The sequence below is a fragment of the Cucumis sativus genome, chromosome 1 (assembly GCF_000004075.3).
Source record: "Cucumis sativus cultivar 9930 chromosome 1, Cucumber_9930_V3, whole genome shotgun sequence".
NCBI classification, from domain to species: domain Eukaryota; kingdom Viridiplantae; phylum Streptophyta; class Magnoliopsida; order Cucurbitales; family Cucurbitaceae; genus Cucumis; species Cucumis sativus.
In genome coordinates, this window is record NC_026655.2 from 17,723,863 (window position 1) to 17,829,140 (window position 105,278).

The 105,278-nt window shown below is 34.9% G+C and overlaps 3 protein-coding genes and 3 long non-coding RNA genes across 9 annotated transcripts; 3 read left to right on the plus strand and 3 right to left on the minus strand.

Annotated features, from left to right (window-relative positions):
* Positions 1-2,544: 2,544 nt before the first annotated feature.
* On the minus strand, positions 2,545-6,150 carry LOC116403387. Its single transcript, XR_004216167.1, has 3 exons — positions 5,867-6,150; positions 5,264-5,364; positions 2,545-2,745 (listed from the first exon to the last, which is right to left on the minus strand). It is a non-coding gene; the product is annotated as an uncharacterized LOC116403387 (long non-coding RNA).
* Positions 6,151-10,088: 3,938 nt separating this feature from the next.
* LOC105435746 lies at positions 10,089-44,860 on the minus strand. The gene is made up of 3 exons (XR_969691.2): positions 44,551-44,860; positions 43,164-43,215; positions 10,089-10,356 (listed from the first exon to the last, which is right to left on the minus strand). It is a non-coding gene; the product is annotated as an uncharacterized LOC105435746 (long non-coding RNA).
* A 1,089-nt stretch (positions 44,861-45,949) lies between these two features.
* On the plus strand, positions 45,950-48,932 carry LOC101218800. 2 transcript variants are annotated; one of them, XM_031880260.1, is made up of 3 exons: positions 45,950-46,559; positions 46,873-46,915; positions 48,706-48,932. In XM_031880260.1, exon 1 carries the CDS (start codon positions 46,095-46,097, stop codon positions 46,554-46,556), a length of 462 nt encoding a protein of 153 aa, XP_031736120.1. In that variant the 5' UTR covers positions 45,950-46,094; the 3' UTR covers positions 46,557-46,559; positions 46,873-46,915; positions 48,706-48,932. The 2 variants fall into 2 exon arrangements, with proteins under 2 accessions (XP_031736120.1, XP_004148715.1); XM_004148667.3 differs by lacking the exon at positions 46,873-46,915 and having other exon boundaries at positions 45,971-46,559.
* Positions 48,933-54,177: 5,245 nt separating this feature from the next.
* On the plus strand, positions 54,178-58,256 carry LOC101218565 (VIN3-like protein 1). Of its 3 annotated transcripts, XM_004148666.3 has the most exons (5): positions 54,179-54,348; positions 55,463-56,085; positions 56,242-56,552; positions 56,655-57,830; positions 57,952-58,256. In XM_004148666.3, the coding sequence occupies exons 2-5, from the start codon at positions 55,628-55,630 to the stop codon at positions 57,963-57,965; spliced, it is 1,959 nt and encodes a 652-aa protein (XP_004148714.1). In that variant the 5' UTR covers positions 54,179-54,348; positions 55,463-55,627; the 3' UTR covers positions 57,966-58,256. The 3 variants fall into 3 exon arrangements, with proteins under 3 accessions (XP_031742739.1, XP_011656456.1, XP_004148714.1); XM_031886879.1 differs by having other exon boundaries at positions 54,178-54,348; positions 55,434-56,085; positions 56,655-58,256; XM_011658154.2 differs by having other exon boundaries at positions 54,178-54,348; positions 56,655-58,256.
* A 9,357-nt stretch (positions 58,257-67,613) lies between these two features.
* Positions 67,614-90,796, minus strand: LOC101220229 (anaphase-promoting complex subunit 4). The gene is made up of 20 exons (XM_011658168.2): positions 90,575-90,796; positions 90,416-90,493; positions 90,183-90,294; positions 89,608-89,699; positions 89,325-89,408; positions 88,902-89,141; positions 87,985-88,059; positions 87,247-87,398; positions 86,580-86,740; positions 86,403-86,503; positions 86,254-86,328; positions 85,955-86,134; positions 81,114-81,196; positions 80,927-81,025; positions 72,175-72,279; positions 69,456-69,594; positions 68,986-69,213; positions 68,712-68,864; positions 68,301-68,382; positions 67,614-68,022 (listed from the first exon to the last, which is right to left on the minus strand). Exons 2-20 carry the CDS (start codon positions 90,482-90,484, stop codon positions 67,928-67,930), a joined length of 2,325 nt encoding a protein of 774 aa, XP_011656470.1. The 5' UTR covers positions 90,485-90,493; positions 90,575-90,796; the 3' UTR covers positions 67,614-67,927.
* LOC116401687 lies at positions 70,226-70,895 on the plus strand. The gene is made up of 2 exons (XR_004214009.1): positions 70,226-70,423; positions 70,554-70,895. It is a non-coding gene; the product is annotated as an uncharacterized LOC116401687 (long non-coding RNA).
* Positions 90,797-105,278: the final 14,482 nt, after the last annotated feature.

Consider the following 105,278-nt stretch of genomic DNA (forward strand, 5'->3'; position numbering starts at 1 on the left):
AAAAATGGTTAAAATCTTATTTTAGTACTTAATCTTGGCATGTTATTCTATTTTGGTCCACAACTTTTAAACGTGTTTATTTTGGTTCTCAAATTTTTTTGACAAAAATTTGTTTTGATCTTTGCCATTAGAATTTCATTAACTCTTTAACCGAATGGTGATATTGTTTCCTAGATTTTGATGATTATACTCTAGATTTATTGGAGCATTTTAAAAATTGAAAAATAAATTAAAATATTTATAGACTATAGCAAAGATTTAAATTTTATCAATGATAGAAACGAATAGACTTCTATCAGTATCTATCAATGTTATTGATAGAAGCACATCAATATCTATAAATATTTGTTATTGACAGAATCTGAAAATTTTATTATATGTTATAAATATTTTGTTAAATTTGCTATTTTTGACCATTTTACATATAAAAATATAATTATCACACACTTGAATTAACTAAACTCAAATTAAAAACTAATTTTGTCATTTTTCTCAAAAAAAAAAAAAAAAAACTTAAATCTCTCTCCCATCATTGGATTTATTTTTCAAATTAAAAACTAATTTTGTTTTAGTTTATTTATTTATTTATTTTTCAAATCGAACTAATTTTAAAGCAAATTAGAAGAACAACATTGAGTAGAATAAAAACAAAAAGAAGTATCATATTGGTGTTTCACATTTACAGTAAACTAGAAAAACAAAATAAGTGAAATAGTTGTTTAAAATAAACTCTATCAAATTGTAAACAAATATTCATACGATGAATCATAAAGCCCCAAACAAAGATGGAAGGAAGAAAAAAAAAAGCATCTCAATTAAGCACCTCAATTTATATATGGATAAAGTGCATCAAGCAAATTAAAAGAACAACACTAAAGTATAATGACAATATTCCAAAATGGTGGCAATCAAAATCTAGAAGACCTACTTGGCTACTTGTTGAGGTTTCCCATAAAACATCAATTTACCATCTAACATTTAACTAAAAAATAAAACTCTAAAATATTAAAAGTGATTATCTTATTTAGCATTCTAGTCATCCAATATAGAAGCTATTTCACCATTTTGTTTCGAAACTAAAACAAAGACTTTTAAACATTCAGAGACTAAAATAGAAGAAGATATATAGGGTAGATAGTTTAGGACGGGAACAAAAATTTGTTTGAGTCAGAATTAAAATACAAACATTTTGAAAAAGTAATAAATAGAAACATACAAAATTAAAATAAAGTTTGATAATGAATTCAACCAATCTATTCACAACCTTTTTTAATCTTTGAATTCAACCTTTGTGTCAACTGAGTTTGAACTTTTGTTGACTATCTTACCATAAATGATTCTCATCACTCTCCGTGATCTAAATTTTATGTATTCCAAGTAGATCAATGATTGGGTAAGGCTGGCATTAATAATAATAAAAAAAATTAGAAACATTTCCTTCTCTTCAATTATTAGATGGTGATCAATTAATGAATTATTACACATTATCGATCAATTTGATAAATGTAAGAAGTTTATTATAAAGAATATTTTTTTCTAGAAAAAAACTAAAATATATATTGTCACACAAAATAAATGTAAGAAGTTTATTATTAAGAATATTTTAAGTTATCTGTAACCTTTTGTTTTAAAACTTCAAGTCTATCAACCCTACTTGGTAATTATTTTAAAATATTCTAATAGAACTCAAATTGTGAAAGAAGGGTAAACATTCTTTTGTGTATAAAGATCTTCGAAATACTTAACATCTCCATGGTTTTACAATGAAAGATGTCTTCTAGTTGTTTGTCCCCTATGTGTGCCCTCTATGTAATCAACATGACCAATAACTACATCTCCTTTTCACTAGCCCTATCGTCTAGTACTAGTTAATTTTTTTTTCCATTTTCACCTTTAATTTCTTGAGTTTGTTGGAATTTATGTCCTAAAACTTATTGTTTGTAGTTTAAATTTTATTTTATTCAATAAAGTGGTTATTGAGAATTTATTAGTGAAAATTATATGCAATAATCTTGAATCCAATAAACTAAGGTTTCGAGGTTATCTAGTGTAGACTTTAACTTTATGTAAGGACATAAACGTGGATCAAGTTCAATTATAGAGCCCCAACAGTATATAGTGTATGAACACGGTTGGGCTCCTTATTCTAAACATATTATCGATGCGGCTCACTTTGTAGTTAGTACAAACAATTTGATCTTGAATCCTTCATGTAGAGACATAGAAGTGGGGGCATTCTATGTAAAGAGTGTACATAAAAAAGGAACCATGAAATAGTTACTTTTAAGTTATAATTAACACCGTTGACTATATAAAACTGACTATTTCAATTATTAATGACCTAGGTAACTTAATTTATTCATGAGTTAACTATGAACTTCTATTCAAATGAAACTATTGTAACGACCCAACTCTTTATACTGAGCTGAAGTAATTACCAGTAAAACAAATGGAAACTTTTTATTTAAAATAAAATAAAGTGCTAAATTTAAAGAAAACGTTTCAAATATTCATTTAAAATCAATGATAAATAAAATGTGTTAATAAAATAATAATAAAATATTAGGTAAAATACTAGTTTGGACCTTGTTTAAAGTGAAAATAAATATCTTAAAAGTAAACTTGAGTTCTAAAATAATTATCTGAAAATTGAATACTCAAAACAATAAATGCGGAATAAAACATCTATTATTCCCTATGGTGAACCACAATCTCTTCTTGTCATTCGCTAGCTTTCCTTTACCCCTGCATATAAAATTAAACATAGAAAAGAGTGAGTATAAATTTACACTCAGTAAGGGACCCACATTAGTCCCACTAGATGTCTGCTAAATTTCTGTTAGAGTCTTGTAAGGAGGTACTGCTTAACTATTGTGCTCCCAAAGGCACGCTATCCAGTGATCCCTTACGGACACATCTGGGCTCTTAGTGATCTCGAAGGAAACACCCTAAAGGAGAGTCGGGCTGTAAGTGATCCTGTCGAAACACACATAAAACTGACCACACAGGCATAAATAGGTGGTGATCTCGAGTAAGGAGATGAGTGTCCATTAGAGGAGCACTTATATTTAAGGACTAGAGGTAACCTAGGGGTAAAACGGTAATTTGACTCAGCTGGTGTTACGAACACTTGTGAAAAACTAACTAACTATTATTGGTTTATATTCGTGGACATAAAAATATATCTACAGTGAGAATAGTTCAATTACAAGTCTTTAGTAGAGTGTATACATAGTTAACGAATATTGATTAATGTGGTTAATGAGTTTAACCAATTAAGCTCATGTCATTGTAGCTTCTGATTTATAGGTCAATTAGGTCATCTTCCTACCTCGTGAAGGATAAAAAGATTTATTTATATTGGTCGTAATTTGAAATGTCTAAATTTACTTTGAGAATTAGTATAATGTATGGTGATACATTATAATATAAATTAAGTACTTTATGTTTTAATCAAACTTTATTATATAAATTTATTTTTGAATATGTTTCAAAATTAATTTATGAGAGATAAAATATTTGAATGAGTTTAAATATTAATTTAATGTGAATTGGATTCATATTAAAATTATTGATTACGAGAGAAATTTATATTTGAATGATAATCCAATTTGATTTAAATTAAATATAAGATATTTAATTTAGCTACTAGTTAATTGTTTAGTTTAATTTTATTTTAATTAAATTAATTTTAAATTATAAGATAAACGAGAGATATTCATTAAATAAGATTTAAATGAAATATTAACTAAATATAATATAATTTATTATTAATTAATTGATTAATTGTTAATTTAAAATTTTTATTAATTTAATATTTTTTAAAATTAATATAATCTCATGATTCTCGCCTACTCCCTTTCCTACTCCAAAAAAGAAAGAAATTTATAAATACACATGAGAAAATAATTTTTCTCCAACTAATGATTTTGCTTTTATGCAAAATAGTTTTTCTCTAAAATTTTTCCCATCTCATTTGGTTCTCACAAACCAATCTCATCCCAGAAGATATGAAGGTCTTCGACGTGTGGTGTCTCCTCCAAATTTGAAGATTTAGAGACGTCAAACTACACAAGTTTTTCTTTCTCTAATCTATACTTTATTAAAGCATGCTTAATAAGAAAATTAGTTTCTTAATTGTTTTTGTAAATGTACTTGTATTTTGGGATTCTCAAATTAAATTGAGTCATTGGAAAATGGTTATGTAAAATCTTCTACTGCAAAGGGCTTTTATCCCTTTAGAAAGAACCTCTAAAGGAGTGTCACTATAAGAGAACTTATATTTAGAGGTTATTTAGCTAGGTGTTAGGCGTTTGGGACGTTGGGCGTTCAAGCTTGCTAGGCAAGCAAAGAAGCCTAGGCGCGAAAGGAAAAGAGGCTAGCAAGCTTGCGGCTATAGGACTATGTGTTGAGAGTTTGTCACGCGAGGAAGACATTGGCTAGGTGTTTAAAGATTAACATAAGGCTTGTTGGGCAAGGAAGCAAGGCTAGGTGAGGAAGGTAGTTGGGCGGCCAAGCTATGCGAGGAAACCATGTAGGTTAGCCATGCGATTGGGACATACATGTAGCATGCTCTAAGCAATCAGTTAAAAGTAAATTCAGGTGTCTTAACCATGTTATTATGCATTTTTCAACCATGGAGGACGTGGAGGAGTTGCTGAGGTGTAAACACAAGCTTAAGAGGTGATTCCAATCAAGATTATACTCTCATGCAAGAAACTCTATAAATAGGCCAGCTTAAACAATTAATTTCTCACAACTCACTCATACAAAATTACTTAATTAATTAGTCTTAAAAGTTCAGAAATTGAGTCTAATTTGTGAAAGATGGTTGCTATGCATTTTAAATTCAAAATGGTTGTCGTTGTGGTTGAGCAAAGGTGAGAAGGTCATTTTCTAGGATAATCTGAGCAAGGTGTACTTCCAGATAGCTACAAGACTCAATCCCATTTTCTAGGAGAATCTGAGCAAAGGTGCACTTCCTTTACCTCCTTCCTCGATCTCTTTCCCCTTCTGACCACCAAAATTTAGCATCCTCTAGCTATCCAATAATAGAAAAAAAAGTCTTCTTTCGTCCAATAAGAACTTAAGTTTATTATGGAAGTCGAGAGTTGCAAAGTTAATGGTTCTTAAATTTGCACTTGGTTTGAAGGTTTTAGCTAGCTATTTTATGGACAATGTTGAAAATAAAATATCCTTGCTACTAGTCAAATCTCGTAAGGACGTACGATGCAGGGATGATCAAAATCTCTAAATTTGTTACCTCTTATTGTCACAACCCATTTTGGAGCATCACCTCACTCGACCCAAGATGTGGCATGAAGCTAACCGACAATGTTTTTCTTCTAATAATGTCTTTCAACCCTGCTTAACATGTAATTATCATCATCTCTAATCAGATAAATGGACACAAGATGTAGAAAGAAAAGTCTAATTTGAAAACAATCACTTAAATTTTTGCAAAACTTTCTCATGTTTTTCCCACTAATTGACAACCTGCTCAACAGTCTTATATAGACAAAATGAAGTTGAGAATTCCAACAAGGATAACACCATTACAAAACTGAAATCAAACTATAATATTAGTCTATTACAGACAATGACAGCTAAGTCCTCTCTTAGCTTAATTAATTACATTTTATCATGCATGCATGGAATAGGCCATACAAAATCTACTTAAGCTTCTAGTAGAGTAGGTAAATGCTTTAACTGAAGGGATAAAAGTCCTATGGCAGCGGAAGATTTAAAAAATCATTACTAATTTAATTTGAGAATCTTAGAATACCAATACATTGGAAAAATTTAGAATCAAAATTCTAAATAAAAACTAAGCATGTTTCTTATTTAAAAGATACGAAGAACTTACTTTAGTTGATGTCGCTGAATCTGTAAACCACCGAATTGGGACACTACTCGTCAGAAGACCTTCATATCCTCTCGGATGAGATTGGTTTGTAGAAACCAATTGGGATGAAAAAAAGTTTTGAGATAGTTGAGAGAAACTCTTTTCTTTTGTAGAGCAAAAGCCTTGGTTTTTTTCTTAATGAATTTGTTAAATAAAACTGTTTTCTTCCACATATTTATAAGTCTCTTTCCTTCTTGGGATAGGAAAAGGAGTAGAAGAGAATCATCGGATTTTATTATCAAATCTACTAATTAATTAACAATTAATCAATTAGTTAATAATTAAATAAAATCATATTTAATCAATATTTCATTCAAATCTTATTTGAATTAATATCTCCCCAATATCTTATAGATTTCTATTAATATAATTAACTAAATTAATTTAATTAATATTTTATTCAAATCTTATTTGAATGAACATCTCTGTAATATCTTATGGATTTGGGTTATTAAGACAAAACTAATAATTTAATCAATAACAATTATTACAATAATAACATGTTATTAATAATGGTCAATGGATTATATTTACAATCTACGAGTTTTAGGACATAAATCCCAACATTAACAGGCGTTGGAACCATGATCTCTACCTGTAAGGGTAATGATAATAGAATACAGGACATATGCAACAAAAATAAATATCAATTTTTTCTCTAAAAGAATCTAAACTATTTAGAAATCAACTTGTCAAAACTACCATAATTTAAATGAAAATTAGGGTTAATAGAAAACTTACCTTCGTAGCTTCCCGTTCCTCTCAAACTCCTCACGAATTGGAACTCAAACCACCACTAGAGTTTATATGTTATTCTTCAAACTTAGAACCGGATTTGGGACCCATAAGGAGCACTACTACAAATATCTACTTTACTTAACACTTCTAACTTTTACATACCTGACGTTTTTTGTTAAAAAAAATGTCAAGTATGGACCATTTTAAAGAAAAAACATCAAGTAACATGTTAAAAAACTGGAGTAATTACATTATTTTTTAAACTATTTTATGTTAGTTATTACTTGACGTTTTTTCACGTCAAGTATTGTTAATGTTTACTTGACACGAAAAAAATGTCAAGAGTAATGTTGATTTTTATTTGATATTTTTTAAACGTCAAATATATTTTTTTCAACACCAAAGGAAACTTTTTTAAAAAACTTCGTTCGCATACATGTACCTTAACTTCTGCATATTAGCCCTTTCGTTCTCGTCAAAGCCCTTTTCTCCCCTAATTCGACGTCATCATTGTTCGAGTGAAAACCCTTGTCTCCCTTGTTCGACTCGATCCTTGGTCCCTTATCTCCTTTATGCACCATTGCAGGCCTCTTGTCTCCCTTACGTTCCGTCACTGGCCCCTAGCTAGCAAACATTTGTCTCCTCTGCTCACCATCGTCTGCATCTCCTTTGTTGCCCATTGATTTGATGTCGGTGAAGATTTCCCATGTCGGATTTGCAAGGGTTTCTTTTTTGCTAATTTCTCTGGATTTTTTTGACCCATTTCTAATTTGAGTAAGAAAGTAAAATTCGGGTAAGTATTAAGAAGTTGACATTTGAATAAATCTATGGAAATGATTAAGCAATAAAATCTTTTATGGTTAAGTATACATTTTTGCGATTAAGTGGGTAGTTCGCGAAAGAAGTTGTATGATAAGAAGAGAAAAAGTCTTCGTGTAAGTTAGAAGTGAAAGTTTTAAGTGTTAGACTAGAAGTTTTGGGTGGTCTTCGCAAGAAGAACCAAGTGTTTCGTGGAGAAGAAGTCTACGAGGAAGCCTTGGAGTTTAAGTTCGGGATAAAAGTTTGATTCGAGTAAAAGTTGGTGAATTCACCGATAAGATTTTTTATAGTAAAAACATAACCACACGATAAGGTTATTCGTGAGAAATATTAAGTGGTTGAAGTTATTCGCGGTTTGGAGTATGACAATTTGATATCAGAAGGATACGTTCTTTGGGAAAGCATATATAAATTTAGGTTGAGTGAGTTAAAAGTGGAAGATTTGGAACAACGATGAATTCATAAGCTTATTCTGTAAACCCTAGCATTTTAGTGCCATAGGCTGAGGGAAATTTTGGAATAGAAAGGTTGAAATTGTTAGGAGCCAATAAGTTTGGTGGAACAACTAAACCGAAAGAAGCTAAAATGGCTACGAACATTCAAGAAGTGTTTTCGCATTATGTAGTGCTTGAAGGAAAGAAAGGTGGACCTAGCTACATTTTTATTACAAGAAGAGGCTAAAGATTGGTGGATCTTGGATGAAAGTAGACGAGGAAGGGTTAATTGGAAAGAATTTAAAGGAATATTTAATGGCAAATACTTTCCAGTGGCGTATATAGAAGAAAAGAGAGATGAGTTCCTCTATTTCAAACAAAAAAGACTCTCGGTTGCTGAATATGAGAGAGAACTCATAGGATTGGTGAAATATGCCTTAATATTAATAGTAGATGAGGAAGAAAGATACATGCATTTTGTAAACAGCTTGCGGGAGGAGATCAGGATACCTATTGTCCCGATTTTGATAGAATTGACTACACACAGTTGTGGATGCAGCCCTGCGAGTGGAAAAGAGTTTGGGCTTAAAAAGATCAAGCTCTCACATAGGCGAGAAAGGAGAAGAAGGAAGTCGAAAGAATAATAAAACTATAATTTTAATGTTATAAGGCTGTAATTCTGAAAGTTAAAAGTAATATTTTTTTTTGTGCGTTATTGTCTTATTGTTTAAGTTTCGAGGATAAAGTTTCTTAAGAGGAAAAGAATTGTGAGACTCATTTCTAATTTGAGTAAGGAAGTAAAATTCGGCTAAGTATTAAGAAGTTGACATTTGAATAAATCCATGTAAAGGATTAAGCGATAAAATTTTTATGGTTAAGTATACATTTTTGTAATTAAGTGAGTAGTTCGCGAAAGAAGTTGTGTGATAAGAAGAGAAAAAGTTTTCGTGTAAGTTAAAAAGTGAAAGTTTTGAGTGTTAGACTAGGAGTTTGGGGTGGTCTTCGCAAGAAGAACAAGTGTTTCGTGGAGAAAAAGTTTGCGAGGAAGCCTTGGAGTTTAAGTTCGTGATAAGAGTTTTATGCAAGTAAAAGTTGGTTAGTTCACGTGGAAGGTTTCTTATAGTAAAAATATAACCACACAATAAGGTTATTCACGAGAAATGCTAAGTGGTTGAAGTTATTCAAGGTTTGGGGTGGGATAGGATTTCCTTTGTATCGTGTGATTCTGAGTATCATCAGTACAAAAAAACTTATGGTTGGGCGGATTTTGTTAATCTCGTAGTTTCTTAACGGTAGATGTGAGTCTTCTGCTTTGAAACTGAAAAATCTTCGCTATTCAATTTGGTAAGCGTACGCTTGCGTCTATTTGTGATTATATTCGTTTTTGTAAAATTAGAAATCCATGTTGTTTCAATCGAAACTATTATATTTATAAATACTTCGATTGATTTAAGTGTTGGTGTGTTGATATGAATTTTACAATGAATCAATTTATTAATTCTTAAGGTTTCCTCCTATTTATTGGATAGCACCGTCTTGTGGACATTGGATGGAACGTGGATGGGTTAAGGTGCACAACGTATTTTGGCAGTAAGGAAATTATCTGCCGTAGAATTGACTCATCTACTTTCTTGTGCAAATTGGAAGCAAGTGATGAGTAATTGCCCTGGTCTGGGAGATGGAGAATGGTGATATTGAAAATATATGGACATTGAAGCGGTTCCTTCTATGTGGCTCATGTTAGACTAAATGTTAGAAAACAGTTCAACGTAGAAAGGCCAGGAGTAGATCAAGATATATTGGAAGATTAAACCAGGGCTATTATGAATTATATATGAAGAATAGCTTCAAAATTTCAGACAATGAGTATTTGTATTATAACTAATAGCTTTTACTCTCGTTTTGAGGCAAACCTAATTTAACGAATCGAAAATTAAACTTTTATGCCTTACCTAGTTGTCTTGCACCCTCCACTTTTGATTGCTAATCTCAAATTTGTGGTTATATACTTTCTAGAATTAAATCTGAAGTATAGATAAAGAATTCTTCTTAGGCCATCCTAAGATTGCTAGTGATAGTTACTTACTTAGGTTCTTTTACAGGTTAATTAGTTTATAACAGCATAGGAGGCTTTACACTATCCTCTCTGAAATTAAATGAAAAGAGGTAGAATTGGCCATCACATCATTTGGTAATATCAATGAAAAAGGTGTAGTTTTCATGATAACGTATAAAACTTGCTTGTATGCACTGCTTGCAGATTTGATTGGTCAAATTACTTACTTATTGATCGATTGTGATTTGGATATCTTTGTTTTTACATGTTCATTGTTTATATCATCACGGAATATGAATGGAAATTTTAAATTTTTTTATGATATAAATTCAAACTTCCTTGAATGTTGTGCCATGTCATGACTAGCAAAGAATTTAGTCTGACCAAGGTGCACCAACCGCTTACTGCACGCAAAATAAGATCGAAAGTTCATAGGTTAGTTTTTTACATGGCTTTTTTACATGAGTCTAGACAACTTATTTGCATTCATTAGAAACTTTATAGGTCTTCACATTGGATAAACAATAGACATTTTCACCAATGGTTGAGTTGAACTTTATCAAGCTAGCCTCCTATCAATTCCACAAAGTTTATGTGAACAAAATGTCTATTTTAGATTTCAAAGCTTTGTTAAATGCTATATTGATGTTTTCTCACCTTCCAAATTGAGCAAGCTACCTGAAGATTAATCGTCCGAACTAAAAGAAAAGAATCTTTGTGTTTGATCTTCAAACTTGTAATTGCATTCTTCATTCTTCTGTCTATAAAATTTTTGTTATTCTATTATAGTGTATGTATTGTTTATATTGTATAGTGGTCAAAGGCCTATATTTTTATACATAACTGCATGTTTACCCCTGTTCAATCCAACATTTCTTAACATTTCATCTATTTGTGTGTTACTAAAGGAGAAGGGTTGTGATCAGCTCTTAATAAGGGGTTTAACTTATAATTCTTATCGCATTAGTTGAGTTATTTTCATCACTTGGCCAGTGTCAATCGCCAACTACCCGAGAGGGCAAGTAGCAAGGATAAAGCTAATGCAGGCTAAAAGGAGTTTGGTTACAAACTCTTCCTTAGCAAGGTAGCTTCAACCTTTTGTATCCTGAAAGGTGAACAAATACGGACAATAGGTGCGGAAAGGTAACCGTCCTTGAATGAGAAATCCTATATGTATTATGAGCCAAGTTTCCTAGTTATAATTTTCTTAAGTAAGCATAGTCATTTGTATCCCAAAAGGTGAACAAGTGTGACATTGAACACTTCGAGAGAAGATCACCTTAATCATGTGTCACTTATGCAAATATAGCGCATTAAGGTAATCACAACTCCTGATCAATTAATAGCACAAAGAATTTCCTTCAATATTCATCTGCATGCAAGTTAGTTTGATTTATTCTCCCCTAGATTAGTTCACCCTTTGTACGTGAGTCTATGGTTGTAAATAGTCAGCGTTATTAGTGTCACATTCTTACAGCTTAATTGTCATTAGGCCTTAATGCTAAAGTAAAATCTCAAACTAACGTCTAAAATAATTTCATGTGTTTGACCCTGGATCACCCAAGTACACCTATTGTTTGCTTGCACTTAGGCGAGTAGTAGAAAATTAAAACGTGTATTCAACAAAGATGTAGAAACTATGCGGTGAAGAAGTACATAAGAGAAATTCAAATGCAATGATCATTACTCATGACTTATCGCATAAGGGCAACACAAGCAATATCGAAAGTCATGACGAGTGCATTATGCCCAGTGATCTGACTTAGTGAAGTATAGCTATAATGGTCTCTCAACACGAAGCTATTAAGTCCTTTCATACAATAACAACCAGTATACCCCAAAGATTTTCCAAAATTATCACTCACTAAGTATTTGGCATACGTGTTAAGTTTTCCTTCCTCAGACTGTCGGGTATTAAGGCCAAGTAAGAAAGTTAAAGCAGGCAAGCTAGGCGTTTAAGCTAGAGAAGTCGTGCTAGGCGCTGAAGACATGAAGTCTTTGTTTTAATAATTATTGTAAAAAAATTTAATGTACTTTTAGAAAGCATGATATGAAGTAATAAGAGAGGAGTCGATTAACATCTTGGCTTCTACATTCTTATCACTTAGTAACTAAGGACATAAGTTTAGCATTCTGGCATTTTGCCTTAGAAACATTAGGGCTGGTCAAGTCGCGTCGCGAGGTTCAAGATGCGTTGTGAGGCGAGCTTGACATGTTTTCTTTTTATTTCTCTGTTTCCTTTTTGCTTATAGAACAAAAACCACTAATTATTTCTCTTTCATTTCTCTCTATTTTCCCATATTCATCTTCTTTTCTTTCCTTAACTTCAAAACAAAAGAAACATAAACCTTGCTTTCCCATTTTTCCTTATAACAAAACAATAACAACAACCCTTAATCCTAAGGTTTTGAAAGAACAAAAAGAATAAGAAAGTCTCAAGTTTACATCACAAGTATTTAGTCACTCGAGCTAGTTAACTAGCAATAACTAAACCAATCTCTCAATTGACTTAAGCTTTAAGTTTGTTACTGATTAAAGAGGATAAACTTCTGTAAATTGATATCTTCTTAACTTTTAAGAAATTTAGCCTTTCATTGTGAAAGTACAAAGCATGAATGACTAAAATGATGAGTATTCATATTTATATTAAGAAGGTAACATTTTTCAATCCTTTAATTAATAATACAAATACAAATAAGAATGAAAATCAAAATGGTAGCAAGAGATTGTATTGAGTGGCAGGTCACAATTTCTTATTCCTTTTGGTTTTAATATGTCTGCTTCACATTGACTACAAAATGGAATGGAGTATGACTTCTTTTTGCTTTCCAAGGAAAACTAAGCTCTCACTTAGACTTCAATGAGAAAACAGAGGTTAAAGATGACAGGTTGTAGGAGGAATTTAACAGAGCTTCAACTAATCTTTTATTCTAAAGTCTATATCTAATGTCAAGCTCCCGAAGATTGTTATAGAATAAAAAAGGAATATTCCAAGTATCTTTCTTCTGCTAGTCTGACATCTAGCATTAAATTTCATGTTATGTTGTGTTGCCTTATCGGGTTACAAATTTATTTGCTCTAGTACAGTTTAGTCGAAGTTGGCTACCGACTTACTAATTCGAAGGCTACCAACCACATTTGTCGTTTTGTGTTTCCATTGTATGGTGTTCTTGAACTTGTAGAAATACAAGTTATTATAGTCTTTTATGTAAAATAATGAAATCTAATTGCATGAGAATAGAAGAAAACAAGGAAAAAAGTAGGCTATTTGATTAATCTATGAATAACATGATACAAAAGACCTCATCCCTATTTTATTTTGTTTTAGTACTCTAATCGCAGGATTGCAGGCAAAAGAAGTGAAGCTCAGCGATATAATGTTTACTTGAGGAGACGCATCCAAACTACGCGGCGACAAAAAAGCAAGCTAGGTGATATGAGGCACTTGCAGACAAATTTGGTTGGCACAAAAGCCTGGAAAAGGGAAAAAGGACATCTGTGCGGCGCCATGCAGCTTTTTTAGAGGCACTAATGACGTGTGACATCCTATCAACATCAATTCTCGCCTATAAATAGAAAATCTCACGTTGTACACAAATTGGCTAGAGAACAAGTTCTTTATATCGTCTTACTTCTCTCTTCCCCTAATTTTTAGGTGAGAGTCTAGAACAAAGAGAGAGAGAGTTCATCCCATTCATCTTACCCCTCACTAAATAGGCAAAAATTATAGGCGAACAATATGAGAAATCGAACTTTAAGGCATAACACCTTCTTCTGTAATTCATTTGATATTTTTAATGTATGGTTTTGTAATTTGTACCTCATAGCCGAAAGGCCTAAAGTTATTTTATTCAAAGCAATGCATTTCTTCTTTCATTCCCCCATTTTTCTGTTACTTTCTCCTTTTCAATTTGTTTGATTAACTTGTTAGTAATGGAATGTGTTTTTAATACCTAGAGAATCAGTGTTTGTGTTATAAGTTTTGTTGAGTTAAACATGATGTCAAAGCATTGTTTATTCAAGAGAAGAACAATGAAATTGATTGTTATCACTTGACAAGTGAGAACACACATCTAGCTAAGCAAGTGGCGCGAAGGTTGTAGCGATACAATCTTTTTGTCCAGTTTTTTCTTTGCATACATTGCAAAGATGCTAATGTGTGTGGTGAAAGCACCGAGAGGTTGCCCTCCTTAATCAAGGAGAAATTACTTATAATGCATATAAAATGATTAGATATAAATCATAGATTAACTTTGTGTATTTGGATCCTGAGATCATATATTAACTTTGTGTATTTGGATCCTGAGAAGCAAGCAAGTATGGCAAAGGCGCCGAGAGGTTCGCTCACCCAAAGTTAATTAATAAATATCGCCTTGAATTATTTAAGCACAATTCTTTGTGTTACGATTCCTTGTGTTACGATAATTAAACTATTCTTACATCTCCATGTCTAGAAATGAGTTCAATGTCCATTTTTACCGTCTATTCATACTTACCTTGCACCACCAAGCATCTTAGTGTAAATATTTAGAATAAGAATATGTTGTGCATAATTTTACTATATAGTTATATCACATGAATTAGTTGCATGATAAGATAATTAGTTGCTTAAATTTCTTGTGTTCGATGATAACGTGCATAAATGACCATTATTATAGCCCTTTTTATTAGAATAATGGTGTTAAAACGAATAAGGGTGCTTAGAACGCATAACTTATGCTGGAAAGGCATAAATATACTTAGAAATATGGCTTACATAAATGTAGTTCCAAATCCTCCTCTCAATGATCACAACCAACTAGCTCTTGCCTATCACTTAACAACTCCAGGCGATGAACCTAAACATCACATGAGAAAAGCTCACAAGAAGACAAGAATCGTAGTTGGAGTGATGTGACTTCACAGGGGTAGATAATAGCACTAACACACTCAGATGAATAGAATTTTTTCGCCGAAAAGCAGTCTATACAAGCACTTCATTCCCACTGAGAGAGAGGGGGCCCAAATAGGCCCGAGGCTCAAATAGGCCGAGAGAGAGAGAGACTCAAAATGGACGAAGAAAAATCATAGAGAAAAAGAGAACTGAAACAAGCTATCTGGAGAATATGCAGTCGTGATAAAAAAAAGGTCATTTGTTGTTGAACTCTTAACTTGTAGTAATGTCTTCCATTCTTTATTTCATTATAATGTATGTATTGTTCATATTGTATAGTGGTTGAATACCTATATTCTTTATACATTGATTACTTGTTTATACATTTTCAATCCATTATTTCTTAACTTCTCATAAATCTTTGTGTTATTAAATGAGGAGAGTTGTGATAAGTTCTTGATAAAGAGTTCAACTTATAAACCTTATTGCATTAGTTGAGTTATGTTCATCACTTGACCAGTGTAAATCACCAACTGTCCAAAAGGGTAAGTAGCAAGGATAAAACTAATACGCGCGAGGAGTTTGGTGACAAAATTCACCTTAGTGAAGTAGCTTCCAAAATTTGTATCACGAAAGGAGAACAAGTGCGAACAATAGGCACCAAGAGCCTGTCGTCCTTAAATGAGAAGTTCTATAAGTATTACGAGTCACAATCTCTAGGTATAATCTACTCAAGCAAGCATAGTCATTTGTATCCCAAAAGGCAAACAAGTGTGGTGTTTAAACACTTTGAGAGAAGATCGCCTTAATCATGTGCTGATTATGCAATTATAACGCATTAAGACTATCACAACAGTTACGCATCTAATAGTACATAGAATTTCCTTCACCTAAATGAGTTTGACCCATTTTCCGCCTAACTTTAATTTACTCTTTGGGCATGATCAAGCTGTAAATAAGTAGTCGTAGTTAGCATTACATTATTTCTATTTAATTTCCATAAAGCCTAAACGATAAATAAAACCTAGAACTAACATCTATAATTCCCTAGTTCGACCCTGGATGACCCAAGTAAACCTATTGTTCACTTGCACTTGGATGAGCAATAGGAAAATTTGTACCCAACCAAGACTTAAGAACGGTTCAATTAAGAAATACATGGGAGCACCTCAAATGCAATGATCATGATTTATGACTCATCACCCAAAATTAAGAGCAAATGATACCAAAAGTTGTGATGAGTGCATTAAGTGCAATGACCTGACTTAGTGACGTATTGCAATTGCATTATACACACACAAAATTATTAAGTCCAAACTAACTCCATTCGACCCTAGACTTACCAGAAAATCTCTCTTTGCTTACATTTGGACGAAAACCTGCATGACATGCATATTGTTCGCACGAGATTTCCGGAGAAATTTAATTCGTGGACTTGAACTTGGGTTGATGTTGTATTTTTGTTGATTTGATGCGATGCGGTTCAATCTCTAGAATTTGATCCTCTGATTCTCTCTCAACTGTATGTCTACGCTTGATTTGGAGGAAGCGGAGCACGTGATGTTCTTGAAGTTTGTTGAACGTCTACGCTTGATTTGGAGAAGCGGAGCACGTGATGTTCTTGAAGTTTGTTGAACGTCTACGCTTGATTTGGAGAAGCGGACCACGTGATGTTCTTCAAGTTGGTTGAATGCTTACGCTTGATTTGAGGAAGCGGAGCACGTGATGTTCTTGAAGTTGGAGTCTTGGAAGAAAGTTTGTATCTTCAAAACAGCTTCAATCTTTGAGGGTGGTCAACTTCAGAAGTTAGGGAGTCTTCTAGCTTTTGGAAGAATTCTCTCTGGATCTTCTAGAGTCAAAATTTTCCAACCTCTACAAATGAGGAGAATTTCTCTATTTATAGAATTCACTGGTGAGCTTTATGGGTTTGAACCTGGTTAGTCCATGGACCAGACCCATGGGCTCAACCATATGGACTTAGGTTATATTTAGTCTTTGGGCTCAATTAAGCTTATTTTTTGGCTTAATTGAACTTAGTCCAAGTAAATAATATTTAATTGAACTAAAATGATTAACTTAATCCAACGATTAATATGAAAACATGTGGCATTCTTAGAATGACCAATTTATTTATTTAACTCTTTAATTTGGAGCATGTGTCAATTTTAATTAGTCCCCAAATTTAATTATTTGTTACTTTTCATCATTAACTTAATAAATGATGTGGCAACTTGTGATTGGTCTCAAAATTTCTTATTCAACAAATGCCCGTTTTCGAGATTTATGCACGTATATGGGTGAATGAATCTCGGAAAAGATAAATTTGAAGTCAAAGTACGAGCTTCTTTTTTTTTTTACTCAATTCAACATATCAAATTAATCAAACTATGAATTTAGTACGTGAGTTTGATTTAAATTTAAAATAAGGGTTGAAATATGGCCAAACCTTAAAAAAATTCAAAGTTTTATTCCCAACTTAATTTTATTGGAGGATAAAAAAAATTTAATATGATGATTTTTTTTTTAAGTAAAATTTGGAATATAACCAAAATTTTAATTTTGAAATAAGGATAAAGTTTCTACCGTACCTTAATTTATCTTGGGGATGCATAAGAATTTGGAATGACCAATTTTAATTTGAGATAAAAAATCAGGTCCTCAATCTTAGGTAAAGCTTGATTTATGGCTCCGATTTAAATTCATGATAAAAAGGAGGTCATATATGCAAGTTAATTTAACTTGAATTTTGAAATTGAGAATATTTATCTATATATATATATATATATATTTATATATATATATATATATAGATATTTAAATGTTGAAATTTTTAAATATTTTAAATATCTCAATAAAAGTTAAACTTGAGATTTATCCAACAAGAAAAAAAAATTAAAATAAAATAAGATAATTGGATTATCTTTTCTTTATATATATATATATATATTTAAAATCAATCCTATTCCTTTTAGGAATTGGATTTGTTTTTTTTAAAAAAAAAAAATAATTAAATATCATTCCTAATCCTTTTAGGAATTGGATTTGTTGGACTTATAAATAGACTCACACCCTACTCACTTATACCTCATCCAACGCTTATTCCTCGTCCAATCAGCAGAAAGGTATAGAAAACTTTTCTTCTCCCTTTCTCTTTTTTTTGTGTGTGTTTTTTTTATTTGTTTTTTTTATTCTGTTTTGTTTTGCTTTTTTGTTTTTTTGTTTTTTTTGTGTTTTGTTTTGTTTTGTTTTTTTGTTTTTTTTGTTTTTGTTTTGTTTTTTTTTTTTTTTTACAGGAATGACTTTGTCGAGCTTCTTCTAGGGACGATCGGGCTTTTGCCGTCAGATCTATCACCCTAGTAGGAGAGATCGACTCCGTCATCGTCGGGCTTCAATCTTCGTTTGCAGAAATGACTTTGTTGAGCTTCTTCTAGGGACGATCGGGCTTTTGCCGTCAGATCTATCGCCCTAGTAGGAGAGATCGACTCTGTCATCGTCGGGCTTCAATCTTCGTTTGCAGAAATAACTTTGTTGAGCTTCTTCTAGAGACGATTGGGCTTTTGCCGTCAGATCTATCGCCCTAGTAGGAGAGATCGACTCTGTCATCGTCGGGCTTCAATCTTCGTTTGCAGAAATGACTTTGTTGAGCTTCTTCTAGGGACGATCGAGCTTTTGCCGTCAGATCTATCGCCCTAGTAGGAGAGATCGACTCTGTCATCGTCGGGCTTCAATCTTCGTTTGCAGAAATGACTTTGTTGAGCTTCTTCTAGGGACGATCGGGCTTTTGCCGTCAGATCTATCGCCCTAGTAGGAGAGATCAACTCTGTCATCGTCGGGCTTCAATCTTCGTTTGCTTTTTCTTCTTCTTGTTCTTCTTTCTTTTTGTTTTTTCTTCCTTTGCTTCTTTCTTTTTTTTGTTTTCTTCTTCTTCTTTCTTTTTGTTTTTTTGTTTTTCTTTCTTTTTTGGTTGTGGTACCAGGGAGAAGATGAAGATGAATCATCTAGCTTGCGACACCTTAGAGCTGATGAAAATGAATTCCATCGGCCGGGTTGCGACACCTGTTAGATGATAAAGATGAATACTCTCAGCTACGACATATAGGAGAAGATGAAGATGAATCCTCTCGGCTATGACATGTGGGAGGAGATGAAGATGAATTCTCTTCAGTTGCAGCACTTGGAAGAAGATGAAGATGAATCCTCTCAGCTATGACATATGAGAGAAGATGAAGATGAATTCTCTCGGCTATGACATATGGAAGGAGATGAATCCTCTCGACTATGACATATGAGAGGAGATGAAGATGAATCCTATTCAATTGCAGCACCTGGGAGAAGATGAAGATAAATCCTCTCGGCTATGACATATGGGAGAAGATGAAGATGAATCCTCTCGGCTATGACATATGAGAGAAGATGAATCATTTTCGATTGCAGCACCTGGGAGAAGATGAAGATGAATCTTCTCAACTATGACATATAAGAGAAGATGAAGATGAATCCTCTTTGATTGTAGCACCTAGAAGAAGATGAAGGTGAATCCTTCCGGCTACGACATATGAAAGAAGATGAAGATGAATCCTCTTTGGTTGCAACTCCTAAAAGAAGATGAAGATGAATCTTCTTTGGTTGCGACACCTGAAAGAAGATGAAGGTGAATCTTCTCGGTTGCGACTCTTAGGAGAAGATGAAGATGAATCTTCTCAGTTGCAATTCTTAGGAGAAGATGAAGATGAATCCTCTCGGTTGTAGCACCTAGAAGAAGATGAAGGTGAATCCTTCCGGCTACGTCATATGAAAGAAGATGAAGATGAATCCTCTTTGGTTGCAGCACCTGGAAGAAGATAAAGATGAATCTTCTTTGGTTGCGACACCTGAAAGAAGATGAAGGTGAATCTTCTCGGTTGCGACTCTTAGGAGAAGATGATGATGAATCTTCTCAGTTGCAATTCTTAGGAGAAGATGAAGATGAATCCTCTCGGTTGCAACACATAGGAGAAGACAAAGATGAATCCTCTCACTTGCGACACCTTAGAGCAGATGAAGATGAATCATCTTCGGTTGTTACACCTGAGAGAAGATGAAAATGAATCTTCTCGATTGCGACTCCTAGGTGAAGATGAAGATGAATCATCTCGGTTGTAACACATGGAGGAAGACAAAGATGAATCCTCTCACTTGCGACACCTTAGAGCAGATGAAGATGAATCATCTTCGATTGCAACACTTAGAAGAAGATGAAGATGAATCCTCTTCGGTTGCAACACCTAAGAGAATATGAAGATGAATCCTCTTCGGTTGCAACACCTAAGAGAAGATGAAGATGAATCTTCTCGGTTGCGATTCCTAGGAGAAGATGAAGATGAATCCTCTCGATTGCAACACATGGGAGAAGAAAAAGATGAATCCTCTCACTTGCCACACCTTAGAGCAAATGAAGATGAATCCTCTTCGGTTGTAGCACTTGGGAGAAGATGAAGATGAATCCTCTTCAGTTGCTACACCTGAGAGAAGATAAAAATGAATCTTCTCGGTTGCGGTTCCTAGGAGAAGATGAAGCAGAGGTTAAAGCTTTAGCATTGTATGCATCTTCTTCAAGAGGCAGAAACGATGTTACACTGTCGTTTTCATCTTGGAGAGGCGAAGGCAGAGCTGCCCGATCGTCGTCCTATCGAAGTTGTACCATCGTTATCCTCTCAAAGAGCTGGAGCTGCAGCATCGATGAAGCCTTCAAACTTGAATATAAGGAATCATCAATGAAACCTTTATGCTTGAATATGAGGGATCATTAATGACGCCTTTGAGCTTGATTTTGAGATTTTTTTTTTTCTTTTTACATGCACTCAACTTGTACATAGTCTTTGCACGAAGTTTGTACATCTTCAATTTATTTCATCTCATTGTTACTAGAGATCATCTTGAATTTAGGGATTTGCCCCCAATTTGTTATGATTCCTTAGTAGAGATGAACACCCTTTGAAGAAAAGAATTAACTCACGACGTAGTTCAAGGTTTTTTTTTTTATAATGGTGGACTGAACTTAAAGTTTTCTTTAAGTTGCCTACGTACCCTTTATAATGTAGGGATCAAGTCATAACGTAGTTCAACTTTTTTTTTGCTGGACTGGGCTTAAGGTTTTCCTTAAGCTGCCTACGTACCCTTTATAATATAGGGATCAAGTCATAACGTAGTTCAACTTTTTTTTTGCTGGACTGGGCTTAAGGTTTTCCTTAAGCTGCCTACGTACCCTTTATAATATAGGGATCAAGTCATAACGTAGTTCAATTTTTTTTGCTTTTTTTTTTTTTTTAACAAAATTAAGCATAAAATTTTTAAAGAAATTTACCATTGATTGGGCCAATTTGTAGTCCGTCTTGATCAACGATCTTGTATGCGCCATTTGTATAAACTTCTTTAAGAATGTAGGGTCCATCCCATTTAGGTGTGAACTTATTTCCTGTATGCCTTGTTGTGATGATCGGTCTCCTTACGGCAAGTACTAGATCACCGACTTGAAAGGAGCGAGGTTTAACGTGTTTATCAAAAGCTTTGGACATTCTCGCTTGATAACATTCCAATGCTTGCTGAGCCTCTAATCGCTTTTCGTCAAGTGCTTCTAATTCTTGAAGACGTAACTTCACATTATCTTCGGTAGTCAATCCCTCTTGTACTGCCATTCTTAGTGACGGAATTTCCCTTTCGAGAGGAAGGACAGCCTCCACACCGTAAACAAGCGAATATGGTGTAACCCCTGTAGGGGTGCGATGAGTCGTCCGATAAGCCCATAATGCCTCGCCGATCTTTTCTTGCCAATCCCTCTTTGACTTGGAGACAATTTTCTTTAAAAGATTACACAATGTTTTGTTGAATGCTTCTGCTAGTCCATTCGCAGCTGCGTTGTACATGGATGACTTATATTGCTTGAATTTGAATTTTTCACATAACTTGTCCATCATACTATTGGAGAATTGCTTTCCATTATCCGTCACGATTCGATGTGGAATACCGTATCGATAGATGATGTGTGTTCGAATAAAGTCTGCCACGTTCTCCTTCTTGGCTTCTCTCAATGAAATGGCCTCAGCCCACCTTGAAAAATAGTCTGTTGCTGCTAGGATATAAGAATGTCCTGCTGATGATTTTGGTGTAATGGGGCCAACCAGATCGAGTCCCCAAGCCTCAAAAGGCCAAGAAGCCACAGTTGGATGAAGAGGTTCTGGAGGTTGGTGTATGAAGTTTGCATGGTATTGACAAGGCTCACACTTCTTCACATAGTCTATTGAATCTTGGATCATCTTAGGCCAGTAGTAGCCCATTCTTCTTAGCTGGAATTGAAGCTTTGGTCCCGATTGATGTGCTCCACAAACACCTGCATGTACTTCCTTTAGAGCTTTTACCGAATCTTCCTTTCCGAGACATCGAAGGAAGAGCCCTTCAAGAGAACGGCGATATAAAGTTCCCTTGTAATAAATGAAGTGTGCTGCCCTTCTTCGTATCTCAATTTTATGACGAGAATCCTTTGGAAGCTTTCCATGTTCAAGATACTCTATGATGGGTTGACGCCAATCTTCTTCATCAATCAAATAGGATGTTGCCATGTTCACTTCCTGACATTCAGGCCTAACTGGGGGTATAATCCATCGTTGACAAAGTGGTATGTTCAGAGTTACATCATCTGGCATGGTCAAGGCCGTGGCTAAATTTGCCAATGCATCCGCTCTCTTATTTTCTACTCTAGGGACATGTTCTAACATCACATTATCAAACTTTTCCATCAATTGTCGAGCATAAGCAAAATATGGCTTCAAGTCTTCATGTTTCACGTCATATTGAAGCGAGAGTTGATTGATTATCAATTTTGAATCACCATAGACCTCTATGAATGACACTCCGATTTCTAATGCTATTTGAAGGCCAATTATCAAAGCCTGATATTCAGCCACATTGTTTGAACACAATTCGGAAAGTGCAAAGCTATAAGGCAACATATGCTTCTCAGGAGAAATGAGGACAATGCCTGCCCCCGCACCACTTCTTCGAGCTGCACCATCGAAGTACATAGTCCAAGGTTCCATAACTTCTGTGAAGAAAACCTCATCGTCTGGTAGGTCATCACATAACTTCCAATCCGAAGGAATTGGGTGGTCTGCTAAAAAGTCTGCTAGCGCTTGTCCTTTTATCGCCTTTTGGGGAATATAGACAATGTCATATTGTTGGAGTAGAACCGCCCATTTGGCTAAGCGTCCAGCGATGATTGGCCTGGATAGAACATACTTTATAGGGTCTGCTTTTGCCACTAGATGAACCGTGAAGGCCTGCATATAATGCCTCAACTTATCAATGGCAAAGAAAAGTGCAAGACACATCTTTTCGATAGGAGAATAGTTAACTTCAGCCCCAATTAATGTTCTGCTTAGATAGTAGAGAGAACGCTCCTTTCCCTTTACCTCTTCTTGTGCCAGTAATGCTCCTAAGGACCTTTCTTGTGCAGCAATGTACAATATTAGTGGTTTGTCAGGTACTGGAGCTCCCAGCACTGGGGGAGTAAGCAAGTATTTCTTTATGCTATCAAAAGCGTTCTGACAAGCTTCATCCCACACAAAATTTTCTCCTTTTCTCATCAACTTTTGAAAAGGTTGACACCGACCGGCCAAGTTAGAGATGAACCTTCGGATGTAAGCCAATCGTCCTTGGAGACTTCTTAGGTCATGCAAACTTTTAGGTCTTGACATCTTCTGAATGGCATCAATCTTGGACTGGTCTATTTCGATCCCTCGATGCCTTACAATGAAGCCAAGAAATTTTCCTGAAGTTACACCAAACGCACACTTGAGAGGGTTCATCCTTAGCTGATATTTTCGCAAGCGATCAAACACGACTTTTAGATCCTTCAAATGGTCTTGTCGTCTCTTTGTTTTGACTACAAGATCATCAACATAACATTCAACATACCTGTGCAACATATCATCAAACACTTTCTGCATGGCACGTTGATAAGTAGCGCCGGCATTTTTCAATCCAAAGGGCATCACCTTGTAACAGTATATTCCCTTTGGAGTTCTGAAAGCTGTCATTTCTTCATCTGAGAGGGCCATCCGTATTTGATTATATCCAGACGACCCATCCATAAACGACAACGCCTCGTGTCCAGTAGTTGCATCAACCATGATTTCGGTGATGGGCAAGGGAAAATCATCTTTAGGGCATGCATTATTCAGATCGCGAAAGTCTACACAAACGCGAAGTTGTCCATTTTTTTTTCTAACAGGGACAATGTTTGCTATCCACGTTGGATATTTGACCTCGCGAATGAATCCTGCTTCGATCAACTTGTTGACTTCCACCTCGATTTGAGGGATAAGCTCCGGTCGAAAACGTCGTTGTGCTTGTTTAATCGGTCGATATCCAGGTTTAATTGCAAGATGATGGACTGCTACTTTTGGGTCAAGTCCTGGCATCTCCTTGTACGACCACGCAAAGATGTCCCTGTATTCGGTGAGCAAACTCATATATTTATCCACCTCTTCGTTAGAGAGGGACGCACTAATGAAAGTCGGACGTGGTTCCTCTATTGTACCAAGGTTCACCTCTTTTAGCTCGTCTACAGTAGATTGGCCACCATCCTCTAAACTTTGTGGGGCATTTTCTGCGTCTTCTTCATGAGTTCCAGTCTCTGATTCCTCAATAATGGTGATGTGATGACATGAAGTTTCACATTCCCCTTGTTCCGACCCTTCTTTTTCAGGATTCGTTAGTATAACATCATGTCTTTTTACCTTTAACGAACCTTGACTTGTATTGAGAGTAACAAAAGTTTTTCTTTTCATGCGAGAAGGAACGTTGCTATGAATTTCTCCATTTTCCTTTGTCTCGCAAGGAAACTTCTTACTACGATAATTATCGACATCTGTATGCTTAATTCGACGCCAAACTTTCACACGAGACATTGGTTCCTTCTTCTTTGTATCTATGTTGGAATCAATGTTGTCGTGTGATCCTTTATCCCCGAGATGATTAAAAATCGGAGCACGGGGTGCTTGTACATTTTTCTTTTTAGACACACCTAGCCTTTCAAAGGCTGATGGTCTTGTAGTTGTCAAGGCATGGCATGTGCTTTCTTCCTTTATGGGAGTCGTAGTTAGCCTTCGAAAGACCGAATGTCTCTCAAGGTTTGGTACTGACTGGAGCCTTTCTCTTTCTGCCTCTGTCATGCTTAGCCTTTCAAATACTACGGGACGTGCAACAGATGGTCTAATTCGATCAAATACTGAGATTCTCTGATTATCACCTTCTTTTACGTCAGTATTGTCATCCTCCTCTATAGTTATATGATTGATGTCAACCACTTTTTCCTTCCCCTTTTTAGTTATACGGATCGGTTCTGGCGACTTGTATCCGAGTCCTTTTCTCGACACGGGTATAGAATGTCCTTCCCGTAGAAGCTTCTTTTGAGTTGAGGAGAGCTCAGGTCGGTCATGAATTTCCAAGCTTTTAAACTCGGTGTGAGCTGTGAAGTCATAACCTGCTTTCGCCATCAATTTGTAAGCCTTGGGGTCGAATCCGTCTTTCGTTCGCCTTTGGGGCAAGTTTGCTTCCACCAGATCTACCTTTACCTCCTGCTTCGCTATCTTAGTTAGTGGTGTAGTGAAGCTTTCTTTTATGATTTCGATGTCCCCAACTTTCAAACCTTTTGGAGACTCCATGAATGGTGATTCGCCTTTCTTGCGCCTTGACAGAGGGACATAACGCAAAACTGGTGTGTTTGCAGCATTTTCATTCTTCAAGATCATACCCTTTGTGCTGCGAGTGTATGCTTCACCCTTTCCAGAGTTAAAGGTTCTCGCACTTTCATGTGGTTCTGTGGTTGCGAGTGATTTCAGTTGTGAATTATCTTCTCCTTTTGTAAGAGGGGTTTCTGCAGGCAAAACTTCTAAAATATTATTATTCTTTGAATAAAACTTTGCATCTGCGAAGTGAGACTCAGCTTCTGAGAATGGATTAGAGTCGGCTTCAACCTTCTTTACACCGTCCTGATAAAATTTGAAGCACTGATGCAGTGTTGAAGTTACTACTCCGTTTCCATGAATCCAAGGACGCCCTAGTAACAACTTGTAAGTAGTCCTTGAGTCTATGACATGAAACAATGCACTGGCCTTTAGGTCGCCAATTATGAGTTCTAACCGTATCATGCCTATTGCTCTTTGGCTACCTTGGTTAAAACCTTGAATTACTAGCTTGCTATTTGAGAGCTCGTCCATCAAGATGCCTAATTGCCACATAGTCGACTTTGGCATTATGTTGACAGCTGAGCCATTATCAATGAGGATTCGATCGACTCTCTGTTCTCGAACGTATCCAGAAACATACAAAGGTCTATTATGAAGTTTAGATCCCAACAACAAATCCTCATCTGAGAAGTCTATAGACATACAATAAGAACCACTCTCATATGTCATAGTCGGAGTACTCGAACTTGATGCTCTTGAATTTAGCAATGCATCAATAAGGATGGTTTTGGTCTCTTGAGGAAGTGATAATAGATCCTCTACATTAAACCTTGAAAGGTCTTTTGATACTCCCTCTCCTTCTAGTGATCTTGGAGGGATTATTTCTTCCTCCGTTGTGTTGATAGCATGACACGCAACGACTTCTGGGTCTTCATCCTGATGATCACAAAGGAAGCTTTTTGGAAGGAAGTCTGCCAAGGTCACTAAGCGTTGAGGTCGAGAGAAATTCATGTCTTCATTATGTACGAGCTTAAGCTTATGAGTCTTCTTCTTTTTCTTATTCTTTTGAGTCTTATTTCCTCTTCTATAGTTTTGGTAAGAGCGAGACTCTCTTTGGGTCGGGATCGACTGTCTTTTCTTTCGGTGGGTCACCACTATCCACCCTTCATCGTCTTCTTCGATTGGTCTTTTCTCTCCTTGAGGATCCTCGTATGAGATTTCCTGAAAGAATTGGACAACTATAGGCTCAAAGGTCCCGAACTGGACCAAGCTTTTCCTTTGCTCAAAAATCAATCTCGACGAAGAAGCCTCAGACATTATCGTCACTTCAGCGTGGTTTGTTTGAGCTACTTCCTCCAAATCTAGCTCAATCCTTTTCTCACGAGCCAACCTTAGAATTAGCTCCTTCAGCACGAAGCATTTCTCTACTGGATGACTGATGACCCGATGATACTTGCAGTAATTGGGATCATCTACCTTTCCTGCTTGCTCAGGTCGTTTACATTCTGGCAGCTGGATCAGCTGCTTCTCTAGTAGTTGCTCTAGCATGTCAGCGATATCTGAATCAGGAAATGGGTAAACTTTTTCCTGCCTTTCTTTTAAAGTCAGACGTCGCCTTTCGCTTCCATCATCCTTCTTTTCAACCCTCGCTTCCTTTCCTTTGGAGAATTTCAGCGGGGTTGTGTTTACGACCATAGATTCTTTCGCGGTGCTTTTCACTATCTTTTCAGCACCTTTCATCTCTTTCTTATCTTTCTTTACTTCAGGAACAAGAAAATCTTTAGTTCCTCTACTGGCGATGCTCAACTCCATATCATGAGCTCGAGTTGCCAGTTCTTCAAATGTGCGGGGCTTTATTCCCTGCAAAATGTAGAGGAGTCCCCAGTGCATGCCTTGGGTGCACATTTCTACAGCCGACAGTTCGGTGAGCCGATCTTTACAGTCAAGACTTAGAGCTCTCCATCTATTGATGTAGTCGATGACTGGTTCTCCCTTTCTTTGTTTCGTATTTGTAAGCTCCATCATGCTTACAGTACGCCTGGTGCTGTAGAAGCGATTGAGAAACTCCTTTTCTAGTTGTTCCCAACTCTCAATGCTTTCTGGCTCCAGATCAGTATACCATTCAAAAGCATTTCCTTTCAAGCTTCGAACAAATTGTCTGACTAGTTGATCTCCTCTTGATCCTGCATTCTCACATGTTTCGACGAAGTGAGCAACGTGCTGTTTTGGATTGCCCTTTCCGTCAAACTGCTGGAATTTTGGAGGCTGATATCCAAGCGGCATTCTCAAGTTGTCGATTCTTTTGGTGTATGGTTTAGAGTACATGAAAGAAGTCTGAGATGGGCCTCCATATTGTGCTCTGATGGAGCTTGTGATCATATCTTGTAATTGTTGAACCGAGAGAGAAGCCACAGAAGTTGATTGTTGTTGTGGCTGATTTTCTTGTACCACGTTCTTCCCTTTGTCATCAACTTTAACGACAGGAGTTTGACTCGATTCAGCAGTTTCACGAGTCTGCATCTGCTCCTTTAAAGCTGCAATTTCGTGGTCTCGTTCATCAACAACCTTCATCAGGAGATTAATTTTTCTCTCCATCTCCGCCATGGCAGTCTCGACTGCTACATCAGCCATCATGACGGACATCACATCTGGGTGTGCTTCTTTCAGTGACCTGCTAGAGGCAGAATCATAATCATTATATAGAGGATTTTCCTTGATGACAATTCCAGCTTTAGGAGATTCCATCAATTGCTTCAGGATGCTCTGCGCGATGGCGGAACCTTGGTCTTGCCCTTGGATGATCCCCTTGGAACGACTACGGGTGATAGGTCCCGTGTAGGTGTCGCTTGCAGCTGAAGATTTGGATGCAGCTTTCTTTGATGCCATTGATTTGCTTGTAGATCTAGATGATGAGAGAGAGATGAGAGGTAGAGATGGTCCCACTGGGCGTGCCAATTTGTTCGCACGAGATTTCCGGAGAAATTTAATTCGTGGACTTGAACTTGGGTTGATGTTGTATTTTTGTTGATTTGATGCGATGCGGTTCAATCTCTAGAATTTGATCCTCTGATTCTCTCTCAACTGTATGTCTACGCTTGATTTGGAGGAAGCGGAGCACGTGATGTTCTTGAAGTTTGTTGAACGTCTACGCTTGATTTGGAGAAGCGGACCACGTGATGTTCTTCAAGTTGGTTGAATGCTTACGCTTGATTTGAGGAAGCGGAGCACATGAATTCTCTTCAGTTGCAGCACTTGGAAGAAGATGAAGATGAATCCTCTCAGCTATGACATATGAGAGAAGATGAAGATGAATTCTCTCGGCTATGACATATGGAAGGAGATGAATCCTCTCGACTATGACATATGAGAGGAGATGAAGATGAATCCTATTCAATTGCAGCACCTGGGAGAAGATGAAGATAAATCCTCTCGGCTATGACATATGGGAGAAGATGAAGATGAATCCTCTCGACTATGACATATGAGAGAAGATGAATCATTTTCGATTGCAGCACCTGGGAGAAGATGAAGATGAATCTTCTCAACTATGACATATAAGAGAAGATGAAGATGAATCCTCTTTGATTGTAGCACCTAGAAGAAGATGAAGGTGAATCCTTCCGGCTACGACATATGAAAGAAGATGAAGATGAATCCTCTTTGGTTGCAACTCCTAAAAGAAGATGAAGATGAATCTTCTTTGGTTGCGACACCTGAAAGAAGATGAAGGTGAATCTTCTCGGTTGCGACTCTTAGGAGAAGATGAAGATGAATCTTCTTAGTTGCAATTCTTAGGAGAAGATGAAGATGAATCCTCTCGGTTGTAGCACCTAGAAGAAGATGAAGGTGAATCCTTCCGGCTACGTCATATGAAAGAAGATGAAGATGAATCCTCTTTGGTTGCAGCACCTGGAAGAAGATAAAGATGAATCTTCTTTGGTTGCGACACCTGAAAGAAGATGAAGGTGAATCTTCTCGGTTGCGACTCTTAGGAGAAGATGACGATGAATCTTCTCAGTTGCAATTCTTAGGAGAAGATGAAGATGAATCCTCTCGGTTGCAACACATAGGAGAAGACAAAGACGGCTTCATTGACGAATCCATTCCTACCCATCCAAAGACATTTTTTAGCCCCATAACTGCAAGTTCCTTAGCAACTACTCAGACTACTTCATCTTCAATAACCGAAATCAGTAACCCTTTGTTCAAAGACTGGCAAGCAAAGGACCAAGTGTTAGTGTCCCTCATCAACCCTACCATATCTGTTGAAGCACTAGCATATGTAGCTGGATGAAAACCTTCGAGTCAGGTATGGAAAACACTTGAAAAGCCTTATTCTTCAAATACCAGGACAAATGTAGTCAACATAAAGTCAGATCTACAACAAATCTTAAAGAAACAAAATGAGTTGATTGATTTGTACATCAAGAAAATCAAAGGACTGAAAGACAGGTTAGCAAATGCAGCAACTATTGTTGAAGATGAAGATCTTGTAATTTATGCCCTAAATGGCCTTCCAAGCGAATGCAATGCTTTTCACACCTCAATGTGAACGAGATCCTAACCAATATGTTTCTCTGAACTGCACGTCCTTCTAAATTCTGAAGAATTTATAATTGAAAAATAAACCAAACATGAAGACTATTAATATAATTAGATTATTCTTAGGAGATATAATTCTAGAGATATTATTTGATATTATTTCCTTAAGTGTATTTCTCTATGGTTATATATAGGCTTGTATCTCTACTAAATAATAAATGAAATATAGATTGATTCCATAAAATCAACATGGTATCAGAGCTCTAGGGTTTTCGCCTTATTGAATTCTAGCCTCCACATCCCGTTTGATCTCTGCCTCCGTTGATCATTCATCAACGGAGGCAGAATCATCTCTCATTAGCCATCAACGGAGGCAGAATCATCTCCCATTAGCCGAAGCCACCCCTTAGATCTGCAAATCTGCCATTGTCGTTGCACCTTCCCTTTGCCACTCATTGCTGTTCAAATCTGCCACTATCCAAACCCCAGAAACCCCATTTGTTTTTCACTAGCGTCCGCGGCGGCCATCTCCTTCATAGTTCTTCGTCCGACCTCTTGTTTTTCTGTTAGCCAAGCAGCCGATTGAACCTCTGCCAGTTGAAGCCGAACGCCCAGCCGAAGAGTTTCGATTTTCTCCGTCGTCCAAGAAGCTCCGCTCGCCGCTGCGTTTCGTTGTCCTTGCTCCATCTTCTTATGTTGTCTCGACAAAACTCATGAAACCCAATGTCCTCAAATCCTCGCGTTCGCCTCCAATCTGTTCCAGACCTGTCTGATTTCGTTCAGACCCATTCTTCATGTCTGCCTTTGAAGTGTAGATCGAAGCCCAGATCCAACGACGCCTCCATTCTGTTTTTGTTCAGATCCGCTAAGCCTCTCTACTCCATTCAGTTCAGTTTCCGTTCTGTTCGCCCCTGATTTCCCGTTTAATTTGATTCTGACTTGCTTTAGTTTAGTTCGTTCAGTTCCATTCTGATGACGAAACGCTCCTGCCCAACTTATGATGGTCAATCACTCATCACTTGGAATATCGACGGATATTCAGAAACACAGATGATGAATACTTTTCAAGAAATGTTATTGGCAGCCTCTGCCTTTAGCGCCAGAAAATCAATCTACGAAACGGCTTAAATACTCATATTAGGCTTCAATGGGAACCTAAGAAGCTGGTGGCATAATCAGCTTACTGAGCAAGATCGACAAAGGATCTTTGACTACAACAAAAACGGTTGTAAAAACTAAAGGCTCTTCAGTTCCAGTACAAACCGAAGAACCAGATATGATGAATCAATTACTCTACACAATGACTAAACATTTCATTGGAAGTACCCAGATTCATTTCAATCTAGCAACAGAAGCTCTTCTTGGACTAAAATGTCATAAGATGAGCAGATACAAATGGTATAAAGACACCTTCATGGCACGTATGTATACCATAACAACATGCGGTGCTAATATCTAGAAACAAAAATTCGTTGAAGGATTACCATATTATATTTCTCAAAAGTTTTATCAAACTATGACAGCAAATTTTGTCAATCAACAAATTAATTGGGCAAATCTAACTTACGGGGATATTTCATCCACAGTTCAAATGATATGTGTTAATCTCTGGACAGAGAATAAACACACAACGAAGGTAATAAAGATTCTGACTACCGGAAGGAATTGGGCACCTTCTACAAACAATATGGTCTGTCTAACAGACCAAAGGAGGAGAAGGAAAAGAAGAAAAAGAAGAATTATCCTTCTCGAAACATTATCTTTAGAAAAAAGAAATCTAAAGATCATGAGCCTCCTCGAAGAAGGAAGCATAATTACCAGAAGGGTAAAAGCAAGAAGTATTACTCTTCAAAAACAAAAACGATTTGCTATAAATGCAATCAAAGTGGTCATTATGCTAATCGTTGTCCTCTAAGAGACAGAATCAATGCCCTCAAAATAGACGAAGAAACGAAGCAATCCCTCCTCTATGCTATAAGGTCGGATGATGACGACTCCTCTCAAACAGAATCTTCATTAGAGGAAGATTTCATCAACGTTTTACAAGAAGAAGGATCGTCCTCTAAAGAAGAATTCTTCTCTCAAAGTGATTCAAGTGATGACGAAGGGGCTATTCCCTGCACCGGACAGTGTGCTGGCCACATCAATGTCATCACTAAAGATCAAGAAACTCTTTTTGATCTCATCGAACAAATACCAGATGAAACGGCAAAAAGAACCTGTCTACTCAAATTGAGGCAAAGTATAGAAGAGCAAACGCCTCGACAGACGGTTCATAGTCCGATAATGTACTCATATCAGAACATATTGAACCGAATAAAGGGCGAAACAAAAATGCCCATTCAAGTTAATGATCTTCACCATGAAGTAAAGATTCTCAAAAAAGAAGTTGCTAATAACAAGCAACGACTCACCTATCTTGAAAATGCTTTCCAAGCATTCCAAGAATCTCCAATCAGGGAAGAATATCTGGAAACTTCAATAAACAATTTTGAATGAAAAACCGAGGAAATGACACTATTGATAGAAGAACCAAACTTTATCAATAGTATAAGCAAAGTTCACAATCAGAAGTGGATATCAAAGATAGTCTTTAAAGTTAAAGACTTTCAACTAGAAACATTAACCCTCTTTGACTCCGGGGCTGATCAGAATGTTATTCAAGAAGGCCTCGTCCCTTCGAAATATTTCGAAAAGACGAAAGAATCCTTAACTGGAGCAGGAGGAAATCCTCTCAATATTGAGTTCAAATTATCCAAAGTGCACATTTGTAAAGACAATGTGTGCCTGGTTAATACTTTCATTCCGGTCAAAAACCTTAATGAAGGTATCATTCTAGGAACATCGTTCCTAACTCAAATATATCCTTTTTATGTCACTAAAGAGGGTATAATGTCGAAGAAATTCGACAAAGAAATTACTTTTGAGTTTACTCAACCAGTAACTCCCAGGTACATCTCGAATATTGAGGAAGAAATTCGTCAATTCATCAACAGAATCGCCAAAAAGGAGAAACAAATAGAGTTTCTTCAAGACGATATCAAGGGTTGTAAAGTGGCTTCAGCAATAAGTAAGCCATTAATCCAACAGAAAATTCAGAACTTCCAGCAACGCCTTGAAAAGGAAGTCTGTTCAAATCTCCCAAATGCCTTTTGGGATAGAAAAAAACATATGGTAACTCTACCATATAAAGAAGGGTTCAAGGAATCACAAATTCCCACAAAAGCCCGACCTATTCAAATGAACAGAGATTTAGTCAAAGTCTGTACAAACGAGATATAGGATCTACTCAAGAAGGGCCTTATAAGCCCATCAAAAAGCCCATGGTCGTGTTCGACCTTTTATGTCAATAGCCAGGTCGAAAAAGAGCGTGGTGTACCAAGGCTTGTCATTAATTACAAGCCTCTCAACAAAGTTCTCAAATGGATTTGGTATCCAATTCGTAATTGGCAAGATTTGCTAAAAAGAATTACTCTAGCAAAATTCTTCTCAAAATTTGATATGAAATTTGGATTTTGGCAAATCCAGATACACTCAACTGAATGTTACAAGACGGCTTTCAATGTTCCATTCGGAAAATTCCAATGGAATGTCATGCCATTCGGATTGAATAATGCTCCGTCCGAATTTCAGAAGATAATGAACGATATCTTCAACCCGTATCAAGATTTCACAATAGTATACATTGATGATATCTTGGTATTCTCAAACACTGTTGATCAACATTTTAAACATCTTCGGGTGTTTCTAAATGTGATTAAAACAAATGGTCTTGTGGTTTCTCAACCAAAGATCAAATTATTTCAAGTAAAGATTAGATTTCTTGGTTATGAAATTAATCAAGGAATCATCAAACCAATTCAAAGGTCTCTAGATTTTGCAGATAAATTTCCAGACATAATACAAGACAAGACTCAGCTACAGAGGTTTCTTGGCTGTATTAATTACATCGGAGATTTTATTCGCGATCTTCGCTCAATTTGTCTACCTTTATATGACAGACTGAAAAGGAATCCAAAACCATGGACGGGCGAGCATACTCGAGCAGTCCAATCAATCAAATCCCTGGCCAAAAGCATCCCATGCTTATCTCTTGTAGATGAACAAGCCAAACTCATTATTGATACAGATGGATCAAATATTAGTTACGGAGGCATCCTCAAATAGGAACTTAACGGAAAAATCTTCATTGCCCGTTATCATTCAGGAATCTGGAACAATGCAACAAAGAACTATTCAACAGTAAAAATGGAAATACTAGCAATAGTACTTTCCGTCCAGAAATTTCAAGGAGATCTAATTAACAAGGAATTCCTTGTTCGAACAGATTCAAAAGCAAGTAAATACATATTTGAAAAGGATGTAAAGAATCTTATCTCGAAGCAAATCTTCGCAAGATGGCACGCAATCTTATCTTGCTTTGATTTCATAATTGAGCCTATAAAAGGCAGTGAGAATTCACTTGCTGACTACCTCTCAAGAGAGCATCTCTTGAAGAACTCTTCCTCAGCCCTGAATTCCTTCTCTCATGGAACCACCTTCCGGCCGGCAACGGCCACCCAACCAGCGGCAACAGCCGCAAAACAATCAAAATAATAGTCCAAGAAGACAACCACAAACAGTAGCTTCCTCTTCGAGAACTACTTCTCCTAAGGGAAAATCCACAGCTCAATCATCCGCACCGTCGCCGATGAGTGCAGAAAGCTACGCCATTGACTTGCAATTTGAGCAAGTATCCAGGCGTCGTCAAGGCTCTGCTAACAGAGCATTGAAAATCCAAACAGACACTTCGAGTCTTCCCCCTCATACCGTCAAGCATGTTGTTGCGACCCTCTAGGTCGACAACTCTAAACAAGCGTGCCGCATCACCGGCCGCATCCTCCTCAAGGTCTGCAGTTCCTCGGAATCCATCATCGTATTCCCAGATTGTACGGCCAAAGGTCTTCCAACCAAGACCTCCAATTACTGGTTATTTCAAAAAACAACAATGGTAGACCTAACCATAGAACCAGAATTCGATGGACCTTCAGTCCCCGAAGTTTGCAAACAAGTATTTCCTCATGGATTCAACTTTCTTCCGGAGGACCTCTCAAAGACTAGGACATTCTATGAGTTCATCTTAGTTGATTCTAAGTCAGCTGAAATCACACATGTCCCTGATAAAAATGATCCCTCAAAGATCATTTACTCAAAGCTAAGAATTTTTCAAGTACTCACTCCATCCTATTGGAAACAGGGGATGTTCGTGGGAAAGAGATTTTCACAACCCTTCAAACCACCATCATACAATTACCGTGACTATACAAAGGCATGGTACATCATATTTTGGTTACAAGCCTACAACCATTCATGGTTTGTGACGTTTTGTAAGCAAGCTTACAAAATGCACTTTCCCCAATGGTTTCAAAACTGGTGGATGTATTTTGGACTCTTTGAGGAAATTTTCCCAGTAGAAGTTCAACGTTCATACCATCTCTTCCAACAAAGTATCTACTCGTCTCCTCTCTCAAAGACGTTTAGGTTTGCTTTGTATTTTCAAATACCCTGGATCTTTTGCTGGAATTTCCAACTTGGACCCTCTGGGAATTTTAAAGCATTGAGCAAATCACGGATCAAGTGGTGGGAAAAATTCAGCTATTCCCATCTAGAAGTAAGCAAAATAAAGGACTGGTTTAAAGCCAACGTCCATCTGCAAGATATGACTAGGCAAGAGGATGAAGCCTTCCTCCTCACCAAAAATGCAGTCATGACAACTCTTGCTGGCACAAGTACTCAACAGGAATTCAATTCCATCGTCAACAACGTCGTCGTAGACCTCTCAGACGACCACTCATTTACTTACCCTAAAGTTGGGAAGGAGTGATTATGTTTTCAGCTCTCCACTCGATTTTGTCCCCAAAATGTAAGCATATTGAGTTGACAATCTTGCCACTCTCACTCGTACAAATCAAAGGACAATCCTTCGCGAACATGAGTTCATAATACACTCAGGATTAAGACTAAGTTACCTAAGTCATCCTAATGAAATAGAATTCCAACTAGTTAACGGAGTTACATCTAATGGTTACTATTTCGTGGTCCAGTCTTATACTAACTCATTGTATAGTACCCCTTACTCGCATGTCAACTGCACGAACACGTTAGATCATTGCGTTTGTATCAAGTACAAAGTGAACCGTATCTATAGTGTTACCAGGATAAGGTATCCGAACTTATCCCTATACTACAAGCTCTTTAAGCTGATCTCGGCATTGATTCATGTATATTGGATTTAGGTTATTAAGAAAAAACTAATAATCAATAACACTTATTGAAATTATAATAACAACACTTTATTAATAACGATCAATGAATTATATTTACAATCTACGAGTTTTAGGACATAAATCCCAACGAGAAGTATTTATAATACTTTTTCGCTGTACATTTTTGGAAAATAGAAAACACAACAAATAATAACTAATTCTAAAACAGAGTTTATACATGATAATATCCTCCCTCAAATTGATGCACTTTAGACTTAAGGCATAAATTTGGATCAAAGAGTGTTAAAGCGATCGGTGGTGAGAGGTTTTGTGAATATATAAGCAGGTTGTTTTGTTGAGGGAATGTACAATAGTGTAATGTAATTTTGGACAACTTTTTCCCTTATAAAGTGAAAGTCTACTTCCATGTGTTTGGCTCGACCATGAAAGACAGGGTTATGAGCAAGTTGGATGGCAAACTCTTTGTTACACCATAAAAAAGGAGGTTCTTTTCTAAATATATGTAAGTCTCGAAGGAGTTGTCAAATCTAAAAAAACTTAAGAAGTTGTTGTTGCAAGGGCTCTATACTAAGCTTCTATTTAACTTTGAGATACAGTGGACTACTTTTTGGTAGCCATGATATTGGATTATCTCCTAGGTAGATGATGAATCTCATGGTTGATCTTTTATTAAAATTATTTCTTGTCCAATCTGAATTTGAGAATGCATTTACTTTGAATGAATTTGTGGATTTCTTGAAGAGTATGCCTTGTGAAGTGGTTCCACTAATGTATCTTAGTACTCTTTTGGCTGTTGTAAGATGGCAATAGGTAGGTGAGTGCATGAACTGTGACAGTTTGCTTACTGAGAAGGTGAGATATTGGAGGGCTCCAAAGATGGTTCTGTAAGTTGTTGCATTTTCATTTGAACATGGATTGTCTGGTTTGTCATTAAAGAAATGTATAGGAATTGGAGTATTACATGGTTTGCATCCATTCATTCCGACCCTTTTTTATACATCCTTAGCATATTTTCTTTGTGTGATAAAGATATCAAATGAGTTCCTCAGGATTTTGAGCACTAGAAAATATTTCAACATTCCTAAGTTAGTCATATCAAACTGCTGCTGCAGCTGATTTATTAACACATCAATGTATGGCTAATCGTTGCCTATTATTATGATGTCATCTACATAAAGTTGGAGATAAGTAGTAGATTTTCTAAATTTTTGAACAAACAATGAATTATCAACTTTTGAAGCATTAAACCCAAGTGTTAATAGGTGGGTTGTGAAGCATTTAAACCAAGCTCGATGAACTTCTTTGAGGCCATATAACGATTTTTGGAGCTTGCACACTAGGTTTGGTCTTGTTCTGTCAACAAAACCTTGTGGTTGTTGCATATAGACTTCTTCATAGAGTTTTCCATGTACAAAGGCATTTTTAACATCAAGTTGCCTTAGTTTCCATTCAAATTGTGCAGCTAAAGATAGAACTATCTGGACAGTAGGCTTTTTTACAACTGGGCGAAATGTCTCTTCAAAATCTATTCCCTCTTGTTGGTGGTATCCCTTGGAAACTAACCTTTCTTTATGTCTAGCAATGGATCCATCAAAGTTTCTTTTTGTTTAGTCTAGTGAGTTTCCATGTTCCTTGTTTCAGTAGAGCATCATATTCTTCTTTCAATTTCATCAACATAATTTTTGGAAAGATGTGTTGATGCAACAAAAAATTTCTTCTTTGATATACTAGATTTGCTTCTGGTTTGCATTGGATGGACATTTAGATTTGTTCCCAATGATACATTTATGCCCATTTCAGTTTCAGTATCCAGTTCATTGTTTAGATAGGACTCATATGTTTGTGAAGAAATATGATTGTTGGCATAGATGACACATCACTTTCATTACTCACACTAGGAATAGGTGCGAGGTCTTTTAGAAACAAAGATAAAGGTATTTGATGGAATTTTGTATGGTTACCTTTTGTGGTGTTGTTTTATAGGGTTATTGAGAAGGGAAAGAAAAAACTCATCAAAGATAACATGTCTAGATATGAAAAATTTTCCAATGGTCATGTTGTAACACAAGTAACCTTTGTAATCTAGAGGATAACCAAGAAAGATGCATTGAGAGTTTTTTGGTTGGAGTTTATGAGAATTGTATTGCTTTAGTAAACGGTAGCAGACATAACAAATTTTTTTTAGAGGTTTATAGTCAAAGGGTTGATTGAATAGGCATTCAAAGGGAGTCTTATTTTGAAGGTTTTGAGATGGGAGTCTATTTATGAGGTATACAACTATGGCAAAGGCAAAGGACAAGAATTTTGTTGGGAAGGAGGCATAGGTATTAGGGAGATGACTACTTCTATTATATGGCGGTGTTTTCTTTTTATTGCATCATTTTGTTGAGGAGTACAGGAACATGATTTTTGGTGGGATATGCCATTTGTGGTGAGGAAGGATGATAGATTTTTGTTGATGAATTCACCTCCTCCATTGGAGGGCTCCAAAGATGGTTCTGTAAGTTGTTGCATTTTCATTTGAACATGGATTGTCTGGTTTGTCATTAAAGAAATGTATAGGAATTGGAGTATTACATGGTTTGCATCCATTCATTCCGACCCTTTTTTATACATCCTTAGCATATTTTCTTTGTGTGATAAAGATATCAAATGAGTTCCTCAGGATTTTGAGCACTAGAAAATATTTCAACATTCCTAAGTTAGTCATATCAAACTGCTGCTGCAGCTGATTTATTAACACATCAATGTATGGCTAATCGTTGCCTATTATTATGATGTCATCTACATAAAGTTGGAGATAAGTGGTAGATTTTCTAAATTTTTGAACAAACAATGAATTATCAACTTTTGAAGCATTAAAACCAAGTGTTAATAGGTGGGTTGTGAAGCATTCAAACCAAGCTCGATGAACTTCTTTGAGGCCATATAACGATTTTTGGAGCTTGCACACTAGGTTTGGTCTTGTTCTGTCAACAAAACCTTGTGGTTGTTGCATATAGACTTCTTCATAGAGTTTTCCATGTATAAAGGCATTTTTAACATCAAGTTGCCTTAGTTTCCATTCAAATTGTGCAGCTAAAGATAGAACTATCTGGGAATTTTAAAGCATTGAGCAAATCACTCAGGATTAAGTGGTGGGAAAAATTCAGCTATTCCCATCTAGAAGTAAGCAAAATAAAGGACTGGTTTAAAGCCAACGTCCATCTGCAAGATATGACTAGGCAAGAGGATGAAGCCTTCCTCCTCACCAAAAATGTTGTCATGACAACTCTTGGTGGCATAAGTACTCAACAGGAATTCAATTCCATCGTCAACAACATCGTCGTAGACCTCTCAGACGACCACGACGATTTACTAGAGGACGCTTCTCTAGCCTCTGTTAATAATGTCGACAACCTCGATTATGACCCATACGAAGGCCTCGACATCAACGACCCATTTTTGAACACACAACCATACTAAAGTCCAAGATTGAGGTCCTTCTTTCAAGAGTTTTTAAATTTAGTCAAAAGTATTAATTGTAATTAATTGTAAATTAATTTGTTTAAAAAAAATTCTAAATTTATTTAGAAAAGATCATTGTATTCCGATCTTATCATTGCTTTTACAGTCTGCTATTGTAACTGTCCTCAAGAAAGAGTTTGAAAGAGAAGAAGATAATGGAGATGATTCACTTCTGCAAGAGGATTAGCCAACCTCAGGCAACATAGAAAGCGGACGACGCCAACGTAGCACACGTTATGGATTAACTTTGATTGGGATTATTTCCAGAAGGATACATAAGATAGATATCTGAGAATGGGGAGGGGACCTGCTCCTAGTGGCAGCGAGGCGGGAGGCCGAAGTAAGATCGCAGTAGGGAGCTAAATAATCCTTAATGAAAGATATCAATCTTATGGATCTTAATCCGCGTCGAGCCAAGCAGAAGACGATCGGGTGACGTCATCAACTTCCCCAACAAGTTTCTACTTGAAGATAAGGATGAATGACAGACATATCCCATCTATCTTACCGCTTCATTTCGTTGTGTATTTACCTTCTTTTTAAAGCATATCTTTACTTTTCAAGAGATAAGATTTTCAGAAAAGCCAAACAGGGGTCTTGTCCTGTCGGCCACTCTGAAATCATATGTATTCAATTATTGTTGAAGATCACTGTGTACACAATAGTGAAAGAGTGAATCTCTCACTATAATAAAGAGCAGCGACCTTCGACCCTCAATGGCAATAAAAAATGTTATAAAAGAGGTTCTATAGCTATTTTAGATACGTTATTAAAAGTCTCTTATTTTTGTTAGCATTATTCATCGGGATAGATTTTAGTGTTTTAACTTTTTTATTTTACAATTTGTCTTGCAAACAATATTTTAAAATCAAATTATAACCATATACATATGTATACAAGTCATTTTCCTAGGCAAAGAGATGGAATTCACATTTCAATAAAATCTACAATAATAATTATAATGAACATGTTTATTTCTAACATACAAAAAAAATTAGCATTATATTCATTCAAAATGTTTGATATAATCATCAAAATTAAGTATGTTCCAACAAAACTTTCGTATAATTCTTTTCCTTCATCATGATGGATTTAATCGAAGCTCTATTCTCTAGCATTGGATTTTTCTTTAGAGAGATTTCAACTATATCCATGAGTTCAAGATTCTATTAGTGTTCACCATCAAGCCCTTCAATGACAAATCATATAAATGATAAACAAAAACAAAATCATTGCGTCAAGTCAGGATTCAGAACAAGCAATAGACAATCTGATCCATGAATGACTAGACTAGTATCCTAAACAACAAAAAACACCATCGTATTTCACCTAAAAGAAACAATACAAAACAAGCACCTTTAGGAAAACTCACAAGCATTATATATTCTCACGAAAAAGACGTGTTTATGCAAAAATCAGAATAACTACAATACCCAAGCTGAATGGCGTTGGAGTTGGATGACCTAAATTGGTTTTTGTCAATTAGTGAGAAAAAATATGTTCAAATAATCCCCATTACACATACACCATTCTTGCTTTCTTTCCTAGCAATGGTCTCAAGAACCAACTCGGCTTGAATCCCTTTTTCACATTGAAGCAAAATTATAATAAATCCTGTTGATTTTATGGAATCAATCTATATTTCATTAATTACTTAATAGAGATACAAGCCTATATATAACCATAGAGAAATACACTTAAGGAAATAATATCAAATAATATCTCCAGAATAATATCTCCAGAATAATATCTCCTAAGAATAATATCTCCTAAGAATAATATCTCCTAAGAATAATCTAATTATATTAATACCCTCCCTCAAACTCAAGGTTGAAATCACAAACTTGAGTTTGCTAAGAACTAAGAAAAGAAACAATATATCTAGAATAGAATAAAAAACCCGAAGAACAAACACACAAAGAACTTCTAGGCTAAAACAAACCCACGAAGAGCGAAACGAAGAACTTCTGGGATAGAAACATAGATCCTCGTATAGAGATCTATAACAGAACCTAGGAAGAACGAAACAAGAACTCCGGGGGCAAAATGAAAGAGCAAAACTGAAGCAAAGTAGAACAAATCAGGATGAAAACGTGGTCTGAATTGGGCAGGAGCGTTTCGTCATCAGAATGGAACTGAACGAACTAAACTAAAGCAAGTCAGAATCAAACTGAACAGGAAATCTGGGTGAACAGAACGAAAACTGAAGAGAGCTGAGAGGTTGAGTAGATAGAGAGCTTTGTGGCGTTCTTCGCAAAAAGAGAAGATGCGTTTCATGACGGCGAGCTTCACAAATGGAGAGCGGACAAAGCCGAACCTGTGCGTCGTCGGCTGTGAGTGGAGCGGAGCGGTGGATCATGGATCTGAACAAAGATTCACCCTCTTCAGGATCGGGAGTCTTCAATCTAAAGAGATTGTCTGGTACGAGTAAAGGGCGGCGGCGGCAGGTCGGTCTGATCTTGAACAGTATGATTCGAAGGCGAAAGATGAAATAAAACACGGATCTGGAAGTCGAAGACACGAACAGAGATGCACGAACAAATCGGTGCTTGCAATGTGCGCACAAGTAGATCTAAGTGAGGACGAATGGAGAGCGGATATGGGTCGAGAGTGCGACGAACTGTGTGGATGGAAGGAGCAGTGATGGCGGAAGGAGCAGTGATGGCAGAAGGAGTAGTGGCGGCGGCGGCAGAATCAGAGACGAGGATTTTGATCTAGGAGGCAGAGCGAATTACTTGGAGACATGATGTGTATTGATTACTGATGGGTATGGCTCTGCCTCCGTCGACGAATCAACGGAGGCAGACGTGCAGGGATGTGACGGCTAGAATACAAGGAGACTTAAAATCCTATAGCTCTGATACCATGTTGATTTTATGGAATCAATCTATATTTCATTAATTACTTAATAGAGATACAAGCCTATATATAACCATAGAGAAATACACTTAAGGAAATAATATCAAATAATATCTCCAGAATAATATCTCCAGAATAATATCTCCTAAGAATAATATCTCTTAAGAATAATCTAATTATATTAATACAAGTCCAATATAATCAGAATTACAAAGAAGAGGTTAGATTGTCCAAGATCCAAAACATTATAAAAAACTCTTGTCAGAATTAGTTGGTGCAACAAAATTGATAAATACATTATTATGAGTCTCATTTTGATTTAATATGAAATGTTTAAACAACGTGCAGTTACATAGAGCACAAGATGTACAACAAGAATTACTCTAGTTTAGAATTAGTAGGCATTGGAAGGAAAGAAAAGAGACAGCAAATCCACATACCAGAGTTAAGAAGAATCTGGAAGACCTCTTGGTGGCCACCCTCAAGAGCAATCTAGAATACATCATCACAAAATTGTCTTATATGTCAAGGAAGAAAGCAACATCCAAGACAGTAGTGAAAATAATAGTGCAGTGTGTACAAAGTAATTTGGTATGCTAGCAAGATGACCACCACTCTGAAATTATTTTGATTCCTCTATTTGTTATATTTCTGTTATTTGTGGCAGATTATGTACCTGTAAAAATGTGACATGTGTCTTTCTGTTTTACATCTTCTTCTCATTATTTTACCCTAATTACACAGGGTATCTGCTGTATAAATATAGACCAAAAGGTCTCTCAAAATAGCAGTGAATACATACAGAAAATATTCCCACAAGTTCTTTATTCTTCAATTTATAAGTTTCAGTTTAGGTATATTAACAGCAAAACTGTTAGATTCTTGAAGGAATAATTCGACAGTCTGCAGGACATAATGAACATATAAATCTAGAAATCTACAAAGTTCAGAATGCGGCATTTTGCAGATGATTATCTTAATAGGCATTAAGCATGATAAATTTAGGCTTCCTTTCATATATAAAAAATATGACATAATAAAATGTTGGAGGGAGTCAGACTATTTGAGGGAAACAAACTAAATATGAAACTAGTGAAAAAGCTTCTGCCAATGTTTAATTGAAGGGGCACTTTCATGTATACTTGTAGGAAAGTATCCTCAAAGAGTACTGCAAGAACACTTAATAATGGTTTCAAATTCAATAGTCGGTGATAATCAGCTTTATTTTCTTTTATTTTAGTTTGGTTTTTGGGTGAGGTTGTTCTAGCCATGAATTGAAGGAAATGCAAAATATAGCCATCTGAATAAACGGTAGAAGCACATCAACAAATGTTGTGGGGGTTAAAAATCAACATTTAAAGAATACTTTTCTCTTTCTACCAATCTTCAAAGAAAGTTTGACAAGCCTTTCATGCCATGAGACAAAAAAAGCAAGAAAATAAATTATACACACACATAAAGGCAGAAATAAATTAGTAACAAAATAATTTGAGACTGGCAGATAGGGCCTCCATCAAAGACCATCATGGGGCATTCTTATCATTAAAGAGCACACACTATACATTGATATTGTCCTGGACAAAGCAAGTGGTCAAACATTGTTTATTAAGCATTTTAATATTGCTAAAAATGGTTTTGTATGAAACAAACATGATGGGAAAAATGGCGTCTCTTCGCGCACACTGCCCCATAACCCAATGAAAAACTACAGAATACCGATCCAAATCTCTAACCCGATGAAAATTTTTCCTAACCAATTTGCTAGACCCACAATCCCAATCTTCTTCAAACACAATGAAAAAAGAGGAAAATTGAGGAAGTACTAACCGACATCGCTGGAAATGAGGAAGATAAAATCGCCAAAATGAAGAAGGAATTGACCGACGATCTCCAAAAAACCAAAACTTGTTATTCAATAAATATATGATAAGGGAATCAACCATGGAAAATGGAAAAAGAAAAGAAGGGTTTTGAAATGAAAGAGAGAGTGATGAAGTTGAAGAAGGGTCTGATATGTTTAATGGCAAGCGAGGGAAAGGGTTTTAATGCGTGAGAGAGGGGGATTTAAATGGATGAATAATTGTTATTCAATAAATATATGATAAGGTGCCAGACCAAAAATTCCACTCCCCCCTCTTTTTTTTTGTCATCCTTACGCCTTTTTTCTATTCTTTTTATAGCGATTTTAATAAAATGATATGCTTTCATGTTATTAAAAGTGACTTTTGTTGGAGTGATTTGCGCCTTTTTCTATTTGCGAATTCTTTCAAAAGATTTTTTCATTCTATTTGGTTTCCACAAATCAATTTTATCCTAGAGAATAGAATCGTCTTTGACCGGTGGTGTCTCCAATTTGAAGTTTTAGTAGATTCAGCGGTGTCAAACTACGTTAGTTTTTTTTTTCTCTAATCTATAATTTTAAAGTATGTTTAGCCTCAATTAGAAAATTGTTCATGTAATTATTGTCAATATACGATATTTTAAGTTTTCAATTAAATTGACGTAAGGTCTTTGTAAAATATTCCACTGCAAAGAGCTTTCATCCCTTCACTTCTAATTACTATCCGTTAAATCAATGAGAAAACACCTTAGTTATTAACCATTGGACATTAGTTTTGACTGCTATCTTTAGCAAGGCTTCTTCTGGACTAAGGCAGCTGGGATTTTTGGTAATGAGTTACCGTTTGAAATATGATGGTGATGGAGTTGCTAAGTCTCTCCATTCTCTCTCTTTTTCCTTCTTCCCGTTTGAAGGGTGAGGTGACTTGAAATGTTAGAGGGTTCATATATAATCCAACATGCTTAATTTAGTGACTCGTTCCTTATATCATCTTCTTATGTTTTTTAGAGTGGGAGTTGTGACTTTGGTGTTATTCCATGTTGTTGGAGTTGATAAGAATGGTTTTAGTGATCACTCTATCTTGTGTTGATGCATTGATGGCTATAATAAAAATAAAAATAAAAGTGGAAGAAGTAAAGGTTGAGAAACTTGCATTCAAATACCCTTAAAAGAATTGAAAAGTGATCAAAATATGTAATTTGGAGCTTTTAATTTCATTGACTTTCATTTCACAATAAATAAATAAATTGCAATTTGTTTAAGAAAAAGAGAGAAATATCTGTTTAGAGAAAAACAATTAAATAAATAGCCAGGGCCACGACGTCGTTTACTAGGTCAAAGTATTTCATCCCACTGTTTCGTTTTGTGGAAGAGAGGACAGTTACGTAGCCATCACAAACGACTAGTCAGATAACTATAAACAAAAATCATCACAACACAAACAACGTATCTCATACTGAAATTGATTTCCAAAATCTGAAACCAGACAACAACATTTGATTTTGATTCAGAGCTTGAAGAAGCTCACACCATGAAATCTATCTTCCTTCTCTTTCTCTTCTCAGCCCTCCTTTCCCTTTCCACTCAATCCATTGACTCCAAAAACCTAAACATTCCACCTTCCTCTGCTCATGCTCGCCTCGCCGATTACGGATTCCCCTTCGGCCTTCTCCCCTCCGCCGTCTCCTCCTACACCATTAACGATACCTCTGGTGACTTCTCTTTGGACCTCGGTGATTCCTGCAAGTTCACACTTCCTCCAGACAACTACGTGGCTTCCTTTTCTAGGGTTGTCACTGGTAAGATTGCCAAGGGTCGGATCCACAATCTTGATGGCATTCGTGTTCGGGCTTTATTCCAGTGGTGGTCGATTACTGGTATTAGGTCCACCGGCGAGGATTTGGTTTTCGAGGTTGGGTTGATCACTGCGAAGTACCCCTCCAAGAGTTTCAACGAGAGCCCAGTGTGTGAAGGCCGTCGGTCTTCTTCGTAAGAGGTTCGGGTTTCTGCTATTTATTTTACCGTTAATTCCATTGTTAGGATTGAAATTTGAGAAGTAATTTTGGGTTTTGTTGTTACAAGTGAAGTAGACTTTTTACCTAACTCGATAAGCACTTTGTGATTGTGGGGTTGAGAGTAATGTTTTCAGTCTTTGCATTGGTGAGAATCTGTAGGAATAGGTCACTGTTGGCTTAAATTTTCTAATGTTTTTCTTTTTAAATTGATTGGATTCTTGTTATCTTCAATATCCATGAATTTTGAACAGATGCTGTATACTTTCTCCATATTCATACTGTGCCTAATTTCAGGTTCTCTTGATTATACCTTGATTAATTTGAGATGTTAAATAAGGTATCTTTTTCTGTTTAATTTGATTATACCCTGATTAATTTGAGATGTTAAAACTTCCAGCATTTATTATGATACGAGAAAATTATAGTTTCCCGACGTTGCAAGAGGGAATTTATCTTTGTGCAATATCTGTTGGATCACCTTGTATACATATTATATTATTAACTATCGGCAGCTGGCTAGTTTTGGCAATAGTTCAAGGGATAAGGTTACTGGCTGGCCTTTGTTAAATCAGCCTCATTGATGAATGAGATCTTTTTCTTTTTTTGGATTTAACAACTGGGTGTTCTAAGGTTAAAAATGTATGACGTTGTAATTTGGATCCATCAAAGACTATAACTACTACAAGACTTAAAAGGAGGGAGTTTAATAAGAACATAAGCCATTAAGGACAATCATACGATGACAAAACCCGTTTTATTTAAAGATATTAAAACATATTTCTGGTGTTTTAACTTAATTTGTTGAACACTAGGCCAATAAATATATCCAACCCAGCAGGCTAGCTAGCAAAATCCATTTTTTATTGTGTAGCTTTTATTAGGGAAATTGTGCAACCTATTCTTAAAGTACGAGGTGTTACAATTACACCTCTAAATACTTTTTACTATGCAGTATCTAAGGGAGATGATTTATCGAATTAAAACTTTAGGAGTAATTGTAACAAACCTCACACTTTAGGGATCATTTGTGCAATTTTCCTATTTATTATTATGAATAGCATCTTTTCACCTCAGCTGTGAATTTCGAACGACAGTTTCTTGCTCTAAGCTGGAATAATCGAGGAAATACAGACATAGGGGAAAAAAGGAGGTAGTGATTCAGAGAGAGAGATCAAATAGACAGTTGAAATTTGAAGTCTTGATGATGACAATAAATTTAGTGGTTAGAAAAAGAAACAAATGAAAGCATCTGAAGAACCATCCCAAAGGCTGAACCATTTAATGGTCAGATTCATGAAGTTTTGTTTCCATGCTACTGTCTTACATTCCCAAAATCAAAATTCATATGTTAGGGACACAAGGGTTCAAGTCCATCGGTATTAAAAATATCATTTTCCTCTTCATTTCCGCAAAAGCAACCTTGTACTTTGTTGTGATGGTTTTCTGGGGCCAAGATCAACCATCTGAAAATGTCATTTTTAAAGATTGAAGTACAGATTCTGACTGGAAGCTGGACCAAGTAGGGTAAGATTAAGATGTAGATTCTTCATCATATATAAAGTTGAAAGAAGCAACAGCAACAATCTACATCTCATTATACTTTCTGTCCACTACAGAAATTGCCAACTTTACATTTCCTCTTTTTTCTCTTCTTACATCTCCTCGACCCTCATTTTTCTCCCTGGTCACAAGATCTTTGATAGAATTAAGAAAACGGGAGCAACTTTAATTTCCTTGCATCGCGGGCGCATAACATGGATGCTATCTGAATGTACATTGTCATTCTCAGGTTCTAGAAAAGTTATATTGTAACCTCCATTATGTATTTTCGTAAAGATTTATTTAGCTGGATTTGTGGTTCTTTTAGTGTGTTTGGGAGGCAATGCTGTGATCTCAAGCTATCTTCAACTTCGTTATTGCTCATAAAGAAATGAGTGAATTCTCATTTGTCTGGTTTTTTATTTCTATGCAAAAAAAAAGTAGATTCCTCCACTTTGTATCTTTTGCTTTTAGATATTTTTATAGATTGACTTATTAAAGTGCAGAGCATATAATATCTTGTATATCTGAATCATACAAATTGCATATGATCTCATATTTAATTGGTACTTTGTTTGTGTACTGCAGGGGCATTCATTTACTTCAAGGATAGATGAACTTATTGGATAATGCATATCATTTTATGCTGGTTCTTTAAAATGAAATGTAAACCTTCTACATATGCTGGCTGTGTGATGAACTATATAATTTGTAATTTGTATATATTTTAGTCCTGCGAATTCAAACACTTGCTACTTATAGTTCTGGATTAATACTCTTTTAACTAATAAGGTTAGTATTTGGTTACGAGCTGATATGTAGTTGTTCTATACCCTTTTATTTTTTATTTGGTTTCTTCTGTTGGTTTGGTGAGGGGTGATGACTTGCAAATTCCGCTGTCGGTTGTCTCGTCTTTTGAGCTGCTTTTCTCACATGATTATACTTTCAATTGAATTTTAATGACTAAGTTGTTGATTTGAATAATAAGGGTCAAACTATCGACTTTGGCTTTTATGATTCCAAATCAAAAGTTGAACTTTCATCAAAGCTAAATTACAAAAAGTGCTTCTGAATTTGGGCTTTTGTTTAAAAAAATGTTCTCATACTTTTAAAACTTGTAATTTATATCTGGCCAACCATAAATGCTTCAAAAATAAACTACTACTCTCTTGAAATAGTTTTTTTTTTTTTTTTAATGAAAATTCTAATAAATTTCTACTTCAAATGTAGTTTTGATGTATTTACGAAAATTATAGGGCAATTTTGCAACATTAGAAAGAAAAAGAAAATAAATAAAGGGACCGGTGTTTTTCTTTCATTAAAAGAAGAAAAAGAAAATGTCTGTAAGATTGTATTTTCTATGTGAAAATATATTTGCATTTCTTTTAAGAAAACTTGACTGATGATATTAACTTGTTCCCTTTTTCGTAGGAGTTTGAATTGAGCTTATGTTGTTGATATGTGATTTTGAATGTGATATGTGATTTTGAATGTGGTGTTTTTATTCTTTCTATTTTATCTTAAAAAGCTATTAATAGGTAATTAAAACGAATCTTGTCTTACAAAATTTAGAGATTAAAATTTGACTATACATACGATAATAACATGTGTGCTTATTTTATGCAATATACTCGTTCATATTGTTAAATATACTATAACCATTGAAAAGAAAAAAAAAGTAACTTTTCAAAGAAGAAAGTATTTAATTATAATAATAACAATATATAGTAAGTCACATGGATCGGCAATTTAGCTACAATTTTAATCAAGTACATAACCATTATGGATTGATGTTAATTTGAGCATAACATACTAATAAAACATTAATATTTTTCTTGTAAGTCAAAATCTAATTTGTTATAAATTGAATATCCAGAACTTCACATCCACATCTACTTTATTCACTTTATTCAGATGTTATATTCCCATAAAAAGAAGAAGAAAAACAAGTAATTCACAGATAAATAATGTCTATGGTCACAATTATAATCATGAATATTCCAATTTCACTCCACCACATTCATCCTTATATTTAACCCTTTAAACTTTGTACACACTCATCAAATTTTGTTTTGAAGAATCATGAAAAGTAAAATTGAAATAATCTATGAGAATATAAGCCTTATGCATATTGGTCGACATGTCGTCGTCTTTCAACTAACATCATGATCATACTTATTTTTATATAGTTCCAAACTCTCGACATGTCGACATGCACTTTCTTGAACCGCCAAAACTTTTCTCGACATGAAACCAAGTGGAAGGAGAAGGGGCAATTTTTCTACATCATTCATTGCTTGCTTGCCATATCCAAAATGTTTAAGAGTTGTGTCAAACTTTTGGTAACTAAAATGGTATTAAAAAAAAGTACATTATGTTAGTTTCTCCTCTTTAAGTTTAGTTTTGATCATCTAGGTTTTACAAACGTCTTTTTACTGGGTTTAGATTATTTTGGTGAGTTTTTATTTATCTTTTTTTAGTTGTACAAAATAAAACACAGACAAAAGAACTAAAGGCTTTGTGTATCCCTTGAAGTAGCTGAGTAGACCTATGATGGATAGTCAGATGCAGGTATCATATTCTTTTGATTTACATATAAAAAACTGAATTATGTTAATTATTGCGTTATTTTGAGTGAAAGACCATCAACAAAACCATGAATCTAATTGTCATATATTTTCATGAACTGCCAAAAATTTTCTTAAATGAAATCGAGTGAAAAAATGAGAGTAGAAACAAAATTCTTATACTATATATCTTCCTTCCTTAATTAATTTTAATGGACTATGATAGTGAAAAAAAGAAGAAGTGAAAACTATTTTAATTGTAATTAATTTAATTCTTTTTAAAATCAATTAACACTATAATTCAAACACCAAATTTAAATTTAGTTAAAAGTCAAAAAGAGTAACTATCTATATATTAAACATGAAAATAAAACCCAAAATAAAAACAAACAAACAAAAAAAAGTAAAAATAAAACAGTTTGAAAAAATATATATAAAAAAAACTAAAAATAAAAATTAGAGGCCTAAAAAACATTTTCAAACCAAATTGTTGTAAATGACAAAACTACTTAAAAATTTATAAATATAACAAAATTTTATAATCTATTAGTGGTAGACTGATGTTTTTATCTATTAACAATCATATAATAGACTATCGAAGTTCCATATTGTTTTAATTAAGAATAAAATTTTGTTGTATTTATAAATGTTTTGATTCATTATATCATATTTAAAAGTAATCATTTTAAAATATAACCAAACACATAACAGATACCTTATTATGGGACAATGTGTAAAATGGATATGGATAGTATGATTACATAACTATAAATTTTTGTAAAAGAAATTGCCAAAAAAGCAATAATCACCATTTGTCGTATAATTTGCTCCACATTTTGATTTACCAAAAACCAGAGTCATAATTTAGCCATAAACCCTAAAACCAAAGTTCCCTCTAATGCCATTGGCCCTCTCTGTTCCCTATCGCATGCGCTCTTTTATTTTTTCCATTGTCATTACCCAATCAATTCCCCCTTTAATTATTATTATTTTAGCATCGTTTCCAAAAAAGAAACCCATAATTACATGTCACACTTCTATTCCATGTTTTTGAATATCACCGAAAAAAGATGCATAATTTTCAGATTTGCCTTGTTGTCTATTCTTCACGAGTTTTATCAATCAATCATGCGCCCCCCCCACCCCCACCACCTTTTCCTCTTTTTCTTTCCGCTTAAACTTTCTTTCCTTTTTCAACTACTCTTCACCTTCTTTTTGAGGAAAAAAACGCTAATTTACGAATTGCGTTCATTTATGCTCTAATTTTTTTTTTTTTTTATTAAAGACTCTTCATTTTAAACATACTTCCCTCATGACTTTTTTTGTTTCATCCAAAATATTTCATGTGGTTATTTTTTATAAATCGGTGATCATTCTATTATGCAATTAGTGAGAAGACTTTGATTTATGTTTCAACAATCCTCCTCTCAAATGATGGACCATTGAGTCTCATTTCAAATAGTCATTTATCTTAATTATACTTGACCAAACTATCTATGGACAAAAAAATATACTATCATGACTATATCTTTTGATGAGCTACATGCCTCTTTTTTTAACACGTGATGGAGAGGATAATTGGATACCGATTTGTTAGAAAAATTGACAAATATAAAGAAGGCTAGAAAAGTGGAAATGGTTAAGATCAACATAGGCAATGTGTAGGTTACGCCCACAAGTAGAGTTTAGAGAGATACATCAAATAATACATATTGTAAAGGCATAAATAAAGATTACATGAATTATATATAGCACACTTCTCTAACCTCTAGGGCCGATATCGTAAAAGAACACAAGTGTTAATATAATTTAGGTTATAGGGTGTTGCTCCCAAGTAGAAGCTTGAGCATATCGCCCCCACATGACTATGCCTCATTGACCAGATAGTGGGAACCCTTGCTTGGTCATTCGAATAACCAAATAACATAGATTCAAAGAACTTCTAGTGAAACAATATAGAATTTATACTACATATTAGGTGATTGATGGTTATTTTTATTTGATTTCATTTTCAAATCAACTCTAAACAACTTAAACAAAATTACGACTGTGTTTGAGTTTATTCATTTAAACATCAGTTACCTTTAACCAAAATTGATATTGAAATAAGTAAAAACATGTTGTGTGGTAATTGTGGTTTGAAAATGAAAAGAACTGAATTTAATCCTTTTCAAATCACCCCCAACTATTTTCTTTGAATTTTCTTAAAATCAAATCAAATTAATTAGGTTAGGTCTACACATATCCAAACCCAAGGAAAATTAAGAATGATCGTAGGATGACTTGAAAACCTAAAGAAATATGAGTTAAAGCAGTAGAATTGACTAAGTTGACTTACAAAATGTTTGGGAGTGATTCCGAAATAGTTGAAGTTTTTTTTTATCATATTTAAAATTATTTTAAAATATATTTTTAATAATTAAGAAAATGATTAAAATTGATTTTAAACATGAAATTAAAATAGGGATTCTAACAATTTCAAAATGTCGAAGATGTGAAGCCCTCAAAACTTCTAACTTATTCTAACTTATTGTATCTATGTATTGTGATTGAGATAAATCATTTCCTTTTCCCATCAAATAAATTGGAGCTATATAGTTTTAGACACAATAAATTGTAGAGTTTAAAAGTATAAATAGAGTGCACAAATTCACAAATGGTGCAGTTAACCCTAATTAAGTATAAATGGAAGAAAATAGAGGTTGAAGACAAAAAGCTTAAAAGGGGTTCATTTCATTTGGCCGAATTAGTATTAGAAAAGCGGCAAAAATAGTTGCATTTCAAAACACGTTTCTAACAACTACTCGTTTTAGTGGCAATTCTTGATTGATTCCATTTTTATTCTTCCACTTGATCAGCCCACTCGTTTTCCTAATTTCACATCTAAATTATAACCAATTACACCCCAGAAAAGAGAGAAAAAAAAAGCTTTAATTTTTCCTTCTATAATAAAATCCCACAAATTCGTATGCCCTTTTATTATTCCCCCACGCGTTAAATGCAAAACCAAGTGTACCCTTTTTGTTTATTTTTGGGTTTTATAATTAAGTCGACGTGATTGAAGTTAATTGATGAGTAGAATTTTAGAATGATAATAGGTCAAAGTATTTCAAAGTCACCCAATCAAACGGTCAGAAATAGATGTGTAGTGCAGCGGCAAGGGTGAGGTTGATAATGAGACTAATATTTTGTCTTTCACGTTGGGTTTCCAACAAACTTGATAAAAGCGAAAATATAATATTAATATTAATAAATATAAATAAATTATTAACTTTTTTTTTAAAAAAAAATAACGTAGAGGGAAAGTCACGCGCTAAGAACCGCGAATGGACATCACTCACCCAATTGTAATTCAACGCAATGGGTTGTGTACTTTTATCTGCTCGCTCCTAACCGGAAATGTATTCCAACAGAACCCCCATTTCTCACGCGCTTTTCTTCTACGTGTTCTTCACTCCCTCTCCATAACGTGAACATTTCGTACAAGTTCCCCCCCCCTCTCTCTCTCTCTAAGCCAACTAACACCTTCGAAGACTCTCTCCCTCCTCCTCCTCCTCCTCCTCCTCCTCTTCTCTTCTTTCTCTCTCTAGTTTCATGGTTTGCTAAGAACAATTTATTCGGTTTCGGCGCATCGAAGCCCTAGATTCTTCCTCATTCTTCGTTGGTACGTTCCGAATATTTCTCTTTTGTCTTCATCGTTTCTTTCAAACGATTCTCTTTGGGGGTTGTTTCTCTGGTAGATCCGTTCTTTTTCCAGCTTCTTTCGCGGTTTTGTTCTGCTTCTTTTTGTTTTTCATCTCTCTTGCTTTAGTATTTTGTAACTTAATCTTCTTGTATTTATTTTCTGTTTAATTCTCTATAATTATTGTCTTTGTTGTTGGGTTTTTATTGGTTTGTTTCTAGATTCGCATAATGTGTTTGTGAAATTTTCAGATGTGTTTTTTTTTTTTTTTTTTTTTTGCTTGTGGCTTCTTGTGTATATTTATTCTTTTTGTGTATTGTTGTCATATCATTAAAGTGGTGGAGGGGGGATTATTTGATGAAGTTAATGTGTCAATTGTCATGGTAATTCAACAGTGGTTTTCTGGAGAGAAATGGTGGAAAAGAGATTTTTTTTTTTTTTTTTTTTGTGTGTGGGGTAAAGCTTTTTGTTTCTTCTTAGTCTTGTTCTGGAATTTGACTGAATCAATATTTTTGTGTTTTTCTATCAATTTCGGAGAATTATAAGCTACATTTAGGGGTTAAGGAAAGTTTTGAATAAAAGATGGAGTCTTGAAGATGTTCCTCATGCATATGCATAGAGATAATGTCTTTGTGCTGATTCTTTTTGTTCATAAGACTTTGAAAACCAGCTTTCATTTCATTGTCATGATGAGGATCTCTGGGGTTTAGTTGCATGTTCCCGAGGTTGGACAGCAAAATAGGAAATTTTGTTATAGCTCTGATTTGGGACGGGCATATGTTAGCTTCTTGCTCAGAAAATTATAGCATATTTTGACGTGTATTAGGCTGTAGTATTAAATGTTGATTGGTTGCTTTGTATTCCCGTAATTCCCTTTTCACTGGATGGCACTTAGGAAAGCAACTTTTTGGCTTACAGATTTGGTAAGAAGATAATGAATTATTTTGTTATTGTGCATTGTGCGTCTTTTATCAGTGCAGCTTACACTAATATGACCATGAATAGAACTTAATAGTTGGTATATTACGTCATTTTGAATATTTTAAGTAATGTTGTTTTATTTCCAGGTGTAACTAGTTTATCTTTTTCTTTCCAGTTTTGGCTTGCATAGCCCTGGCGAGAAAATGAGCTTCTAGGTGCACAAGTAGGTCAAGAACTTTTTGATTAGGTTTCTGATATCATGGTTGGCATGATGAATTTTTTGAGCATTCCAATCATGTCTTAACAAGGAGAAGGGGGACTTAATCATTCTAGAAGTTAAATGTCTGAACTTTCAAAGACAAGCAGTAGAATGATTAAGAAACAAGAGATGAAGAAAACTTCGTCCAGTTTAAATAGTCGGTCTGCTAGTAGAAAGCAACACAGGAAGATAGAAAATCCAATTCGCATGCCTGCAGCTTCTGAGCAATGTCTACATTCTGGAATTTCAAGTACATGGGTATGCAAAAATTCTGCTTGTAGAGCTGTTTTGTCAGTAGATGATACATTTTGTAGGAGATGCTCTTGCTGTATCTGCCACTTATTTGATGACAACAAGGACCCTAGTCTCTGGCTGGTTTGCTCTACGGAATCGGAACAGGGTGATTCCTGTGGATTATCATGCCATATTGAGTGTGCCCTGCAGCGTGGAAAGGTAGGGGTTGTTGATCTTGGGCAACTAATGCAGCTAGATGGTAGTTACAGCTGTGCTTCTTGTGGAAAAGTTTCTGGGATACTAGAGTAAGCAATTTTCTCACCCAATGTTTCCTTTGATCCTCTTATTGTGCATAATTTTTCTCTCTCAAGCTTCAGGGAGGTATTGGTTCATGGTTTATATTCATTCCTCTATATTATTTTACCTATGGCCTGATTGGATTGTGAATTCTATACTGGCAGATGTTGGAAGAAGCATCTAGTTGTGGCAAGAGATGCGCGCCGTGTTGATATTCTCTGTTATAGGATTTATTTAAGTTACAGGCTCCTTGAAGGGACTTCAAGGTTTAAGGAACTGCACGAAGTTATTCAAGAGGCAAAAGCCAAGCTAGAAACTGAAGTAGGTCCAGTAAATGGGATTTCCGCCAAGATGGCTCGTGGTATTGTCTGTAGGCTTGCTGTTGCTGGTGATGTGCAGAAGCTTTGCTCCCTGGCAATTGAAAAAGCAGATCAATGGCTGGCTACAGTATCCAATCCAAATCTGAAGTGCAGAGGTTTATTCAATGACCATCTTGTTTCTTGCCCCCCAATCATTCGAAATAAATCTCATTAGTTTTATGTTGCTTTTTTCTTCCCCATATTTTCGTTTTTGACAGAAGATTCACTTCCGGCTGCTTGCAAGTTTCTTTTTGAAGACATTAAATCTTCTTCTATTGTGATAACATTAGTTGAAATTTTGAATGCCTTATCTAATGAGACTAAAGGGTATAAGCTTTGGTATAGTAAGAGCAGAGAAGAAGAATACACAAAAGAACCTATATGTGTCTTTCCTAGAACTCAGAGAAGGATTTTGATATCCAATTTACAACCGTGCACTGAATACACATTCAGAATTGTTTCATATACAGAGAATGGTGACATTGGTCACTCCGAGGCCAAGTGTTTTACAAAGAGTGTGGAAATAATTCACAACTCCCATTCTCCTGCCCCTTCAATTCACAGGAAAGAAAGTCCTGTTATTGAAGAAAGCTGTATCAGGAAGAAGGGTCCAGATAATACATTCATTGTCTGTTCATCTTCAAGATTTCAAGTTCGAGATCTTGGAAAGATTCTGCAACTTGCTAGGGATCAAGGAGAAGGATGTCTTGAGAGGCTTTGTAGTGCTAATATAGCAAATGGTTGTGGAGTGCAGAACGGGGTGAAACCTGAAACTCCGGAAGAGGAGCAGCTACCTCCTGTTTCTCCTGGACTTGATTTAAATGTGGTTTCTGTACCTGATCTGAATGAAGAACTAACTCCTCCTTTCGAGTATTCTAGGGATGAAGTTAATGGTTGTACTCTACAGCAAGCAGTTGAGGCAGATGAAGATGCTGCTTCTCATGATATAGAGAAGAGTGGCTTGGCAAGATCACACGGGAGTGGCGATTCGCAGATATGGACTTGTGGGCCAAATGGCGAGGTACCGGCTGTTGATTCCCTTACAGGGTTGTGTAGGAAAAGGGCTGCCAGCACAAATGAAGAGACAAATGATTGTGACAGCACTTTGATAAACGGATCGCCGCTCCGAGTGGCAAATGGTTCATGTTTCTTGGATGAAAACTTCGAGTATTGTGTAAAGATAATTCGGTGGCTAGAATGTGAAGGTTACATTAAACAGGAATTTAGATTGAAACTTCTAACATGGTTTAGCTTGAGATCAACCGAGCAAGAACGTAGAGTAGTCAACACCTTTATCCAAACACTGATTGATGAACCTAGTAGCTTGGCTGGACAGTTAGTTGACTCCTTTTCTGATATCATATCTTGCAAGAAGCCACGAAATGGGTTCTGCAGTAAGCTTTGGCATTAGATTAGCATTTTCATACGAAGAAAAAATCACCGTTAACTCGTACTTATGATCTCAACCTTCTCTGCTTCTTCTCATCTCTAATTGGTCTGCCATTATTTGTGCAGGCATATATTCTTGATCACTATCTTCAACTGATTCGTTTATACCTTCGGACAATATGATCCGGGTTAAAGAAATTGGATGCTGATTGAAGAGACAGATTATTCGATTTTTCTTAGAATGTAACAAATTGGTGGTGGCCGGTACCTTGTAGGAGGTATGAACTATTGCTCAAGTACTTGGTGTCGGTGAGGATAATTTGTAATAGCTTTATCATATTCACATTACCTTCTTCCAATACAAAGAAGGTAATTGAAATTAATCTTGGATCTTCATTATTTAATGTCAATTCTCTTTTTACCGTATTCAACTTCTATCTCTTTCTCATAGCTTGCCTTTTGAAGGTGCTAGGGGTAGTAGCAAAATAAGAACAACAATGATAAGCTACCGGTAGTGTCATTTTCTGGTAAATTAGTGAAACTTTTCTCTTGGTTGGTTTCTTAGGAAGGAGAACGAAGAATTTAGAAGGTAGTCAAATGCATATGTATTTTAGTGCATCTCATCTTATTGCTCTCATTTTTTTAATTTGAAAAGTAAGACCTTTGAAATTACTTTGGTCTTTAAACTTTAATAAGAGAAGTTAGTTGATGTGATTTTATAAATTTGCTATCATGATGTGATTTCGTAACTAAAAATTTAGTTTCTATTTATTAGAAAATTTGAAAAGAAAAGATTCAATATACATAGATAGCATATTTAAAATATAAATAGGAATTTACAAATGATTTAAAATGTGTTTGATATCGTATTTATAGATTATAAACCTAGTTAAAGTTACTTATTGATTATTTTTTGGAATAAACTATTTATGAACACGTTTTACGTTGAAGGTTATTATTTTGTAATATTATGTAGTTTATAATACATCAGACAATACATATTTTAAATATAAGAAAATGAATTAAGTTTACAACTTTACCTACAATATTTCTATATATTTTTCTATTTTTATTTGATGTAATTAGATATTTTAAAATTTATAACTTAATATTAAAATATAACAAAATCATTAAAGTGTGTTTTCAAAATTTATTATTTCGATTACAAAGTTTGAAAACTATCGAAAATAGAGTTGATGTTGTTTGTCAAATGCAAAAATGGTATAAAACAAAATCACTTTTAAATATATAACAAATCAGAGTGGATTTTTTTTAAAAAAAATTCTTTTGGAATTGTAAAAAGTGAATTATAATTAATTAATATAACAGGATCACTTTTAAAGTTATAACTAAGGTATAAAAGCTATAATCAGTACCATTTAAATTCAAATTTTTAAACAAATATTTATTTTAAAATTTTTTTAACCGTTTAAATAAATGTATTATATATTTTAAAATTTTTAATCAAATAACTTAGATCAAACAAAGTAAGTTGAAATTCAAAATTCATCTATACATTATAAATTAATCATCAATGTGTTTAAAAAAGAATTATCAATGTGAAAATAATTAAAACAATAACTCTACTTTAATTCATATAATTAGATTACACCCATTTAGTGTTAATACCTAAAACCGTAACTAATTTTTCTAATTTAAATTAAGAGTTAGAAACACTATTTTATTTTCTTTTAACGTTGATTTTTAAAAAGCAAAGTTAACTATAATTATTTTAAAGACTACATAAACTTCAAACGAAACTTTAGTCCTCATCATGTAAATTTTTTTCAAATTAATTGTTAATTTTGATTCTCCAACAACTTTTATATTTATTATTTATAAACAAAACTTCACCCTGGTCAATTTATCATTTCATCAATTCAGATGTCTGAAAATTTTCATTAAATAAAATAATAATTTTTTCAAAATATATAAAAAATTATGTTGATATATACACTCTAAACTAAATTAATGGAGAACTGTATTTATTGTATCAAAAGATTAAATCAATACAAATTAAAGTTAAATGATCATTGGTTTAGATTTATTTTTTTAAAAAAAGAAATGTTCTTTAAAATAATCTTTTTATTTAAACTCTAAAAAAATGTTTAGAATAAAATTTTTGAAAGCGGGTAAGAAACTATACAAATTGTTTCAGAAAAAAAACATTATATATATATATGAAGCATTTTAAAGAATAGTAAAATAAATTAAAATATTTATATGTTATACTAAAATTTTGGATTCTATCACTATAGTATATCAATAACTATTCGTAAAAGAATTTGCTATACAATCTAATATCTTTTAAAAACTTTCGTTAAATAATTGTGGAACCCTTCATGTGATTAAACCTTATACTGAAGGCAGGTTATTTTAGTTGCATTTCAAGTGATATTTTTTTACACTTTAAAAAAACATATTTTGGAAGCACTTTTTCAGAACAACTTTTTAAGCATTTAAAAAAAAGGTGAAGAACTAAAGAAGGTTGATGTTTCCATCCCAATCATAATTAATGCTTGAAGGAAACTGAAAAACTGATTGTCAACCCACAAAATAGGGACATAAAGGACAAGGACTGCCACTCAAGTAGATGAGTAAATTATAAAATAGGAAATTATTTGTTTGGATGTAACACATTTGATTTCAAATTTGGGATGTTAAGTCAAATAATTAAGAACAACCAAAAAGAAAAAGGAAAATCGGATTGGATTTGGAGTCCCAAAAACACTTGCTTGTTCTAATTGCTTGGTTTTGGGAAAGAGATCCAACAATTTAGTCTTATAATTACAACCATATATTTATATTTGTAGGTTTTTATATAATGTTTATATTCTATATTTGTTTTCAAGTATTGAATTGCTAAAATGGTAGAAAACCTCACAGCTTCAGGGCAATACAAAAATAAACTAAAACATATTTGGTATATATTACATCTACGTAGAAATTGCACAATTGTTGAATAGATACAAATAGAGGATATTATTGTAAATCATGAAATTGTTGAAAATATTTACAAAATATAACAAAATTTTAGTTATCACGATTTATTATTGATTGAATCTAAATTGTTTTTTATATTTCATAATTAAAATATTTACGAGGTATACCAAAACTTTGGATTTTATGACCGATAATCTTCTATCACTATAGTATATCAATGATGATAGAAGTTGCTATAGGTTGTACATATTTTGTAAAATTTGTTGTTTTTGAAAATTTTCCTACATTCTTAGATTTGGGTATCCAAATATTTTAAGATTATTTTCATTTAAATTTGACTGCATAATCGTTTAGATTTTGTAATCGTGTACCAATATTCTAACCATTTTTTTCAAGATTTTTTATATTTGTTAGATTTGATCGTAGCCAAATCCGTGTACCAATATTCAAGAACTTTAGTATTTGGTAGAGGATATTGAATAACCAAATAACCATTTGAAATAAAATAAAAGAAAAATAGATATTTTATATTTAAAATACAATATTAAACCAAATAATCGTTTGAAAAAATAAATGAAAGAAAAATGGTAAAGAAAAAGAGAATGAAAATAAATAAATGACAAATATATTGGAGTGTTTTGTTATATTTATAAAAAAAATGTTAAACAAGTGAGAAGGTTGATGGAACTTTTAACCTTCCTTGAAATAAAATAAATTCTAAAACTGATATTAGAAAAAGAAAAGTTTAATAAAAAGAAAAATAAAAACAAAGAATCGCTTGAGATTATAGACATAAAGCAGAGTTCAAAACTTGTATGAAGAGAATATCTTCAAGCATACAATTTCACAATTAACAATTTAAATATATAAAGTATATTTAAATAAAAAGGAACGTTGACATGCATAGCTTAATATAACATCAAAGAAAGTGCATGATATTCTTAATGTATGTTAGCATTTAATGTAAATGGCATATACTTTATGCAACATTCATTAATTCACTTTAAATCATATGCCTGATGCATAATTAAATTAAATAGCAAGCTTGACCAACTTCTAACCGTACATCTAGAAAATCAAATAAAATCTAAAACCCTAAATATTAGAAAAATATAATTAAAACTAAAAGAAAAAAGAAAAAAAATTATGCTTGAGATTGCAAAAAACGAGAGACGAAAACAACGATCAATAGGAGTTTAATATAATGAGATTGTTGATGTTGTATTGCAAGTCAATTTGAGCTTTAATCTTCGAAAAATTTAATCTTTCTAGTTTTCAATTTTTCAAAAGATGTTGACGTTGAAATTGATAAGAACTTGCAGGCCATTCATAAGAACTTGCAGGTCATTGAGAGCTTTTTAAAAGTTTGAATCTTCAATTCTTTAGAGCTTCAATTCTTCCTTCAACCAATGATCTCCAAATATCCAAAATGAACGTGAAGATCTCTATTTATAGAGAACTTCACTTTAGGTGGGCCTTGGACTCATTTAATTGTTGGGATTGGGTCAATTTGTCTGTTGGACTTGGGTCCATTTGCCTGTTGGGCTTGAGCTCATTTGCTCAACGGGCTTGAGCGCATTATTTCTTCGGTCCAATTTATACATCAAGGACTTGAATTGGATTAGATATGAGAAAGCTAGACTATCCAAACTCAATTAAATTATTAATATCACAATTTTGCTCTAATGACGTGACAAAATTTAATTAGCCAAAATTTCTTGTTAAACAAATATCAACTTTTGAGATCATGCACGTGTATGAGTGGGTGAATCTAAAAAACAATAAGCTGAAAGAAAAAAAATACAAGTGCTTTGTTCTTGATTTTGACTCCAGTTAATATGTCAAATTAATCACACTATTCATTTAAACATAAGTTTGATTAAATGAAGTCTATAATACAATCTCAATGGCCAATATTTTTTAAATGAAATTGAATTTTTTTAAAATAAAATTTAATGTGGAAATTGAGACTTAAAATTGAGAAAATTAATTTATTTTTTTTTAGCAAAACTCCCCAATCCAAGTTAAAATTTGAAACGTTTGACGTTTTTTTTAATTTATGAATTGAGTTTTTTTTTTCAATGCTGAATTCAATTAGGAGAAAATTTTCTTTTCTTTTTTTTGTATATATATATATATATATATAATTCATTTAGTTATTATTTTTAAAAAAAACAAAGAGAAAGATTAGGAATTAATTTGAAGACATAACTCCTAACTCAATCTCAACAAATTTGTTGAGAAATAAAAATCAGAACAAAGTTCCCTTTTCACCTATTATTTATGTGTTTGGCTCTTCCAGTTTTTTTTTCTACTTCATGTTTGGGAGAAAAGGAAATGGTTAAAGACAAAACTGTTTCCTTACTATTTGAGAGAATGAGATATGAGAGTAGGCCGAAGAAGAGAAAAAAAATACATTATTTTTTAAAAAATTATGAGTTCTTTCTCTCTCTCTCTCTCTCTCTCTCTCTTTTCATTTTTCTTTTCTTTTCTCTTTTCCCTTTTTCCAATTTTTTTTCCTTTTCTTTTCTTTTCGTATTTTTCTTTCTTTCTTTTGTTTTTTCTTTTCAATTACTTCTTTTTCTAACTCTTTCAACTTTTCTTTTTTCAAGAATTTTTTCTTACTTCTACCGATTTTTTTTACTCACCAACTCTTTTTCTTTCTCTAAATAATAACTTATTCTCCCTTTTTATACATGAGTCGAGTAAAGATATTAAAGCTTGGAGATAGAGCACTTGAACAAACTTGAAGATGAAGCACACCGACCTTGATTGAAAATGAAAGTATCATTATTTTGACTTGAACTTGATGATGGATCACACCAAGCTTGAAGATGGAGAAGCGAGATTACACCAACCTACAACAGATGGAAGATGAAGATGAGACCCTATCGGCTATGACACATGGAAGATGAAGATGATGATCCTATCTGCCACGTCACATGGAAGATGAATATGGTGATCCTATATGCTGCGTGAGATGGAAGATGAAGATGATGAGCTTATCTACTGCTTCACATCGAAGATGCAGATGATGATCCTATCGACTGCGGTTGCGTTGAAACTGCAAATGATGATCCTTTCGATTGTAACACATGGGAGAAGATGATAATGATGATCCTCTCAGCTGTAACACATGAGAGAAGATTATAATGATGATCCTCTCGGCTGTAACACATGGGAGAAAGATGAAGATGATGATCCTATCGACTCTAACACATAGGAGAAGATGAAGATGATGTTCCTATCGACTGCCACACATAGAAGAAGATGAAGATGATGATCCTCTCGGCTGCAACACATGGGAGAAAATGAAGATGATGATCCTCTTGGCTGCAAAATATTGAAGAGGAAGATGTGATGATCTTCTTTGCTGCAACACATGAAAAAGATGAAGATGAAGATCCTCTCGGCTGCAACACATCATCCTCTTGATTGCAAAATATTAAAGAGGAAGACGCGATGTATTATTCTAAATTTAGAGGTGTGATAACTTGTAGAAATACAAGTTTTTGTGGACTTTTAGGTAGAATAGTGAAGTCGCAACGCAAGAAAAAGGAAGAAAACATGTAGCTAAATAGATAAATTAAATCAATTAAGTGTTACAAGTAGCAAGACAGTTTTATGTTGTTTAATTATCATGTTTTTAATGTCTTAATGTAGGTTTTTAGGCGAAAAAGAGAAGAGTAACTCAGTGACAAACGTCATGCAAGGAGACATGCGACCACCATGTGATTAAAAGAATGAAGCTAGGCGATCCACATCGTTAGAAGACAAAATGGTTGGTGCGAATGTCAGAAAAGAACAAATGTGGCGTCTACTACGCAGAGCAACTTTATTAGAGAATTAATGAAGCCCAGATGATGATAAGTTGATAACGTGTATAAATACCTGTTATTATAGCCTCTTTTATCATAATAACTTATTTTATAAATTCATAAGTATTTAGAAATACATATTACATAAGCATTACGTATGTTTCCATGTCTTAACGCAAGATGATTAGAAAGGAAGAAACTAGTGAATCGTAGGGGACATCTCGCGCAAAGGCTACGCGATGGAAATTTGTTTGGCCGGCTTCAGGCGAGGAACCACAAAGGTCATTAGAAGACAAAAATGGTAGTTGGAGATAATGTGACTTACCGCATGCTACTTTCAGAGTGTCAGAATCAGAGGAATAGAAGTTTCCCATCCAAAGTTGTCTATATAAAGCCTCCTTCTTCACCAAGGAAAAGAGGTCTAAATGGACCAAAAATCCCACATGAGCCAAAAACCTAGAAAGAGACGAAAGGGGGTAGTCTTTCCACAATGCTCTAAGGCCTACATTCTTTATATATATTACATGTTTATACCTTTTCAATCCATCATTTCTTTACTTTTCACTCGTCAATGTGTTATTAGTAGTTTAAGTTAGTGATAAGTTTTGTATAAGAAGTTTAGCTCATAATTCTTATCACATTAATTGAGCTATGTTCATCGCTTGACCAACATCAATCGCCAACTACCCGAGAGAGCAAATAGCAAGGATAAGGCTAATGCATACAAGGAGGAACTCCACCTTAGCAAGATAACTTCTAAAGTTGTATCTCGAGAGGTGAATAAGTGTGGACATTAAATGTCGAGAGGTTGTCCTTAATTGCGAAGTTCTATAAGTGATTTCTTCTAGATGTATCTCATCTAATCAAGCACAGTCATTTGCATCCCAAAAGGTGAGCAAGTGTGGCATCTAAAGACTTCGAGAGAAGCTTACCTTACGCATGAGTTGGTTACACAAGTTATATCACATCGAAGCTCTCACATTTCTTAATCGGCTAATAATGCGTAAACCTTCCTTCACCTTTTTCTCACATACAAGTTAGTCCGCAACTCCATCTCTCATCCATTTATTCCCCTTTACAGATTCTTTAGGTGTACACAAGTAGTTTTAATCTTGGTTCTAATTCTTTTATACTTTATTTAATTAATTCTTTTATACCACCTAGATGATAAATAATTCTTAGAACTAATGTCTTGAATCAATTCCCTATGTTCGATCATGGATCATCTAGGTAAACCTACTATTTGCACCGACTATTTCACTTGCACTTGTGCAAATAGTAGAAAAACTTGTACTCAACAAGGACTCAGTAATTACGTGATAAAGAGGTACATAATGACTATTCTGCATGCAGTGATCACGACAAATGACTTATTGCATAGAATTAATTGTGTAATTAACCATCCCTAAGTTAGAACCAAACTCAGCACAATAGAGTTTTAATAACAAACAAGCATAAGTTCTATCAATCATCGCCTATAAATAGAAGATTGCATACAGAAAGAGCAAGCACACTTTCATTGTTCATTTTTCCTTCTGTGTTTTAGGTGAGAGCTTAGAAAGTTGTGAGAAATTCCTCCTTTCCACTTCCCCTCAATGTATTAGGCGGTAAATTGGACTAATGAGTAAAATCATACTCAACGGCTCGATGTATCTCCTTGTACTTTAATTTGTAATTTTTATTATTGTATTGGTAATTTGAACATCATGACCGAAAGACCTAAAGTTTTAATTTTAAATGCAATTCCTTCTACTTCCATTCTTCCATTTCTTTACTAAATCTAAGTAAAGAAGAAAATGATGTAATAATTATTATTTTTAGAATCTTGATTTCTGTGTTATTTGTCTTGTTAAGTTAAATGCAACAACCAATGCCTCATTTTATTCGAGAGAAAGAATGAAGTAATGAATATTATCATTTGACAATGTGATAACCAAGATTTAACTAAACAGACGGCGAAAGGAGTGTAGAAATACTCTTGTCGTCAAACTTATCCTTAGCATACATATAAGAAATGCGAGTGTGTGCGACGATAAGACACCAAAAGGTTGCTCGCCTTAATATAGAATGAGTTGCATAAATAATTTAGCCAAAATGACCATATATAAATCATCTGTTAACTTCAAGTATTTGGATCCCGAGAGCCAAGCAAATATCACAAAAGTACCAAGAGGTTCCTCGCCTTAAATATGAAGTTAACAAATGCTTTATATCGCTTTGACGAATTGATTACCCTTGCTTTGCACCTAATTGTTTAGACATTTATGCATTCTGATCGTTGTTATACTAAAGTTCACACTCTGTAATTCACCAACGTCATCTTCATCTTGCACATCCAACACCCATAATGTAGATATATAGCTTAGATAATTTCATACATTTATATTGTACAAATACTGTATGATTTTAGAAACCATGATTAAACCCTTAAGATCACTAATTTCCTGAGTTGGACCCTAACTTACCTAGAAAACCTCTCTTTTTGTTAACACTTAGACAAAAGAGAGGAAAACATGTATGCAAATGATGTATCCTTAAAGTTTGTCGGCATAGGTAGAATTCAGCACCTTTTTTCGCATGAACCTAGCCTAGATGCCTAATCTAGTTGCATACTTAGAGCCTAATTCAAATGCATTCACAAAGTTTACAAGCCATATAAACATGAGGCTAGTAGGTAATGGTCAATAGTTTCTTATATACACTATGTATGAACAACTTATATTTATAATAATATCAAATAAATCACTTTCTCAATTATTATGTAAAAATGCAATCAAAAGTTTAAAACTTGTCATTTTTCATGGTGCACGAGAACACGTAATAATATTCTTATACTTTATTTATTTTTATTTGATTAAAATTTGAATTTTCCATATAACCTGTGTTTTAATAACTTACTAGCACATGCTCAATTAACTCGTTCTCAAAATGTGTATTTTCATTAATATAAACCAAGTGCTTTTAATATTTAAATTTTCAATCCTAAAAAATAATTAAAAATATAAGCTCATAGGTAACGGTCAAATGTTTAATTGTAATGGACAATTTCTATTCGAAAATATTAACAAAAGTGTTCATATTACTTTCCTTTCTTTTAATCAAAGTACTTGTACAACATTGAAAATCTAAAACGCCAATAAATATTTTCTAGCGGAAAAAAAAGAAGAGTTGAATAAGTAATATGGATTGAAAATCTAAAATGCTAATAAATGTATAAAAATAGAAGCTTTGCCTAATGCCTATAATCAAGACAAATATAGACATCAATACTAAAAACCTGCACAACGTTTCGCTATAAAAAAAATAAGGGGAAAAAACTACCTTAGAGTATCAAATGAATTTCACTCAGCATCTGATACTTCATCCTCATCTTCCTCTAGGATGTAGACCAACGCTCGCTTTCTCGCAGCAAAAACACAAGCTACTCCTCTTGATGCTGGAACAAGAACACCAAGTGCTTAGATTGAGATAACATTTAACCTGTTTGGATTGATTGACTAGAGAAAAGTGTATTCTAAAATTTCACATTATTTAAACTCTTTTGATAAAAACTATTTAAAAGTGTTTTAAAAGCTGTTTTGAGTGATTGTGAAATACTCAAATTTGTTATAAAAAAATTTGATTTTTTAATTTAAACACTTGAAAATGTATTTCAAACACATCATCAGTTTACACATAAAATAAAAAAGAAATATTACAACGATGACCACTCACCACTAACAGCTAAAGGAGGAATGACAGCGTGAGAAATGTTGCGAACTTTCTCATTCTCCATTTGCAGAGGGACAACGTTGTCCTAGAGAACAAAAAGAACATTAATACAAAAAAAAAAAGTAACATTTTGAGGATGAGACCTATAAAAAAACCTCCCATCTCCAGAATATTTAAAAGATGTACTAATTTTTTCTTATGTGCCACTACAAGATGTAATTCTGATTAACATCAGAGCCGAAAGAATTGATTACATTTAACAGATTAAGCCCTTGCATTATAGCACAATTGCAGAAGTCGATTTATTAAGATATGAAGTAATCTTTGGGGAATTGACTTCAGAAATAATGGTTGTATGAAAGACTATACACTCATGATGAATCTTTTCGATGAGATTTAAGCAAAAGGGAAAACCTTGAGTTGAAGGATCTTCCAATTGTCCAGACACGGAGATCTTGGCATAGATACAAACGGAAGGTCATCCACTTGCACAACCATCATATAGGAACCAACAGAGCTTTCAGAAGTAGAAGCAGTCTCATTTAATAACAAAACAATCTGTCCATCCTGTTTACAACCAAATAGGTTCACAGATTAGTCACACAGGATCCTGTCAATCTTTTACCCTCTTTTTTTATATATATAATTAGGGTGCAGAGAATAAAAACTTGCTAACTTGAAGTTTTACCTTGTATAAAGAAAGATCAACACACTGAGAACCATCAGGAATAGATATTAAGACTGCTTCAGATGAGGAATGGTCCTCGTTTGAGCAGCTCTGGTCATGAATGAATCTTCTGACTATGCCTACACAATTTGCAATTTCTGCAAAAGAATCATCTGGGACTCTGAAAGATATATAATCTATAAACTTCTGCTCACAACTCAGATCGGCAGAAACAACTTCAGAGGAATCCTACATGGGGTTTAAAAGAAAATTGAAAAATTAACAAATGCCATATCGAAAGAATCAGTGTGCATTAGTGGACATCATGCCTTCTAAAACTGTTAACCAAGTTAATAAAAACTACTTTTTAACAATTAACATTTAGAATAGTTGTATAACAACCGACTCATGTGTGAACAACTGACAAACGTCAGTAAAGAAGTAAACAAGAGACAAACTTAAATAGAACAGCTCAATAGCAGAATAAATACCTCGTAGTATGAAACGGAGAGAGGAACATGTGAAGACAGGCAACTTGACGAGGATGGAAACGGGAATAGGGATATTATATCTTCACAAAGTATTTTTCTTGAGATTGTAATGAAGGGCATAAGAAAAGCGTCCTTAAAACTGTGGAAGTAAATCAATCGTTAGATAACAATTAAGGAAATACCAAGTATGTGTTTGCAAATTCTTAACTATTTTGATCTACAATGAGCTCTTAAATAAATATCGGTGTGAAAAATTGATCACAAGTTTATTGCTTGTTGACATGTGGAATGACTACATAGAGTAATTAATGCATAATATTACTGGATCAAAATAAAAAAAAGGTTAACATCGTTGGGCATTTCTTACGAATCCCTTTGGGAGGGTGATACCTTCTCACACCGGTTTTTTTATATTTTTTGGGTAAATTTTTAAGTCCAAAAGAGACTTCAATATTAGTCTTTACCATTGAACTCAACTCTCTTCAATCCTTAGTTTTTAGTTAAACTTAATAGAGTAATTGATGTTACTCCAACTATAATTTAGGTGGCGTTTGGCATGCAGAGTTGATTTGAGCTTTTATTTTTAAACGGAAATTGGCATACAGAGTTGAGTTGAGCTTTTCTTTTTAAACAGAAATGATGAGAGAAGTGGGTGGGTTGAATTGAGTTGAGTTGGTAAGAGGTTGGCACAAATAACGAGGCGAGAAATCAGTGAGTTGAATAACCACCCTATTTAATTATTGGCAAACCAAAAGGTGGGTGGGTCTTTTTTACCCAACCCAACCTAACCAAACTTGGGGGCCAAATGCCACCTTAGAGACATGTTCTTTTTTCTATATATAAGAAATAATTTCATTGATTGAATGAAACAGGAACTCAATCAAATAGTATACGTATACAAAAGGGGCCCAATCAAGGGATATACAAAAGGTGTTTCGAATTTGCAAGGAAGGAAGAACTATGACTATGTACGGCAACTGAATCTTTACACCAAAAAAAACGTTCTGAATGATAGTATCTATTATATCCTTGGTTTTCTTGTCCTTATTTTCCACTAAACATCACAAACAATGCATAACCATAAACGTTCTTTGGCAGCTTCGAAAGGTGGATAGATGATCAACAATCTGGGCTAACTCTGGGTCCCTTGGAGAAGCAACAAACCAATTGAAGGCAGAAAAAACCTCTGACCAGATACCTCTAGGAGTGGGGCAATCAAAGAAAACATGCTGGACAGTAACATTGTTGGGTCATTTATTTTATTCTTATGGAAAAGATGAATTTGGGAATGTTATTAAACTTGAGAATTTTACTCCTCGTCATGCCAAGAGTAGACAATACAGAACTTCAATTATTTCTCTGATTCCCAGATTTCCATCAAAACCATGTATTCACTATTTTCCTTTTTAAGGTATCGTTCAATGCAGATTCATGCTGCCACAATCTATTTTTGAACAGAAATTCAGATATCTAAGAGACATATCTCTTTACCACATAAGAATGCCACCACAATTTATTGACACACATACATATGTACACCAAAAGGATAAAATATTTTCTCATTCATTTGCAAGTTCTACATCCAAAGACCTTGTTTGAAACCATAGAAAACTTGCTACAAGCAGGGCAGAGCGTAACTGATATCTCCACATTCTCATACGCAAGTATTCCAAAGAGAAAGAGGATGTTTCCTTTCCTTTCCTTCCTACAGGGTCCTTATAGGTTGGGCTAAAAACTCTCCGTCAAAAGTAATCTACCCCACTTCTCTGTCTCTCCATCATTCATATTTCTTCTTAAGTACAAGGTTGCAGTCTCGTGACCAATAAGCTTTATGGGAGGATGCATGGAATGGAATTGACCACCAGATTGCACCAGGCATCCGCTCATAAGCTTATGGGAGGATGCATGGAATGGAACTGACCACCAGACTGCACCAGGCATCCGCTCATCTTATTTCTTTTAGTACAGCAGTGTTAACCGTGACAGTCAGGATTAATGTAAATATTTAATCACAAAATGCAAATTATCGATGAAAAACTTCGTGTAAGAACAAAAATAAAATGTGCTTGACAGAGCATAAGAACCAAAGCAATATACCAGCCAGCATAACCCTCTTTAATCTATCAGTTGATAATTTGGACACTTCATGTTTTACCATGATTCAATGTTGAAAATTGGTTTCATCATATTCTAAGAAATCCAAGTTGGATCTAATCAAATCAAAGTCTAGTACTCACAGTGCTCCAAAAGCCCTCTCGGGCGCACAGCTAGGCTCAAGGCACAAGTCTAGCGCCTCGTCTTGAAGGCGAAGCTCACAAAATAAGGCGTGCCTGATTGCGAAGCCCCAAGGTTCAAGGCAGGCCTTAGGGATTTCCATTATTTTTAAAGAATAGTAATAATTAAGGGTTTTCCTTCTTTATAAACTAAAAGAATCAAGTTTACTAAGCTAAATGAAAAATTTATCGTGCTTGGGTCTTTACTTTCTATATTTCCACTTCAACTATGGTCTCTTTTTAATGTAATATTTTTATGTGTAATGTTCCTAATAAAAACCCACACCTTTTCGTGCACCTTGCGCCTAGGCTTCAGAGGGCGATTGTGCCTTAGGCATTTAAAAACATTGAGTATTCAGCTTTTTCGTGGTTCCATATTGTCAGAACTTGTCGAGCTTATAATCCAAAACTACTCCCAAACCAACTGAAAAGAAGAAAGGAAATACCTAGATTCCATCTGCTGAAATTCCAGACCAAGTGTCCTCCTTAAAAATTCACAATCTGCAAATCCCCCGAATAGAGCCAATTCTCTTACTCTTTCAACAAGTTCCCTGCAGAAAATGGTAAACGTTCAAGTTGCTGTTGGATATAAAATAATACATATGGTTCACATGAGTGGAGAAATATTGATTACGAAGAGGAAAACTCCCTAGAGATCAAGAGCTAACTAAGAGAATGCAGAATAGATGCATGTAATTTAATTATTTAAACTATGGAAATGAGAAGTTTTAAGGACTATTTCCTTCTTATGCATCCTTGAGATAGGTGAGGGGAAGTTATGGAAGAAAAAATTTAATGGAAAGGGGAGGCAATGTGGTAGGGAAAACTCTAAAACTCAAGGCAAAATAATAATAAAATATATATATATATACATGGCCTTTTATTATTATTTGAAAAAAAAAAAAACAATTTAGAAGGCCACTTTCAATAACCATTTAGGCTTACATTTTCCAAAATTCATTTATACATTATGTTATTCATAAGTATTCATGCCAGTTTACATGAACCTCGAATAATCTTTCAGGATAACCTGTCTGGTCTCACACCATGCAGAAAACTCGTAGGGTATCCAACCTTAGGTAGGTGGCCACCATGGTTTGTTTGTTGTTATCTATTTTTTAAAAATGATTTCAAAATTCAAACCAAATCCTACAAACTAAAAAACAAAATTCTAGAATGATACACAAGAACGGAAATGTAGTAACTCCACACTAAGTGCAACTAGTACAAATTTAGGTTAGGGTATAATTACGGAAGAAATAAGTAACAGAACTCCATAAAGTCACTATTACTTCTTTTGAGACCCTTACTATGTTTCGAACTCTCGCATAGAAGAGGTAAGCAGTGTCACGGTCATATTTTTCCAAGGTGTGTTACCCCCAGTTTATCTTATCTTTATGTTGCATATCTAGCTTAGGTAGTTGCCTTTCTTTTCAAGTCGTAAAGTTTGAGTGTGACGTTTCGGCATTTTCATATGCAAGCCTACCAGAGCTAAAAATGTTCAAAATGTACTATAGGGGAGGCATACCAGTTGAATCCCCGTCCAAGCATGAGTTGTACTCTTTGCAAGCAACCCTTTTTTCTTGCAACTGACAGTCTTTAATGCTTATTGTAACGTCTATTTCAATGTATTTCTTTCCTTCCCGCGTTTTATAAACAAATTTCCCAAGAACGCCAAGGAAGGTCGTAACATACGTCGACGTCATTCGCAACTTTCGGATTTTGATCGACTGACTTGTTCATCGAACACAATCGTCCGTCTTGAGGTTGAAACGATACGATTGTGACACGCAGCGAGGACAGCTATGGAAGCAAGGGAGAGGCAAGTACTGGCAGTCCACGAACTGACCACGTGATATGAAGAAGCTATGCGTTAGTTCCAGAAGGCGTTAAGAACTCCTTCCCTCGAAGGAAAGTGACGTCATTTTATTATTTCCATGAAGTCAGCGTTTGATTTGACTCTACCGCCCAATCAAGGTCAGAATAAGGAAGAGACAGTACCACATGGCGTTTTGCTATTTGAGGATTTCTGCCGCTGGCCAGAAGAAATCATTTCGACGAAGAAAAGTCTTCGGAAGGAGGTCTATAAATAGAGGATTTCCGGTCAAGTTGCAGGAACTAGTTAACTTAAGAAATTGAAGGAAGACCGACGAAAGACCACAAATTCTCTATCATTTTCATCCGGTAAAGATCATGAAGAAATTCCAAGGGATTTTGAAGTGAGGAGCTATCCAAGAAGATAAATTGACAGTGAGTGGTTTATCTAAAAATGTTTACAAAACTCTTGAATTGTAGTCTAATTTTGGAATTTCAAACATATTTATATTTTTCTTAAACTATGAATTTCCTACTGTAAAGTTTTGAACTATATATTGCATATGATGTCTCATATATTCTTAACTCTTGAAATAATATTTTTATGAACGATGATGACACGATAAAATGGCTTTATACCCTATTCAGTAAAAATACTTTATCCTTGCTGTATGATCTGGGACAGAATACCCTATTCTTGTTGTGTGGACTGGAATAGGATGTCTCATACTTGCTGTGTGATCTAGTGTGGGAGCTTGTTGTGTCATTTGGCATTGATGGACAAGTCATGCTTTATAATGATGATACTACTGCGTTGAGACCACTTTGCTTAGCAGCAATCCAACAAAAGAGTATGGTGAACGCTTGAGTTGGAGGAAGGGTACAAACAAATTATTAAATGCATAGAGGTATCCTATGGAATAAATGTGCAAAACGAGTATTGTGGATGAATTGAGAAAAAATGAAGCTATTGATTGCCTAATAAGAGACGAAATAAACTGCTGTCCGTAAATTCCATGATTTTCTTTCTTGATGGCATGATTTGAATAAGCATCTCCTTTCTTCTATCGTTTGATGAATTTGAGCGAAAATGACCCCTCACTAGACATTTTTGTCTAACTTTTCAATTCTTTGTTTGTTTCTTCAGGCAGCGAGGAACATCCAGCTTTTGTCCTGCCATCCTAATCGCTTACCGTGCTATTCTCAAATCGCATCATCTGTTTTGGTAGTGGCAACTATCTTCTCGCAAGCATTTAGAAGTTGGCGGAATAGTTGAGTTAGAGTTTATTTAAAATAGTAAAGTCTCTTTTGTATCTAACAAAGTACTTACGTGATACGTCCATGTATTTCATTTACACTATTAATGAAAGAATCATCTTTCTCATTCGTGTTATCTCTCCTTTATCTCATCCTTTTGGTCTGTTCGCTGACTAAGTGGTTTGCGTAATATCTCCCGGAGAGAGTTGCGTAGGAAGCTTAGGCGGTCACAATCTCACTTATTCGCATTGAACGGATTTTTTGACGGGGCGTGACACTTCTTGATCACGAGAGAATCTAGAGTTTCTTTCAAACCAAAACTTCCATAGAAAAGCAAAAATCCAATTGGACCAAAGGATGTTCAACTAAGCATTTAATTGGGGCCTTCAACTAACTGTATAAGGGCATATGAAGCTTTCTTGAGCCAACACCACTGCATTTTGCAAAGGCTAAACAGTGTTCCCAAACAATTAGCAATAAAGGGACAACATAAAAAAATAAAACAAAGAGCATCAAAGACTCTTCACTACTTTTACAATGAATACACCAATTAGGAGAGACTAGCATAATTTTGATGGATTCTTTGAACTCTACAACAGGTCCTTAACCTTTCTATTGGAGAAGTTGAGAGTCCCACATTGGAAAAACCAAGTGGACTCATACTCCATGTAAGATAAATGGGCTACTCCTCTCATTGCCAATTGGTTTTGAGATGGAACCCCATACTATTAAATTTAACACTTTCAAAAGAGATATCCACACAAAACCTTGACCTTTTGAAGACAAAAGACCTTTAAAAATATTTTTTCTGTTTCTAGAATTGGTCAATGATTCAAATGTTTCAAATGTTTATCATCGTACAAAACTATGAGAAAACAGCATAAATTTTAAAATAAATGTTAGAATTAGTGGACTTGGCCCATGGAGTATTTATGGAAAGATTATGGGAATATTTTCCCTAATTCCTAAATCTTTTCCTTTTATTATTCCCTTGTGTATTCTATTTATTCTCTTCATTGTACCTATTGTAAATTCATTAGAAAATAATAAGAACAATATATCGTGGTTTTTCTCTCCGTACTTGGGTTTCCATGTAAATCAGTGTGCGTCTGTCTCTACTTTCTGCTATGATATATATATTTATATATATCCCATGTCTTTTATTGTAATTTTACATAGTCTCTAGGGTTTAGTTTATTCTCTATATAAATATGTAACATTCCTTTGACTCAAAATGAACAAAAACGATACTTCTCTGAATTCTAGATTACATGGTATCAAAGCCATTAGGGTTTCAAATGGCCATTAGCTTCTTCCTCCATTAGGTTTAAGTTTAGGTTACCTTCCCTGACCGTTTGTCGACACCGCCCATACCATAAGAAGCACCACCTCCGTCCGCCCAAGTTTGTCTTCGCCGATCGCCGAAAAACACCGCGTGTGACCTTCACGCGCCGTCAGAATCCTCGTCGTCTTCACCCACGCACCGGCACATGAGAGCGCATGAGACGTCCGATTTGTCCTCTGTCTTCTGGGCTTGTCTCGAACCATTGTTTCCGATCAGTCTGTACCATTGGGTCTATCAAATAGCACTCAGGTTCGACGAAAACTGAAGGTTACGCTATTGGTTTTGGGTCTTTTTCCAATTTTGCAGCTGTTTGGATTGATTCTCTTTGTTTGTGTGGACTACAATCAGTGTGTGACTTCAATATGGCCGATATAAAAAATTTGGTAGTCTCCAACATTATTCCCTTAGCCTCTAAGATCACAGAACATAAATTAAATGGATCTAATTATTACGATTGGCGTCAAACAATTTTATTTTATTTGAGAAGTACTGATATGGATGATCATATGACCAAAGATCCCCCAGAAGATGCAAAACAGAAGAAGGATTGGCTTCGTGATGATGCCCGTTTATATCTTCAGATCAAGAATTCAATTGAGAGTGAGATAATTGGATTGGTTGATCACTGTGAGTCTGTTAAAGAACTTTTGGAATTTTTGGATTTTCTATACTCAGGTAAAGAGCAAGGGCATAGAATGTTTGAAGTTTGTATGCAATTTTTTCGTGCGAAACAGAAAGCTGAGTCTGTCACCAGCTACTTTATGCGGCTTAAGAAGATCATTGCCGAGCTTGGCTTGTTACCTTTTAGTCCTGAAGTTAAAGTTCAACGAGAGAAGATGGCTGTTATGATTTTCCTGAATGGACTCTTGCCTGAATTTGGAATGGGAAAGCGAAAGACACAGATTCTCTCTGACTCCAAGATTCCATCATTAGATGATGCCTTCACTCAAGTCCTTTGTATTGAAAGCTCTCCGACTGGTGTGTCTATTCCTCAACCCAGTAGTGCTCTCTTTAGCAAGAACAATAACCCTCGGGCACCTCAAAGGAATAGTACTGATCATCGAAAACCAGAGTCTGTAGAGATTGTTTGTAACTACTGTCGTAAGCCAGGCCATATGAAACGTGATTGTCGGAAATTGCTATATAAGAATAGTCAACGATCTCAACATGCTCAGATAGCCTCCACATGCGATATACCAGAGGCGTCAGTTACTATTTCTGCAGATGAGTTTGCTAAGTTTCAGAATTACCAAGAGTCATTACAAGCGTCATCTTCCTCTACTCCGATTGCATCCACTGTTGCCCCAGGTAATATAAAGTGTCTTCTTACATCATCTACCAAATGGGTCATAGACTCTGGTGCCACAGCTCATATGACAGGTAATTCTCACCTATTTTCTAGACCGTTGTCCCCTGCCCCTTTTCCATCTGTTACATTGGCCGATGGCTCCACATCTTCTGTTCTTGGCTCTGGCACTATTCACCTTACCCCATCCTTTTCTCCTTCTTCTATGTTACATTTGCCTAACTTATCCTTTAATTTAATTTCTACTAGTCAACTTACTCATGACCTAAATTGTGTTGTCATGTTCTTTTCTGGTTATTGCTTGTTTCAGGATCGTGTGACGAAGAAGATTATTGGTAGAGGATATGAGTCAGGAGGCCTTTATCTCTTTGATCATCAAGTATCGCAAGCTGTGGCGTGTCCTGTCGTTCCCTCTCCTTTTGAAGTCCATTGTCGTTTAGGTCATCCATCTTTGTTCGTGTTGAAGAAACTTTATCCAGAATTTAGGTCTTTGTCCTCTTTAAATTGTGATTCGTGTCAATTTGCGAAATTTCATCGTCTTAGTTCGAGTCCTCGAGTCGATAACAATTTTCGAGTCCTCGAGTCGTTGTTATTGTCCTACCCTTAAAAGGTATCTGGTTTCGCCTGATGTTGTTTTTTTTTAGGATACACCCTTTACTTCATCACCATCGAGTTCGTGTCAGGGGGAGGATGACAATCCTTTTATATATGAGGTTACCTCTCCCACACCATCCTTGTCTACTGATGTGCCTCCTTCCTGCCCGTTGATTTCTCAAGTCTACTCCCGACGACCTCCACCACAACCTTCAGACTCATGTCCTCCATCAATGCTTCCTTCATCATGTGATCCAGCGCCAAGTGATGATCTTCCCATTGCTCTTCGCAAAGGTAAACGCAAGTGTACTTACCCTGTTTCTTCCTTTATTTCCTATCACCAGTTATCTCCCTCCACATATGCGTTTATTACGTCTCTTGAGTCCACATCTATTCCTAACACTGTTCATGAAGCTTTGTCTCATCCTGGCTGGCAAAATGCAATGATTGAGGAGATGACTGCTTTAGATGATAATGGTACTTGGGATTTGGTATCTCGTCCTGCAGGAAAGAAGGTCATTGGTTGTAAATGGGTGTTTGCTGTTAAGATGAATCCTGATGGAACAGTGGCTCGTTTAAAGGCTTGCCTTGTTGCCAAAGGTTATGCTCAAATCTATGGCACTGATTATTCAGATACATTCTCTCTGGTTGCCAAGTTAACTTCCATTCGCCTATTTCTTTCCATGGCTGCTACCAATAAATGGTCGTTGCATCAACTTGACATTAAGAATGCTTTTCTTCACGGTGATCTTCAAGAGGAAGTTTATATGGAACAACCACCAGGGTTTGTTGCTCAGGGGGAGAGTGATAAAGTATGTCGCCTTCGAAAATCTCTGTATGGTTTGAAACAGAGTCCTCGTGCGTGGTTTGGTAAGTTTAGTCAAGCCCTTGTATGCTTTGGTATGAAGAAGAGTACATCTGATCATTCAGTTTTCTATCGCCGATCTGAGAAGGGTATAGTTCTACTAGTTGTATATGTTGATGATATTGTTATTACTGGAAATGATGCATTGGGTATTTCGTCTCTCAAAACTTTCCTTCAGGGTCAGTTTTATACAAAAGATTTGGGCCAATTGAAATATTTTTTGGGCATTGAAGTGATGAGAAGCAAGAAAAGTATTTATTTGTCTCAACGAAAATATGTACTTGATTTGTTGTCTGAAACAGAAAAATTAGGCGCCAAACCAAGTGGCACTCCAATGATGCCAAATCAGCAACTTGTTAAAGAAGGAGAATTATGTAAAGATCCTGAGAGATATAGGAGATTAGTTGGGAAGTTGAACTACTTAACAGTGACTCGACCAGACATTGCATATTCTGTAAGTGTTGTAAGTCAATTCATGTCTTCCCCTACAGTGGATCATTGGGCTGCAGTAGAGCAGATTTTGTGTTATCTAAAAGCTGCTCCTGGACGTGGGATCCTATACAAAGATCATGGACATACGAGAGTTGAATGTTTTTCTGATGCTGATTGGGCGGGGTCTCGTGAGGATAGGAGATCGACTTCTGGATATTGTGTTTTTGTAGGTGGAAACTTAGTTTCATGGAAGAGTAAGAAACAAAATGTTGTTTCTCGTTCGAGTGCTGAGTCAGAATATAGAGCTATGGCACAATCTGTGTGTGAAATAGTATGGATTCACCAACTATTATCTGAGATAGGCTTCAGTATTACCGTGCCAGCTAAATTATGGTGTGATAATCAAGCTGCACTTCATATTGCATCTAATCCAGTATTTCATGAACGAACTAAACATATTGAGGTGGATTGTCACTTCATTCGTGAGAAAATCCAAGATGGGTTGGTGTCCACAGGATATGTGAAGACCGGAGAAGAATTGGGAGATATTCTAACTAAAGCTTTAAATGGAACAAGGATAAGCTATCTGTGCAACAAGCTGGGCATGATCGACATATTTGCTCCAGCTTGAGGGGGAGTGTTATGATATATATATACATATGTCCTTTATTGTAATTTTACATAGTCTCTAGGGTTTAGTTTATTCTCTATATAAATATGTAACATTGCTTTGACTCAAATATAATAAGACAGATACTTTTCTGAATTCTAAATTACAGAAGCAATGGTTTTTTTCTTTTCTTTTTTTCTTGAAAGAAATAACTTCTTTCATTGAGTAAAAAAATAAAAGAATACAAAGGCAAAAAACAAACCCACAGAGAGAAACCCCCACACAAAGGGTTTCCACCTAACGGTAAACTAGCAATCCCAAAGATAACTGGCAAGCTACTGGACATCAAACTCCTGCAAAAAGTAAATCCATACAGACCTCGCAAACTGACAATACCAAAGAAGATGATCGTGATCCAAGGTTTTCCTCCGTCTTCCATCAGAGACTAGAACAAGAATTCTTCTTTTTATAAATGTATTCAAGTTCAAAATGAAACTAGAACAAACAAGCTGTATTTGATGAAACCATATATTGATTACTAAGATTATGTGAAGGTAGTGGGAAAGTTGAAGTATATGGACAGGGCTACAGAGAAGAGGAAACATTTGTCTTTCGCTTCTATCTATACAGAGGTGGGTGTTGATAATCCTCTCCTAGATTACGTGAAGATTATGTTAAAGATGTGAATTTTGATAAGAGTAATATTTCTAATCAGAATGTCGAGTACAATTAAAAGGATGTCTGTATACTATTAATTGAATTAACATTTGTAACATTATTAAAAGTTAAATTCATTTAAATATTCAAGTCACCACTGTTATGATTTGTTCTTAAAATATCACTTCTTGATTTCCTTAACTACTTGAGAAACAGCAGTTATTTTAAAATTTAGCAATTTTCTATCAAAATCATAGAAAAATACACATCAATTATATGTTTACATTTTATAAGAGAGGATAGAAGAATAGACTCACGAGTCAATCTCAATATTGTTGTCGTTTTCAGATGCTTCAAGCAGCTTATTAACAGGATCTTGGTTGTATAAAAACTTCAAGAAAATGACAACAAGCTCACTGCAATGACCAACAAATGTAATTAGACCAGGCAGAGAGAGTTCACAACTTAAGCAAGTGTCATTAAATCAGGGAGAGAGAGAACTACCTATTATAAGGTAGAAGTTGATCGCTCGGCTCTGACATAAGTAGTTTAATACATCGTATAAGCCAGTTAAAGAAGTTTGAGAACTGCACAAAAACAAAAGTTTTATATAACAAATTATAAAAGCAGCAAGAATCGTCCATTATTACACACATTAATATGAACTCATTTTTATAACAGGTTTGGCTTACACACACAAAAAGAAAAGAAAGAATAGTGAAATTGCTTCCAAATTCCAGCTTAGAAGGGATTAGGGGTTGGGCTTGTAATAGTCATTTAGACATGTTTCGCTCGATTCTGTTTTGAGAGAAAGTTAGTTACATAAGTATACCACTGTAAGAATACCACTGTAAGAAGTTCACTTAAGTACCAGAGTAAGATGTTACTGTAACTATAAACATTATTAGAAAAAGGACAAAGAACACACTTTGACAAGATCTAAGAGACACTATATGACCAGAGTTAGGAAAATCAGACTATGACCGTAGGCTTTCAAAAGTTTATACCAAATTTGAAGAAAGGATATTTGAAGAATAAATGAGCCCGTTTGGTAACGTTCCTGTTCCCTGTTTCTTGTTCCTTGTTCTTTGTTCCCAGTTTCCTGTTCCTTCTTTTTTTAGAACAAGAAACAAGAATGTGTTTGATAATTATTTATGTTTCTTGTTTCTTGAAAAAAAAGAAATAGAAACAGAAAATATGTTTGATAACTGTTTCTTGTTTCTTGATTTTCTTTTAGATTCATTTTTTATTTTATTCACATTTAATTCAATTAAACATCAAACAAAAATATATGTCATCCATTAGACATAAAAAATAAAATTATCAAACCTAGATAAGGTCTTCTTGTAATCTTATGAAGAACGAGATGAAGATTGGGATCTGAAGGACAGAGCCGGCGAGAGGAAGACGAAAACCCACGACGAAGAAGAGGACTGAAACCCATGGCAAAGAGGAAGACAAAAACTCACGGCTAAAACACAAATCTAGCAAAAACCCACAAATTCGGTGTATTAATATAATTAGATTATTCTTAGGAGATATTATTCTGGAGATATTATTTGATATTATTTCCTTAAGTGTATTTCTCTATGGTTATATATAGGCTTGTATCTCTACTAAATAACGAATGAATATATAGATTAATTCCATAAAATCAACATGGTATCAGAGCTCTAGGGTTTTCGCCTTATTGAATTCTAGCCTCCACATCCCGTTTGATCTCTGCCTCCGTTGATGAATGATCAACGGAGGCAGGATCATCTCCCATTAGCCATCAACAGAGGCAGAATCATCCCCCATTTGCCGAAGCCGCCCCTTAGATCTGCAAATCCACCGTTGTCGTTGCACCTTCCCTTTGCCACTCATTGCTGTTCAAATCTGCCACCATCCAAACCCCAGAAACCCCATTCGTTTGTCACTAGCGTCCGCAGCGGCCATCTCCTTCATAGTTCTTCGTCCGACCTCTTGCTTTCCCGTTAGCCAAGCAGCCGATTGAACCTTTGTCAGTTGAAGCCGAACGCCCAGCCGAAGAGTTTTGGTTTTGTCCGTTGTCCAAGAAGCTCCGCTCGCCACTGCGTTTCGTTGCTGTTGCTCCATCTCCTTACGCTGTCCCAACAAAACCATGAAACCCCATGTCCTCAGATCCTCGCGTCTGCCTCCAATCTATTCCAGATCTGTCTAATTTCGTTCAGACCCATCCTTCATGTCTGCCTTCAAAGTTTAGATCGAAGCCCAGATCCAACGACGCCTCGTTTCTGTTTTTGTTCAGATCCGCTAAGCCTCTCTGCTCCATTCAGTTTAGTTTCCGTTCTGTTCACCCCAGATCTCCCGTTTAATCTGATTCTGACTTGCTCTAGTTTAGTTCGTTCGGTTCCATTCTGATCCGACAAAACACTCCTGTCCAATTCCGACCCTGTTTTCGTCCAGCTTTGGTTCTACTTTGCTTCAGTTTTGCTCTTTCATTTTGCCCCCGGAGTTCTTGTTTCGTTCTTCCTAGGTTCTGTTATAGATCTCTATACGAGGATCTATGTTTCTATCCTAGAAGTTCTTTGTTTCGCTCTCGTGGGTTTGTTTTAGCCTAGAAGTTCTTTGTGTGTTTGTTCTTCGGGTTTTTTATTCTATTCTAGATATATTGTTTCTTTTCTTAGTTCTTAGCAAACTCAAGTTTGTGATTTCAACCTTGAGTTTAAGGGAGGGTATTAATATAATTAGATTGTTCTTAGGAGATATTATTCTGGAGATATTATTTGATATTATTTCCTTAAGTGTATTTCTCTATGGTTATATATAGGCTTGTATCTCTACCAAATAATGAATGAATATATAGATTAATTCCATAAAATCAACACGGTGAAAACCCACAACGAAAACACCATTCACGCAAGAGGAAGAGGAAAACCCAAATCCAGCGAAGAGGAAGGCGTCATGTAGAGGAAGACGATGTGAGGCGAAGAGGAAGACAACGAAGACGATGAGAGAAATAGGAAGAGGATGGTTATTTGGGAAAGACGATGGAGATAAGAGGAAGAAAAAGGAAACCACGTGAAAAGTGGTTATTTGGGAAATAAGAGGAAGAAAAAGGAATTCACGAGAGGAAAATGGAAAAGGAAAATGAAAAAGAAAAAGAATTGAAAAAATGAAAAGGAAACCAACAAAAAAAATTGAGAAAAAGGAAAAGGAAATCAATGAAAAGAATTGAGAAAAAGGAAAAGGAAATCAATAGAAATAATTGAGAAACGGGAATGGAAGAAACTACTTTTTTTTGTTTCCAATAATTCCTTATAAAATGAGAAACATTTCTATTTTTTTTAGAACAAGAAATAGAGAACGTTACCAAAAACTTCCGTTTCTTAAAAAATGAAAACAGGAAACAGGGAATGGGAACGTTACCAAACGGGCTCCAACACTAAAACATGAATCAATAGTTAGGGGTAGATTCGATCTAGAACAAAAGCTATCTTGTATCAATTTTTTTCCAAATTTTACAATCATTTGGATACTCCACCTAACCTAACAAACATCCAGGAAAAGAACTATCAAACCCACATTCAACATCTTAGCATACTGTTAGACCCCCAATGTTGCATACATATAAAAGAAAGGGCAGGAAAGGAATTTGACATGATAGTAATTCTGGGAGCAGAGAGAAAATATCATAGAGGGCCCACTGTGGATATGGGGTATTTATAGAGAATGTTTAGGGATTGCTGTTTTTTAGGTTTTATATTTTCTTTTTGGTGAAAGCTTTCATAGCCTTCATAGGAGAAGTTTCCAGCCTTCTCAAAGGTGCTGGACGTTATTGTGAGTACTGTTTTCTGGACTTCTTGATATCAGGTTGTGCATATTTTGATCTTTATTGTCAGTATATCAGAGTGCTGTCTCTGTTTGTCTTGTTGGGATTTTTCTGCTTTTCAGGTTAAATATCCTAACACATACACATACTCCTCGCCGTGAACCTGGGGGAAGCTAACTCAAAATACAAAGGACCTGAAACTGATCCTAACAAAATCTTAGGAACAAACATTGAAAAACCTAGATTTTCCAAACTGGATGCTTCTGAAGCCCTCATTATAGCAATTTAAAGGCTCTTAAAGGTTACTACTCTGATATGTGCGTAATCCTAAGTCCCAACCACCACAGAGAGTAAGAGACACCATATTTAAAAAACACTACTTTAAAGAATCTAGCTCCAACAACAATCTCCTAAACCATTCAGAAAAAAGAGATACATTGTTGCTACAAGTAACCAACGCACAAATTACTTAGAAACTTTATTCCAGTTGTCTAAGTTTTAAGAGAAACCAAATGAAATTCTAAAACAAAGAAAGACCTCCAACAAGGCTATTTGCCCAGCTAAGGCCACTTAAAAATAATTTTTTAAAATAAGCGGACTAGAAGTTTTGAGCAATATGCTGAAAAGATTACTAGGAAGCACTGCCAATTGAGGATGATTTATGGAGAAATAAACTAGACCAACCAAAAACCTTTCAGAACCATCTTTCCAAACCATTCAGAGAGAAGTCTGGCAGATAAAAACAAGGGAAAAGGATTTCCTTACCTCAACCCTTCGTAAACAAAGAATTTTGGATTTGTACAAGGGTAACACACTGATACACTTTATGCTTATTGCTTACAATGATGACTAATATACTATATTGTCACATTTTGAGAAAAATTTACGTTGGAATTAACCCATCTTACCCCCCTATTTGAATTTTGAACAAAAATACAACACGATTAAACCCAAAAGCATAGGGCATAGCGGTATTTCTTAAAAAAAAAAATGTATTTACCAAACTTATGTAAGAAGTATAATGAAGTGTAGTTGACAATTGCGTAAAGATTTGTTTATAGTAGGTTAGTTTTTATACTTTCAGAAGAAGAAGAATTTAATCCCAGCTTTTAAATCAAGTGTAGCAATAAACTTCACACAAGAAATATGTCCAAACTAAGATCCATCTCTTCTATTTAACCTGAAACACTGAGCCTTTAGGACAACATGCAGAAAGGATGAATAATTTGTGTCATTAGCTCTTTTCATTTCCAATTTATTTTTTTTATAAGATTTTCAGTTTCCAATTTATACACCAACCCCTTACAATCATCTACTACCTCGTTAGCCACAAGAATGTAATCAACTTGTTTCTCAACCTGAAATGAAATTTTCATGATAAATTAAGGATTAACAAGCGTTTTTCTATTCTACAACTCAATTTGCCTCTCAATTGAAAGATTAAAAAAAAAAATCCAATCTCTGTGGGTTATTGGGGAGGGGGCTTTGGTACTCAGCAAAGTTTGCGTTCAAATGAAAACCATAGCAAAAATTCATCTTCCATAGGGCATACCTGCTGCAAGACTGTTGAAAGCACCCTCATAAACCGTTCAACTTGCACCAGTAGCGTACCAACCTTTTCTGTAGCATTGTGCATAAGCTTCTCATCTAAACCAACACCCTGAAAACGTGCACGCCATCTAGAAATCCCTAATAGTTCGCCCATTCGAAATCCAATGATTTCTGCAGCAGGCTGCAAAGAAATTCTACCATTTAAGTTCTACTAGTATATAGCTGTATTGATATCATGTCAAAAAAAAAAACCTATAATAGTAAAGAATAATAATAAAATATTACTGTATGCATTTTCACCTGAAGATGATCTAGAACAATAAGTTGGAGTTCACTTCCAGCCCCAGAAATAGCCTTAGACACACGCTTTGCACCCTATTCAAAAAATCGGAGTGAACAACAAAACAATCATTAATATCTGAAATGATCAAAGAGAAGACTGTGCGTACCACTTCACCAAGAGAGTTAACTAAAAATTGGTGAACTGGAGGACTAGTTCGTGCACCACCTAGAATGCTAAGAAACTCCTCCTGGGCAGATGAGTCAAGTCCTGTATGTAGGAAAAGAAATGACGTGAGTCAGGGTAAAAGGAGTAGCACATGAATATCGATAATATCTATTACTACCATGGTTAACTATCAGCGTGGATAAAGAGTCAAACTTCTCTTGGAAAGCGTGCATGGCATCAGACCACTGCTTACTCATTACTGATAATGATACCCTTATTACCTCAGTCAATTCCCCAATGTTAGAAGCTTGTTGAGCTACCTGATGCAGCTCACTTTTCCTACAATGAGGCAGAAAATGAGTTTTTCTTTTCTTTTTCCAGGAGCACAAAGGTTAGAAAGGATATGATGGGGCGATACTAGATAAGATATAATTCAGTAGGACTCAACCAACCTTTCAACAAGAAAAAAATGCTTGAATATCATACCAGCTTTTTCTTAGAGATATATTAGGGTAACTAGAAAGAAGCATAATGAGAATCCAATGGTAACCTATACCAGAGTCTGGAAATCGTGGGGGAGGAGTGGAAATTATTTTAATTCCAAAGAAAATTTCAAGGGAATATTGAGAATTCCCAACATCTGCTTCTCTTCCTACCCCTAAATCCTACTTATGACCATTCAACTACAACAATTAACAATGTAATTACTAATATGCCCTTAATAATATCTACAATCCCTTTTTGGCTCCTACCATATTCCTATCAGAATTCAAGAGTACAAAACCTGAAAATCTAAATCCAAGGACAAATATTTCAGTAATATTCCTAGTGTCAGCAGTAATTACCTCTTCCTAAAGATTGAAGTATCAAGCACTAAAGAATGCATGCCATGCACACCTTGAACGGTGATTTGTCTTTTTCTTGGATCATGCCCATGTCCAACGAGTTCGCCTGAGCACATTACTACCAAACGACAAAAATCCTTCGATAAAGCAACCTACACTAATACAAAACAAATTATGTACATTATCGTATTTACTCATAAACCAATCAAGATTTCTGAAACTTGAAACCAAGTTACAATACTCCCAGTTCAGACAAACATTTCAGGTACAGTGAAAATTATTGGAGAAATTTTTATATTAAAGTAAGATATTAATCTAACTAGAAATCTTAAAGACCGAACAGATAATCCTTGATATTAAATTATTTAATTTAACAACCACGATGCTTTAATAGTTTGGAGGAGATTTTTAAAACTTGAAGCTCGAGCTCCATATGCATAAGAAATCTCACTTCCACAAGCTTCTGCTTGAAACTTCAAATACTCAAAGGTTACAAGTTGATTTAGAAGTAAGTAACGTATTCATGCCAAGATATGGACCAATTAAAACTCTTCACTTGAACCAATATAAGTAATAAAAATTATAAGTTAAACTCCATTTAAATTTCACCATACTCCTGTTGCTCGAAGTCACCATATTTCCACAGCTATGAATAACAAATTAAAAATGATTGCCCAAAAGGAACAGGCCATATGATCAAATAAAGTCCATAAATGTAGAATAGCTGTTATATCATACCTTGTAAATTTCAGCATTCAGAAGGTGACATGAAGCACTAGCATCTTGAAGAGGAATATGAAGCTCGTGTATGTTCTGTCCCATTGAAAAAGAAAAGCACATCAATGGATGAGAGTATGAGACACTCAATACATCAATACAGTGACGGTAACAACACAAAAAACAATAAAAATAAACTTGCATCTGTTAAAAGGGGGAAAAAACATAAATCTCCAGTTACACATTGTATAACTACATTGCACGTGGTTTTTTTATCACAGTTACCTTCTAATGTCAATGTCTAAATGATAAAGAAAAAAAGAAAGCAGATGCTTTGCATTCCAAATACTCAAAAAGGGAGTGTACAAGAAAAATAGTTTTATAGAACAGAAAACCTTTATCAAACAGATCATTTTAGGATTAAGAAATTATACATAACTATAACCACGAACCTTTCTTATCTCTCTTTGGAAAATCATTACTCAACTACTAACTTTGCTCCATTCATCAGTATAGTTCTCAAATACACTGATAAAATTATTTTGTTTCTCTTGTAATACAATTTAAAAGTAGTGTTTTAATTTCAAAACTGTATATTGACATCACTTCCTGATCACTTGAAAATATAAGACCAAATCCGGAACCCTAGCTTTTTCGTCCTCTGCTGGTCTGTATTCACCAAAAGGCCAGCAGAGGATAGGAAAGCTAGGGGTCGAATTTTGGTCTTTATGCATTGAGTGTGCAAGAAGCGATCACAATCAAAATAGAAGTATACAATTTTGAAATTAACATACTACATTGAATTTCATACAAGTGAATCAATGTATTCAAGAACTATACTGATGAAGCGAGAAAAAAATCAGTTAAGTACCTATTTTTTGAAGAGAGAGAAGAAAGGTTTGCAGTTGTGGTTATAAATATAATCGCAGTTAACTTACTATTTTTCCAATTGGAAAAACGCCAAATATGCTGAAACGGATGCTTCCATCTTTGTCACCACTGCACAAGATGTTAAACCGCTGTTGAGAAGAATTTGACAACTCCGTAAATGAGTCTTCAGAGTCGTCAATGAAACCAGTATCTCCAGAGACAAGTCCAGGCATTCGAGGAATTGTAGGAGCAGGAGGGAAAATACGGCGGGTGCGATCTTCATAAGTTGACAAGATTTCATTTTTGTCCTGAACCACAATTTTGAGAATGAGTGAAGGATGAGAGGGAAACACAATTTTATTTTTGGATAAAAACATAAACCCATATTTGAAAATCATTATTCATGCTGCACATTCTAGATGAGGCTTGCAAAATGACTTTCCAATAAACTTCATGGAAAACACCAAATAAATAAGGGGAGAATTACTTACTGTAATCAACTGGCTATCCTCCACCCAATTTAGACTAACCACAGCAACTGCATGAGACTTTAGGCTTCTCAACAACTTTCCATTCTGTTAGACGTACAAAATAAAGGGTCTAAAAAGCAGCAAGAGAACTAAATCTATATTAGGCATATTGGAAGCTGAATCTAAATAATTATAGTACAACTGGACTAGCAGGAGTCTGGATCACCATAATTGAGTGCAAGAGTTCCACAATTGACTAATCAATAGCAAAACTGTGTTTTAAAGTTAAAGTAAGACTACTCACTTCAACATCATGCAATAAAACTGTCCCATCTTCAAGTCCAACTGCTATCACCTTACCATCAGGCCTCCAACATAACGATTTTATAGACCTTCCTACATAAAAGTTATACAATCATTCCTAGCCAAGGATGTCACCAAACAACATAACAAGTAAGAACCCAATAACAAAGTGAAAAACACAGAGGTCTTAAGAGGAAGTGACAATATGGTTTTGATGTTGATGTATTAAGTTTTGTTGAACTAAAATTGTCCAAAGCAAGAATTTAAACTTTAGTGTAACACCAAAAGTTGAATCTCTAAGTTATCATTAAATAACATAAAGATAGTCTTTTGGCAGATGAAATATTGCCCTTCGTCATGAATTAGTATCAAAAGCTTAATATCAATTTAACTAACCTATGCATTACACTCTAACAAAAAAAACTTCAACGTATATTAGAAACACTTCTTTAGATCGAACAAAGACAATAAAGCAGTGTTAAAATGAAAACTAGAACACACCCGTTGAATTTTCTTTTTAAGAAATAAGGAAATGTAAAAGATAAGCTACAGAAACAAAGGAAACATAGAGCTCACCAGGCGATATAGTCCACAGCCTCTGCCAGTTGAAACGGTGGAGCAAAATTTTCGAGTCTTCCGTGACCATGGCTAGCAAATCCTTTTCAGGGTTCCACTCGGCAATTTTAACCTTGCATTAGCAAATCATCAAATATTCAGAGCAGAAGAAAAAAACTCATCACGCACAATAATATACTAATGTATGTGCAACTCTAAGTACGCGGCCAATGGTGAAGAGTGAAAAATAAAACCTGAGAGGCAGTAGGCTTGTCGAATTGGAGCTGAAATGGAAGCACACGCTCGGCCTCATCGGTTTCCATAGGCTAGAGCTGAAATGGAAAAATCCAGTACCAAACTCAGAAAAGAAAGTAGAATTACTTCAGAAGCCATAGTATGAATCGATGACTTACTTCTGCAATGCTCTACAATTACTACAAAGGAACTACTGAAGTATGAGAGAGAGGCTAAGAAGGAGAATCCCTTGAGGGCGAGCACTCCGGCACTGAGGATTCCACTTTCTGGAGTTCGGGATGAGATTTTCGGGTGACTTTCGTTGCCGCCGGTCACAAGGGCGCGAGAAATAACTCAAAAAAACAGAGTTCTATTCTTCCATAAATTTGAGAAATTGACAAAAATGAAATAAGAAATAACTTTATTTTTTAAAGAATGGACGCATTCTGAAAATAATTATTTGTTTGAACCCTTGATTACGAGAGAAAGGGTGATAAACGGTCCGTTGGAGTCACTTTTCTAAACATATTATAATGTTCTAAAACTTTTAATTTGTAATTCAAATCACATTATATTCAATAAAATTGTTTTTAAGATTTTGTTAGAAGAAATGAATACTATAACTTTGAATCCAATAAACTAAAGTCTCAAAGCTACCTTGAGTAAACTTGAATTTTATGTAGAGACATAAACATAGATCAAGTTCGAGTATATAGTATAAATGGTCTATAGTATATGAATAAATGTTGGGCGCCTTATTATGTAGACACTATGGATGCGACCCCACTTTGTAGTTAGTATAAAAAATATTATCATAAATCGTTCATGTAAATACATAAAAGTGGGAGCATCTTATGTAAAGAATTTACATAAGACTGAACAATAATATAGTCACTTTTATGTTATAACGTCCTTTACTATTCAAAACTAACTTTTTCGATTATTGATGACATATACAACTTAATCTTAGTCCTAAGCTAACTATGAACTCTTGTTCACACGAGTTTATCTTTAAATCTACATAGGTGAGGGCAACTCATTAGCGCTAGCCTAATAAGCCTCCCATTTCAGGGGTAAGATTGGGTGAATAGCTGGAGACATAGGGTGCAAGACGAAATTCGCTCCTACCCGCTTTAGGTTAATAGATAAGTTGTTCTCTTAAGGGTTGAATCCAAGTCTTGAACAATGGGTCATACCCTCTCATTGGCTCAAGAGAGATTCATTTTATAGGTTGAAGCTTAAACCAATTGTTTAATAGTGGATCAATGGGACTTAAGGAGCAAGATGTCTCAAGGGTAAAATAGTATTTTGACCCAACCAAGGTTATGAACAATTTATGGAAGATTAACTTGCTAATCATGGTTATATCATACAAACACAAATATATCTATAATAAAGGGAGTGCAACAACGAGACTTTAGTGGAATGATTGATTAGTTAAAAAACTGTTGATGAGCTTGGTCTAAAAGGGTTTAGTAAGTTAATATCAAATCGTTGAAGCCTATGATCCACTACAATAATAACGGTCTTCCCCAACGCACAGAAACGTCGCCAAAAACCCTAAACTGCGTCGCGAAAGGCTACCGCAACATCCTGAACGACATTGGCAACCACGTCGCGAAAAACGCGTCGAGGATGCTTTCCACGACGCATCTCGACACAATGTTGAGGAAGGTTTCCCTTGCGCACAGCCCATTACGTCGCATACGGCTTCGACGCCGACGTCGCGAATATATATATATATATATATATATATATATATATATATATATATATATTTTAAAATAATTTTATTATCATTATTTAGGCATTAGTAAAACTCAATATAATAAAATTTGTAATAAACTGATTAAAATGAAAATATTATTCATTATGAAATGAAATACTACATTAAATGTGTTCAATACAAAAAATTAATTATATAATTCAAAACATTACATAAAAATAAAATAAAAAACTTCAAGTGCAATGGACTTCAAAACGGCAGTAGGCAATGCGGCAGCGAGAGACGGCAACGACAACGACGAAATTTGGCAACCTCGAACTTTCTCCATTTCTCTCTAAAAAATTTGGATTGTGAATGAATTATGAGAGAATTGTCGAATGAATTCGGTTAAATAGACAAGACTTTTGGCGACGTCTTCGAAAACGTCACGAAAAGCAAGTATCTGCGACGTACGATGTAGATGAAGTCGCGATTTACGTTCGACTATCTATGTCGTTTCGTTGTTTTTACACTTTTCGTGACGTGACACCCTCTGACGTCGCGATAAGTCTAACCCTAATTTTGTACAAGGACACGACGTCGCAGAAAGGTTTATAATCATTTCACTTTCCCCGATGTCTTGCAGAGACACGTCGCAAAAGATTATCATACGAAATTAGGGTTAGACTTACCGCGAAGTCAAAGGATGCCATGTCACAGAAAGTGTAAATAAAAAAATAAATACTCAGCTTTTTCGCGACGTGGGTCACAGAAAGCCTTGACCAAAATGAATCGTTTCGTCTTTTCACGACGTGTCCAAGAGAGACGTTGCAGAAAAGTGAAACAATAAATTAATTAGTACATTTACCACAATGTTCGTTTTCCAGACATCGCGGAATGTGGTATTTGGCGACGTGTTAACACAGACGTCGTGGAAAGTCCAGCACCGCCGACGTTGCTTTTAGCGACATCCAGTCTCGCGTCGTGATATCTTTGTTTTCTTGTAGTGATCTATAGGTCCATTAGGTTCCTCTGCTAGCTCATAAGAAGTTAACTTAGAACAATATTGTTAGATTAGTTCAAATAATTAGAATTAGGTGAGAAGAGAGAAACCGACAAATATATGTGATATAACTGTTGGTTATCATTTTAAAGATAGGGTTTTGTGTTTAAATATGATTTAAATATTAAAATTATGAATACGAATTCATACTCGAAAGCTCGAAAACAATGGAAATAGTCAAAGTTGAAAAAAATTCAAAATGTTAACTTTTGACTTTGAAAAGTCAAACTTTGACCGATTATATATTCAAATGTGATTTAAATTTTTTGAAAAATGAATGCGGATTCTTGTACAAAAGTCGGTTAGTGGAAAAATCTAACATTTTGTTGGATAATCTCACTATAGTGGAATATGCGGTTGCATAAAATATTGACACCAAGCTCACTAGTCTACCAATAGTTAGTGGATTGTGAAGTGTTAGCTTTTGATGAATCAATTACATGCAAACTTGCATGTAATTTGTTTATAAAAGGAGGACTTTTTCAAAGTTTAAAAAACTTTTGGCATTTGTTAAATTTGTTTTTCCTCAATAAATTATTCACCAAATTTATCCCAAAATTATTCTCACATTCCTTCATTTCCATCTTTTTCTCTCTCCTGATTCCTTCACCCATTGGATCTCACAATTTGGTTCTACGTTTGGAGATTTAGCGGGTCAACACTAGTGATAGTTTGAGTTTGTGATCAAAGAGTAGATGAGTAATTCAAAAGCTACAAATGTAATCTCTTTTAAACCTTAATTCATGTAGTTTAGGGTTTTGCATGTTGACTAAGAGCAATTAGAGTAAAATATCGATTCTATTTTCGTTGTGCATATCTAATTTTCATCAAAACTGACTCCGAACGACCACAAGTTAGGAATGAAAATGTCATGCCTTATCCCAAAATTCACTCTGTGCGACCAAGTGGAGACGTGAATGCCTAAACATTCTACGTGAGTCTCTCTGCAAGATAACACACAGGACACCTAGCAAGCATAATTAAATACAATCAACAAGCTTAAAATGTAGAATTTGAACTAAAATGAAATAAGAAGATCACTTCATTGATATTAAAATAACATAGTACATTTAACCTTTAGTACAAAATCCTTCAAAAGGAACTAAATACAAACTTAACTCCTCTCGTCTAGCCTCTACATGCTATGAAAGATAACAAGTGCGATGCATCTCATCACATAAAGTACAAAGATCATCTCATTTCATATCAAAAGTTATGCAAAATCACATGCATTTGAAAATGTAATAGAAATTATATATTTCAAGGTTTTGATGGAAACATATTGAAGGATTTAAACACATTAGAAATTTTTTTTTTTATGTTTTTTAAAACGTTTTAAAGAATAATCACTCAAATTCAATGTACTTCATCGCCTAACTCTCTAGCCAAGAACTTCTTTACTCCTCCTTGCAACTCCTTGTCAGATTCAATCTCTTTTGAAAATTTTCTAGAAATCTTAAAAATTCTCTCGATTCTTTCTTAAGTAAGCTCAAGGTAAAAGCAGCTTCAAAATAATCGGACTTCACCTATTTATAAGTCTTTGTAGTGACACTTTACATACCGTAATGATTACTTCTGCTCGACGGTGAGAATGATCCAATGTCAAAACATCACATGTCACTACCACATCCTTATACTAAATTTTGATTGGATAATAAAACCAAATCAATCGTCGACTTTCTTACACACGGGTGACATCACTACTTCTCGATGAAGCAAGCTCAACAAGCATAAATGTTCCTCGTGTAGCCTTCGTCGCATAGATGTCACATCACATAGGCTACTCTTGTAGTGTAAAATCTTACTGCATAAGGCAGAATGCGATCAGGGCGTCATAGGAAATGATCAAATTGTTTTTGGCCACCGTTCACGAAAAAACCGATCGACCCTCGATCAATCGATTTTCTTGGTTATTTCGTTTTCCTTTTTTATTTTTTTCCTTTTCTTTCTCCCACTTTTTTTCTTTTTGCAAAAAGCAAAAAAACGTTATCTTCTCTTCATGTTGCCCCTCTCTATTTAACGATATTTTTTCCAAAAATGAAAAAAAATCAATATTTTTTAAGAAAATAACTAAAAGTAAGGATAAACAAAAAGAAATATGTAATTGGTATAAATAATTGCTAATTTGCTAGACTTTGTTAAAAATGACTATTGTAAATTTGTAATACAATTTAAGTTGAATGCAAAAAAATAAATTTTATGATTTAACTTTTAAGTAAGGGTAATTTAACTTTTAATATTTTCTTGTCCTAAAAAAAGCCTTCTATTAGGAGGGCCTTGCATTTCTTATTAACAAACATTCAAATTTTTAAACATTACAACTTAGAATAAGGAAAGAAACATAATATAATCCTTCAATTACATGTCTAAAGGTGCAAAGTACTAACTGTATCAATTAGCACAAAAAAATAACTTAAACAAACAATTCAACTTACAGGTCTTGGTCAATATGCCGGTTGTAACAAATACAACTAAAGTATCAAACACTATGATACAAACATTAAAAGTTTTGGTCAACATTGGTAAGTAGTCAGTAGTTGACAATTTTGCATAATCTGGAAGATCTTTCAGCTCTTTTTCATTATCCATAACCACTCGGAATCCTATATAATCAAAATCAAGAATAAGAAGAGAAGGACAACATCATCAAGAATTGGAGATGTCAATAAAATTACACATTACAATTACAAAATACACATCATTAAAACTTTTGAATAATACCTTTTTCAAATTTTAAAGTATCTTCCAATTCATGTTGAACTTGAAGATCTACCGAATTAGAATTTATCCAATTTTGAGTACATATGAGAGCCTCCACTGTTTTAGGAGCCAATGAGCAACTCATGAATCAACATGTCCTCCACTCAGGTGCTACAATCAAAATTGGAATAGCCAAAATATCTCTAACTATACGACTAAGGACCTCAAATCGATCACTGTTCATCTTCCACCACTGAAGTATATGTCAAAATCACCATCGTTTCTAACATTGGTTTCCAACAAATAGATATCAATATCCGATGACCCATATTCAAAAGGTGCAATAGTCACATCACCTTCAAATTCCTCAACAATCATGTCATAGACAAAATCTTCACCTACCTTTTCATTTAGATCAAAATCAATAATCGCATCCAAGACCGAGACTGTTTGTGTAGTAGTACTACTACTACCACTACATTCTGGTCCATTGCCACTTCGAGTACTACTATACTTGTCATGCCCCACCCTGCACGTGTTTTGAAACTTTCAATGTGACACATGGCATGACTTAAGCAGTCATGACGCCTCAACTTGTAACGCTAGAACGCTTAACTTAAGTCCTTGAACTTAAATTTAAATTTGAACTATTGTGCAGTACGAAACATAACGCAACCATCAAATGCTCAATAACTTTATATATAACTGACAAACAAAACCACCTATTTATTACTTGAGCCAAGTGTTTTATAACTAACACTTTACATTCGTCCTTAATACAAGAATTAAACAATTTCTCTAGATATCAATCTAAAGCAAATTTTCCTCTTATCCGAAATGACGACCTATCTCCCATGCAAATGAGACATGTTTGATGCTAATTCGTACCCTACCCAAATAGGCCACCATATGTCGAGAAGTCATTAATTGTCCACAACAAGGCTGCATACAACTGAAAAAATGGATATGTAAGACAATCATACGTACGCATGCCAAAAGTTCATAATTCTTTCATTCCTCAACATGTGGTTGTAGGTACACCTCATTTTCCCTACTAGGAGATCTTGGACCGAGAATGAGCAATGACATAAAGAAGTTTGACTCTTTCATGCATTTTCAAGGTGGCAAGTTCTAAGAAATTAACACCACATGACACATATTGAATGAGGTACTCATATGACCGAACGAATTATATCCATCTAAAGCTAACCCCAAGTGAGTGTTTCGTGGATCTAAAGTAAAATCAGAAAATTCAAAATCAATGTGCTTCCACCCCTCTGTATCAGCTGGATGTCTCAACACATCCTCTTTTTTCACTCATTTATATTTCTGTCATCTCATGTTAGACAAGCTTTCTTTGCGATACAAACAAGCGTTGTAATCTCTACGCCAATGAAAAGTAGTGCAATACCTTTTGCATAATTTTTTTCCCTTTATTACGAAGAATCTTGTACCGAGACACACCACAAGTTGGATAATGTTACAAATCTCCAAACTCCTTCCAATACAATACACAGGCGAACTTACAAACATGAATAGTCTCGTATCCCAAGCCCAAGTCACACAATTTTCATTTGGCTTAGTAGAATAAACTAGGGATATTGGTACCACTCATTGGAAACACACATTTTAATATCTCTAACATCATGTTGAATGACTTGTTACTCCAATCGTTCATAACCTTTACATACATCATCTTAACTAGAAAATTCAGCGCGTAAAATTCAGAACAACCGAGATATAGCTTACTACGTGCTTCATCCAATAAGTCCTGAAATATGTTTGTTGTCTCTTGTTCTATATCTACTCCACTATTAAATGACATTTCATTGTCTAAACCTTCCTCCGATTCTTCTACATGTTCAATTAGAGCTTGTAGAGCATGAAGCATACCCAACATTTTTTTTTCTTCAGAAAAATGGTTACTGTTGGTTCCTTCATCAAAAAGGTTACCACCGCTGGTTCCTTCATAAAATATTTTTTGTATATCTCTATGCAAATTCACGAGCTCTCCATGATACACCTAGTATGTGTAGGAGGGAAATATTCCAATGAGTTCCAATTTGAGTTCATACATCTCTTACATGGAAACCTTGTTCGTTCGGATTATTGATGTGATACTTTGTAAACTCTAAAAATTTGGACACACCCTATCTGTACTCAATCGAAAACACTTATTTCTAAGTTTCATTCAACTCTTGTCCATTGTTAAAAGCACTAAAACATAAATATGTTTGGTTAGTCTTAAATCACTTCTCTCAAATGCTCCAACTTACTCGAACTTACTCAATGAATGCGCTATGCCCAATCCTCCAACTTTCAAGTTAAGTTTAAAACTACCTAACACTTACAGCATGCTTAATTAAAGGCTACCTAAGAACTTCCAACACTACTAACAAATTAGAAACTAATTTTGACAAAAAAAAGCTAGGCTATCATACTGCAGGATAGCCATAAAACAAATCAACCACAAATTACCTCAACCTTTTTACAAACTATCTAACATTTTTAAATATTCAAATTCAAATTTAATTTAAATTAAATATCAAATTCGAATTAAATAACAATCTCGAACTCAATATCAAATTCAATAAACACCCCCCAATTCAATATAACCCTCCTCAAATTCAATATAACCCCTACAAATCTTAACACATTCAAATTCAATAATAAAATCTAAAACATACAAACAATTCAAATTCAATAGTAAAATCTAAAAATAATTCAAAATTTGAGATTAAATTCGAATACATACATACATTTTTCTAATACATAATATACACTTGAATCTAAATCCTAAAAACATACATTATATCATATCAATACATTCGCTTTTCTATTTTTTTTTTAAAAAAATAAGAATGAATCTTGATTGAGAGAAGTGGTGGTGGGTGACGAGAGAGGAAGATGGGCAGCGGAGAACTCTGACAATGACGATGACAAACGATGGACAGAAAACAGTTTCTCACTCTCACCCTCTTTCTCTTTTTCTTTCGTTCTGTGTTTTGTGAACACAGAATTGAAATAGTATTAGGCTTTCTTCACGTTTTCAAAATCGTCAAGAAATACAACCACCTTGACGTCATAATGTGAAACGTCGGGGATAGTGTAAACCGAGGTCGACGTTTCAATAATGGCGTCAAGAAAAATTAAACATTAAAATTTATTATTCAAATTTCCCTAACGTGGCTAACATAGACGTCGGAGAGGTTGGAGTTCATGTAGAAATGTCGTGAAAGGTTGAACAATTAAATAACTATTTTAACTTTTCCCGATGCTTCTCTCCTTTACGTTGGAGAAGGTTGAATGATTTAATAATTATTTTCACTTTCTCCGACGTTTCTCTCTATGGCATCGGGGAAAGTTGAACAATTAAGTAATCATATTTTTCTTTTTCTCAACGTGTTTTTCTTTGGCATCGAGGAACGCTTTTTAATAAATATAAAAAGTTCAAAATGGCGTAGCTGTCCCGATGTTTAAATTAAGACGTCGGGCTTTCTCCCTTCAATTGACACTTGCAAAGAAGCATCAGGAATGGTAGGTCATTCCTGACACTTTGTCGTGGACGTCCTTTTCGACATCGAGAATCCTTCGATTTCTTGTAGTGAGACAAGACACCAAAGTTCTTGCCCAGTTGAAGACACCAGAGTTCTTCTAATGTCGAGTGCCGAACGAAGTTGGAGATCGCTGAAGACTCAGCCGAACAGAGATGGAGATCGCTAGAGACTCTAGCTAAACGAAGATGGAGGGTGGACGTGCAAGCAACTACATAGAAGGAAAACCCCTAGAATAATCAATAAGAAATAAATTATACAAAAAATAAAATAAATGGGAGATTCAATTGGGTGATTGAGTCTCGACCCACCAAAGCCCTCCGACCAACTTCAACTTGATTTTAATTTCTTGTAAACCAACTTCCAATCGTCCTATATCTTATTCTGATCGTCCGACTTTGGTTTGGTCAGTTATGGTTGGTCGTTTCAATTTTTCGATCCGACATGCTCACCCAGTAAGAGTGGGTGTAAGAACCAAAGTTCTGTATAGATAATTACTTTTTTTTTAAAACCTTTTTACATGTCATTCACTTTTATATTTCATCAACCACAAATTAAATGTGTGCTAACTAAGCAAACAAAATTTTGTATTGTCCAATAGATCAAGTAGTAGTACAAGGCCGAGGCCAAATACGTGATTGAATAATTGATAATGCTGGTTTTAGTAGCCTAATATTCAAATTACAAATTCTAAAAAAAAAAGTATTGAATAACTCAATCATTTCTTTTTCATATTTTTAATAAGAGATGCTTGCTTGTTTATTGATTTGTTTTTCTATGGAATCATATTTCATGTAGTTACTTCGTCACTCATTCAAGTAGTTTAATATTTGAATTTTGGTGGTATATTTCCAAATTACATGTCTTATTGATTATTTTCACACTGGGTACAATAAGTTAAAGCAAACGTTAGTCCACTAGATGAATTATCCAAAAAATTGGAAAAAAAATGTCAAATGAAGTGATTTTTTAAAAAAATGCCGAATGACCATTTGTCCACGTCAAATTCAAAATTAATTACCCAAAGCATACTCTCACCCATCTCTCTCACAATTACAGTTGCTCTCACCAAAATCGTCACCACTCTCGCTCAAACTTGATGTCACTCTCACCCAAATTTCCTTGTTGTTTGTCTCACTAGTCTCACCCATCTCATGATATCACTCTCTTACTCCTTCATCGAAGTTATTCATGTGGAACTCACTGCATCGAAGAACAAGACACAAAGGAAGTAAGGAAAGGGAGAAAGACGTGTGAGAGAGAAGCAAAAAGAGGAAATTATAAAAAAAAATAGAACATTTTCGAAGTGATTGGAGATTTTTGGGATTGCTTTTTGAAAAGTTGAGTTTTAGGACCTGCGAGGTAAAAATTGCCTCTAGGTAAAAAATTTCTTTATTCCTTTTTTTCCTTAAAAATATTTTTAAAAAACATTATTTTTCCACAATTTCTCTCATCTTTCTATAACTTCTATTCTCTCAAGCTCACTTGTCATTTCTTATAATTTCTAGTCACTTTTGAACAAACTCTCTTGCTATTTTGGAAAGTGTTTATGTTTTTTTTCTTCTTATTATTGCAATAGATAATCCTCTTTGTTTTTAATGGTCTTTGGATGAAATGTTTAACCCTTAAATATATAACCCAAAATCAATTTTATAATCGTTCTAAGTGATTTATGATTTTGTCATACATGAGACCATCCAGTAGTTAGATGTGAACTTTCGACACCTTTGAGACTGTTCTAATTTGGATGATTCCTTTCTAGGCCGTGGCATTGGCCATTTTTTCGACCTTTTTGGACGGAACCAAAAAACTGAGTCTGAGGCATCACCGTTCGGCTTTTGTGGGCAAAAAACTTTAATAATACTCAAAATGAGGTCACCCAGCAGTTACATGCGAACTTTCGAGGCCTTTGACACCGTTCTAAGTTGGGTCATTCCTTTCTAGGCCGTAGCATTGGCCCTTTGTCGACGTTTTGCGAAGGAACCAAAACCCTGAGTCTCGGGCATCACCGTTCGGCTTTTGGGGGCAAAAAACTTTAACACGACTCAAAATGAGGTCACCTAGCAGTTAAATGCGAACTTACGAGGCCTTTGACACCGTTCTAAGTTGGGTCGTTCCTTTCTAGGCCTTAGCATTGACCCTTTTTTCGACGTTTTGGAACGGAACCAAAAAACTGATTCTCGGGCATCACCGTTCGGCTTTTGTGGGCAAAATTTTTTAACACGACTCAAAATGAGGCCACCCAGCAGTTAGATGCGAACTTTCGAGGCCTTTGACACCGTTCTAAGTTGGGTCGTTCCTTTCTAGGCCGTAGCATTGGCCATTTTTTCGACGTTTTGGGACGAAACCAAAATACTGAGTCTGGGGCATCACCGTTCGACTTTTGTGGGCAAAAAACTTTAATACGAATCAAAATGAGGCCGCCCAGTAGTTAGATGCGAACTTTCGAGGCATCTGACACCGTTCTAAGTTGGGTCGTTACTTTCTAGGCCGTAACATTGACCATTTTTTTTACGTATTGAGACAAAACCAAAAAACAGAGTCTGGGGCATCACCATTCGGCTTTTGTGGGCAAAAAACTTTAATGAGACTCAAAATGAGGCCACCCAGCAGTTAGATGCCAACTTTCGAGATCTTTGACACCGTTCGAAGTTGGGTCGTTACTTTCTAGGCCGTAGCATTGGCCCATTTTTCGACGCATTGGGACGGAACCAAAAAACTGAGTTTAGGCATCACCGTTCGGCTTTTGTGGGCAAAAAAATTTAATACGACTCAAAATGAGGCCACCCAGCAGTTAGATGCGAACTTTTGAGGCATTTGACACTGTTCTAAGTTTGGTCGTTCTTTTCTAGGCCATAGCATTGACCCTTTTTTCGACGTTTTGGGATGGAACCAAAAAACTGAGTTTGGGTATCACCGTTCGGCTTTTGTGGGCAAAAAAATTTAATATGACCCAAAATGAGGCCACCTAGCAGTTAGATGCGAACTTTTGAGGCCTTTGACACCGTTCTAAGTTGGGTCGTTCCTTTCTAGGCCGTAGCATTGGCCATTTTTTCGACGTTTTGGTACGGAACAAAAAAACTGAGTCTGGGCATCACCGTTCGGCTTTTGTGGGCAAGAAACTTTAATACGACTCAAAATGAGGCCACCCAGCAGTTAGATGCGAACTTTCGAGGCCTATGACATCGTTATAAGTTGGGTCGTTCCTTTCTTGGCTGTAGCATTGGCCCTTTTTCCGACGTTTTGGGACGGAACAAAAAAACTGAGTCTGGAGCATCACCGTTCGACTTTTATGGGGAGAAAACTTGAATACGACTCAAAATAAGGCCACCCAGACGTTAGATGCGAACTTTCGAGCCCTTTCATACCGTTCTAAGTTGGGTCGTTCCTTTCAAGGCCGTATCATGACCCTCTTTTTTTGACGTTTTGGGACGGAACCAAAAAATTGAGTCTGGGGCATCACCGTTCGGCTTTTGTGGGCAATTTTTTTTATATTTAACAAGTTTTTTGGTATTCGTTTTCATCTCGCATACATCGCGCAAGCATCTAGCAACTTCTAAACTTCAAATTTTCAATCTCAAATAAATCATATGCTTGTTTTATGTGATTTAGGGTGCTTGTACACCTATTTTTTAAATTTCTAGCTACTATTTTTTTATCTCTCAAACATGTTGCACACATCCGCAACCTTCAATCTTCAAATGTCATATCTCAAATCAATTATATACTTGTTTGTGTGATTTAGGATAATTTTGCACAAGTTTTAGCAAATGTTTTTATTTTTCAAATATCTCGCAAATTTCAAACTTTAAATGTCCAATCCCCAATTAATTATATACTTGTTTCATGTGATTTAGAGTCATTTTACATATGTTTTGGGAAGTCTATGGCTGCTTTTTTGTATCTTGCAAACATCTCGCAACTTCCAAACTTTAAATGTTCAATCTCAAATCAATCATGTACTTGCAATAAAATCACTAACGAAATGTTTGTGAGATAAAATAAAATAGTAGCTAAAAAATTTCTAAAATAGGTGTAGAAGCACCCTAAATCACATAAAACAAGTATATCATTGGTTTGAAATTATTGAACATTTGAAATTTAGAAATTGTGAGATGTCTGCAAGATAAAAGAAAATACAAAAAACTTACCAAATATTATTAAATAATCCCAAATCATTTAGAACAATTATAAAATTGATTTTGGGTTATACATTAAGGTTTAAACATTTCATCAACAGAACGTTAAAAACTAGGAGGATTATCTATAACAACAATAAGAAGAAAAAAACATAAACACTTTCCAAAATAGCAACAGAATTTGTTCAAAAGTGACTAAAAATTCTAGGAAATGACGTGAGAGCTTAAGAGAAGAGAAAGATAAGAGAGAAAGTGAGAAAAAAAAAGGTTTTTATGTTTTTTTAAGGGAAAAAGAAAAATAGACAAAATTTTCATACAAGGACATTTTTTTTACTTTTCAAACCTCATTTGTCCTAAAACTATTTTTTAAAAAGTAATTAAAACAGTCTACCGCTCTCTCAAAATTGGTCTTTTTTTTTTTTGTAATTCTCAAAGAAAAAAGGGGAGAAAATTTTAAAAATAGGCTTAACTTGGAGGAAGTTGATGATTTTTAAAATTGGTTAGATGACAACAAAATTTAGAACAAAAGAGCTCATAATACCTCTATTTTGTATATTGCAAATTTGACAGATATGACAGTTACCTACTTTTAAATTTGCTATTTTTTTAATTTTAAAAGTATAAGTGACATAGACTCCATTGTCATAATTTTTTTTTGCTATTTTTGTAAACTTCACTTGTAAAAAGTAGAGTTTTAGGACAAATTCACAGTGGAAAGTCAATTTTGCTCTTAATGAAAATTTCCTTTCTCCTTACCCTAAAAATATAATTCCTAAACGATAAACTCATCTAACCTCTCGATCTCTCTAACCTCTCAATCTCTTTAATCTCCTCCAAACTCCCTTTCTATCAATTTCTCTTTCCATTCCATAGAATATTTAGCTAATCTTAATCAAGTTCTCGTGCTATTCGATAAGTTTTTAGGTTTTTTGTTTTTTGTTTTTTTTTTCATCCCAACTGTATTATATATATAGTTTTTTTTTATGTGTTCTCTCTTAGTGGAACATTTAAATTCTATATATATAAACCTAATCTAGTTTTTAATCATTCCAAGTTGATTTAGAGTTGTTTCAAACTTATTAGCAAGTTTTTTGTTTTTGTTTTCATCTTGCAACTTCTTAAGTTTAAACACTTAATCTCAAATGAATTATATACTTGTGCTTTTATGATCTGTGGTACTTTTATACATGTTTATGGAGTTGTTAGCTACTGTTTTTTTGCATCTCACAAACATTTTGCAACTTCCAAACTTTAATTGTCCAATCCGAATTAGTCATATACTAATTTAGAGTACGACAGTGCATGTTTCGTTTTTAGCTACTGTTTTTTAATCTCGTAAATAAGTTATACATTTGTTTTATGTGATATGTCAACTTCTAACTTCAAATAAATTTCTACATGAACTAAATAGTTGATGGTGATCTAAGGATGCCATGTGTTCAAATTTTAGTGTTATACTATGGTGCATTGTATGAAGGATGAAGAAAAGCGTGGTTGAAGAACCAAATAAAAATTGTAAAGTATATTTGATGTGTTTATAACATAAATATTTGTTGTGAACTATGTGAAATGGACCATGGGTTTATAAATTATACTATGAAAAAAAACATGCTTTCTAATTCTGTTGTAAAATATTTTTTGAAAGAAAAATCTACCGTAAAAAATGTGCAGTTTTCAAATTGATTACAACCTGAATTAAAGCATAATGGAACTTGGATGAGA

What these genes read in the sequence shown, in the direction of transcription:
- LOC101218565 (XM_031886879.1), top strand. Translation starts at nt 55,628, where the DNA reads ATGTCTGAACTTTCAAAGACAAGCAGTAGAATGATTAAGAAACAAGAG. An exon ending in AAAGTTTCTGGGATACTAGA is followed by an intron (nt 56,086 to 56,241) that starts GTAAGCAATTTT and finishes CTATACTGGCAG; the next exon opens with ATGTTGGAAGAAGCATCTAG. An exon ending in TCCAAATCTGAAGTGCAGAG is followed by an intron (nt 56,553 to 56,654) that starts GTTTATTCAATG and finishes CGTTTTTGACAG; the next exon opens with AAGATTCACTTCCGGCTGCT.
- LOC101218800 (XM_031880260.1), top strand. Translation starts at nt 46,095, where the DNA reads ATGAAATCTATCTTCCTTCTCTTTCTCTTCTCAGCCCTCCTTTCCCTT.
- LOC101220229 (XM_011658168.2), bottom strand. Translation starts at nt 90,484, where the DNA reads ATGGAAACCGATGAGGCCGAGCGTGTGCTTCCATTTCAGCTCCAATTC. An exon ending in ACTTCAATCTTTAGGAAGAG is followed by an intron (nt 86,741 to 87,246) that starts GTAATTACTGCT and finishes GCCTCATTGTAG; the next exon opens with GAAAAGTGAGCTGCATCAGG. An exon ending in CAACTTCTACCTTATAATAG is followed by an intron (nt 81,026 to 81,113) that starts GTAGTTCTCTCT and finishes TGGTCATTGCAG; the next exon opens with TGAGCTTGTTGTCATTTTCT.